Genomic DNA, 120,789 nt, shown 5'->3' on the forward strand with positions numbered 1-120,789 from the left:
TGATATCATAGAATGGCTTGGGTTTGAAGGGACTTTTAAGTTCCCTTGAGGCTTCCACTCGACCAGGTTGCTTAGAGCCCCTTCCAACCTGGCCTTGAACACTTCCAGGGATGGGCCATCCCATATCCCATCCCAAATCATTGAATCATAGAATGGCTTGGGTTGGAAAGGACCGTAAAGATGATCTAATTTCAATCCCTGCCATGGGTAGGGACACCTTTTACTAGACCAGGTTGCTCAGAGCCCCATCCAAGCTGGCCTTGAACAGTTTCAGGGATGGAAAAGAGAAGGCTTTGGGGTGACCAAATTGCAGCCTTCCAGTACCTGAAGGGAGCCTACAGGAAAGATGGAGAGAGACTATTTAAAATACAAGGCCATGATGTAGTGAGAGGAGAAGGGGGGATGGCTTCAAGCTGAAAGAGAGTAGGTTTAGGTTACATATTAGAAAGAAATTCTGTGAGAGTGGCGAGGCACTGGGACAGGTTGCCAAGAGAAGTTGTGAATGTCTCATCACTGGAAGTGTTCAAGGCCAGGTTGTATGAGGCTCTGAGCAGCCTGGTCTAGTGGAAGGTGTCCCTGCTGCCCATGGCAAGGGAATTGGAACTAGATGATCTTCAGGGCCCCTTCTGGCCCAAGCCATTCTATGATTCTGTGATTTAAGTACAAGTTTTGCTATGTGATCTCAGCGGTTTAATAGGTCTTGTTCTATGCACAAATTTTCTGGTTTCTAAAGCAAACTTCTAGGTAAAAAAAAAAAGTTATACGTGTCCTTCCACTACGGGCAGCACAATAACAGCTTTTCATTACCGAAAGGGTATTTTTCACCTACTCCCGACCAGACAAGTCAACATAAGAGAGCCACAGTAATGCAAATAGGAGGAAGAGCCACAAATTCGAGGGAGTCTGCTAAGAGTCTGCAACGACTTGCTAATGCTGGATGTCCTGTAAAACATCAACGAAGTGTTAATCGTGGGAGACAGCAAAACGCTCACGTCTCTGCAGGCTGTGCCTGAAGGCTATGTTTATGGAACATATTAAAAAAAAAAAGACAGTTTTGCATGTTTATGCTCTTGTAGACAACTCAACTAAAATCTCACTAATTTTCTCTTGTAGTTAACCTGCCTCTCTAAAAGAACTTCCAGTGACACTCTTAAGTTTTTGCTGCTGACTAATCTCTGTAAGTGCTCTGTTTTCTTGTTAAGCACCTTTCCTGCATGACTAGTAAGTAGAGCTTTTAAATTCTGTGTCTGTCAGTAGATTGAAAGTAGTCCGGTTTGTACCACCTGGTTAAATTGGGTCTCCCTAATTTAAACTTGACTATTTTGCACGCATTTGTTTCTGTTTTTTCTAGAGTATCTGTTGTGTAGTTGTTTTACCGTTTGAGTTTTTTCTAACAGCTTTTTTCGAAGAGGCGAGGCTGGTACTTCTAAGCGTGTTAAAAGGTATATTGTAATCATGACCAGGCTGGGTTTTGATTTGCGATGTACCGAAGAGTATACATGGCCTTGATTGTAGATTTTTAAGTAGAAATGTCCTTCTAGTCTGATCAGTTTCCAAGCGGAAATAGGTGAGCAGGGAAGTGAAGATGGGGATCCAGATTGCTCAGTGTTGTCATAAACACACCGTGTAGATGTTATTTTATTTCTTTCTGCTTCTCAAGGAACCTTGCAATTATGCAAAGTATAATTTTAAAGACTTTGAAAGTCTAGGTGTTTGAGAAATGTCAGGGTGCCGAGCAGTGGTGTGGTTTTGATTATATATCTATGTTATAAGCATATTCCATTTGCTCCATGTGCCTTTAGAGGACTAGATGTTTAAATAATAAGTGTTTTATTCCTTTCTTTTCTAGTCACAAGCATAACAATGGTCAACCTATGTGGTTTACACTTGGCATAAGGGAAGCTATCAAAGGCTGGGACAGAGGTTTGAAGGACATGTGTGTGGGAGAGAAACGGAAGCTAACTATTCCACCAGCCCTTGCCTATGGAAAAGAAGGGAAAGGTAAAACACCTGAAGCCTTTCCCGTACTTCAGTTGCTTTTAATCTCTGTATTTTACCGTTGTTCTTGGCCTAAAAGGGTAGCAAGCTTTCTAGCTTTCCAGGAAGATTCCGTTAAGTAAGAAAAATTGATGGAGTCAGGTGCTCTTTCTCTCAAGTTTATTTTCTGCAGAAATAACCAATAAGTCGTTATGTGGTGAATGCAGGGGAAAAAAACCCCCACAAGAAATTGATGGGAGCTGCTGTGCTGTATGTTCCAAGTGTCTTTTCTGTTAGTTCTGTCCTCAATAGTGCTCTGCTTTTTCTTTTTTTTCATTTGCTTTTTTTTCTCTTTTTTTTTTTCAATCAAGTGGAGGTGGTTTACTAGGTAACAGTTGACTTTTTGGCTGTTGCATCTTTTTTTGTGGTAATACTTCTTGAATGTGCATGTGCAAGCCTCGTTCTTGCTTGCAGGTTTCTTTTAAAACCCTCAGAAACTCCCTGTACTGCTGCCCAACCAGTTTTTAGCTGATACAGTGAAAAGTCACTATTTATTTATCCATATAGGGACATTAATTCTTTACCTCTTATAGCTGTTTTCAGTGTGGGCAGTGGTCCCTGTTATCCATAGTAAGATGTGCAGATGCATGAGCAATCACGTTGTCACCTACTGAAAATGTGCTGAATGGTGTGCAGACAGGTAAAAGCGTTTCTTGTAGGGTTTTCTCAACCTGGCTACTACTGATGGTGTTTGGGAGTTTTCCTTTCAGTGTTTCCAGATTCCTGTTTTAATGGGAGGGCAGATTTGGAAGGTACAGTTAAGCAAGTGGCATCTTGAATGATGCAAGAGGGCTCTGCTTCTGCCTTACAGGGTCTGTTTTAGTTAACTTTTTTCGAGCAAATATTATGACTATTTTTGTCACCACAAGTTACCACAAAGGACCTGTGGTAATGCAGGGTTTCAACGCAGAAAGGATAAATGTCTAGGATCATATAGTCCATCCTGCTAATGTTGTCTGTGATTAATATGAGACTGTTATAGGTGTGAGGAGTGTTTGCATGTCTGTATCTTCTGACAAGTAGGGCTGAACACAGGCTAAGCAGTCCTCCATATTACATCATGCTAAGTAGTATTCCATACATACAGCATACTCCATACCCTGATTTCTTGAAATACCCTTTAAAAAATATTTTTCTAGAAGCCTTGGTTTGGGATTCAGGACACAGTATTAGAAGTAATAATCATGTTTCTAGTAGAGAACAGGAAACTTGTGGTGGTCAGCTCGTTGCCTGTATGCAGGGCACAGCTGTAAATTTTTCTACAAAAAGATATGAAATGCTGCAGTGCTCACATAGTCACCACAGGCCTAATTGCTCTGATTAATATGTAAAGCACTACAGTTGTTCTTCAAAGACTTGCGAGCCTCATCTCTGTGTGTAATGCAAGAAGGTTAAACAAGTAAACGGTGCTAACTGCTGTAAGAAACGACTTACTTTAGGAAGACTTTGAAATATTTGAGCATAATTATGTTGCTATTTTCAATTATGCCCTTGAAGACAATTATTTCATTTTCTTCATGCTTTACTCCAAATGCAAATAATTTCACTAGCCTCCCACCTTGCTTGCTTTCTGACTCATCATTCAAGTCAGATGCCTTTTTCTGTGACACTCAGAAAAATGACCTGTGTCCCAAAATCTGATCAGGGCACTGGACCCTGTATTTCCAGAAGTTTCTACAGGTTTATTCATCTCAGAAATCTACAAGCTTGTTTGTTGCTGCAGCTCAGAGTATATTTAACAGCATAGCTCCAAAGTAGATGCTGTGGATTAGTTTTTTCCCTATATTCTCAAGGGATAGGAATATTTTTTAGGGTGCTGCCATCCAATATAGAAATATACTTGGTCCTATTCAGTCCCTCTCTATATAAAATGGCAAAGTGATGTGCTGAAAGGTCTTTGACAATACTTTCAGCCATCAGCATGAGGGCATATCACATCCCTGTAAAAGCCAATGCCTAATGAACTGAAATCCTTGAAGGGTGGTGGCAGTTGGGGGGGGGTCTGTGGCACTATTAGGAAGTTACTGGTCTTCTCACCTGCATCAAAAATGACATTGTGACAACACATGCCTTTTGGTCAGGTTTATATACTTAGTTTCTGCTGTGTGTTTGGAAATAGCTCAGTGCCTTGTGCAGCAGTCCAGAGATAGCTGTGGGATACTGGCATCATTGCTGCCCTTCTGTCTTTCTCTGCAAATGAGTTTTTTTGCAGTGGCAGAATAGCAGATACAGGGTGTCAGTTGGCAGTGGAGAGGAATTTGGAGCCTGGCAGGGTAATGGTGTATTGGGAGGACTAAATTCTCTGTTCTTGCTGCCCTGTCCGTTAGTCTTGGCTGTAGCCTCCCGGATTGTACAGTCTCCTTTACTGTTTTCCTCTTCAACTGGCTCTGGCCATGAAAAAATTATTCAAGAATGTTATTTAAGAAACTTGTGATGATGATTGCTGAAAAAGAGCTCACATCAACACCTGGTGGTCTCCAGCAAAAGTAGTTGCATTTGAAGTTGTCTATATGCTGTAAGAGCTGCTCAGAGTCCAGGCCACCATCTGAAATGGTTACTGTTATCACTGTTACAGATGCTTATCCATGTTAGTTCAAATTGCAGGATGCTTTGAAATAAGTAGGATTACTGGAACATTGCTCTGATGCATGTGGCTTTTGTATGGCACTGAATATGTAGTTGTTTTTAACTTTTCTCCATTTTGGGCAGGAAAAATTCCACCTGAGAGCACACTGATTTTCAACATTGACCTTCTAGAAATTAGAAATGGGCCACGGTCTCATGAGTCATTCCAAGAGATGGATCTTAATGATGACTGGAAACTGTCCAAGCAAGAGGTGAGTGGGTTACTCTTCTCTTGTGAGCAAATCTAACAGAATGGGACAGTGAAAAAGAAAAGATAGGCTTGACTTGATCCTGCTAGAGAAGTATCTATACACAAGTTAGATTTTAGCTACTGCTGTGCACAGAGCAACTCAACAAGCAGAATACATACTACTTAGTACTTAAGGGAATTATTTATTGGATGATGGACAATTGAGGTAACTAATGAGTTGTTAGCTGATACCATTAATGCTGAACTGATACCATTAATGGTAAGACACTCAAAAGGCCCTTGGTGGCCAGGTGGTGATTAGTCATGTGGGGAAAGGTGAGCCTCTGTTCTTCTCTGGAGATGACTTTGTTGCTTCCCCTACAATTCTCAGCTTTCTTTTTTTGTCTTTCATTGTTTGGCATTTTCATGTTGGTGCCTTTCTTACTAACTGCCATTCCTTGCTCAACAATTAGCTAGCTCCTGTCTGTGGTTTGCCTTTCTTGATTGGCTTCAGCTCACATACTTATTTGCACCTTAACAATAGACTTTTTCAGTAAAACTAAGCCAAGGGTGCATATCTGTGCTGCACTACTCTGACCCTTGCATCCTAGTGAAAATTCTGGACTCCAAAGGACTTCAAAAGGAGCCTTGGTAAGCTGGAGCATAGGCACGTGACCCATGGGTACTTATGGGAGACTCGGGTGAAAGAAAGCATCTTCAGAATAAAGCCAGACTTCAGGGCTTTTTGGAGTTAATTGCTGATTTATTAATAAACTGGAATTAGAAGTTCTGCTGCTGTAGGGCAGTCCTGTTTCACTGCATTCACTCTGTGAAGGACATGTAGTCAGCATTATTCACCTTCCGTTTGCCTCTTATTTTCAGTCTTCTGCTTTCCCAATGTGCAAAATTGATCCATGAAAACCTAGTATAAACAACTGAGTTCTTTTTGATTTGAGCCTGGTACAGTTTACTAGACCCAGAAGGCTAATCATTTGTACTATGCATCAGACAGTGTCAGGGTGCCTAATAGCTGTGTATTGGAAATGTAAGCAATAACCCTAACAAATACCACAGTGTGAAATTAATAAAACAGCCCTGAAACATGGCCCATTTATCTGGCTGCTAACAGTCCACTGTTACAATTCTTATACAAGTGGTATCTGTTTCACAGGTGGGTATGTTGGTATTGTTATTCTTATAGAAGGCTCTGCAGTTCAGAACAGTTGGAATCTCAACAGTTAAACTGTAGAAACTGAGTAAAAATAATCTGATTTTGTTCAAAACACTGCTTACCATTAGTAATTAGCTTAGTGTAAGTAACTGTTCCAGAAGTCTGTTTAAAAGCTACCTTGACTCTTTGTCATTCAAAATTTTGAGATGTCTACAAATCATTTAACGTAGTTCCCATCAGAGCAGCAAACACTGAGGTTGTGACAGATTTCTTTATATATTTGGGGCAACTGTTTACATCTTCTGGTTTGTCAAAGTGCTAGATTGTGGAAAAGTTGTTTGGGTCTCTGACCAATTGGCAGCTAATAACTTCTGCTTAGCTATTTATAATTTACTGTATAGACATCAGATGACAAGCTGTCCTGGCTCATTTTTCAGTCAGGTACTATAAAGCTATGGCAGCAGATTTGCTAGTTTTACTGTCACTTCTATTACTAAAGACTCTCATCACTGATAGGAGCTGCAGAATCAGTCAGACAAGTATTATTCTGGCAGTGGCACAGGAGAGAAGGTACCTATTATCTAATACTACCATCCTGAACATGGTGACCCTCTCTTACACTACAGTCCTCACTTCTTGCATAAACCTGAAAGTGTTATCTCTCATCATTTGTCTGATAGGTGAAAATTTACTTGAAGAAAGAATTTGAAAAGCATGGAGCAGTGGTAAATGACACACAGCATGATGCTTTGGTTGAAGACATCTTTGATAAAGAAGATGAAGACAGTGATGGGTTTATATCTGCAAGGGAATTTACATACAAGCATGATGAGCTGTAGAAAAGGGTGGCATAATTTTTTTGGACACAAATAGCAGTGACTTAGACTGTCTGGTTCTCCTGTCATCTTAATTCTGTGTTTTGGAGTTGATGATTGCTGTTGGCAAAGAAACACTTTGTTTATATAAAAGAGAATTTCTGTTCATTATGTATGAATGTTTTAAACTGTTTTAAACTATTTTAAAGTATGAAAATGTACCTCCTTTTATACAGCAAAGACTTGCACATCAGTATTTTTTAAATTTTGTATTAACTTATTTTTCAGAACTGAAACAAACTTTCTAGTTATCAAACATTGTGAAAATCAAAATCCAGTTCAATGACTTTCTGTGATTTGTTTGTGTGCCAAGATCACTTTCAGCAACTACTTTATGTATAACTTCTAGTCTGTGTCTTAAATACTTGACCTTCCTTCTTGTGTGTCACTGTTTTAAAAGCAGTGCTGACCTCGGGGGTTTTTCCTGCAGATTTTAAAAAGATGTACTGGAAGGCATCAGCATCTCTTTATACAGCTGAGGAAATGGTACAAAGCTGAATGAGAAGAATGATTATCCTGTGCTGATTTTGCCCTTCTGAAGGTAGAGTGTTACCACCCATGCCAATAATTGTCTGCATTTTTTGTTAAATTATGTGGACAAGGCAAGAGTTAAATGTCAGACTTCTACTGCCAGCAACATTCTAAGAAATGTCTGTAATTTGGAAAACAGCAAATTATGCTGCAGTGCAGAGGTAGGTGGTGTCCTTCAAATGTACACACATATTTGTTTTGAAACTCAGAGTTTGCATTCGTTGAAAAAGATCACACCTTTCTCCTCACAGTTGGAGGGAGATCTTACAAGAGGAAAAGTGTATTGACAGGAGGATCAGTATGGCCTGAAGAACAATTTCCATGGGCTTGCCTGCTTTGCAGCTGCATGAGTTGCAGAACTTGTTTCATTGCCTCTTTGCAGTATTTTTCACAAGTAGCACAGAAGTGATGTGAATTTTAAATAATAAAGTGAATTTTTAGAAAAACAGGGGCATGAAGTAAATGTTGTGGTGCTGTGTCTTTACAGAGATGGTGATCATGAGGATTTCAAACACAAAATGGAATTGTTTGAACTGGTTTTTGAGAGGAAGAAATGTTTTGCAATCATCCATGATTTCTTAAAAGAGAGGGCAAGGCGTCTCAGGGAAAGAATAGCCTGTATTCTGACACCACTAACCTATGGGTCTATGAACACAGCATTGTACTTGGAAAATGTTGCCCAGAGCTATGTAAGGACATGAAGCAAATCCAGCTATATGATCCTGAGATTGCTGCATTGCACTAATCCTTGACTGCTGCCAAGTGAGACTCTGCATTCAAGGTTCTCAATGCTGTAGGTGAGTTAGATGTTTCCCTGCCACCTAGTGTTGCAACTAAGGATTAGAAGACTGCTTCGTTAAACAGAGTTCAATTTATGGACATTACAGATTGCTGTCAATAGTGGCTTGTTTTCTGGGGGAAAAAAGTGTCACTGAAGTATGCAGTGGTGGTCTGTTTTATTTTGGTTTTCTTTCAGCATCTGACATTTTGTGGCTGTTGTTCTAAATGACAAGGAATTGTAGCAATGTATTTTGTTTTCAGTAATCTTTAGGTATTTTTCCTCAATGATACCGTCTAGTTTTCTCACACTCTTTTATACTTTTGCTTCTGTGGCAGTGAGTTTCACAGTAGAATAGTGTAGGAAAATATTTCCCTTTGGTTTTAGGCTCGTTGCCTACCCTGATTCTTTTATTGTGAGGAAATAATGAATAATCATTACCTATTTAGCTCTTCTTACCATGCATGGTTTTGCATAATGATATTTTTTTTCTCATCTCTTAGGAAAATCAATCTTACCTGACTTCAGCTTGCCCAAGGTTGCTTATGTGTTCTGTGCTGAGTGTCTTGATTTCCCCTGCAGTCAGGAGAGTATTAGGCACCTGGGGGCAGCTCATGTCATGTGTGTATATTGGGATAGATGCCTTAGCAAATAGAGTTTCCAGTCTTTCTCTGTTGACTACATGGGAACCTAGGCCAAGGAGGGCTAATAGGATATGAAGTTGATCCTTAAGGCAGTTTTGCCTAGAATGTGGGAACTGGCAGGTACCCAAACAACCAAAGGGGAAATACTCTGTGTGTGGGCTTCTAGGAATAGCAAAACTGATACTTACTTTGGGTCTGTCAGTGTTTTACATTGTCATTTGCAGTGTTTAGCAGGTTCTTAGAACATACAGCTGGGGAGTGAAAGCATAAAAGCATGAAATAAAACTTGGCACATGTTACTGACCAAATATATAAAAAGTTAAGCTTGACTAACGGAATGCCAGTATGTGACTTCATGAGGGCCAATTGTTTCTTTTGTATTAAATAGGAGTATGGAGTAAGCGAACATTGTGAAATGTACACTCTCCTTGGATTTTTAAAGCATTTCATAAAAATAACTGTCATTGTTAATGCCAGCTGTGTATTGAAGCTGCAGGACCAAGATGCTTTATTTGGTGTTTTGTGTAGGTTTATGCCAAATGAGAGGATGGGTTTTGTTCTTAGTCATTTTCTGAGAGCTGTGTTAAACTTCCAAAATTGAACTGAAAATGTTTTTTCAAGACTGCGGAATCAGCAGCAGATTTGAGAAGTCATTTCAACTTTATTACCATTACTTCAAGTCCTCCTGTGAAGATGAAGGGATTTCCTAGGTAGAAATAGCGCTCCCTGTCTTAACCTCAGTTGCATCTGCTTGTTAATCCGCAGGGCAAACTGCTCTAGTGCCAGCAGGAGTCAGACACCAATCTGCAGGAGACCAGAGGCAGACAGCTACCTGTCCCTCGAGGAGGGGAGGAATTTGGAACTTCAGAGGCACTCAGCAACATTTTGGCTGGCTTGTGTGTGAAGTGTAAGTGTTGCCCCCGAAGAAACAAACCCTCACTGCATGTCTGTAAAACATAGCATTGAAAAAGTGGAGTTCAAAAGAGAGCACTTTCCTCCTGCATCTTATAGCCTTCTTCACACATTTATTGTTTTGTGGTTATTTAGGAAAACATATAGCGATGGTTTTTAGAACTGCAGTCTGTCATTCACAGCCACTACCTAGCAATTACAGTGGGAGTTGCTGCCTTCTCTAGGTACAGAAGCAGCCTTCAGAGCACATTTTATTTGAGAATTCTTGATATGCAATGCAATTACACAAGAAGGCTTTTGGCAAAGCTTCAGGAATGGTGCTTATAGTCTGAAATGTTTTTTAAAGCTTTCTCTTTTGAGATCAACTGGCAAGGCAAACAGTGTTGAAAATGAAGGAATCACTTTGTTTGGTCTTAAATCTTTTCAGTACCTTATCTCATAGAACCATAGAATCATTTATGTTGGAAAATATTTTAAAGATCATTGAGTCCAACCACTAATCCAGTACTGCCAACTCCACCACTAAACCATGTCCCCAGGTGCCACATCTACACGTCTTTTAAATACCTCCAGGTATTAAAGTGATGACTCCACCACTTCCCTGGGCAGCCTGTTCCAGTGCTTGACAACCGTTTTTGTGAAGAAATTTTTCTTAACATCCAATCTGAACCTCCCCTGGCACAACTTGTGGATGTTTCCTTCTTGTTACTTGGGAGAAAAGGCTGACTTGCATCTCACTACAACCTCTTGTCAGGTAGTTGTAGAGAATGATAAGGTTTTCCCTCTCAGCCTCCTTTTTTCCAGGGTAAACACCACTAGCTCCCTCAGCCACTCCTCATCAGACTTATGCTATAGATTCTTTACCAACTTCGTTCCCTTCTCTGGACACACTCCAGCACCTCAGTCTCTTCTAGTGAGAGGCCCAAAACTGAATACAGTATTCAAGGTGCAGCCTCACCAGTGCTGAGTACAGGGGGGACAATCACTGCCTTGGGCCTGCTGGCCACACTATTGCTGATACAAGGTCAGGTGTTGGGGCCTTCTTGGCCACCTGGGCACACTGCTGGCTCGTGTGCAGCCACTGTTGACCAGCACCCCAAGGTCCTTTGCAGCTGGGCAGCTTTCCAGTCACTGCCTCAAGCCTGTAGTGCTGCTTGGGGTTGTTGTGACCCAAGTACAGGACCTGGAACTTGGTATTGTTGAACCTCATACATTTGGACTCAGCCTCTCGATCCAGCCTGTCTTGATCCCTCTGTAGAGCATGTCTTTGTGCTGCAAGGAACATCTCCAGTACAGAGGTGTTTTGGTGACCCTGTATGTTACAGGGTCATAAAATTGCAGTGTTAAGTACATATTGAATAAAATACTGCTATGGTTTCCTCTTCATGATATTTAAAAGGAAAATGATTCATAGTTTGTTTCCTGAATACTTCAGTGTAAAAATAGGTTGTGTAGGTCGGCCCTTAGATTACAATTATCTTTCTCATACATGCTCCCCACATCCCATTGCTTCTACTGTTAAATACAAGGTGGTCTCTCCCTTGATCCAGAAATCCTAGTTTCAGATGGCAGGTGAGTACCAGCAGGATTGGGAAAGCTAATTGTTTTGGGGAATTCTGGCAAAAGATGCAAGGCTAGGGAAAACGTGATCAGAGAGAGTGGAATTATGCAGATTAATCTGAGAAATGCAAAAGATTTTGTTTCCTAGATCCTTTGGCATCTGCTTACTTGGAAGAAAGAACACTGCAGTCAGTGATGTAGGGACTGCAAATAACAAGGCTAGTTCCTGATCTGACTCATTGGAAACCGCTGTTTCAGACAGTTTCTATATGGAGTTTTGTGACAAAATTTAAATTCACACTTCCAAGATCTATTAAAGAATATTTAGAAGAGGTATGTTGAGCTTACTTCTTGAAAATACATTGGCCTCATCATAGAGTTTTTGTAAAAATCCCCAAAACACAGCACAAAACCCATCACCCCCAAACCCTTTAATTTATCTTCAATGCTGAATTGGTTTTGGTAACAGGAAATAAACTAAATGCACTTCTATTTGTATAATCCTGGATAATTTTAGCTTCTCCTGAAATTTAATCATAATGCTTACATTGTGTCCTAGTTTTCTCCCAGTTCATAGGAAAAACAACTCTCTGACAAAATCAGGATCTTTCTTTAGCTGTACTGCTTCTGTTTCGGTGCCTGTGCTTGATTATGTCAAGAGTTCCACACAAGAAGTGTAATTGCCAAGCTCAGTAGGAGGCTATATAGGGACAAGGACCTTTGTTATCATCTCTTCCAGCCTGGAGGGAATTCAGATGGAGCCCCCTCCTGCGTCACATTTCTTCATCCTAGCTGTTTCTGTTCAAAAAGAAGGCTGGTTTAGCAAGGGGTTGCACTTTGTGGTAGTGTGGTAGTTCTGTTCTCTTGAATGATGTAAAAAATGTAGGAGCTTGGTTTAGTGAGAAGGTTGCTGAGAAGAGAGGGTAGTTTGAAACATGGCAGGAAAGTAATTTTGTGCAAATTTTCTGAAGGTCGTGTTCCTGGTGGAGGGATGGAGTTTATCCAAAGGGTTAGTATTTTTTCTTTTTTTTTTCCTTTTATTTTTCTTTTCTTATAACTGCCCTGCATCTCTCTTAGGTAAACAAGGATAAACCCACTTTTAAAATATTTGGGTCTGACTGTAGAAATCCAGTGGACCTGACTCTTCAGAGTGCCCCAAATCCCAGTTATATTTTCTTCTAAAAAATCAGAGACTGATGCTAACTACCATTAAGAGCTGCTCTTCATTTTAGACACGATGCTTCTAATTTCTAGTTTGTGTCATGACCTGCATAAGGAGATTAAATGATGCAGGATAATTGATTCCTCATCTGGGAGTCAGACTGAAAGTATTAAATCAATCCTGTCCCCTTTTATGTTATTGCGATTGAAATTTCTTTGAAGCAACTATGTTTCCTCTTCTGCCTCTTTCCCTGAATAGTGAACTAGGTAATACTATTTCTTTTGTGTGCTGGGCCTGCTTTTTTTCTGGGAGTAAATAGCAGAACTTAGCTCTAGTCTCTCTAATCTGCTGGGATATGTCTTCAGAGAATAGGTTTTCATTCCACAAATACAATGCAAAATGTTTCTGGTGACCCTGTGTCCATCTCTGGGTATGGATTCTTTACGTCTATAGCTAATGGACTAATTGTAGCTTGTAGAAAATCATGACTTGCTGGATTTTACTCTTAGGAACACTGACCACAATACTTAAGAGAGGTAAGACTGGTGATGTTCCTTCCTTTCAACAGAAGGTAAGGATTTACATTTGCATCCAGTATTTCAGCCCGTATGTGCCATCATGTCTTCACTGCTATTGTCACTACCAGTAGCTGGGTTAAAAGCTGGACTTAACATGGTCACATGGATATCATGATGTGCACATGCATTCTGACATAATTCAATGCTCCACCTCTGCAAAACTCAGACTGAAGCAAAGCTCCTAGACATGTGGTGTTCATCTCACAGCTGGCAACAAGCACAAACTGCAGTGGGAGCTCATATGGAGCAGAAATGGCTGACGTTCCTCTGCATTGGGTACCAGATTCTGTCACAGCTAACCTGAGCCAAGCCCAGCTCACCACGGCACCCTTGGGAACAGCCACAACCTGCTGTTCACACAATGGTGGGGTTATGTGGAGATGGCTGGTAGGGTGGGCTCTAGGACATCAGTTAATATGCTCTGCCAGACCCCTGCTGGCTTTGGACCTTTGCATTTTTGTTTCCTGAGCAGGCAGCTGTGGGATGTGTCAGTGCCTCAGGACAGACTGGAATGGCACCAGCCAGGCTCACGCTGTCACACCACTGCTTGGGTGTAAAGTTAAAGGCAGGCTTGAAGAAAACATCAGGGCCTGCCCTTGCACTGGGGAGAGAATAGCAGAGAAAATAAGCAGAGGAATATCTCTCAGTACCATGCAGTTTTGACTGATATCCACAGCAAATACAAGGAAGTTTAAAACCTGCTGGGTAATTTATTCTTCACATTTCTCTGTTAAAATATGTACATAAGAATAACACACAACCAGCATGAAATGTGCGATACAGTGTCAGCTTTGTAATTTTTCCCATCTCTTATTAACTACTGTTTTCCAGCTGTACATTTTGGATAAGGCCATATATGTAAACATAGCCTCTTTTGTCACAGAGATACTCAATTGTGGACACTTTTAAAAATACATTTTTCCAATCCTTTTGGAAGTACAGGAGACAAAAGGACTTCTGTTATTTTAGTTTGTAGTATTTCTGTTATCAGCGATCCCTTCCCATCTGCAGATATCTACCACTTCCATGAATAAGGAAAATGACTTCTTCATCTAGAGGGCTTTTTAGAGACAGGACTCTTTAAAGCCATATTTGCAATTAAAAAAAAAATTTTAAACCCCCAAACAAAAAATTAAGCAAAAAAGGCTGCCCAAGTTTTAAATCTCCTTAAAAGCAGAATACTGGAAAATGCTGCCGCAGAAATATCTGTAGCCCAGGAAGGACATGTCACCGCTCACAGCCCCCAGTGTATGATGTACATGGGAGGAGAGGAAAGGTTGCTGACACATGCATAACTTTTTATGCGTACTCAGCAGACCTGTTGCTGTGGTTACTAATCAGAACCTCTCTTGAATGAGTGCTGTTTGCACCACACCAGATGGCTGATAAATCACATAGTAGAATTTTCTGTCCCTTGTATTACTGTCCAATCATTTTTCTAAGTGCTGTGACTTAATTTGCAACAATTTACAAATAAATTATTTGGACAGCACACATTAATATAAAACATAGTGCTGAAGCAGGTATGCAGTCACTTTCACAAACTCCAGTGTCACTTGCATAACACCAGAAACGATTTTTTGTCTTATATATTGATGTTCAAGTTGTTGCAATTTGATGAATAATGCTAAGCTGAAGAAAAATATGCTTGATTTTTAATGTAATACTAATAACGTAGTTACCGTAGCACATTTGTTGCAGAGGGAAGTGAGATGCCTTTTGCAGTTCATCCGTCTGCTGCAAGCATTTCTGTACAGGCAGCATCACAACAATGAAGCATACATGAAGATTAAATAGGATCACTGCATAAGGATTTAATGCTGTTGTCTCTATTTTCTGCTACTTTGTTGTCATTACTGGCTTATCCTCTCAGGTTGACAGATTTCCTTCTTCCACCTGCCTCGACTCTATATTATTATGAGTCTTAAGCTATTGTCAAGTGTTTTAGCCTCATTGTTACAGGTGCTGTTCTAACACATCAAAAAAGCCAATAATAATAATAAATGTGTCTTGTTATACCTTTTAGAATTCTGAAAATAAATATGCTGTCACGGATTTCTGTAAATTAAAACCAGGAAAATGCCAAAATTTATGAAAAAAAAAAAGCAAAAAACTGATGTGATATTGGTAAATCATCACTCCAGAAGAAGGCAACCTTTTTGACTGGGCAATGTAGCAGCTTGGTTGTGTGGTTCAGTGCTGTGCCTAATAGCTTTCTAGACACTGAGGGTAACTGCAGCATGCTGTCTTCTGTCCCTGTCACATTGAGGAGCTGTGTTCTGTTATGTCACTTATGTAATGGAAATATGAATTACCTTCTGTGGTGCATGAGTAAGAGCTCAGCATCTAAGCCTGACATTGTGCCTACAATAACATCTTAGCTACAGCTGCAGCCATTTCCATAGATTAATCTTCAATGGTATAATTGGATAAAGAGGCTGCAGCCAGGATTTCTCCTATCTTTTTCATTTTGAACATCCACAGAGCTCAGCAGGTGACCTGTTTATCTCACATCATAGTACTGCACCTGCCACTCTTTTTCTTTTTTGTGGATGAAGCCACCTTTAGTGGCTTCATAAATTACACATAAATTATTTGGACAGGACACATTAATATAAAACATAATACTGAAGCAGGTATGCAGCCACCTTTAGTGGCTTCAGTGTGGGAAAAATACTCTCAGTTCTCTGGTCCAGTTTCCTGACTATATAGAAAAAAAAAACCCAAAACACACTAGTGCCATTGATATTTCCTGTTCTTTAGATTCATTCTATGACACCTCTTGCCTTTACTGGCCTATGGTGTAACTATTAACAAGGATCTCACAGGTGTTTTTCAATGTTTCTAACTCTTCTGCATATAAAAAGCTTTTGTTCCTATAACTCACTGCAAGAGGAATAATTTTAGTAGGGTGCCTTTATGGGTATAGGCTTAGAATTCTGACTTAGAAGTGACCAGGTACATTTGTTCTGAACAACCCCAGTTCATTTGTTTTTTAAGTTCCCCAAATCAGTGCTCCACCAGAGAGAACAGGACTAAGACGGTGGCTTGAAATAGCAAAAATAAATACCAACAAAAGGGTTTTCTTGGCTGCACTACCCTTTCACCAAAATCTATCATATTACTTTTTTTAATATAATTTCAACACTTAGATGGTCTTTTCTACCAACCTACATTAAGCCAGCTTCTCTTCTTTTAAACACAATTTACTGAGAAAACTAGTTCCATCAGTTGCACAGCTGCTGTCTTGAACTTGCAGAGGAAAGTATTTTGGAAATAATGAATCAAAGACTAGTGCTGCAGCATCTTGAGGATTTTGGGGTACTAGTTCTCCTGAATAAGCTTTGATCTCCAACTAAGGAGGTGTATAAAGAAGAACGAAAAACCACTGTAACTTAAGCTATATGTTGCAGTGTTTGCCTTTTGTTCTCTTCCTTTCACAGATAAAACATGGAACAAAGGCTCTTTGAAATTCTCTTCTCTAAAGATGTGTCCTTTCTGCTTTCCTTCCTTGATTTTGGAACCCATTGGAAACCAATCTTTTACAGGAGAAAAAAAAAGTCATTTAAAATCCATAAATTCTGCTGTTATGTTATTGAAGACAAAGAGGAAATAATTAATAGATAAGCATTGTGGCTTTGTCCTAATTAGTATAATTTTGTGTTTTCTGTTTACACAGCAATCTCCATTCAGAGATTTTAAAGATGCAGCTCTGAGTAAATGCTCTCCCTGTTTCTTGTGTGAGGTAATTTAATTACTGTGGGGCTACAAGATTTATCCAAAGCCAAGCAGCAAGCTTATGGCAGAACAACATACACCCCAGGCTCTCTTGATTCCCAGGACTGTGCTCTAACCGCTCATCCTTGCTGCTTTACACAGTTCACGACAGCTTATACAGAAAGGAAGCATCAAAGATTTCTGTGTCACCAGTGTGTAATCATTCTGTAGACAGTCTAATAATTCTTAGGTAGATTATACTTAGCCATAATCATCTCCAGTGTAATTAGAAAATAGACTTAGTCATCTAAGTGAGCATAATATGGGCAATAGAAGTGGTGTGTTACAAGATATAATTTAAACCCTTTTTAAAATTGCACCTGCTCTTTTCATCGGCTATCTTTCTGATTCTAAGAAGCAAGCTGCCTGTGACGCAGCTCATCCTTGATGTAACTCTAGAGCAAAGAATTTGGGTTGTTATGTTCAACTGAAGTTGTTACAATTAAATTGGTATAAAGTCCTCAGCTTTTCAGTGATTCACATCACCTTTCAGTTATATATTTTAAGCAGGAGGTATACAGTCTTTTCTTTTTCTGTTGCAGAACACATTGAAATGTAATTCTGGTGACAGCAAAACTGATAGCAGAGAAAAGCAAAGGTCTTGATTAAAATATATAATGGTAGTAGTATGAAGGGCTCAATGTTGATAATTATCAGCCCTGCTTTTTAATCAAAAGCATTAAGCCTAAGTACTGACTTCTTAGTCCCTATTCAGGTTACCAACATACCCCCAAAAGGTGCAGATGCCACAGTATTTCACATTCACTGAAACTGGGAGCAGAAAATTATTTTTTTATTTAGTTATATAATGAAGCTGCAACTTCTGGTCCGCATTTAAGTTTGACAGCAACAGTGTCCAAAGCTTATCCATAATTTCTGAACACATGCAGACCCATGTCTTTAAACTGATATAGGATAGTTTAGATATTAGGAAAAAATTCTTTACTGTGGAGGGTGATGAGGTACAGGGACAGTTTGCCCAGAGAAGTTGTGGATGTCTCATCCCTGGAAGTGTTCAAGACCAGGTTGGCTGGGGCTTTGAGCAACCTGGTCTAGTTGAAGGTGTCCCTGCTATGCAGGGAACTAGATGATCTTTAAGGTCCTTTCCAACCCAAACCATTCTATGATACCAGGAAAAGCAAATATCCCGAGGAACTCAATTCTGGCCATCAAGTTGTGCAGAGGACATGCTGATGGAGTACTTTCAATTAATTGGTTCTACTGGCAAAAAAGAAAATCTGTGAAATGAGGCAATAGCTGAGAATAAACTTCTTGAACCCAGGTACAAAGCTCTTTTACAGATTTCTATATTTTCTGAGCCATCCCTAAGTTCCACGTTGCTGTACCAACCTAACATACTTCCTTCTTGTTGCTCTTATGCAGAAATACTCTGTTTTTTAATGCTCTTTATTCTGTCTGTTGGCTCATCCTTGAGTCTCTGACCTCTTCCCCAGCTTCCTATCTTCTCATCAAACATACTCGGCAGTCTCTTTTCCAAACTAAGTGTCTGGTCTGAGGCAGGAATTGGTGAAGTGTGCAGCAAGGTTCCTCTCCTTGAAGACAGAGATAGAAATGTAAAGGTGCTGCCTTATCACCAGCAGATCATGTTTAGCAGTTTAACCATTTATCTAGGGACCTGCATGATGATGCCTAGCAGTGAAACTATTTTCACTTCTATATGGAGGCACAGGTTGTATGCTGAGGATGGAGCACACAGGACAGCCCCTGTTGCGTGGGTTTGGCAAGCAGAGCAGGCCACTGGCTCCACGTGACAGGACCAAGGCTTGCTATGCTCTGAATGGGACCTCAGAGGGACAGTCAGTTCTATCATGCTTTCGGCCTGGTGGTGGTGCTGCTGCACCCAAACCACTGAGAGGTCCACGGGGTTCAGCTGCTGGGGCAGAAGCCCACTGTGACACTTCACATGCAGTCAGCAGAGAAGTCCCCAGTCATGAATCACAGACTCACAGAATCATTTAGGTTGGAAAAGACCTCTGAGATCATCGAGTCTGACCTTTGACTGAACATCACTTTGTCAACTTGACCATGGCATTAAGTGCCAATCCAGTCATTTCTCAAACACCTACAGGGATGGTGCCATAGTGCTGTCTACTCTCTTATATGGGTCCGAATCATGGGTCATTTACTGCCACCACCTGTGACTCCTAGAACGCTTCCATCAATGCTGTCTCCATACAATCCTAAACATCCACTGGTCAGATTATGTAACTAACATGTCTGTTCTAGAACAGGCAGCAGTCACAAGTGTTGAGGCCATGTTGATGAGAACACAGCTGCGCTGGGCAGGGCACGTTTCCAGGATGAAGAACCACCGCCTCCCCAAGATCGTGCTCTATGATGAACTTGCCACTGACTGCCACAAGAAAGGAGCCCCGAAGAAAAGATACAAGGACTCCCTGAAGCAACATCTCAGTCTTGGTCACATTGATCTTCATTGCTGGTCTACCCTGGTCTCCAATTGGGAGGTCTGGAGACACACCATCTATAACGCTGCTGCTTCCTTTGAGAACGCACGTAGGATCACCATTGAAGAGAAAAGACAACGCAGAAAGAAGTGTATCCCGCCAATACCATCCAAGGAGTCTTTCTGCTGTGCCTTTTGCAACCAATCTTGTCTATCTCGCATTGGCTTCTTTAGCCACCAGCGTGCTTGTAGCAAATGTGGGTAGAGTCCTTCCCAAATCTTCGTTCGCGAAGCCTAGCCATGATGACAGGGATGGTGACTCCACTACCTCCCTGGGCAGCCTGTTCCGGTGCTTAACAACCCTTTCTGTGAAGAAATTACTCCTGATGAGGTCATCCCTTCAGCTTTGCTAAGTTTGGTGTAGTTTCTATGCAGCGGTTTGACTGGTTAATGAGGTAGCAGCTGTATTTTAAATCACCTGCTTTACTTTCTAGACTTATCCTCTGCGTGAGACAGAGGAGTAGAAGTTAACCATTCAATTATATGAATAAAAAAGTCCCTTCTTTTCCACGGGAAGGGTGCATTCGTGCTTGCTCTTGGTCCCCGAGACGGGCTGAGGGACGACCCGCGAAACGTGGATGCCTCCTCACAGAATCACAGGATGGGTGAGGGTGGAAGGGACCACAGTGGGTCATCTGGTCCAACCTCCCTGCTCAAGCGGGGTCATCCTAGAGCATATTGCACAGGATTGCATCCGGACGGTTCTTGAATATCTCCATCGAGGGAAAATCCCCACCCTATTTGGGCACTCCCCGGGGGTTCGGGTTCGCAGCACGGACACGGCCGCTCCCTCCGCCGCCGCCCGGCCGGGACTCTGCGCGGAGCGGTTCGGCTGCGCGCGCAGGGGGCGGGGGCCGGCGCCGCCGGGGAGCGGAGCGGCAGGAGCGGGAGGCGCCCAGGTACGGGAGCGGTGCGGGAACGCCGCGGGGCAGGGCGGCATCTGCGCGCATCTCGCGGCATCTGCGCGGCATCAGCCCGGGCATCTCCGCGGCATCTCCCGGCATCTCGGCGGCATCTCCCCCGTCACTTTCCTCCTCGGAGCGGCGCCCCCGGCTGGTGTGTTACTGCTCGCGCGGGGGAAAGTGGCAGGGTCTGCGAGCAGCGACCTTCTCTGCGGGGCTCGCCCCGCCAGCGCCGGGCCGGCGGCGGTGGGCAGGGAGGAAGGCAGGGACGGAAAGAGCAGAGAGGGGCGGCGGGATGGCGTGAGAGGATGGCGCAGAGCCGGTTTCCCGTGGTTGGTGCGGCGATGTGCGGGCGGCGGCGGTATCCGCCAGCGGCGATGTCCCCAAGGCGGTGTCCCCCAGCGGCGATGTCCCCAAGGCGGTGTCCCCCAACGGCGATGTCCCCAAGGCGGTGTCCCCCAGCGGCGATGTCCCCTGGCGCCTCCCCGCACCTGCACCCCTGGGCGGGGGCCGCGGGCACCGCGTAACGGGGCTGCGCCGCCGCCTCCCCCGGCCCGGCCGTGCGGGTGGGGGGTCCGCGGCAGGGGGAGGACTCGGTGACTGGGGCTGGTGTTGGCAAACACCGTCCCCGGCTGTCCTTCGCATTCCGGTCTGAAGCAAGGCTCTCCGATCTCTCGTCTTTCCCTGGCTGCCCGCTCTACTCGCTGCTGCCTTCCCTTCAGCAATTTAAGGGCCAGGCGTGGGTTGTTCCCCCGTTCTTTTTCTTGAAGGTGCCTTTTCATATGGTCACCTTGAAACCTAGATGCCTTTATGTGCCTTTCTAAGCATAATGTTATGCTCAGGTAGGTATGTGATGGTGTCAGTCACTAAAGCGGGCTGATGGACAGACATATCTTCCTGCAAGAGCCTGCAAAACTGGCATTTCTGTTTATGCTGCTATAATAATTCTAGAGGCTGCAATTAACCTACCTTAAAAAGCAAAAAACCAAAAAAATAAACCCCTGTTTTCTCCAGTACTGATAAGCAAAGAGGAAATAAATCATATTGAAACCAAAATCTCAAACAGAGGACAGCTTTGTTAGGGCCTTGATCCTATGAGTGCACTTATGCATAAATCTAACCCTCTGAAAGCCATCCATGCCTGTAAGATATGAAACTTTAATAATCCCAGAGATGCCGTTGTGCTGCAATACACTTGGTAAATTCCGTGATGTGAACTGTCTAATGCTAAATATACTCAGTAGTTTACAAGATAATAAATACATGAACTTGTGAGAAGTGACTGACTCATTTGGCTATAGGCTATTACTGTGTCAGCTATTGCTCTCAAAGCTGCTTTAGAATTAGGGATTTAAGGCACCTCCAAGCACACTGGTTTGTTCATAGCGTGCACTCCAAATTTTCCAACCAAACAAAAAGAAATCTTGAAACAAATCGTCAGTCATATATATTTAGGAAGTTGATCTCTGTGAACACAGGACTTCCAGTGATTTGAGATAAACCAAGACTGAAGTTAACTTAAACCATTCATAGTGCTGTGGACTTTTCCAAGCAGCTTATGTCCCAGAGCTTACACAGACTGTCTAAAAAGACAGGTGTTATATTGAGGTAAATGTGGTGGATGGAAATCCTTTATTAGTATCAGTCAGTTTTTTGTTCCCCAGGAAAGTATTTCTGATGCTTAGAGTTTGAGATTTTATGGCAACTTCCCATTTTGGAAGACATTTGTAACTTTTTTTCCTGGCAAAGTAAGGCATAAGCTCAGTTTATTTACACTTGCTGAGTTCAGTATGTATGGTAAAGGGTGCTGAATTTGGCTCTTCATCCTCTCCTTCAGAAGTCACCAACTATGGGTGCTTTGCATGGCTTGAGTGTGGAAAAGTGTACTAGTTTATGCCAGGATCTTCCAGTAAGAATTTCTTGCTTTATTATGGACATTATCTCTGTAATGTATTGGCCTTCTCTTTCTGTATATTCAGCAGATTGAGAAACAGAATTGTTACCTAGACCTGCTTCTCTGTGTTGTACCCAAATGGCTGGTTTCTGACACACTGTGCTGTGTTACATCCTCCCATTTGCAAAGTCTCATTGCTGTTGTTTTAGGGTGCATTTAAAACTAAAGGGAACCTTCCAACAAGCTACTTTGATGCTTTTTATTTTACCCCTTTTTAACATAACAATGTTGCTAATTTGAAATGACTGTCAGTCAGTGTGCATTAGCCAGCTGTGTGTGGAGGTGGACAGCCTCTCTTGTGCAGTGATCAAGACCTGACTGAACCACAAAACGGGATTGTGCTGCCTCTTTACAAAAAGCGAAAGCTACATGCCCAAGTATTATGCAGCAGTTAGCAACTTCTCGTTATGAAGTTGTGTGCTGCACAAAGATGCTTTAGATGCCAGCAGCTCCTAACAGGGGTCTCTGCCCCAGTGGCAGAAGCAGGAAAACAGTTGCCGCTTTACAAAATGGAGAGTGTTACAAATATGACCTTAGACTGTGGGCTGGAATATCAGCTACAAAAGGGATAGAGTTCTGTGACTGCTCGGAGACTTAATTAAAAGCATTGACAGCCACTCAGTGAAAAGTCTGTATAAATAATGAATTTTCCCTGTATGCACAGCCTGTGATGGAAATGAATCTGAAACCTGTTGTCTTCTGGATGACTGACCCTGATTTGTTTTTAAATAGAACTATGTTTTCATTAGCATAATTCAGATTATTTGGGGCAAAAAATAAGATCCTGTCTTACTTTGAAAGATACATACTTTGAAAGCTTGGACAAGGGTGTATTGTAGAATTAAAATGGTTGGTCAAGGGACTGTAAACTTTTGTAACTGCTGAAGTCTTACCATTTGTTAGGACTTTAAATGCTGAAGAGTTTTAGCATGCTCGTTTGGTGGCTACTATCTGGTTTTAGACAGTTTTAAGCAATCTGGCTGCTCTTGCCAGGAGTATTCCTTATTTTCCCACATACAGCAAGAGAAATTTTTTCTATTCCTTCCAGGCCTATTATGCATTTATTAAGGTAAATGACTAAAAGGAGCATACAACTTAGGAAACGTTTGAAGTGCAACTTGGTTTTATGCCCATGTAGGGAATTGCTACTTCCTGTAATTGAAAAATAAAAGAAATTTATTGGAGAAAACGGCCATCCCAAATCTCTGATTGAAGGTTTGAGATGCTGCCCATTTTGAGGAAATCATTGATAAAATTTCAATGTAGTTAATGTAAAAAAAAAAAAAAGAAAAAAGTTGAGCATGGCTCGCTGAATTTCAGCTGCTTATAAACTCTTCTTGGATATCTTCTCAGGCACAGCTTAGAGGGACAAAGAATATCAAAGTTGAATGTGGCACCTTTAAGTGGTAAGTTGGTGTCATCATCCATTGACATTAAGGAAAGAGTCAAACAATTTGACTAAGGTCTCATAATGAAATGTCCAGACCATAAGGACACAGGGATCTGGCATGGTTTTGTGCTTTATATTCAGAAACAATCTCTTAATACGTGCAACCTTTCTCTCTCCTGATAAGTCATGCATTAGAACTGTCCAAATTGTCAATAAAAAAAAATAACCTTTCAGTGTTTCCTAAGATGGGAACAGTATTATTATTGTGTCTTTCAGTTTGCTGTCTTTGTTCTGTGCTTGCAGCTGAATGAATTTTGCTTTTCATTTCTGTTTCTGGAAGCATTGCTTTTCTGCAGGGTGCAGAGATCACATGTCTTTTATGTGCCTAAGACACTAGGCTTGATTTGTAAAGGAAAATACAAGCTTGTCTCAGGCACAAGAGACATCTTAATTTGAAAGTTATAAGAGAGGTTCAAAACAGATAACTTAGCCCTGAACAAAGTTTTCACAATTGTCACTGACCTTTCTTTTACCACCCCATTAAAAATATGGGAGAGTTGAGAATAAATCATGCATGGCCTATAGAATATATTCTTCCTTTCATGATGAGACAGCCTTGATCCAAATATGAGGACCCTGGTTCAGATGCTACCTTTCAGTTTTTTATTGTAAATGTTTCTTGCAGGTTATGTCACCCTTTCTCGTCACTAGGAAAACAGCTTTATTGAAATCTTTAAATATTACTGAAATAGCTCAGCAGCGTTAGCACAGCTGGGGTTCTGTTTTATAAAAACAGGAAAAGGAAAAGTGAGGAAAAGTCATCCTTTAATACACAGAAACACATTATATGTCTTCGTAAAAGGCTTAATGTGTTCTCTGGACTTTAAAAGCAGCTCAAATCTCGTTTGTAAGATTTTGTTAGAGAAAATGTGGTCATCAACCAAAATGCACTCAGAACTTAGCGGAAAGGAGTTTAGCAGCCTCTGTATTTCTGGTACCTAAAACATCTGTTAAAGATCATCTTTAATTTGAAGAAACTATAGAAGTGAGGGTGGAAAGGTTAGGGTATATGATCAATAAAACTGGTGTTCTGACCAAACAACTGTGGAGGTCTGAGACGAAACCTCAGTCTTAACCCTCCCACCCTTGTTTTTGTGGACACCTGTGTTGTCTTGAAAACATAATGCTGATTATTACCAGCATTAACAACAGGTTATCTAGGACAATCACAGGCGTGCTTGACAAACTGGGAGTTAAGGGAGGTTTAGACTTCACTCTATACTTTGGTTATGTCTGTGCTTCAGAAAGCTTAATGGTTATGCCAGCAAAACTCTTGAAGACAAACAAAGAAAATGTTTGAAAGATGAGTTTGTGTGATATATCTATGCAACCTCACTAAGGTGAATGAAAGCAAGGTGTGTTGTTCCTGGTTCCATCCATGCTGGAAGGCTTGCTAGCATTGCTGTGCTGATTAATGAACGAAGCAATTATGGTCCTAGGTGAAGGTTTGGCTTGATTAAGCTGAATTTTTGCCAGCTTCTGAGTCAAATCAATACAAGGCAAATTTTACAGTTGAATGCTACTCATCCCAACACGAACGCTTCTTTGTTGTCAGTGCTGACTGCTTGGTCTCACTGAAGCTTTCATCCTTGCTATCTACTTGAGCATTGCTTTGATTTCTTGTGAAGAGGAACTGTAATGGTGGTAGCTGACTTCTCATGTAATACCTTTTACAGGTATTGTAACATTACATTGTTCTACATGACAGTGACTGGATATTATTAAATTTTGGGGCAAGAGACTATATTGATGTAGAAAACAAAACTTCTGCATAGTGTGTTAAGGGCAGAACTGTTTGTACATGTCCATCACTGAAAATATCTTAAATGGTGTGTTGCTAGGAAAAGACTAGCTCTGCACAGGAATAGCTGCTTCAGAATTTTTCATTTGGTGCAAATCTTAATTAAGATTAACAATAAATACTAATTAACATTTCAAAAACTTACATTAAAGCCAAAGGGTTTTTATGTGGTGCTAGGGACATCTTTAGCTTTTCTTGAGAAAAAGTTGCAGGGCATTAAGTGAACAGCAATTAAAAGAAGTGTTAAAAGCAAATAATGGTTCAGTTCAATAAACATGAGTGAAATTTCAAGACAGACCCTTTGACCTTTTTGTCTCACACTAATCCTTTTCCTCGCCCACTGCTTTCTAGTGAGTGCTGCGCTTCCATTATAAACCTATTGTTTTGTTTTTCAGTTGAAAGAAAAGAGAGAAAAGAGCAGGAGCAGTTTTACTGTTATAGAAATAAGTTTTGGAATTGAACAATAAGTTTGAACAATAAGTTGTTAGAAGAGCTTCGAGATTGTAATAGTTCATAATACTGTATCTTTATTTTTGGTAATTTTTTTCCTCAATAGATAAGACAGCAACTGTGAAAGCTACTGTCAGCAAGCCAGTTTTCATATAATTTGTAACTTTGTAAAACTAGTAATTACTTCATGCTTAGTGTCTTCAGGGTATTTTGGCAAACAAGGAAAATTAATTGGCTTGAAAAGAGTTGATATCTATTTGATATGGGAGGATAAAGTTATTTTTCTGAGAAGCAGAATTTTATTGTAGCAGTCAGATCCTTGAACTTTATAAAAGATTATTTCAGTAGCAAATTACAGCTTTCAGAGAAGAAGTACACAGTGTTATTCTGGAAAGAATATCCAAACCACAAGAAGTCTAGAGTACGTTAATAAGAAAATCTTCCTTTCTTTAGTTTGGACTCTCATGCTAAGCTCAGAGTGCTTTGTTGTGAATACATAGCTATTTCAGTTTTCCTGGATTGGGGGGAAGGCTCTAAAATACACTGAATTATTTTGTGCCTGTCTATACTCTCCTAAGAGCATGGCTTCAGCCTCTGACACTCATGTTCGTGAGGGGAGGATAGAGTACTGCAGTCTGTCCTCCTCCATATGTGTTGCTATAACAGCATTATTTGTTTGTTCCTTTTTTTAAATAAGTAAAAAATGACATCTAAGTGAAACTTTCATTAGACTATGTCACAACCTGTACGTACAGACTTAAACAATAACAATTTTATTCCTTGTTGACCACTCTAAAAGTCTGAGTGTGGGTAAATTTTGACTCTAACAGTAAAAATTGTTCTAATTAGAAGTTATGAGCCTTCTTAATACATGTCAGCAATTTTAAGGTCCTCATACTGTGACAGAGAGTATTTTTCATGTCTTAATATTTTCAACCTGAAGATTAGTATTGTATTTTTATCAAGAATGTATGGGTTAGTTTTCCTGAGGTGGTGCTAGGCAACAACACGTCCATGTTCACCCTATTTTAGGAGTAAAGTGTTGTTCAGACATTTATAACGCCCTGATAATTGTCATCCCCATTGTTTCACATTGTGATGTTTGGAGCCAGACATTTGTCCAGAGAAGGGCAATGAAGCTCGTGGAGGGTCTAGAGAGTAAGTCATATGAGAAGCAGTTGAGGGAACTGGAGGTGTTCAGCCTGGAGAAAAGGAGGCTCAGGGGAGACCTGATTACTCTCTACAACTACCTGAAAGGAGGTTATAGCAAGGTGGGAGTTGGCCTCTTTTCCCAGGCAACCAGTGATAGGACAAGAGGAAATGGCGTCAGGCTGCACCGGGGGAGGTTCAAATTGGATATCAGAAAGAATTTCATCACTGAAAGGGTGGTTAAGCATTGAAACAGACTGCCCAGGGAGGTGGTGGAGTCACCATTCCTGGAAGTGTTCAAGAAATGACTGGACACAGAACTTAGTGCAATAGTTTAGTTGACGTGGTGGTGTTCATGCAAGGGTCGGACTCTGATCATGGAGGTATTTTCCAAGCTTTTTGATTCTATGATTGCCCGGTGAATGTTACTTCTTTCTTTCTGCATCAAAGTACCTATGAACTCAGCTGTTTTACCATTGACAACAGTGGTGATATGTTCATAAAATTAATTTGGCTTGTCAGTTGTTAAATGTGATTTCTCACAATGAGAGAAGATCTTAATAAAGGAACTTGTCAAATAAAACCTCTTCATAGTGTCAGAACACAGGGCACTCTGGAAAAAAATATGACCAGATGCTGTAGTATATTTTGTCAAATAAAAGGATAGCAAGTGGAGTGTATTACCTTGTGGCTGTTGCTCACACCTCTTTTTTCAGCCTTTGTGCCTGCAGTGATTCTAGGTCAACCAAGCGGGATGCCTGTTAACTCCCTGAAACTGCAGCAGTTATGTAGTGGAATAGCATAATGTACAGCTCTTTGTCTATTTCCAGGGTTTTCATATATGGAATGATTTTGGATATAGCCTATAGTGGTCTGTATGGTGCCTGTTTCTCTTAACTTTCAAGTGGCCCATCTCTGAGTACAATGGTTTGCAATCAAGACATGGTGTGTGTTTCCCTCTGTCTACACCAGAATGCAGGTTACAGGTATGGTTTGTTGGGAGAATCAGGCCTGTATGCAAAGATGCTCTGTGGTAAAGAACTTTGTGAATGGTCAACAAGGTGTCCTTTGAGATCTGTTTGCAGTCATTCCCTGTGTTTTCTAAGGTTTTCAGGAATGCCTTTCATTGGAGGAGCAAATACTCTGTGAAAAAAGTGTAGGAATTATAACAGTAGGTGGATTTGTAAGTCAGGCTGATTTATCAGAGGTACTGTGAAGGAGGAGTGTTCTGCTCCTTCTGCAGATGAAAAATGTTTGTTTGATATTGAGTCAGTATGGTGCCTCGTAAGAGGGCAAATGTCTGAAAATGAGAACGAGGACAACCTCAGGTTGAACAAAGGAAAAGCATAAAATGAAGTACCAAGTAGAAATGTCCTGCTTAGATAGGTGGCTGCTAACAGTCTGTTTTAGTTACGTGATGGAGGAAGATGAAGTACAGAAGTGTTCTGAACAAATACAGGTTGTGGTTGTATCTGAGAAATGGCCATCTTTATCATATTTAAAATGAACCAAATGAGGTTCTAGGAAAAAGTGCTACCCAGCAAACTGCGTAGATTTAACTGTAGTAGGCTGCTAGGTGGCTTCCTTCTTTAGAAATGTAAGATCCCAGTGCCAACTTCTCTTACGACAATCACATTTTCAGTATAAGGTTGTAACATTCAAGTTGGTGTTTAACTGTTCTATACTCCCCTGTATGAAATATACTGTGTGTTGAAGGGACTCTATGTATAGAGGAGCTTACTCATACTTACAGAATACACTGTGTGTTGAACTCTAGTTACAGAGGAGCTTACTCATACTTTCATACTTATAAAGCATTACCAAAATGGCAATTTGTTTTTGATTCAGTAACTGTTGGTATATTTAAGGGGAAAAAAAAAGTACAATCTCACAAATACGTACTATTGAGTCTCTTTTTTTCAGGGAAGGTTTCAGAACTCTGTAGAGCATTAGATTCCTACAAGCTTTTAATTCTTTTCCCTACCTACTCAGACTGTAGGTATGTAAATATCTGCCTTCATATTCATTCAGTCACACAATGTTGAAACATTTCTTCACATCTTTTTAAGGCTATCTGCCAATATGTTTGGGCATTCATTAATTAAAATGAGTACTGTATATAATTTTAACCTTTTTTTCTAGGCTCTTGGGTGTCTAATGTCTTTCAACTGTCTCATATATTTCAAATAAATCCATTTAGCTTGTGTTTAGAATAAAGGAAATATTTCTTTTGAATAGTGAGATCCACAGTAAGTTTGAATAGTGAGATCCACAATAAGTCTGCAAGTTATTCAAGATTTCAACTGGTCTGGCAATGCATCAGAAGACAAATTTGGAGCACTAAATGATTACTTACTTGAAGGTAGATGTGGACTCTTAGAGTGCAGGAAAGCAGTTACATTGACATCACCAACACAGCAAAATAAATGTACATACTTGGAATAACTCATAGTAAAATACTAAATGGTTTCATTAGTGACAAAGGTTGGGCAACACTCTACATATTGCATTTCAGTTTAATCAGAAATGCTCTGATGACTCGCAGGTGATGCGTGGCAGCTGAACTGGGGCTTTCCATCATGTCTGTGTGCAAGACCTCTTGAACCAATAATGTGCCTAGTGGCACAATGCACATCTGCAGGTCGATGTCCTCCGACAGATCTATTTTATCAGCTGAAGTCATTCCAGCTCCCAGTAGCTTGTCCTGTCCTACCAGTCAAAACTCTGCTTTGTAAAAAGGAATTTGTTTGTTTCCTAATGCATTTTCAGCTCAGCTGGATGATTATTCTTGTATATAATCTTACCTAAATTGAAAGGTGATGGGAGTTCCCTAGACAATTCATTACCTCACCTTGTGTTGGTAGAGGACACTGTTAACGTTTATCTTCTTGACCTTTTTTTCCAAGATTGAGCATCTGTGTGACGTGTTCATAGTCTACAGGCAAACAACTACCACTTTATGAATTATAGGTTTTATCCAAAAGGCATTCTTTCTCTGGTTTAATATCAGCAACCTGCTATTCTGTGAGAAGTATGTGCTCAAATGGCACTGCTTTGGAAAAAAACCCCAAACCCTCGATTTGAATGCTTTGGAGCATGTGCAAGTTAATGGTAAAAAAGCAGCTTTGGGGGGAAGTTTCTAAGGAGTCTGAATGTGTGCAAGTATTTTTACTTATTCAAGTTATTGTGGAGGAATAAAATTATTTGTTTTGGGGCTGAGTTTTTATTGCAGTGATAAGAACTATGAAGAAATTTCAGACATCTGTGTTGAGTGCTATTTTAACAAATGATAAACACCTCACCTTTTCCTTTTTAGGCATATGTGCCAGAAGTTTCCCTGAATGGTGGAAAAAATGTCAGATATGCCAATGTACACAAGACCAGCTACAGTATTGTCATAGTCCTGAAACAGTTTACATTTTTTATTAATATGTTGTCATTGCAAACACTTAAAATTATCATATAAACATTTCACATTAACCTGCATAAACAAATAAACTGCAATCAATTAGCTTTGAGTAAGAACAGCAATGCAGACAAACCACAGAGAAAATAAAGTGCAATTACTGCTTCAGTCTCTCTGATCTGAGCAGATTAATTTTCAGGCAGTTTTTGAATTGTGCTATATCTTTTTTCTGTTTCCAGTTACGTTACTGTCCTCTCTCAGGAATCCCTCAAACATATTTTCTCTTTCCTTTTTTAAAACATTGAAGTGCATGGGAGCAGAGAAAGTAAATTATTTAAAATTATTCTGTGTCTCTGCACTTGCCTGAGTCAGCAGAATACATCTAGGTCATATGTTCCTGAACAGCTCTGATGCAGAGTATCTTCTTTCTGTGGGGACTAAGTAGACGCATTAAGGTACAGTTATCTTGCCTTTCTTCCTATTCTTTATGCCTTCAAAAGACTTGGGTGAAAAATGATGAAAATTATTATATTTTTTTAAATTAAATTCAGATAAGCTTCCTTTGAGCTGACCTGTTCTTCCATTATCATTGGACAATCAACTGATAGATAGAGTGAATGCATTCCTTCTCAGTTACAATTAGTAGCAGTAGACTGAGTGATTCTTCAGTGTATACAATTATGAATTAAAAAAACACTAATGTTGTTTGTTTATGCTTTCTTTCCTTTTCAGGATGGCTGCAGCTCCTCCAAGTTACTGTTTTGTAGCCTTCCCCCCATGTTCTAAAGATGGGCTGGTGGTATTTGGAAAGAATTCTGCACGGCCTAGGGATGAAGTACAGGAGGTGGTCTATTTTGCTGCCGCAGATCATGAGCCAGGAAGCAAAGTTGAGGTAAGGGTGAATTGTTGCATTCAAACTGTGAGAAAGAACTTCTTTTGGAAGAAATGAATGTTGTCTTGTTTTCTTGTCGGACTGTGGAGTCCTTGCTCACTTCACTCAAACCTCTAGAACAGAAAAGAGACAAGATTTTTTAAAAGTCCTGAAAATGAAACTCAGAATGTAACTTTTTTGTTTAATTGCAGAAAAATCTATGATCTGTACTTTCTCCAGCAGACAGGAGAAATTGTTCAAATCTCAGATTCCTGCCCCAAGTAGTCTACTGATTGCTTTTTCCTTTTAAAGGAAAAATATCCTGGCTAAGTGGATCTAGAAGCCAATTTTCAAAGTTTGTCACTTACCATAAGAATTATTCTCATTCATGGTTGTTGTTTGACAGCTGTAATGGGATTTGGCTACCCTAGACATGCTGCTAAACAGGTAGCCGAAAAACTCTGCCTCAAAGAGCTTGCACTCTAATAAGGGAGTGTGAGAGGAGAAAACAAAAGCATAAGGTCTGTAAGCCAAACGTAACTCTTGTGCAGTTGGCTTTGATGACATGTTCTGCAGCTGAGGCACCTGCATCATGGTCAGTTTTCAGTGCTGTGACTTCTCTCTGAATCCAGGCTGGATGTGGAGTCCTGAAGCTGGATGCTGATGCTGGGTGCAGGTTGAAAGGGACCCTGCTGGAAGTAATTTTAATTATAGTCTGTTACTGCAGCCTCACTTTAATGACAGGAGAAATGAAGGGATAAGCAGATGTGGAAGAGTGAAGCAAGGGAACAAATGAAACAAGAGGGCAGGAAGAGTAAAAAGTGTGAAGGTGGAATGAAGAGGCCAAGGCACCAGAAGGAAAGACAAGGATCTGTGTGGGCGGTCATTTTAGCAGAGGACACAGAGCCTTATCTGCACTGTCAGGAGCTTCTAGAGTCCACAAGTTCTTGCTTTGGCAGGCAACTGGGAAAGCAGGAGCTGTGATGTGTGCTGCATTAAGCTTCCTCCTGTCTCTGTGGCTGTGCAGAAGGCTGAGGACATGGGGTGTTCTGTGCCAGGCTGGTGTCTCTCATCCGAACAGGTCCTTTATGGATCTAGTTGCTGCTTCCCCAGAAGATATCCTAAGGCCAGTGCCAGTTTTAATTCTGTTTTTCAAGTGGGATGACTTTCGAACTTCAGAGGGTATGGTGCTCCTCTTTCTAACAGTTAACGTTCTCTTGATTCTTGTTGCTACCAACATCTAGTACAACTCATGGATTATTAAATGGCTTAATTTTGGATATAAAGAAATCTGCTTCCCATGTCCAAGAGAGAATTCAGGCAGAAACTCAACTTTTTTGCCAACTTTTTAGAAGCGCAGAGTGTAATTCCTTTTCCTAGCACACCACAGTTTGTAGAACCAGTATCTATCTGCAAGCATTTTCCTTAAATAGTGAAATATTGGGTTTTTTTAAATGAAGGTAAAGTTTGTTGCAGTGTGGTGTAGATACACTTTTAGATGAGGAACTGGAGTGGGCCAATTTTTATTTATTTATTTATTTTTTAAAGTAGTGGCTTAAGTCCTAATTAATGGATACTTTGGCCTCAGCTAGTCTCTATGCTAATGCACAATTCTTCATTAGCTAGCCTGAGGTTTTGCAAGTACAATCGTGTACAGAAACATACGGGCTCCAGATGTTTACCAAAATGCTTCCTGTTTCCTCCCAACACAGAATAAAAACATCATCATTTGCTCTGAGAGTAGTGCAAGCAATCGCTTATCACTACATGTTCATCACACTCAGCACTAGGTATTGTTAATGTATTTTTTTTACTCATGCATACTTTGAGTAGAATAAGCTGGTTAAAACACAGTACTGATTTTAATTGTTTTATTGGGTTTAAAGGCTGTCTGGTAGCTTTGCACAGTCCTTGTCTACTGGTAGTGAGTGCTACCTCTAAAAGTTAAGAAAAGCATTAAGGAATGGCTTGAATTCAGCTGCTTCATGTTTTTTAAGTAGCAGGCATGCAACACTATCCACCTTTGAAGCAAATTGTCAGAGGTAATTAGCTGTTAGGGAGCGTGGAGAGGAGTGTCAGAGCTTCTATATGACATATTGAGGAATATTACTTTGTTCATTAAAACACTGAAAACTGCCAACAGTTCAGTTATCATTGGGTGGAGGGGTTTTTTGCTGCAGCTTTTCTTCCCTTGCATTTTATAAAACTAATTAAACAGGTCTGAGAAACCAAATGTATGATATTTTGCCAATGGAAAAACATGGTTGATCCATTTCAATGCTGTGGTTTTTCAAAGTCAGTAATCCCCTGGGCCTCTCGTTAAATTTTTTCTCTCATCCATCCTAGCATATTTTTTCCAAATGAACAGCTTTTCTCTCCATTCCATACTATAGATTTGCATTGGTTTCTTAACCTTCACTGGACAGTGATGGTGGACTTACTTTTCATTATATTCTATTCTTTGCAGTGTGTATCAAATTTTGATTACTTGTCTGACTGTCACTTCAGAGGTGGTTGACAATACGGGTTGTTCTATAAGACTCTCTCAGGAAGTCTGTATCCTATTTATCTCTGTGCTGCTCACATTTGCAAATGTGGTAATGCACAATGTAACCAAAAATGGCACAGTAATTCAGTGAGATTGTTGCCATAAAGGAACCAGGCGGGCTGTGCTATACAGCTATCAACTAGTTTGTGGCAGGGCCGCAAGGGAATTCAGCGAATACTGCAAGTTATTTTCAGCTTGATCTTTGTGGCTCAATCTACCAGACAAGTAACCCTGCAGCTACCTCATCAGCATAATTCCTTCCCTCCATGTCAGCAGGTTCCCAAGACCCCGAACAATGAGGCCTTTCATGAAGGTCTGTTCTGTGCATGTGTGTGTCAACTTTCTCAAAAGTTTGTTCTTGTCTTGCATTGTAATTTTGCAGTGGCAGATGCTGATCAGCCCTCTTCCTTGCTGTGGTGATCAGTCTAGTGAATTTGTATGTGCAGGTGAAATATTGTTCTCTTAAACATAAATAATGTCCTTTTTTGAAAGAGTGCGCTCTTTTTTCTTTTCCCAGGTGTGGATTTTAAGAATTTATCATGCATTAGTAAGAATTTGTGTTGTATTAGTTTTAAGATGCAAGTCCCTCTGTCTTATTTTTGGGGTAGACTTTACTGACTAGATTTCTCTTGTTCTCTAGTAACCTTCTCCTTGCTGAGGTTTTCTTTCTTGGAAGAAGTCTTGGCTGGATGACCTTTTAATAGATGAATTTTCCATGTAGATTTTTTTTTCTTTTAGGTCCACCTGTTTTTCTTCTAACTTGACTTTATATTCATGATTTGAAAATAGTCATACTTTCTTGCTTCACTACAGAGCTGTAAAAGCTCTTTTATCTTAACAGTATGCAACTTCTTATGGAGGAGTGAAAGGGGGAAAATATGGTAGTCTACAAAAAGTCTGTAAAACCGTGGAATGTGTAAAATTTTTCTAATATGTTGGTATTAAACAGTCTTCTGGGCTTAAAGCCAACCCTTTGTGAGGCGGGAGGAATTTTGTGTTCTCTAAAAGTTCATGGCATACTCAGTTCTTTTGTTTTCTCTCGTTGTTTTTGTTTGTTTGTTTGTTTGTTGTTTGGTTGGTTTTTTTTTACCAATACCATCCCAGGTCCCCTTGCTCTGAGTTTTCAGAGGAGCAGTAAGATTTTTTGCTGTACATTGGTCTGAGGACTGCACACATAGAAACTCACCTGAAGGTAACTGAGGGATCTCTGGTGTTGTAAGACAGGTATAAAGCTTGGAAAGCAGACTTTGACTGTATTAAAGTTGGCTTTGTGTTACCTGGAGGTATCTTAATTCTGGTGTTTGTAACATAATCACCAGGCATCATGCCAGTGCTGCAGTCTAGTTCTGGGTGTATCTGCATTATATCATGGGGTAAGGTGTTCAGAATCTGGTAACAGAAGCCAAACAGCAGCCGAATTTACTGAGAATTTGCTCTTTAGGGAGCCTCCAAGTTATACTAGCAGTGCCAAACTTACAGTCATGTTGCTGCACATGTGAACTGGAACCCAGGCACCTCCACCCCCAGTGATACTTCCACGGGTAAGTGCTGACTGGCAGGAAACCTTGATGAAGCACAGCAGTGTTTGTGCCTATGAGGAAAATTTTGGTTTACTGTATTTAGATTAAAAAAAGGATTGTATTCTAAAGGCTACATTTCAGAGGTAGTTTAGGAAGCTGCATTTCTTGCCTCTCAGCTGAGACCTGATGACTAGCTGGTAGGCAGCCTAGCTCATGCACATGCAGACAGATGGCTTACCTCAAACCACCTTGTTTAAGCTAACCCTTAGACTTTGTACAGAGATAGAAGAGATGCACTATGCTGGCAGACAGCAACTAATAAAAGAAACTGGTTGCTGCCTTCAGCAGTCTATTGCTTGGCTACTGTGAGCTTTTTCTCTCTTCTGCTCCATTGCAGGCCACTGGCCTTTAAACTAATGTGTTTGACTTTGCTTTGTAACACAAGCACAAGCTGGCGGCATTTCAGAGATAGAAGTAATAATCTCTTGGATGTTCCTGCCCTCTCAAAGCCTGTTTTTACTGTTGGAGTGCTGCTTATTTGCTCTCTTCTGCTACCAGAGCAAAACTGGTTAGCTTGAACTATGTTTTTTTTGTTCTTAATCTCTTTAATATTTTTTCTATTGTAGCAGAGAGGAAAAGGAGTGAGAGTGCTAGAATTGTGTGGGGCAAAAAACTACCAACTCCCCCATTTTGACCCAAACAATTTACTTGTGTCAAAACAGATGTGTGAGCAGATAGTTCAAATGCCTAGGATATCTGAGAGTTCCAAGGATATCTCTGTGACAGGCTTTTTGTGGCTTGTTTGAAATGTAACTGTTTTAAAACATTAAATTAATAAGCTTCATCGCTATTTCAGTTTTACTTTTGCTCATCACCCAGGAGATTGCTAGATTTATATCTTAAAAAACAAGAGGTGAATTCTTGACTGCTAAATCAACTCTGACATATAGTGTCACCAGAGTGTTCTCAGCCTTGGGTGCCTTGCTGCATTTTGTGGTGTTTGATTTGTTTGGAGATTTTTATATTTCATTTTGCTGAGCATGTTTCCAGACTGTGGCTTATATGCCTGAGGCTCCCTGATAGCTTTATAGAGTAGATCAGAGTAGGTCAGAGGGTGCAGATAGTTCTCCTTTTTGACAGGGGAACTGTTTGGCTTTTTCCAGCTTCTCTAATTATTTTTCTTTTCCAGAATAAAAATTATCTACCCTACACACTGCTATGGATCAGAGGCACACAGATTCAAATTTTACAGTTATTGGTTACAGTGAATACAAACATCTAGGAACAATATGCAAGTACAAAGTGTATGTAAAGTGCACTAGGGAAAAACTCTTCTTAATATGAAGAAGAAAGAGGCATTGTGTCAGAAATTGGCTTTTTTCTGTATTTTTACAGTTAGTTAATACTGTTTATATCTGGCTACAACATGAGGATACAAGTACTAGTGTGTGTTTCGGAAAGATGAGGATTCATCCTGACGCTGGAGAGACTTATATTCATCATTCTGGTTTGACTTACATGAGTGCTAGAACTAGGGCTGGCTGCTTGAGATGTACCCAGGCTGGATTTATCCTGGTGTATGGCTGTCCCCTCCATGGTGGCACAAGTTTCACTACTAGCAGAAGATGTCATGGCCATGTTTAATTGGTGTTGTAGAGTGGAAGACTTTATACTTAGTTCTGCTTTGAGCCTAAGCAAGCAGTGGTAACAACATTGGCTAACCACATCTTTTGTTGTGTGTTCTACTGCTTGCATATTTCCCTTTCCAGAGAACAGTTATTACCATTCCTTTGAGCTCTACTAAATTTGTTCCTGTAAATAAGCAGCAAAAGAATTGTCAGTAAAGTGCATTGTCAGGCACATCCACACAAGATGGTCCAAAGTGCTTTTATGAACAACCATGTTTTACCTTTCCAGGTTTCCATTTCACTGTGATGGGAGAGCCCAGGTAGCCCATGTTACCTGTGGAATCACCTCTCTAGACAGTTCCAATCAGGCTGTCAGTCTCAATGTCTTGATAACCAGGGAGGCAGTCTCATTGCCTCATCACGTTTTTTCCATCCCTCTTTTGGAAGGGGTTAAAAGCAACCATGATGCAGTTTACTGAGTTGCTACAATGGTACAGATATTTTGCCTATTTTCAAATATGAGCTATGGTACAGCAGTGCTGGAAGTAGTTAAGCAAAGAGTTAATGCCAATTTAGAGCCTGGATTTGATGGCGGGGGAGGGGGTGGGGTGGGATCTCTTCTGTAATCTGGAATCTTAAGGCCCTTTTTCAGGAAAAGATAATTTCTTTCTAAAGCATTCCCTGACTATTGCCTTTGTTATCCAGGGCTGAAGCCTATGTGATTTCATTGATATTTCATAATGACCTGACTGACAGTGCTAGGAATTGGGCTTCTGCAGCCTGAGTACAGTAGAAACTGCACAATAGCTTCTTTTCATTAATGAAAGAAGAAATCTCTTGTGCTTATGACTGTCGTGTCTGTTTTTGGAATACCTCCAACCTATCTACATGCCCAAGCAAGGGTGCGAGATACATTTGTGCCTTGTGCTATTCTTAGAACTGCCTTGATAAGATTCTCTTCTTGATACTGTAAATTAAATAAATATCATTAGTTTCCAGCCTGCTCAATTTTCTTTAAAGTTGTTGGCTTCATCTCTTGTATGTGAAGTCTCTGTTCTTTACTTTTATATTTCCTAATGGGAATTTACTGTCACAGGGCATGATGCCAGTTATGCTGCTTTCAGGACTGGAGTTCTAGAAAATCAATGGAGCCTGACACCATTCACTCACAGCCTTTGCCACCAAATTTGTCAGTATTCTTCTGTTTTTAGCATTCATACTCAAAGAAAAATGTTAGTGTTAGGAAATGCTGAGGCTGGACACTTCAGGAGTTTTAAAGACAGGGTTAGTGGCAAGCAGGATCACAGCAGTACCTTATGTCTGTTTCATTTGTCATTGCCTGCTTTGGCACAGATCTCAATAGAACAGGCTGCTTTTGCTCTTGTGCTGTGGAGGGATTTGCCAGATCTGTGGGGTGCAGGAGAGGAGACAGGGAGGTTGGAGTTTGTGCTCCCTTTTGAAATCCTGTCATCGTCTGAGCTCCTGTTTCTAGAGATCTAGTGGTCACTGAGGTTTTTTTGGTGGTTAGTGTTGTCTTTCCCCCCTGTTTCCTTTTGTGCCTGAGCTGGTTTAAGGGTATGTTCTGATTTCTGTGGAACAAGTAGCAGTGGTTTGCTGTGCTGCAAACTGAGTGTCTGGCTCTGGTTGACCTACCTTTATTACTGATGTGTCTTGGCTATAAGTGGATAGCCCTGTTCCTCTTGTGTCTGGAAGAGAGTTTTCTGATGTTTTTTTAAGGGGGGGATGGTGAAATTATGAAGTGAGAGGTTTATGTTTAAAATTAATAATCTATTATTTGGACCCTGTTTATAATCTGGACCCTGTTTTTTTTTTTTTTTTTAGAAGTTCATACCTATTATTAACAAATATGAACCAAATGCCTGCCTTAATACATCAATCCTATTGAGTGCCTACTTTTATACTTACTGGAGTAAATAATTCTAGTGGGAATGTGACATCTCATCAAGGCTTATTCAGCAATGTCAATAACCATGGCAAACAAATAAGAATCAGTAGTTTCATAAGACTTGTCAGCTGCTGGCAGGTTGGAATACATTTTTTCTGTTATTTAGATCTTCTGAGATAATTTATATAAATAAGGCTTGAACACTATGTACCTGAGTTATTGTGTGGAAACTGAATATAGTGTGAAAATATGGTCCATGCTTGCTTTTTTGGGGGGTTAAGGATGTAATGAAGCAATATAGAAGGTGACAGCTATATTCTGAGTTGTGTAGAGGTGTTTCCTGGGCTCTGATTACATAGTTACATAGCAAAACCACATTTTTCTCAGAATGCTCTAGATTCATCAAGTAGGAACAAACAATTTCTTCTTTCCCTTTTCTCAACTGCTACCACTGACAATAAAATCTTTGCAATGAATAGCAGCTTTGGAAATGCTGCTTTGAATGAGGTGCCAAGTAATAAGTGTTTGGTTGCAAGGATAGCCAGAATATGTTTTGCAGAGGAAAGGCATTCAGCACTTTTTTTAGCCTAACTATCACTTTTCAGAGTGCTATCATAATTTTTTCTTCTAGAAAATCAAAGAGTCGGTGTAAGCAAGCTTGTATAATGGAGTTATTCAGCCAGAGAATGCTGTGCAAGTGTGGGTTTATGGAGTACTGAAGTCTCCTCCACACTGTCACAGTTTTTGATTTCTGCTGTGGAGTTGAGAAGGTTGATGTCCTGGATGGCTCTGCAGGATGGCTCCAGCTGGCTGACCACCCTTGAGACGTGGGGGCCAAGGCTTGCACTGTACAGGAGTTGGTGTCTGCTTTGGCTGCAGACCTGTCACCTGACAGCTGCTCTGGTCATGTTTTCACATGTAATCTTTTGTGGCTGCTGCAGCTCCTCCTTTGCACATCCAGCAAATAGAGTTATTCTCTGTTCACCCACATGCATTAAGTGCTTATCCAAACAACACTGACCTGAAGCACTGAAATAAAATTGCACAGAATGTCAAAAATGAGATTTGTTTGCTGACAGCTCAAATGGAGAAGGGGGAGTTTTGGTAAGGAATATCTGTTCTGGCATGTCTTGGTTACACAATAAAGCCAAGGGTGAGCTGTAAAAAGTGTTTTCATTAGTCAAATTTTAGCTCCTGGCTTCTGTATTAAGGATTTTCTCTAACAAATACAGTAAGTTTGTTCCTGACAGGATCTTATTGCCTAAGCCATAAATTAAAATTAAGCACACAGCAGAAAAGGGAAACATGTCCCTATACTCTTTTTATTCCTTATAATGAAAGAGGAAAGAGTTTTCTGCTCCTTCTTTTTTTTTTTTTTTTTTAATCATTACGTATATCCTCTATGAGAAATCATTCTCTTATTTCACATATAATTTGCCTGGTTTTATAGCAAGGTGACAGTTTGACTATTCGCATGCATTTCCTAATGAAGGTGGCAAGCTCATTTCTTGTGTCCCTCTTGCATAGTCATAGTGAAGGACTCTGAAAATGCCATTTCTGATCAAAGATGGTCTGCTATGCATTTTAATTGCATACTAGACTAACTATTACTGTAAAAATCATTGCTCAAACTGGAGGATGAAGATGCTCATGCTGTGTAATCCTTAAAGGGGGAAAGACAGGCTAGGAGAAAAACTATAGCTTCTCACTGCTAATCATTTTGGCCTGATTTCTTTGGCTTTAGGTATTAATATAGACCCAGCAAGGGAAACAAGGCTAACAAATTTTAGTCCACAAGTCCATTCTGATGATCCTGCTTACTTTAATATTTCTGATCAGATATTCTTCTGGAAAAATGTTGCAGATTACTTCCTGCATGGAAGATGTTACAACAGGAGTGCTGGACACTAAGAGCTGTCTCATAAATACCTCAGACAACTTCACTTTCCTCACAAGAAAATTCTGTGGAGTTTGATCTTTGAAAAACTTGATGTGAACTCAGTAGTAAAATGTAAAGCCCATTCCTTTGGTTTGCACATGCCAATGATGTAATGATGGCTCAAGCTCTAATCCATGCTGTTTGGTAAAACAGTGCTTGATTTGAAGTCCTAGGGCAAGGGAAAAGTAAATGTATTTGAAAGATAACATATAATTCCTTCCTTGCAGTTTCGTTGACTTCTCTGCAGCTTTCCTTTTTAGTTTTGACTTGTCAGAGTACATCCACAAACATCCGATTACAGTGGACCATTTAAAATAGCACAAACATGATCTTAAGCAACAACAATGCCTGTGTTTTATTTCTATGACTGTTTATCAAAGCATGCCACTGAATCTTTTCAAGACTTTTCTTCTCCTCTCTTTCTGCAGTTGTCTCTGTCTTGGGGGTAGCCGTGGGGGAGGCAGCAAGGGAGAAGGGGAAGCCTCCTAATTTATTTGTCCAGTTACCATTGTTAAACTATGTGTTTAATTAAATACTGGAGACTGCGCTCAGGTGAAGTGGTAGAATGGTTTGTTGTTGTTACTATGTACAAACATGATCTGTGTTTCATTAATGTAGCAGTACAGTCTCCTCCTGCCTTCCAGTGATTCTAGCATTTGGGTTCTGCTTGATTCTTTGCAACCTGCAAGCATCAAGACAGATGTATTTTTCCAGGCTTATGCAACATAAGGATGTAAAGGCTCAAACATGACACTTAAATGTTGTTTAAAAAAGTTCCTTGTTCATTCACAAAACGTGAACTTTTTAAATAACGTGCGTCCTGTCTGTACATTGAAGTCTTGTGTTATTTCAGTCACAACACTGGATAAAGTACTTGCAATTGTTTGACCTCTTCTTTTCCTGCTGTCCCTGCAGTGCACATATATTGAGATTGAGCAGGTGCCGAAGACTCATGCTGTTGTGCTGAGCAGGCCCTCCTGGCTTTGGGGGGCAGAAATGGGAGCTAACGAGCACGGAGTCTGCGTAGCTAATGAAGCCGTTGTGACCAGAGAACCAGCTTCTGAATCCGAAGCCTTGCTTGGCATGGATCTTGTAAGGTGGGTGGCCTGTCAAGCTGTGACCAGCCTTTCAAACACCAAAGGTTTAGACGATGATGGTACCAGGTAACAGCTTTGTGGTGTTGGCACGAGGAGATTTTAAAACAGTATAGGAGGAGACCTGCCTAGGCAGAGCTCCAGACACAGTTGAATTAACACTTAAAACACCTGCAATCTGAATTTAGCTACCAAGGATGTACCAGTCTATTGTGGGTTCACTCACTCTGCCTTGTCTACGTACCCTACAGTCTAGCAGTGGCTATTCTGGCAGGATAAGAGATTTGATTACATTGTTAGTAAGGAACTACTAACCAATTTGTAATATCAGATTGCTGGTGTGCCCTTCATTTTCCCCCACATTACAACAGCCTACTCTGACCTAAAAAGCTTATTCTGGGCTTATAGCCAACTGTAGGCATAAACAAACTACTATGCCTTACTTCAGCCCATGCATTCCAATGCAAACCATTGCCCTTATTTAAATGCTGACAAACAAACTCCTGTGAGTTTGTTCATCGAAGGCTGTCTGCCCTAAAGGCTTGTTCTGCACTGTAAGGCTCAGCCTGCATGCTGATCTTGTAGTGAAGAGAATTTAAAGGAGACTTGGGTGGGGGAAGAAAGCTGAAAATGAAAGAAGAGAGAGTATGGTGTGAACTTATTACAAAGAGAAAAGAAACAAATGGACTCAGTTTAGTTAAAGACGTGACAACAGCTGCATATTTAAGTGAATCAATGTTAGACCCACCGGTCCTGCTGGAATTTACCCTAGGGTACTTAATGAGCAGGGTGAAACAATTTCAGGTGACTTCTCGTTTTTCTTGACAACTAGTGAAAAATGGGAGAGGTTCTGGATGACTGGAAAAAGTTAAATGCTGTGACTATACTTCACATTGCTTAAAAGAGTTGTTATAGCCCAGCTTAACCTTAGTTCCTGAAGGGGAAAAAACTCACTTAAATATCAAGGAGTTGATAAATGCACAGTAATAACTGATAGTCAAGAAAAACCTTGTCATACCATTCTACTTTATTCCTGCAGTGAGTTAGCAGATTTTATTGATAAAGGACAGGAAATACCTTGACTTTTAAGAGGACATTAAAAACTTAGAAGTTATTCTCATAAGCAAGCTGGGAATCGAGAGTTAGAAGATTGTTGTTAGGTGTATAGCTGCCTGAAACTTCGTCTGTAAATGTTCTGTAATGATGTCTCTGCAGAAATACATGTGGTTCCAGCTACCATAAATCAAGAGGAATATGAGCCAGTTGTAGAGAATGCAGTGGAAATGGAAAACATTATCGGACATTTATAGAATCTGACCAATGAGAAAATAATGGGGGAATTTGTTATGTTTTATTTTGGTATTTTCTCTGAGGTCTATTACTGAAGGAATCTGTGGAGAAGCTGTACCTGGGCAGATTAGTGAATTTGATTGCATCAAGGGAGACTGAATAGACTTGAGTACTCTTTTAAGAAAATATAGGACGAGCTTTTGTCAAGGAAAGGGATATATTAGGTGGCTTTCCAAGCTCCACCTGTATTTTTTTCTCTTCTACTACCATGCTTTTGAAACTTTTGACAAACTGTTGGTTTAAAGGTAGAGTTCTGCTTATTTTTGTCAGTTATTTCAGTCTCAAATTACTGTTTAACATTCAAATATATGTTATCCAGCAGCTCTAGATTTACCCACACTAGCAAATCAGGAGATATCAAAATAAGGAGGCACTGGTAATAAACAATAAGTAATCATCACTTGTAGATATTACACTCCTGTAGATATTACCCTCCCTCTCTTTCTTCTTACCTGCAGAAGAAATTCTCTAGCTCAAATGCAGAGGGAGTGTGCTTCAGGCAAGGAGAAGTAGAGATGTGTTGCAGGCTACCGTCTGGTGCTTGTTTCAACTAAAGTGATTATTTTTCTTACCGTGAAGACTTGGTCAGTTGCATTAAGCTTATCTATTTCATGTCACCTCATCAAAGAGAGAGCCATCAAGTACAATATCAGTCTCAAGTAGGCTGCAGTGAAGCAGCTGGCACCAGTTCTGCTTCTTTTTACTCACCTGCAGAACAGACTAATTCTATTGCACTGGGTTTCTTGGAATAAAAATATACAGGCATTTGAAGCCTAATTAAGAAATGCACATATCTGCTGGACAGTTTTTTTTCACCTATGTATATGTTGGACTTGTGCATCTCTGTCAGATCTTAGCTGAAGCATGACAGATTGACATTCTGTGTCTGCATAGGACTGGCTGCTTGCAAAAGAAACTAAAAGCTTCATACTCTGAAAGATGTTCTTTAGAGCACACATAAGAGTTGTCAACACAGGAATGTCATTCAGGTAGTAGAATCAAAGTTTACTTGAATGCTCAGGCTCCCCTAAGAATTTGCTTCTACATTCTCTTGGAGGGATTATTCTTTTTCCATAGGAGAGAATTCCTGTCTTTCTGAACTCATCTGAAATTGCCACTTTTCAGTTGGATTTAAAATCCAGCCAACATGGGCAAAGGCTGTAGGTGAGTGTGGTGACAGAACATGATGTTAAACAGGCCAGAGGTAGTACAGGGTAGTACAATTCTGAAGTCAGCACATTTTTTTGTTGAAATAGGAAATTGAAAATTAATCCTGTAACCTTATAGACAAAGGATTTTTTTCAATAAGGGTCACAATGGACATGAGTAAAGACGTGCTTCACAAGGGTTTTAGCTTGTTTACCAACTGGCTGCTGGCTTAGTGACTGAAAACTCTGTGTTACCTAGTATACTGCTGTATCTGAAGATTAAGACTGATTTTTACAGAGTTGTAGCTTGATAGAGTATCACAGAGTGTCAGAAAACTTGAATGATTCTTAAGAAATTAATAAAGTTTGTATGATTGACTTCAGGGTTAGAAATTGGTCCTATTCCATGCAGGCTGATCCCCATCCCAGTTAATCTAAATGGAGAACATGAAGCTAGTCACAACTAACAGAAAAAATGAGAGAAAACATGTTTCAGCACAAATTCCTAAGGAACCTTTATTTTCTGGGGATTTAATCAAAAGCTGGTCTTTGAAAGCTGTACCACTTTTTCTGCATTGGTTAGCTTATGAGGGTATTCTTCAGATATTCTTCCTAGTGTGGCTGCAGTTTTGGGGGTTTTTTAAGGCACAGTTGTCTCTATGAAGCATCTGTTTACTTAGGGAAGTACATTCATATGAAGAATTTGTGTTTTGCTTATGCTTATACAGTTAGAATAGGACAGGATTATCATACAAAAGGTATATATGAAGAAACCTGTAAAATACATCCTTATTTTTGCATTTTTGTCTTAATTTTAATCCCTATGTGTTTGTATTATTTATTTGTTCTTTTCATCACAGGTGCAATAACTTTTTCAGAGCCACACAGAGATGCCAATCTTGGCAGGGAGTCAAGAATGCTCTTTAAAATGGTATTAATTTGTTTACCAATTTCTTTCCTTAGAGACATCAAAACTGAATTTAGTAGAATGTCATCAAGTATGTTAGCTACTTAATTTGGAAAGCCTGCATATATAATTAATAGGTGAATTTGAAAAGCTTAAGATAATGTTGTTTTGACAATGTGATAGCATATTGTAGGTACTGAGGCAGTGGCTTCTACTAAGTCACTGAAATTTTATTCATGACTAATTCAAGCTCTCATTTGGGGGTGAAATTACTTCAAACTTTGCTTCCAGCTCACTTGAAAAGGCACTCTGAAATGTGTTAGTGGGAGGGTTATGCTGCAGTTGCCCAGGACACTGATGCTGAGATAACTGGCAAGACACAGTTTTGTGAAGATGAGTTGTGTGGTTGTTGTGTAGGATGTGTTTTTTTGTTTTCTTGGTTTTTTTGCTATCCTTTGTGACTGACAGATAGGAACAGCCAAACAAAAGCAGAGCCTAGACCTTTGTTAAATAGAAATAAATGTAGCACTGGAGCCATTTATAAAAAAAAAATATCTAAGAGAAACGTCTTTATCCTGAATCTCTGCTGTGGTTTTGACAGAGAAAGCTAGACTATAACCATCTCAAATGGAAATTTCAGGGAGACATTATTAAAAGTTAAAGTGTGATGTTATGTCTCTTGGCAGGTTTTGATCTGATTATAACCTATTGGTTTTGGTCATTAACTGGAAAGGAGAGAGCAGGTTATCACTGAATCTAGTGACTGTATGATCACCAAGGTAGTTTTCAGTCCATTCATGTAACTGTGGCTGTGACAGCTCCTGGAATTGTTCTTAGGAAATAAGACATGCTTTTGGACTGGCTCTTAAATTATATCTGTGGTATGTGTGAAGATTGGCATATCAGCATTGGTCTGAAAAAGCAATTGCACCAGTGATAAAGGAATAACATAAATGCATGGGGACTAAAAATGGAGTCAACAACACAAACCAAGTTTCAGCTAACAAGAGAAACAAGGCGACAGAAGTTGTCACTGTAAGTTAGGCCTTAAAATTCTAATTGACTCTTGGTTCTTCTTTGTCACTAAGTGATAAATACATGCTGCTGAGAGAGATGAAAACACTGCTTTTAGTAATTCAACCTAAAACAAGGCTAATGGCAGCCACTATTTAACAAAGCAGACCTAGTGCAGAGATCAGGTTGAAAAGTGCTGAGATCAACAAATCTGTATTCAAGTTATTGGGGCCTCATTTGTGTACTATAGTTTTTAGGAAAGAAACAGAGTAGTGTTTTCCTCTTGTCATTTCCAGGGAAATGGAAAGAGCTAGCACAGTACTTACATTTAAAAAGGTGAATTTTTTGGAATTATCCATCAGTCAAGATTACTTTGTCCGTAGGGTTATTAGCGAAAGACAAACTCAGAGGAAAATATTAAGGTAACATAACCAACAGAGAAATTTTGGGCTGATCTAGGTAACTCTCCCAAAGGATGGAGGCATGGATATGCTGTTCCTAGAAATACTACATTTCCTCATTACCATTACCATTAGTGCATTTTGGAAGTAGTGGAATTGTTTGCAGGTCTTATTTGGACATTTTTCTGGTTACTGCTTTTATTGTTGACTCAGTTAGGGCTGTAAATTATCTCAAGGGATTATATAATCCCATTTATTCAAGGCAGGATACAGTCATTCCCTATGGCTTTGTAAAATCTATTATCATGCCTCAATTTCCTTTTCCTTAAAGGGCCCTTGCTTTGCTCAAACTTCCTTTTAAAATTGTTCTTTTAGACATATGGTAACTTTTACTTCAGACAAAAGGCGTATCTGGTATTTAAATGGTGTTTTGAGGAAGCCTCTGCAGGAACACTGGAGTATGACTGTGCACAAATACTTCTGTCTACAGTATGCAGTATGCATAAAAGGATAACATCTAGTTTCCATGGGCAATTTAATGCTGGAGTATTGGGAAAGAAAGGTTGTAAAGGGGTTGTAATACTCCTTCCCTTTTTTGGTCTCTGGTAATATTAATTTACTGGTAATAGTAATTTACAATTTCCTACTTTTCTACAGAAAAGTAAACTTGATACAGTTGTTACTTTAAAAAGACGTCTGGAAATTGTCCTTCAAATTTTTCTGCCTGAGGTGGGGATAAATAGAGCATTGCATGTTTACAGTGCAGATAAGACCACTGGTTAGTAAACACTAAAAGCCAGCTATGATAGATTTGGGAATAAAGAACCACTGTAGAAAATATAGACTAGAAATAAATAACTCAATATTTTATCCTTTAATTCTAGTAACTCGTTAAAGCAAGAATTCTTACACCAGACATACTTGACGCTTTGGTATTTTAAAACAGGATCAGTGCTGATGTTTAGAAGTAATAACAAGACCTTGCTGTTACATTTCTCTCAGAATATGTTTTACCCTTTTCTTATAGACTTGGCCTAGAAAGAGGTGCAACAGCTAAAGAAGCATTGGATGTAATAGTTGCTCTGTTGGAAGAGCATGGACAAGGTGGAAATTATTATGAAGATGGGAGTTCATGCCATACTTTCCAAAGTGCATTTTTGATTGTGGACAGAAATGAAGCCTGGATACTGGAGACTTCTGGGAAGTACTGGGCAGCAGAAAAAATCACAGGTCAGTTTATCACTCCCATCAAGCCTCTCTTACTATAAATAGGTGTAAAGAGTTGTCTTGGAAGGATTCGTCTTAAATTCACTGAATTTAAATCAGTGAATAATGAATGCAAGTGTTTGATTAAATTGCCAATTTGAATCTTCTTTATTTGTACTACTCTTGATTTTTTAGTATGTTGATTTGCATTAGCTGATGTAACTTAGCATCTTCTGTGAAGCTGGAGATTGTTGTCTTTATACATAAACTATGTAATAATCATCATGCTTAAATTTTTATATTTGATAGGTATATTTTCCCAGATTTATTTACTGTTTGAAACCTGTTAAGTATCTTTTTGAGGAGTTTATGCCCAAATTATTACTTACAAATCTAAAATATTATGAGGGAAGGATAAACATCGATTGTTTTCAGAAAAGGGCTTGTGTTAGGTGTCAAATTGAATGCACTGATACAGGTTGCTTTACTGCAATAGATATAGTCCCCTCATATCCCCATTTCTTAACTGATAATGCAAAACAATACTTTGCTGCTCTTTAAGCTTGTAAATGGTTTCTTTTTTTGTATGTGTGAAGCCAGAACTGCCAAACTAACTTCTAGATTTCACTGGCTTAGTGGCTGAACTTATTTGAAACTTTTCCACCAAATATGGGCTGCCTGAAGGTAATGTGATTGTCTAAGGCCTATATTTAATTTATTCTCAGTTGCTGGTTTTAATTTTGATGGGATTTTTATTTTCATAAGAGTAGAGCTTTTTAAAATTTACTTACTTTTGAATGAGTTAAGAATTCAGATAATTTAAGAGGACTCTTGTCATCCATGATTTGAACCGTGACAGATCCATTCAATTCTCTCTCCATTTTCCCTTCACTGGAAGGTAGAAGGTAGCAGATATGGAGAGGAGCAAAGAAGTAACACCAGACTGTACAATGTTGTGTGATGGCCTGTTGTCAGTTCATGTCATCAAATATGAATCAGCTTACCTTAGCAGAGAGTGTTTTCCCAAGCAAAGCTTGCATTTTAAGGATATCTACAAGACGGAGGAAGTCTTCTGGCCTGAACAGATACCAAACATAGAGGAGGGAAGACTGATAATGCTGTCTTGATAAAATCCCAGTTCTGGAAAACAGCTGGCTCCTGAGGTTCCTGTGATTATGCAGGACAGCCTGCTGCCTTCTCTTGACCTACCTGACCAATATTTGAAGAACAGTGGGTTTTACTTAGCAGTTTTAGCTCCATCAGCAATACATAACCTTCACGTCCTTCTTCCCAGCTTATAAACTGTTGCCTTCATCTGCTGCTTGCAGCTTTTTGAAATGATACTGCAGCCTCTGTTCTGCTTTTTACGAGCACATTTCTCTTCAGGAGGTCCCTGTGAGCCACAGATAAGTAGTTTCCATCTCCTGCAGCCTGCCGAGGTTGCCAGGAGGAAAAGCTGCTGGCTATGTAAGAACTCTATATTTTGTACTTTGTTCAGGGAGTTCTTTTTTGCAACCATAAATGTGCCTCTTAAGCTTTCCAATGAATGCACAAATGCTATTAAAATGGGGAAAATGTGTCATTCCCCAGTGTGAAGGCATTTTTTTTCCCTGATTGTCCTCAGAGCTGTTCTGTTTCTAATGGTACTGCTGCAGTACTGTAAAGCTTATAGTAAGTATTTATCAAGCAACTCTTTGACATTAATTTAAGAATAAACACTTCAAAATCCTCTCTATTACTGTTCTTTAGTCTGAGTGAAAAAATTTATTTGATTGATAAATTTTCTTTTTTTTGGGGGGATCAAACCCATGAAATACTATTTTACATGAGTTATTAAGTATTTTAAAGAGCTCTTAAATAGCGGCTTGTCTAGCTGGATACAGACACAAATATTCTTATCAGTCAAGCCAAGAAAATTCCTTGAAAAGTATACTGTTTGAAAGTGTGCATCAGAACAAGCTGCCAGTGACCCTAGTATAAGTCAGAACTGAATGACAGGGACTTTTCTGCAGACTGATGCACATAACTTCCTGAAGTTATTACCCATTATTTAAATTGCATGCGTGAGGCATTACAAAAGCAAGCTTACTTTTATGGAAGGCATTTATTAGAAACTTTCACAACTACTGGTTTTGTTTCTGTTTAAGAAAAGGTTTGTGCCAAATTCCAGAATCTGTTTTAACTTTACTTTACAGATTTACTTTATCAGCTCTTTCTCTGGCTTCCAATGCATTTTCTTTATTCTCTCTGAGGAGTATCTGCAGCAACCACTGTTACTCATGCTGTGGATGTATGGATATTAGCACTGCAGTGTTTTTGAGAAAAGGAAGTTAAAAAAACCTTTAATGTTCTTTAAAGGCTACTTCTACTTCCTTTTTACTTCATTCCATTTTAAAATTCAATATAAAAAAATTTTAATGTACAATAAAACTGTTTTTCTACTGGGAAGCTTGAAGCAAGTTGGTAAGCATTTTCCAAATTCTCAGTTTTGAAGGGCAAGGCAGGTTCAGTAAATGCAGCTCTGCTGAAATATATTTTGAAATCAAGTCAGACCTTAAGCCTTGTCGTGGCTGTGGAATACACCCTTGGAAAAAAGGTTAGGCAGGTGCCTTTGGCATTTGGATATCATTATTACTTCATGGTCAGAACATGTGAGGTACGGATTGTGAAACTGGCATTCTAACTAAATCCTACTATTAGTAACAAGACACTGTCAGTGTCTCAGTAGGGCACAGAGAATTGAGCTCTGCAACCTGCAGTGACTGGTAATTCTGTGTATGTGTAGTTGTGTAGTTATGCAGTCATGCCAAAGGTACATCCTAACCAATGGTTTAATTTGTTTCATAATTGAAAAGACATTTTCCTTCCAGCTTCTCACAGAAAAACTGCATTAATGCTCCTTTTTAATATGTGGCCTTTCTACAGAGGGGGTGAAATGCATTTGCAATCAGCTTTCATTAACTACAAAAATTGATGCTGAGCATCCTGAACTAAGGAATTATGTGAAAAGTCAAGGCTGGTGGAATGAAGACTCAGACTTCAATTTTTCTGAAGTGTTCTCTCTTGATGATGACCATATAGCTTGTTGTTCTGGCAGGGAGAGCCTAGAAAAGCAAGGTGGTAAGTGTTGAACCATGTTTCTGTGTGGGCAGTGGGATTTTTAGTCACTATTGCCTCCTTTTCAGGAATTCTGTCCAGAACTGCATGTGACTGAGAATACCTCTACATGTAAACCATGTAGAAGAGAAATTCAGAACTGAAGGTTGTCCCTAAACTTGCCACGATTTAGGATGAAGTCCCCCTCAAGGTTTCAAAACAGCACTGCAATTATAAAATATCTTTCTTCACTGTTGTTCTGGTGTGCATGGTGTGCTGCTGCATTTGTGCTTTGCTCTAATTATAGTGGCCTACCTAATACTAAAATTACGGTATTAAAAAAATGGTTTTACATATGAAAGACTGAGCTCAGTGGAACCTACATTTTGGGAGGTTAGCTTAGCCTTTTGGGAAAGGATTAAGATCATAGTTTAAGGAAGAGCAATGCTACTCAGTTGCAAACTGAAGTCCCTTTTTCATTCTTGAGCTGAACAAAGTTACTAGGACTGACAGTGTGCCAATTCCCTGCAATCAAAGGAAGGGTTTATTTCCAGACCCAGATTTATTACTGACCTCAGTTCACTGCAGCTGGCCAGAATACCTCTGAAATAACCAGCCTGCCGCAGAGCATGGCTGACATATATCTGTTCTTTCATGTGTGAAAAATAGCACAAATTATCATTTTCTAAAAAGCCCTTTACTACAGATGTGAATTTACTAGATTGTTGGCATCTTTGCATGTTGGCAAACATCAAGAAGAGTGCAGAGGTGAGATATTTATTGTAATGCAGGATTCCTGCTAAGGCTGTAGAATTACAGGTAGCATGTTTTGTGTCTAAGGCAGACACAGTAACTCTGAAGGACTATAGGTAAAAGATATTACTAAACCTGAATTATAGCATTAAAAACCCTTAGGGCTCCTACAGGCAGATGGCTATGGCTGCAGATCCTGCTGATTCATTCCATGTCTTCTAGTGCATTGAGGCACCTGTGCATCTGAGTCAGTGCAGGGTTTGAGGAGTTACTGGGGAGGAAGCCCTACCTGCCAAAGGGGTAATGCAAGAAAATGTGGCGTTGCCATGGGGGGGAAACTGTGATAAGACATGGGCAGGAAATAGAATGAGAACAGGGGTTTCTTGTAGATAGTGGTTTGGAGAAAAATCTCAGTTGTCTAGGTCTGCTGCTGTAACATTCTGTGAATGCAGGATGATATTTCAAAATTTTGAGTGAGAAATAGTGTAAATAGATGAGAAGTGGGAGATCAGGGTGCTCCCATTCTGCCCGGGCTTGGGTAGAGGAAAATGGGTGTTTTATGTAAGTAGTCTGTTCATAGTTACTGCTAAAGCAGTATTTTGGACATGATGGCCTGCTTCCTGAAAAATACCTTTTTAATGACATTTCTCCCTACCTAGCAATTGTAATGCCTAATGTTCTCTCCTTACTGTTCTCTTTTACTAGCTAGGCAAGTTCATTCTGCATGTTCACTGTTTAAGTAGAAACTGTTAACTGGGATTTTTGACAAGCCCATGTCAAGCGTCAGTGGCCATGGTAGGCCAAAGCCCATTCAGGCTGAAATCCTTACCTGGGGTCCAAGCCATTGAACACTCAGGAATTTTTTCCCCCCCTCATATAGGTGACGTTTCTGCACAAGCTATGATTGATGTCCTCCGTGACAAGGACAGTGGTGTCTGTGTGGACTCTGAGTCTTTCCTTACTACAGCTAGCATAGTGTCTGTTCTGCCTCAGGACCCTAGTTTTCCCTGTATTCATTACTTCACTGGCACGCCAGACCCTTCAAGGTAAGCCACAGCATTTGGGTCCCTGGGGTGCAGAGCAGATGATGGGTTGAAAGATAATAAACAAACGCTGCTACCTAAATGGGAACATGTTTCAAGAGCATATTCTAACCAGAAATGCAGTCAGTAGTTTTTGGTGTGCAATCTGACTAGTAGTTTTTGGTGTGCAGTCCTGCGTTACTGAACTGCATCTTGCTGCAATTCTAAATGGATCCACTGGATTGAATGACTGGATCTAGAACTTTGCCTGAATTCAGAACTTCTAGGGTAAATGCAGTTTAGGGAGGACCCAGGAATTACATACTATTTCAATGTAGTTGCTTTCCAGTAGGAAGGTTGTTAAAATGATGAGATTGTGGACCATTTTAGTCACTTCTCTTGAGAGGTGGGTGCAAGACTGAAACAAAGTGTCTTAACCAGGAAAGAGGGGTTGTGTATTCTAGGTAGCCTCTTATAACATCAAAATGTTAATACAGCAAAACATCTGTAAGTTCCTGGTATCCCAAGCATGTTTTTTATTGGAGGGACAATTTCCAGATGGTTTACATAGTGTCCTCTCTAACTGAAAGCAGCAGAGGAGACAAGGGAACTCATGGGTCAGATCATCAAAGAAATAATTATTTATCTTGTACTTTAAACAGTATTCACCTGGGATTCACAGAAATTAAACTAAACTGCTTGCAATTATTCAGGAGATCTACCACTTGCATTGAGGTGAAGAGGTTATAGAGAGAAGAAAATGGTGCCCTTGAACAGCTTACAGACATTCCTGTAAGAGGAGCAGTAGTAAGCATTAGGTTCTGCTGAGGTCTATGGAAGTCATCCATGCCAAAGGGACTTTCACTCACTTTGCATTATGCAACTCAAACACTGAGGATTAGGTGTGAAGTTTGAGCTTGCTTACCGAAACTTGTCTTTGACTTGATGTAAATCCTTTGTGATAAAAATGAATAAGGCTTCAAATTGTTTTGGTGGGATTTCTGTCTCTTTAAATGTGGAGATCCTAGCTTAAAAGTCTTGTTTAGACTCCTTTCTTGTTCTTTTTTACACTCTAAATGAATTAAAAAAGCATTATTTTAAATGCACCTAGTGAGTCACATAAACTCTTAGTCAGCAAGGCTTTGTGACAGTGATGGAAGGGTAAGCAGCAGTGAACCTGCTGACTGTATGTAGGCAGTGGTTATTAATCTTGTGTTGCAGAAGTCTTGCACTTCTGGCAGGTTCTTCACTGCAGAATGCATGGTATTTTTTGTTCTATATCCAAAGGGAAGGAAGGCAGTTTCCCCAGGCACTTGCCAACATCTACTCTTAGCTTCTCAGGAATTAAGATCCTGTATGGGTTGGGCTTTGTTGTCTGTCCCTCTCTATATATGGAGTTTAGGTCCAAACTCAGTGTTGAAGTTGTTTGAGAAGCGTCATAATATTGGTCCCCATGTCTCTCCCCACCTCTTGAAATAAAACTCCAAAGTGCTGCCAAATCCTCTGAGCAAGATATGTAATCTTCCCTGCTCCACACAAGTGTGTATTTGTGATTTTAATAAAAATTAAATCTGGAATGAGAAGGAGAGATGGCAGTATGAACAGATAACTGATGTGAGGCTGAATGTTGAGGTTTTTTTTAAGAAGTTGGAGAGGAAAAGCAGTGCTACTCTTCTAAAGAAGTGGCAGAACTGGCATGGAGGACACGAGGGAAGCCCATAGGTAAAAAAGAGTGGTAAGGGTTTACAATAATTGGCAAACCTAGTTCTTTTAAAGCACATAGATATATTTTGCTTGTCACCAGTACCAACTCTCTAACCTCATCCATGCCTAGTGTAGATGAATAATCTATGCTGTTCTGTATGTGTTGTTTTAAAATAGCCTGGTAAGTATTTCAATAACATCTGTGAAATCTCTCTTATTACTGCAAGCAGTAATTCTCATTTCTTTCAGGTCCATATTTAAACCCTTTATTTTTGTTGATGATGTAAAATTAGTACCAAAAGTACAGTCTCCTTCTTTTGGCAATGATGATCCTGCTAAAAAGATACCTCGATTCCAGGAGAAACCTGATCGTAGGCATGAATTGTACAAGGCACATGAATGGGCCCGATCTCTCCTGGAGAATGATCAGGTAAGAGCTGTGGGACCTGGACTTAAAGAATTGAGGTAAATGTAGATTCTTAACTCCATAATTTAAATCTAAATCACTCACTAAAAAACATTCTCTGAATATTCTTATAATCCTTGCAAGTTTAACTTGAATAATGACACCCTCTGAAGGACAAACTATTCTGCATAGTTTTTTTTGTTATCCAGTGAGTGTTGTTCTGCTCCATTATTTTTACAAAATGAAAAGTCAAACTGACAAGCTGATTAGCTTGTTCAATCCCCACTGTGCATATAGTCTTTTTAGTGATTAGGACACTGGATGCTAGTGCAACATGGTATCAAAATTAGGATGATGGCAGAAGTGTTGTAATATAAATTATATGCTGGATTAAGAACTACATAGTTTGGAAAGATGTTTTTCTTGAAGGAATAATTTGTACATGACAGTTTTGCAAGTCTTGCAGTTTTGCACGTTTTGCAATTTAATGCATTTCTGTTAATTTTTAAGAATTAACTGAAAATGCCATGTGAGAAGAAACAACACATTCCAATGTCATGCAATAAGTACCTGAGGGCTGAAAACATTCCATTCTAAAGCCTAGAGTGTTGAAAATCTCTTACAGAAATAGATTTTGGAATAAATAAAGGCAGGAAGGGGATCGTTCTGTATAGCTTTTCCAGTTGGTTGAGATACCACTTTTGATGTCATTGGGCAGGTAGTTCAATAACTTCTTTGACATTTGGAATTACAACTACAGCAGTAAACTGGATAAGTGGTTATGAGAAAGTGAAACAGAGGGAGATATCACCAGGACATGCCAGTCATGCTTTTGTTGGTATCTCAGGCAATTTGTGGAAGACCTTCACATAGTTGTGTTATACTTCCACAGAGGACTTGCTTTCTGCAATTTTCCTCTGTATGTGTTTGCATGGCTCAGTCTTGCTAAAATAATAACAGCATTCATACTTATCCATGATTGATTAAGGAAACTATGATTACCTTTGGTAGTACAAACTTTATTTAAATGCGGTTTTGGCGAGATGCCATTTTTAATCCCTTGGTGTAATTTAAAATCTATGGCCTCTGTGGTAACACTGACTCAATGTGCAGCTGACTCTCATAAGAATGCAGGGTACTTTTTTGTTCTACATCCAAAGGGAAGAAAGGCAGTTTCCCCAGGTACTTGCCAACATCTACTCTCAGCTTCTCAGGAGTTAAGATCCTGTACGGGTGAGGCTTTGTTGTCTGGGGCAAGATGCTGATTTAGGGAAGACCTAGAAGAGGCATCTTAGCATCTTGTGAACTTATTAAAGTCCCCATAGCATGACACCAGTAGTTGTGGCAGAGAAGGAAATGTAGTTTTAGTCAGGCTTCATGCTAAAAAAGCTGCCTACCTGAGAGTCTAAACCTTAGCTGAGGTGCTCTACTCTTTCTGGACAAAATGCTGGTATAAATCCTGGAAAGCTCAGAACTATGACTCATTTAGAATTACTTTTTTTTCCTGGAATTCAATTTTGACAGCTGCAAGCAAAACAAACAGCACTTCTCCATTAAAAAAAGAGAAAAAGGTAGAGTTTAAATAATATCTGGATAAAATGAAATGATAACTTTTCCAGGAGTGAATTTTCTTGAAACATGAATTTTCTAGAAACATGGAGAGCAGTACATCAGAATGGTACACAAAGCCTTCCCCAGGATGTGGAGTCTTGATACTGTTACATGACACATCATTTCAGATCTATTCATCATCGTGCAGGTGTTGATTTCAGGGATACACATATAAATACCACCATCTGTACAATTCCTAAGGCTTCTAGACTTCTCATATAGTTCTGTTTGTGGGCTTACAGGCTTAAGAATTTGCTTTACCTCTTTGTCATATGTACGAGTTGTACCATTTTCCTCTATCCATCTTTCACCATCTTCCTCCTTTGCTTTCAACTTAGCAACTCCTTTGTTATTTTTCTTAATGCACAAAGTGTTCAGCACTGTTCCTTTTAGTCTTTGGGCATCCAAAAAGCCAATAATAGAAATAGTTTGTACTTAAAAAGGCTTTCTAATATTTAAAAATATTTGAAACTATCTCTATAACAGAAGAGAGCAATAAAATGCTTTAATGAGCCTGTTTGCTGGTTAATTGAGTTTGGTTGTTTCATGCCTTTAGGATAAAGGTCAGAAACTGATGAGGATTATGTTAGACCTTGAAAAACAAGGTTTAGAAGCAATGGAAGATATCCTTTCTCGGACAGAGATTCTGGATCCTGCTGAAGTAGTGGATCTTTTCTATGACTGTGTTGACACAGAACTAAAGTTCTTCAAATAAAGTAAGCAAACACTTTAATTCTTTAGATACTGAGTTTTTGGTACCAGTGAAATATTGGATCCGATTCTGCATCTCCTCCTCTTTTATGTTAAGCTAAGGGTGTTCAGAATCGGGTCCAAAGCCACCTTTCTACCTGCTCAAATGATCTCCAATGTCCCTTTTCCCTATGCTGCATTGCAGACAACTGTTTTTTCAATTTCACTCTTGCTTGGAATGGATTTTCAACAAATTTTATCTCATTTCAGCTATGGTGGCTATTGTTAGCCTTTTCACTGGAAGACTGCAATGTTCTTCAAGCCTTGAAAGAAAGTCTTCACACTTGTGAATTTGCAGGAAAAAACATTTCTAGAGGAAAAAATGTTACTTGCTAGCTGTATCCGGTTAACAAATTGCTTTCCTTTGTCCAATCTTGTGGTGTTTCTGTTTGTGTATGTATATAGTGAAAGGAGAAAGTCACTGACTGGTCCAATTACTGTGTGCATGCTGGCTAATTTAGTACAGAATGTTTAAACATGTATGTTGGGCAACCAATTAAAGCAAAGATTAACTTCATCAGGCTAACTTCGATATCGTTTTTGAAAGCAATCTGGTTTTCCCTCCTTTGCTCAGGACTTGCAGCAAAGCTGACTTGCATTTTTCTCTTCTTGCTAATTCATACAGAGAATGGTGGAGTTCAAATCCCGGTTTTGCAGGCAGGCAGGAGGGTAAGTCCTGGTTCTCGACCTTGTGCTGGCCTCAAATGGGCATATCTGATTACAGCAATTCAGCACCTGACATAATGCCTGCACAAATTATCAGAACCAAGTCCCCCAGGTTAAGTTTTGCCTTCGCTTAGCTTAGGGCACCTGGCTGCTGTGCTAGTACCAAGTACTGAAATGCAGAGCCAACCTGGATGCCAAGACGTCTACACATCATCTATTGGCTCCTAAGATGCAATTAATAAGGTGTTGAATTTATATGCAAGCTACAAATTTGGAATTTTTTTAAGGAATGCTGGATGGACATTGATCAATACCTGGCTGTTCTCCATCTTTCTGCCTTTGTACTGCTGAACAGTTCCTAGTCATCTCTGTGGTGAGATACATGGCTGATGAATTCACTCAGTACCAGTGAGTTACTGGTGGGTGTGGCAATCCAACTGGTTAGGCTTAGAAATGGCTGTGTTATGCTTCCTTACATTAAGTGCAGTTCTGCAGCATGCTTCCCTGCCCTGACAGTCCTTCAGGCAGACCTGCTTTTCATGTATTTTCTTCTTGTGGAAGTGAAATAGGGAAACACTTTGAGAATTAAATCAGTAAACACTGCTTCCTGTGTCTGATGAAGATGTTTGGGTTTTTGTTTAAACAGCAGGTTCAGACAAGTCCATGTCTTTAATAAGTGGAAGTTAGCACGTGGAGTTAAAATCCTTCACTGTTCAGGAAAGGGGATGCTGAAGAACCATGGACTTCTATATTGAGGAAGCAAAAGCTCCTTAGAAGGCAGCAACACCTCAACTTGAAACTGTAAGAGTTGTGCATCAGGGAAATAGTCATTGCCATATTGGTGCACTGCATTCTCAGGATTTTCTAAATGAAATTGTTTTATTCAGACTCATTACTTTGATATTGCCTTATATGACAACTGGCAATTGGACAAGAAAACATTGGGCCTTTTTGCTTACAGAAAACAAGCATGAAGATATTTTTTCTTAAGTCCTACCCACTAATCTCCCTTTCACAATACACTCCTCCCATGCTCTCTTTTACAGGACCAACTCCTGTGCCGAGGTATTCTGAAAGTGGAGACAAGGGAAGGAGAAAATTCACAAGTAAACCCTGAAACTTAGCTGCTCTCTACCGTAGCCAGGATAGGGACTGACTACAAGGAGCACACTTCATTTCAGAGGGTATTGTGCTGGATGAACCCTCTGAAAGAGAAGTGTGCTTTTGCCAGCTGCCTGTAAGTAAAGTAAATGGATTTCCCATGGAATCACTTCTGGAATGAGAGGGTACTTTGAATAAAAATACTCCTAATCAGAGTACACTTAACACACACCATGGTGAATTTTAAAGCTGCTTCTGCTTCTGTAAGTTGTTGCATCCAGCTGTTGGTGGATATTGTGAACAAGGGGAGAACAGGGATAAAATGACTGCCCCAGTCAGAGGGTCACTTCACACAGCTATTTTGCACAACTTGGATTTCTGACGTTTGAGAGTTGGGAGGGAGGCAAGATGAAAGGTGTTCCTGCTAAAAACATAATATATCTTATTTGCCTGTTTTTTTAAGACAGAAGAAACTGACATTTGCACTTACATTGTTGTGGGAGTTTATGTCCTTGGAAGTGCTTATATGACAGAACTAATAAATTGTTTTGAGCACAGAGATCCAGGTAGTAATTTTCTAATACTGTATTGCTTTTGCTTCAGTAGTGTAGAGCGTTTTAAAAAACATATACTGTGTTACAGCTACATAGTTGGGTGCAATCATTAGAAACCAGAGCAACCCCATGGTCTTAACAATTTCAGTGGTCTTGAGCACAGCTGTGGCTCAATAGGACTTGTGGGACAGTTGCTGTAGGGTGACAGCCAGTTGTGATTCTTTGTATCTCCAGGTAACAGCAACTCCAGAAGCTTCAATGGATCTTGAATGATACAAATATGGAAATGCCATTTCACCAGTGCTTGCAAATACGCACAGGATTTCTAATTTAATCCCTGAAAGATGTTGCTTGCTTCTAAAATACCTGAAGCATAACAAAAATGAATTTTTTTCTTCTTCAAATATCTTCTGGCAGATAGTCTAGCATTAAATAGTTTTAAAATCCCTATGAAGTTACTTTTTACAAAGCAGTACACAAGTTTCAGAACAAGTGAGAACCAACAAAACGTCACCTTTAATAGTACTATAACAAAATAGTCTTTAAAGCACTATTAAACTTTTCCAGTTGTTTGAGAAGCAATGTATATGCAGACCCCTGCTTATTACTGTATTCATGCATATTTATCAAGTAACTACAATAATGACAGTGACAGTATTGGTCAAAGCATCACCAATTTTTTTTCTTTTCCCATGATGTACAGCAAGGTATCATAATAGGCTAGAAAAAGACTAATGCTGCTTTCTTATAGTCCTACAGGTGAAGTGCTTTTTACTCTTACACCATCTCACACCATGAACCTATGTGTGTGGAAATAAAGTTACAGCACAACTGAGCTGCTACAAGAGAAAAGCAGAGATATATAAAGCTGCAGTTACTTGTCTTTTCCAAATAGTTTTGTTCAAAGGCAACACCATGGGGAAAGATCACCTGTGATCTATAACATTATTACAGCTGTAACTGAGGGGAATTGGTGGCAATTATATAAATTATTGCCATAACTGTAAATAGCCTTGCTGTTGGCACCAGACTCACCCTGGAACAGCAGTGTCCTTTCTCAAGTTGGTGAGTCATGGAATCATTTAGGTTGGAAAAAAAATTTGAGATCATTGAGTTCAACTGTTAACTCAGCACTACCAAGTCCACCACTAAACCATGTCCCCAAGTGCCACCTCTACACATCTTTTAAATACCTCCACATATTTAAGTGGTGACTCTACCACTTCCCTGGGAAGCCTGTTCCAATGCCTGACCACCCTTTGAAGTTTTTCCTAATATCTAATCTAAACCTTCCCTGGCACAGCTTGAGGCCATTTCCTCTTGTCCTGTGGCTTGTTACTTGAGAGATGTGACTGACCCCCAACATCACTACAGCCTCCTTTCAGGTTATAGCAATAAGGTCTTCCCTGAGCCTCAAGTCAGGATGCTCTTGGCCTTCTTGGGCACCTGGACACACTGCTGGCTCATGTTCAGCCAGTTCTCAATGAGCACCCCCTGGTCCTTTTGTGCCAGGCAGCTTTCCAGCCACTCTGCTCCAAGCCTGTAGCACTGCATGGGGTTATTGTGACCCAGGTGTAGGAACTCAGAAAAGCTGTAAAAGGGGGAATCAGAGTGTTTGAGGTTGAAAGGGATGGCTGGAGTTCATCCAGTCCAGCCTCCTTGCTCTACCAGGTCAGCTAGCGCCAGTTGCCCAGGACCAAGTACAGATAGTTTTTGAGTATCTTTAGGAGTGAGGCTCTACAATGTCACTGGGCAACCTGTGCCAGTGCTCAGTCACCTTCACAATTAAAAAATGTTTCCTGATGTTCAGCCAGAGCCGCCTCTGTTGCAGCTGGTGCCCCTTGCCTCTGGTCCTGTCACTGGGCATCACTGAAAAGTCACTTGGCTCCATCTTTATACCATCCCTTCAGGTATTTATACACATTGAAGAGGTCCCCTCTGAGCCTTCTCTTTTCTAGGCTGAACAGCCCCAGTTTTCTGAGCCTTTCCTCGTAGGAGAGATGCTCCAGTCCTTTCATCACCTTTGTAGGACTCTCACTAGTATGGCCATGTCTCCCTTGCACTGGGGAGCCCAGAAGCTGGACACAACACTCCAGGTGCAGCCTACCAGTGCTGAGTAGAGGGGAAGGATCACCTCCCTCAATCTGGCACCACTCCTCCTAATGCAGTGAAGTGCACAGGAGTAAGTGTAATTCTTGTGAGAAATAGACATTTTAGGACCAGATCTGAACATCAAGGACCTTACACCTAGCTGAATATTAAAACTTTCTTCAAGACAACCACTGTGGGGATTGCTTCTTCCATGTGGTGTGTTTTGGACAATGAATCCTCACTGCGGGTGAACAACAGTAGTTCTAGTTGCCTGTTTAAAATGTGGGGTTTGGACCTCTCATCGAATGGCCTCGTAATTGCTGAGTAAAGGCAAACTCTCACAGAAATGTGACAGTAAATATCCACTTTGCCAGCAGGAAAAGACAGGACATGTGCCCTTACATACATACATCGTGGTATATGTATTCACACACACCTTTTTTTTTTTTTTTTTTTTTTTTGCTTACAATATAGCAACTTTCTTTTCCTCTACTCTGGAGAAGTTCTGTCATCTTTGTCAAATCCATGACCACCCTACCCAGGCTGGTCTTCTTCAGACACTATCCTATAAGGATCTGTAATCAGTAGGAGACAGGTTCAACAGCAGCCACAGCTCCTTGTCATCTCCTCTTCATGCTTGATGAGAGAAGGATTGTGGACCTGTCCCTTCATGAAAGTGACATCCTGCTGCAATCTGAGGATAGGCAGAATAGAAGCGAAGGAACATAAAAAGAGACTAAAGGTAGTACAGTAGTTTGACAGTTCATTGAAAAAATGTCTGAATAATAACTGGAGAATTTCCAAAATACTTAAAAATTGTGATGAAAGGGGAAAAAAGAAATAGAGGCATGTAATGCAAAACATTCTGAGATAACATTGTCAGCATTATAAGAATGAGAATTGTTTCAACACGACAAATAACTTAAATTTTATGCTGCTTTGCTTAAAAAATATCCACCTATTTACAATAATTTAAAAGCCTGTACTAACGTTCCTGTAGTATGTAGGCCAGCTAAAAAGGTATCATTTACACCATTTTTCCAGTTCATAGAAATGTTTACACTGCAGTACTTGTGACTCAAATACAATCACTATCACTGCAATGGGGACCCCTTCTGTTTTATATATTATCTTGATGTTCTTTTTTAATACTCTTCCAGAGAGCATCAGCAGACTCTTCTCATCTCACATGTGTTCTTAATGGAGGATTTTTAGAAGGATCTGTAAATAGATAGGACAGATTTAATCAGAGGAGATAAGATATATTTTTTTTTGATAGGTATTTTGGATGCAGTTATACATCAGGGATGCTGCATTTATCTGCTACCTCTGATGTGAGATATATATATATATACAGACAGACATAAACATATTGCTCATGTTCTGTAGCCCTTCAGTAACAAGTCTTTGATCAGATCAGATCATACATCAGACAATTCAGACTAACTGAGGCTGTCAAGTCATGCAAAATACCTTAGCACGGAAACAAACAAACAGGTTAATTAAAAGTTGGAGATAAATAGCTGATCTAATAATACAGAATACTGGGTTTTATAAAAAGCAGAATATGGGCATGAGATCTTTTGGCACCTTCAACTACCCACTGTCAAAGCTGGATAGATGAACTTCTGCTCTTACAACAGTGACCTGGTGCCATGTTTCTAAGTTACAGGGGGAGAAGTAAAAAGCAAGGTTCAGCCATTTATCACTTTCCTGACAAGGTTCAGGTACTAAGTCCCTTTGTTACTACCATGCATAGGATTTAAATCAAAACACACGATGGAAGAAATGGACCGAGTCACTTTCTTTTTGTGATTTCACAAGTTAATGAACAAAACACCCAACTCAGTAGATGGCCAAGTCTGTTTTACGGCATCACTGTTTTTAACATCAAAGGCTTTGCAAATTCAGCAGTCTAAAAAATAGAGGCTGCCTGTCCAGCCACATTTTATTTTTAGCCACTAAGTCTTTAAAGTAATTAATTAAGTGCTTTTCATTATATCTTTGGTCTCTGTTGCCACTGTGACAAATCCCATTTCTCTCTGTGCCTACGCTAGCAGCCCAGTTACTTTAATGCTAGTTCTGTTCTTTATTTTCCCTCCCCATTTTATAATCCTCTTGATAATTATCAGATCTTTTCATGTTTACACACTTACCTCTAGCTATCTTGCTGGGATATATTTTCTGAAATGGCTTGAATTCATCAGGTGGGGGAAAATCTTCCACAGAATGGAAAGTAAATTTAGATTCAAAGTCATCTGGGAAATTTCAGGGAAGTAAAAATTAGTTGCTGTTAGAGAGAAACTTAAAAAAACCCCCACCAAATCCAACAATGTTGCTGCAAGTAATTTCAATTAAAAATGCTGACTTGTTTTCTCCTGGAACTGATAGTAGTTCATTCCATACAAACCATCTTGATGAGTACTTCTGTGAGCTGTCCAAATTTTCTGCCTTTATTGAAATTACTGCCTGCTGCTAAGACTGAAGTGAAGCTTCTTCTTGTTCTTCCAGTTTTGTGCATTGACGGTATTGTTGCAATAGAGGTATTCCTTGGTGGGTTTTAAGCCACTTAGCTATAAACAAGAATGAATGGCCAATTCATCAGACCACAAAAATAATTCTTACTGGTCTTTGTTCTGTAGGTCCATGACCCGGTTTTAAGAATGGTAATATAAGCACATTGCGGGAACTTTTCATATTCTTAAATAATTTTGCAGGTGATATGTGCTTTTCTTTTCTACTGACTGATTCAAACCCTTTGTGAAAAAAACCTTAATTTTTTATCATTGTATAAGGTTGTACAAAAATGTTTCTATTACACAACCCTGCTATTGCTAGGAGAAAGTCTCAAGTGAGCTTTTGAGGTGTGAGACACACACAGGCCTTTGTACTAAAATTATTAACTAAGGCTAAGAGATCTAATTTAGATGACATTACCAATGATGTGCATATTTCCATTTTTGAGTGGTGGGTAGGGGTCATGAGCTGTAGCCCAGGCTGAGACTCCAGACTTGCTTGTAAGTTCAGTTGTTGGAGATCTTGCTGGTGGTTGTGGAGGTGTGACCAGCTTCCCAGCACCGGTTCCTTAAAAAGAAGCAGGAAACCAGCACATAAACATCATCATGACCTACACCTGACAGTAAACTTTGCAAAAAATGGAGGGAGTATAGAAGGAATGCAATATTTGGGGCGAACACACCCAGCTTCATGGCTGCTGTTTGTCAAGCCTGCAAATGGATTTATAGCATTAAGTATTAAATTTAAGTCAATACTGGAGTTGGCTCGGGCTTTCCATTTCTAGTTCTAGGGAAAGTGTGACATTCTGAAGTGTGGTTTTGTCCCAGTCTGGAAGGGACATAAGAACAAGCAGTTTCTTTAAGAAAAGAAAATTAACAAAACAACCAAACTAGATGGTATGTCTAAAAGAAAATAATTTCCTGACACTTTGGCACTTATGCAGTGGAATTACCATTAGGCTTGTGCATTTCACTGAGGAGTTGCACGTGCTGTCGAAGTTTACATCGAGTCAACCTACAACCAGAATTGTGTAAGAGGGAGGGAGCCCAAGGCCTCTCAAAACTGCTCCTCCTTCTAGATAAGCAAGGGAAAGGCAGGACAATTTTATGGAAACTGCAAAAGTTGAACCACCATGAGAAATGGGTGTCTTGATGAAGTAACAGTTCATCAGGCAGTTCTGAGCAGCATTAATCACCATCATGGAGCACCTCATCTGCTCTACTTACACGGCCTTTCCCATGGCTTTCAATGGAACCAGTAATCTTTCTTCTGACATGTGGCTGCTAAAATAGAGGGTACAGAACATTCTCTTCAAATGTTCCTTATTAAGTAGCTGTCTCCATTTCTCAAACCCACACAGATCTAGGCTCATCTTTTTTATCATTTTCATGATCAGAGAAATACGATAAAAGTTCCTTCTACCATCCGCTCAAGGAAACACTGGCTAATACCCCAGTTCCCAAGTAGTCAGAGAAACCTTTGGCCCTTTTCTGGCTGTTCCTGTTTGCTGAACAGCAGAGCTGCATCCTGATTTGCTTTTGCTCATCTATGGCTGTAGCTGCCCCATATTTGTTTAATTATCTCTTATGAATCTTCCCAGCCGTTGCCAATATTGCTCCTGCATGGGTACAGCTGTAGAGGAATGTCCTGGGTTAGCTGACACACAGGCAGCAGCCATCCTGGCACACACCATGGTGTGTACTCTGCTGCCCTACCTGAGCTTGTCAGGATACCACTCGTGCAGCTGGAGACACACGAAAAGCAAGAAGCAACTCAGTGGTCGTAAAACTCCGGATCAGTATGTCACTTCCAAGAATTGCACACTGAATTATAAGATGTGTGTGCCCAGTGCTAAGAACAACCTGACAGCTCAAAAAGCCTGCTGTTTTGGGTGTTCATGACATGCCGTGTAACCTACAGGTATTCCTCCCATGAGTGCTCTTCACTCCCACCCCACCAAGCCATCCAGTCACCAGTGCAATAGAATGGTTTGGGTTGGAAGGGGACCTTGAAGGACTAGATCATCCTCAAGGTCCCTTTCCAACCCGAACCATTCTATGATTTCTCTCAGTTTTGCCAAAGGGAGCAAAAAGCCTCCCTCCTCCCGATGTTCTGCTCTCACCTGCGCCTCGGCCGGGTCTCTTTTTCCTGGTCTCTGTCCCGGCTGCGGGCTGAGGGTGGCCGGGGGTGGGTGGGAGCGGCAGCGACTGGATGTTGCTTGGCTTATGGAACTGTGACAGCAAGTGGGGAGACTTGGGGGGCAGCGGAGGGGGCACGTCAGCACCGCTAAAGGCTGGGGAGGGGGGAAAGGAGAGCCTGTTCGCTGGGACCGTGGCGTGGCGTGGGGCGGCGGCGGAGGGGGGGGAGGCGGCGTGGGAGGGGGACAGTCCCTCCCTTCGGCTGGAGGGGGCGGTAAGCCGCAGGGGAACATCGGCAGTCCCTGGCCGGCAGCCCGCAGGGGGGGACGAGGGGCAGGGGAGGGGGAGGAGGAGGAGGAGGAGAGGAGGGGGCGGTTGGGGCGGGTGTGAAGCGCCTGCTGGAGACTTGGCGGGTTTGTCAGCGGGGAGGAGGGAGCGGGGGCGAGAGGGGTCGCGCCCGGGCGTCACCCCCTTGGAGGGCGATCGGCCGGAGGAGGGAGAGGGGGAGGAGGAGGGAAAGTGAGGGTAGGTTTGCTGGAAGCGGGAGGCGGTGGAGGGGGGGGCGGGCAGGCTGGGCCGCCCGGGGCCGGCTCCGCTCCGCTCCGGAGGTGCTGGGAGGCTCTGGTGGCACAGCTGCCCTTGGACCTTCGGCTGGGTGCGAGGGGTTACTGCTCGGCTTGGCAGCGCCGCTGTTCGCTGGGGCGGAGTGTTTGGGGGCCGCTGCTCGGACTCCGGAAACCTGCCCAGGCCTCCCTGCTGAAAACAGAATGTCACGCGTTATCCTGCAGGACCGCGTTCCCGCTCGTCAGACAAAACAGCGCAAAGAGCAAGGTCTTCGTCTTCCCCTCCCCGGTGGATACCCTGAGGGGTTAAACTAATTCTTCCAAAACATCTCGTATCCAACAGGTTGCCCATGGTGCAATGGGACTTAGGATGTGAAGTACTCCCATGGGCACAAGGGATTCTGCTTAGTTATATGACGAACTGCTGAGACACCCTAGCCCCCTCCCTCTTCTTCAGTTTCTGCAAAATGAAGCAGTTTAAGGAAAAGGGGCTTCTCTGCAGAGATCTGGGGTCCTTCACACCAGCCTCATCTGTCTAGTACAGCCAGCTGAGCATTGCTGAGTCCTGGTGAAAAGGTAGTTTGACACACATCATATTGCATCCTTGAAATTAAGCGATTGCTTAGGATTAAAAAATTCACATAAACTTTACATAAATCTCAACTCCATGAACAAAAGCCAAGCTCTTAAAAGCAATACCTCAAAGACTTTCCAGGAGGCACGGGTTCAAATATTTTCAACAGCAAATGCCCAAAGACTGTCGACTCTACAAAATGTATTTTCCTGTGTAAATGTCAAGGATTTATCACAAAGCAAGATGTCAAAAAAGGCATCTCATTCTATACTCACATAGTTTGATAGGCATGGCCACAATTTTAAAAACAACTCAAAGTAGCTGCTGCAGCTGAAGCTTTGTGAGGAAGCCCTATCACATGCAGTGCTGTGCATCTTGGGCTTGCCTTCCAGGAGAAAAAACCTTGCAGGCAGAACCAAAGTCTTTCCCTGCAAAAGCCTGCTTTGCTCTGTGCTGCCTGATCAGGCACCAGCTGCCCAACAGCACCAGAGGTCATCACTGTGACTCTAACAGTCACCCTTCATTGATGCTGGCACTTCTTGAGGGGAAAGGAACAGTAGGGCTCCCACATTTGCCTTCCTCCTGTCATTGTGAAGCAACAAAACACTTTTTCAGGTCAATAAATAACCTTGCTGGATCAAAACTATACTTTGTAAAGTCCAGAGGGCAAAAATCTATAATACGAATCTTTAAAGTAACAACCAAGACTGTAATACCACAGAAATATGTGCTAATAGAGGGAAGGAAATATGACTTTGCAATTTGTGCTGAAATGATAAGCTCAGATTTCAACACTCTGAGGTACAATTAGAAGTTTTCATTAAAATAATGTAAAAAGCTCGGTTAAAGACATCTATTCAATCTCTTTCCTACCCAGTGTGGAAAAAGCCTTTTATTTACACTTTAACAAATAAGGCACCTGAGATCTAGAAAGATGGCTTCAAGCACGTTACTAATTGAGCCCTCCGTGGTCACATGATGAACTAAAGATTCAGAAAAAAACCCCAATAAAAATCAATCACTAAAGCTAACTAAAGTGTTTTTATCCCAAATCACTGCTCCCCTCAGCTATGCTTTCATACAAATAAAGTCCTTACCTGTCATGTCCCTCTGGCCTGCTGGTCTGAGAACAGGAAAGCCACCAGCAAATAAACCTCCCAGAGGCTGCTGAGAGCCACCTTTATTGACAACTGGATTAACTCCATCTCTGTTAGCTCCTTTGGGTTCTGTTAAAAGAACCAAAACACAGGGTATATCAGAAAATCATTTCATCCTTACCCTAAGACTGCTAAGGCTTGGCACCAACAAACGGCCAAGGCCAGACTTTTCCCTCCACTGTTACTACAGTAACTGCCATCACTCTTGGACCTGTAATTTGGAGCACAGCACCCTCTGGTGCTCTTTAATCTCACATTAATCATGACACCAAGAAGAAGAAGACGTGTTAGGCCTAACATTAAATTTATGTTTCCAAGATTTTTTGGCATTTTTTGTTCTTTTAATCTAGTAAGGAACAATTTTTCTGCAAGAGCCAACAATTCTTGCTTAATTTTTTTATTGAGAAACTCTCAAGGATTTAATCATTCATGATTTTTTATTTTTTTTGACAAGGAATGCCTGTTAAGGAGATATCCAGCTACAGACTTATCATGAAATGTTAATACTTTCTGATCTCAGAGCAGGATGCAAGCTTAGACAGTGTCCCCTCTCTGCATCCTAAAGCCATATGAAGATACAGACCTTTGCTGAACTTCAAACCTTCCGTGTGAAACTCTCCAGCTGATCTCCACCCACACCTGAGGCTTCAGCGAAGCTCACTCAGGCCTTGCTGAGGAGCACACACTTACTTTCAATCTGTGGTGCACTGCGATCGTTGATTTGAGTCACTTTTCTTAAGCGAGTTCCCTGCTGGATATCAGCCAAGAGTGCGTTTCGTGCTTTCTGATCTTCCTTCCGCAATTTCGGTACTTCTGAACTAGCCTGTTGACAGTAAGAGCATTAAATAGGAGGTGCAGACAAAAATTCACGCTTAGAAAGGATACATAGGCAACCATGGGATAGAAGATCCGAAATAAACCACTCTTGGCAGCTGGCACTTCAAAGCCTTTGAGTTCAATCAACGAGAACAGCATTCACTTGTGCAGGAGGCAGAAAAGCTGAAGGTTTAAATATAACACAAATCTAATACTAGCTGGGCTAATAATGTTGATATTAGGGGCCTCACTTAAATGAAATATGACCTCCTACTTGGCCATTTATGGCCTCTGTCCTACAACTCCAGCTCTCAGCTCTTTTCTTGCTATTTACAATGGTTTAAACAGATTTTATATGCCACATTAGAATAAATATATTTTATCCACTTAAGATAGCCTTAGGAAAAAAGACAGATAAATGCATACTGCTTTTATATTTGAATGTGATCATTAATTAATTTAGACTGTCTCTCTGTATTGGAGATTCACACCATCTTAGACTGCCTTTAGAAAAATATAATTATATTTTCTGCCCTAACCAAGCTCCACAGATGTAAATTCAAGTTGCAGTTTAAAGTTTTGTAATAAAACCAGAAATTATGTTTATTCTTTATTCTTATTTCATCAAGTTTCCTGTTACTAAAAAGGAAATCGGATATTTAAAAAATTTGGACGTTTCACTTTCTTGAAGTAGATATTAACCAGCAAAGCTGTTACTTCTAAACCTATTGTGGTTGACAGAGTGGTCTAGCAGAGGGGAATCTTCACCTCAGACGAGTGATACGCTGCTTGGTTCCAAATTTCCCAGAGGTTAGCTAACTTCCTAAAGAGGGTGAATACCAGAAATGTTTCCATAGCCCTTAATTTAAGCATCATAGTCCTAATAAAGCAGAACAATACTAACACACTTTAAAACAAACAAATAAAAAACCCCCCAGCTTGGTAACGGCATTCTGAAAGCAAAACAGAAACTCAAAAACACTTAACCAGCTGCTGAATTAATGAACTGGCTAATCCCAAATGAAGTATTCTATCGGTACGATATTGATCGTGGTTATTTTTTGTACTTGCTAAAAAAAAAAAAAAAAAAAAAAAAAAAAAAAACAAACCAAAAAACCAAAACAAAAAAAAAAAATCCCCAACCGAATCCAAACCCGAGGAAGGAGGATTTGCCGCGCCCCTCTAGATGGAGCTGCAGACCGCCGCTAACGCCGCCGCATTCCCGAGCCGTGATGTAAAAACTCGGAATTATAATCTGACTGACATGTAACTATGTGTTATTTTAAAATATTAGGAAAATCCCCACTCTGTTACATAGTTTCCTCGTTTGAAACAGCGCTGACTGCCCTTGTACTTTCAGGACAGCGAGTCCCACTGCCCATTAAGACACCCCAGAAAAGCTGCCCGTGTCAACAGCATTAGACCATGTACCAGCCAGAAACCATTTCCACTCCCATTCTCTGGAAGCTAACAATACTTACTGTGAAAAATGGAAATACCATAACTGGAACAAGGGTGATTCCCTTCCTCACAAAAGTTCTTTATCAGTATCTTCAACTTCACGCCTCTCTACTACCATTAATGACTTTGCTGCAGCAGGACAAGCAGGATCTAGAGCGATCTGACCAAGACCTATGTTTAAAATTAGATCCAGCAGCTGTCTTTTCGTTTCCAAGTTCAAGTGTCCATATATTATGCCAGCTGTCCACTCCACCTCCCTGATCCACTTCTCTGAGTAAACAGACTATTGGAATATAAAGTCTTGATATCCAAACAGTTACTAGGCTAAAATAGCCCACTTGTGGCAATTTACATTTGCAAGTGACCCATGACTTGGTATCAATTTGACATGGTTAAGACATACATTGTTTCACAATTTGTAGCATAAAAAAGCAGGAATACTATTCTGCTGGTGCATAATGCAGCATAACAAGCTGCCTTTCTCTTACAATAGATCCCCTTACTCCAAGCATAACTCCATCCTATGCCTCAGCTGTTTCTTCTTGCTCTTCATGAAGGTAAGAGATAGAATCTTGCAAGGCCAGCCTGGTGGACTCAGGTGATTGAGTAGCTCAATACAGATTCTCTTTTTCCATTACAAAGTCAAGGTGGCCTGGGGTGCAGCATTGCCTGGCTGCACACTGGTCAGAGCCCCTTCAGATTTCTTGTTTGCTGCCTGCACTCCCAAGGCAGTGACAATCTTTGTCAAAAATCGTTTCATCAGGTAAGCATCTCAGTCATTCAACTACTGGTGTCCTGTGTTTGCAAATTTCTGTTTTTACCATATTGCTTTTGATACACAATCAGAAAGGAACCTTCCTTCCTTTGATGAAGAAATAAATCTAAGATTCATGCTCATGCTGTGCTTTCAATCCACAGCACCAGAACAGACAATAAACATGTAAGTTCTTCATCAGGAGAAAAACAGAAAGAAGAACTTTTATGGCAGTCAAATCTTCAGTCCCTATCACAAGCAATAGAAGTGTTTCAGCAGGAAGACAAATATACTTTGAGAGTAAAAACAGCTGTAAGACAAAAGATGTAATTCTTAGTCTACTTTCTACCCCACCATCTGCAGGGCAGCCTCATTTATTTACAAAAAGAGAAACATCTCAGTATTTCAATGAAAGTCAGAAAGGAAGAGGATAAGAATGTGAAGATCATTTTTTTATCAGATGCCAGAGCTGCCTCAGGTAACACAGAGTGAAATTAAATTCCATACTTTACTTACATGAATTGGTAAGGGAACGGTGGGTTCTCATTACCTTAGCAACCACTAGGTTATTCTGCTACTATTTCAGACATAAAGAACGTCATGTTCGATACGTACTTAGAAACAGAACTGAACAAACCACGCATGTAAATTGCCTGAACATAAGAGAACTACTTCCTTTTCATCTCACCCAACTCCACTACGTTTTGTCTTCAGTGGCCTAACTTACACACTCAGCTATGCCATTCAGTAAAGTATAGGATCAATGCTTAGGCTATCTGTCAGGTCTCCAAAGTACCTGCAAACAGGAAAATAGCATCAAATCACAATATTTAGAGTGATGTTTCAGAGTGTAAATCCCAATGGTTTTTCCATCATTCCAATGATGGAAATACACATTTCAAAATTTGGAGCAGATAACTTAGACTGGCAGAGATATGAATCAGGACAGCACGATTATACAGAGAAATCCAAATCACTCCAGCTTGGGGCCATTTGAAAGGAACAACAAACCAAAAAATGCTCCTCCACTGCTGGGATGGCGTGAGCAGGACAGGTGGGGAAGAAAAGAAATAAAAAAGAAGTTGCACAGTAACACAATATACAAATGTCAAATGTAAAACTGAAAAAACCCTGGATGACAGGTTCTAGCCACATCTCTGAAATGAAAGCCTCCATCCAGAGTGCCACAAGCCTGAACCTGGCAGGAGGCTCCAGCAGTGAGCCTGCTTGAGCAAGTGTGGCAAGGAGGGGTAACGCACTCCTCCAATATATCTCGTCCTTTCAGAAAAAGCAGCATGAGCAAAAATGGAATTGAAAGTTCAGTTCTGATCTACAGATCTTTAAAATTACATTGTGAAATCCTGGAGATGCACAAGAAAGAGCTAAAGCAGTATTCAAAACCCTGGAGGCAGCAGCTCCGATTTTATCAGCCCTGAAGTCTATTTGAGGAGTGGTCCGTCTGCACAACACAACTTGTACAGGGAGATGGTGGTGAGGACTCAGTCAGAAGAGGCAGGTATTTGGTGAATTAATGCAAGATGCAACCAGACAAGCTGCAAATGGCAGCAGAATATAGATCTCCCGATTTTCAGATCAAGGCTGGATCCTCTCTGGCAGAAATGCTTTTTGTGAAGCACAAGCCGCTGGGCCCTGTACGGGTGTTGCTGACATGCAGTACCCTGCAGTGGGGGTGGAGGGGTGGGAATCACCCCAGCCAGTGGTTTGTAACAGCTTCTTCCAGTTAGGAGTTCTGTGAAAATGGATCACTTTGTTTAAGAAAACAACTCTGTATTTTTACACTGTATGGACCACTCAAGGTTTGCCCCTGAATAATCAGTCTTAACACCCTAAATTGGGTTGTATCAGACAAATTAAGAACTGAGAGACTTTTTTAAAGAAAATTGACTGAAATCCATGGCAATGAGCTCCATTTCTAGGTACACTCTGCTGTGATATTTTTGTCACATTCAGAATGTCACTTTGCATCTTGCAAGACAGATGGGAGCACTGACCTACCCTTTGGGCTCCTATGATATTCAAAAATATCCTTAAAATATTCAAAAGGTATATGTGCTCAGATACTAAAATGCTGTAAATGCAGGAGACACCAGCCATTTGAAAAAAATTATACTAGCACTAAGTATTGTCTTCAGATTTTAAAGAGTACCTCTGCACACAGTAAAGGGGAAATGCTCTGGAGTCTGGGCAGGTAGTTCAGATTGCAATGGATACCTACGCTGTCCCAAATGAGTTTTATTTACTCTGATTTTTAAATATGATCTTTAATGAATTTGTAGAACACTTTAAGGCAGTGTAGATCTTCATAAACATGATAACTGCAGCAAAAATGTACCTCTAGCCTTCTGGACAATCCAATAGCCAAGGAAATATGGGTCTTTGTTTCAGAATAATCCTATAAGCTGATGGGAGAAGAGGATCCAGTACTCTAGCTCTAACATAGGAGGAGCCATAAATAAGAAAATAAAGCATGATTCCATCCAAAGGCATTACATACTCTTTTACTCAGAGAACTGAATAATACTGAATATTTATACTGCTAATAATTTATTTTTTTATGTGAACTAGATAAGAAAAACTAAAACAAAATAAGTCAAAATACATTTAGCTTATCCCTAACTATCTATTTGATGAGACATATAATGAAAAAATTAAAAACCTATCAATTTGACATCAGTATTTTATTATGGGCAGAAAGAGAGCTCTCTCTTTTGCTGATGATTTTAATTATTCCTATGAATCTCATGGCAATCACCCTTCCTTTCTCCAGTTTTTCTCCCCTACATGACAACAATAAAAAAATTCAATGCAGAGATCAAGCACAGATACTGGTAGAAGGCATAAGCAGCACATATTTTAGTAATAGAAGAGTTTGAGGACACCCCTTAACAAACCTTTGCTTTCTTATTTTTCTCTCCCATCCTCAGCCAAACCTGCACAGGCATGGTCTGAGGCAAGTGATCTTCACCAACGCAGCATGCAACACCTCAGGTTTGGCTTTTAAGGAAGGCAAAGATAGTGCAGCAAGATAAAGGATGAGCAGAAAGCTCTAGGATGAGGAATATTTGGTAACAGAGAGCACATATTCACGAAAACAGGAGTTCTTGGGCCAGTTCTAGCCTTCTTTGGCATCCAATCTGACACAATTCAGAGACCCAACTTAAACTAAGAAATGCAAAAGAAAAAGTCTACAAATATGGCAATGGACAATTAAAACGAGCATGTAAAACAGCAGACAGGGCAAAACCAGCAATAGCTGCATAGGCAATGTAGTCAGTAATGTGATAGTGCCAAGTCTGGCCAAAGAAACTGTGCATCAATAGTAAGAGACAACTAAAACATTTAAACCTTAAATCAGGGACCTACAAAGCATCAAGGAAGAGCATGGGCCACTGGAAACATAACAAAATCCCCCAACTATTATCCCTATATTAACAATAACTGAAATTCTGGTGTAGACAAATACAGATTTTCAGGAAAGAGGACAAATAAGGTGAAGCAAGCTGTGTAAGGCTATGTGCGTCATGTCAGAGATGGCTGAGAATATTGAGAGGAAAACACAACTTGTTTGGAGTTGGTAAATCATCTGAGGAAAGATGATGAGTGTTCTCACTGCCCATATGGCACCACAAGATTCTCCAAGTAGAAGAACATAAAGGGAGAGATTATGACTGGGTCCCCCCATCCAGCCACAAAGCTCCTATTCCTTTGAAGGAAAGCCAGGCTTGGGGTTGGTGGTCACAACAGTCTTGAAGGGCACAGACCTTGAGTAAGGGGCCTCGAGGGACAACAATCTGCTAAAATACCCTTCAGGGAACACTGATGATGAAAAAGAATGGACTCAGAACAGGGAAGACCTGCTTGTGATCGACTTACTCCATAACTTCCTTCCACTTAGCCAGGAGCTGCTGACCACAAGTGTTCCATAAGGAGATCTCTGTAACCATCAGGACTAATGTATTTAAATAAATTTAGCCCTTAAAAGACTTCATCCTTCTCAAAACCAGAACTAGCAGAAACAAAATAATATTGACAGTAAGGTTCCAGAACATTCTAACAAACTACAATGTCATAACTTTATATTGAAAGAATGATGTTGTTTTGGAACAAAGTAAAACATGGAAGCTGACCAGCATGTCTTCCTTGACAAAGCACAGGATCATAAAAGTCATCTATGCATTTTTAGCTCAACATGATGATGCCTTAAGCCCCTAATGTTTTTTTTATTTTTCTAATATTGGTAAGCCTTATAAGTTTTATAAGTAGATTTTAAAAGCAGCAACCCCCCCTCCTTTGTCCCTTGTCCCTTTCCCTTTCTCTCTAGCACCCTTGTTTACACATTCCTTAACCCTCTTACCCCATTCTATGCTCCCTATATCAATCCTACCCCTGAATATAGCAGAAATGTTTAGTCTTTTGTCAAGGCAAGGCCTAGATTGTTGGCAGAACAGCATATCAGGGCCTAAACCACAGAATATGCTCAAGAATTAGGTAACTATGTACCCTTTGTGCTCTGATGAAGAGGAAGGTGGGATGAACAGGGGGTCCCAAAATGCACCCCAGACCCATTTTCAGGGGGTGGACCTGGGGCGGACCAGAGTAAAGGCCACAGGGTGGACACATCTGGGATTGGATGGATGGTGTTATAAAATGTAATATCTCAGGCACGGCATGCGCGCCTTGGCAAAATAAACCCTTTCTTATCTCACCCCTAATTAACTGCTCTGGAGATTTTTCAGCACCAAAATTCCACGGCAACAATGAAATCTGAAACCCCAGAAGAACTTGTTTTCCCAAGATCAATCCACTATTACTATATTAGAATTATGCCAAGAATTCCTGATTTTATATTTGCAGCAGAAGCAGTTTGCCCAGCAGGCAAGAGTGGTACTTCTACAAAGAATTCTCAAACCAGCAGCTAAAGTCTCCATGAGGAATGTGCCAAGAAAAGCAATAGCAACAAAAATAAGTAGCTTATAAAATAATAAAACAGTTTCCAGCATTATCATCCTTCTTGCATTTATGTTACATATGCATCAGGTGTAGTTTCATTCATGCACTGTCAAATGCAAAATAAAATAATCAAAACAATCCCTCCCTTCCACCTTAAGGAAAATCCAACAAGACTCAACAACAAAGCAGATGACTTCTTTTATTTTAAATGTTTTAAACTGTTTGTTTCTAAAGAAGCTTGTGAGATTGGTACGTGCGAGTTTTGGTTCTATTCACAAGGGAGCCCTGACCTGTGACTTAAAGGTCTTTAATTATGGAAAACTTTGCCATAGTGCAAGATTCCACCTGCACAGTCAATCTCAAGATCAGAGCCTCTTCTTGTGTTTCTGCTGCATAGCATAGGATGAAACTAATTAATTCTTGGCACTTGGTCTACCTGGTTAAACACGGCAATCTCTCAGTCTCCTAGCAAGCTGAGCTTCAAATGCTTCCCAGGTGAGGGGTCACTCTCCAGCCAACTTTTCTGAGAGAATCCACAAGAGGGGACCTGCCAAATAGCTTCCTGGCAGCTAATGAAATCATTGTTTCAAGAGAATGACAGGAGTAGCATTTGACAATTCCATCTACACCCAGCTCAATACTGATTAACCATGATCTTGGCCACCATCGCCCAAAGTTCTGCAATCTGAACCTGCTGGGTTGAAAAGGTCATCGAGCAATGTGTGTACTTAGATAGGCTGTGTCTACACAGACCTTGTTGCTCAACTTCTAGCAAGGGAAGTACTGTGCAAAAGTTGTTACAGATCTCTTCCCAGTGTTACAGCCACCGCCTAGTCCTGGCATTAGTCCCAAATAAAGAGGCGTTTCAGTATTAGCAGAGCCTGGTGCCTGCTCTGCATTTGCATCTACCTGCTTGAAGTTACCAGCACACACGATGGCAGGGAACAGAACATAAAAAAATAGCATAGCAGGAGTTACTTTCTTTCACATCTATATTCCTAGTGCCCATTTCAAAGACTACCAGTAATCAATGACACTGCACCCAATAAAACCCTCCGCATTCTGTGTTAGCACTGTTCTATCAGAAATATAAAATTTTGTATACTGAAAGGTTCTCTTGCTCCTGCCTCAAATGGAGCAGCAGACTTATTAACAAGGGCATACTTAAAAGTTTTCCAATGTGGGTTGCTAAATTTCTGTACCTAAATACAAAAATGCAACAGAATCAGTATGATGATTTATACCTGCTGAGCCATTGAGCTTTTCTTTTGGTGTTTAACTTTCTGACACCCACATTTGAAATGTAAATTCTGGTTATTTTTTCATTTAAAAAATACACAGTAACAGAAGCTGCTAGAATGGAGGCAGTATAAAATTTAAACTACTCTAAAAGTGTTTTACAGCAGTCCAGAAAGATTGCAAGTCAAATACCAGAAATACCTCAAGGCTGGTTTCAAAAATAAGTTTGAACTTCATCTTTTGATTTCTAAATTTTTGGGATTCAAATTTCTCTGATTTTCTCTGCATCAGTGAAAAGAGAAGTGAAAACTCTTAGGTGAACAAGAAATCCTGAGACCCTGGCATTGCAATGAAAATGTCAAACAGCACAAGGCTGAAAACACCACCATGGGAGCTGGTGACACTACCACTGTTTATTCTCTCTGTCTGTCATAAAAGGGTCCCCAGACTGATAAGGAATACCATGAGTAGTAACAACAAAAAATTCAACATGTGACTGCTAACACACATCACAGTTTAATCTCTCTCTGTTCTAAGAACAGTAGGCCATTTCTCCTACCCAGTTACATGTGCAGAAGCTACTGACCATTCTGAAATGCCTTTTAGCATCCAGACAAAATTATGGTCAGTCTCAAAGAGGAGAACAACAAGAAACTAGCATTTCTTGACCTGTCACCTTTCAGCCACGCAGAGAAGTCTTACTCAAGTATTGCTATACTTCTGAGTTCTCTTTTAATTAAAAGGCTACAAGCATAATATTAATTGACAGATGGAATTTAATATGTAGCCATTGCATACACTACAGATGGGGCACAGATTTTTCAGGGCATTATTACCTTGTGATTAGAATGGTAAATTAACCTATTAGCTCTCTGCAGCTAGGCTGCTTCTAGTACCTGGGCCTGGTTATAGGCACTGGTTACAGGTACCAGTTACAGCTGGTAACTCTACAACATGCTGCAATTTCCATACTTGTCTGTGTGAAATTACACAGATTAAAAATAAAGAGAAAGAATGCTCTTTAAATGCTTTCCATTTCATTCAGACATGTAGAACACATGACGTTATGAAGAAACCTGCAAAACAGAACTCACCACCTAAATACATTAAAAGTGGTGACCTAACAGATCTCAGTAAAGCATTCAAGATTAGCACCTATGTGCTCCTATGACATTTAGCAGTACATGTCCCTGTACCTGTCTCCAGATGAAACAGAGCAATGCCAACCTAGTATTTATGTTTTCTTTACATCTTCACAGTTCCTGCTTGCCCTTTCTGTATTTGTTGACTACAAGAGTAGAAGGTTACAGCAGCAACACTTTGAGATGACATAGCTATGCAGTTCCCCATTTTCCAATTGCTGAAAATTAAGTCAAATAAACTACACAAAGACAAAGCATTTTTTTCTACATAATTGCCTCTTGCTTTTTATGAAAGCAGACTGGTGTGAGATATGAGATATTAAAATACTATAAATCAGTTTCCTTTATTTTGGCTGGAACAAAACACTCTCAAAAATTTCAGCCGTGCTTTGCCCAGCACTTAGCACAGTCTGTATGACCGTCAGTTATCAACAAGATTACCAAGCTGCACTCCTTCTCACTCCAGTCTGTTTTACCTATCAGCAATAAACATTATGATTTAGTACCTCCTGGCCTAGGAACTCCATTGCAAAGTAATAAATATCATCTTACTCACGGCTTGCATAAAATTTTAGTAAACACATTGCTACATATTTTGTAATTGGCACCATACATGATTCTGTTCTTTCAGTGTTACACTTGCATGTCTAGGGTTCTGAATGAAAACTTGAGAAATTACCTTAATTTTTACAATAAATAATTAGCAAGTATGCCCAAACATTTATGCGTATGCACACATTCTCTCATACTATATTTGGTAAGACCAAATCAAAATACCAGAAATCATCATTATCTTCAGCCAGGATGTTTTACATATGTTGTTTGTTCTCTTTCCCCAGAACAGTAGTGCTAAATGTCATAGGAGCAAAACCAACTCCCACACAACTTCAGAAAAACACTGTAGCTCTCTGAATTTCTTGGGAAGATTGAAGGAAACAGCTCAGCAAGGTTTGCACTCTAACAGCTGCATGAAGGAGAGAAAAAACCAACCCTCACCCCCCCGCAAAAGGAACACTATCTGGTGATGTTTTTCTGAGCCTTGGAAATCCTTCCTCTGTGTAAATTAGGCATTTATCACAGTGTTATATCATGATGAATTGCTTTTCTGAATTTCTTATTACAAGAGTAGAAAATAAGATCAGAAAAATAAACTTCGCAAACACTGACAACAGTAATTCAATTTTTTTTTTTAATTTTAACTAAATAAGAATGAGATAATCATTAAGAATAATCTACATGCCAGTCTAACATTCATCATTATTTCGAGTTTCACATTTCTATCACCAAAGTAAGCATGTTCCTTTCTTCTCCTGCTCTACTAGTTTTCAATATGCCATAAGGCAGCAAATAAACACCTGGTGCCACTTTATTGGCTTTAACCATCTGATCCATTGTGATTTTGGGGGTTAATTTCTATGCTAAGACTTTAATAATAACAATTCTAAAGAGAACAGAAGTATTTTCCTAAACTCCACAAACATATGAATCATTAAACAAACATCTCTGAATAAGGCACAACCCAGCAGGGCTGCTACACATCCACGCTTCCTTCAACATTAGCATTTTAATAGGTGATGACTGGTCTTAGCTTTAGGAATTCATATATATGCAGGCTACATGGCAGTGAGCAGCCTTCACTGCACATGAAAAGTGAACATGGTTTATCAAAGCAAAATTCTCTCTTGATGCTTTTCTTGGGAAATTAGGCAGAGAAAATTTTTAATCAATCTCAGTGGTGGCACCTCCTCCAGAAAGTATGACAAACCAAAACTAACCAGGATGCCATATGCCAAACTAAAAGACAAGAGTGTTAAAAGAAACAGAGGGGGAATAAAAAGAAGTTTTTCATTAGCAGAAAGCTTTAAAAAACTCTAAACACAGCACCCTCTTCCCCCAGAACAACTAAAAAACTCTATTAAAAAACTCACCTTACATGACACACACATGCCCATAAATTGAAACAGCTTTTGAACAAACACATAAATGCCTCATTTCCAAGTTTCCTTTATTAAGGGAGAGGGGAAAAGCGAACAAGAACAGATCTGAATTCTGTAAGCCACTGCCAGAAAACACACTGGGGCACAGTTTTATTCTGCCTACTTATCTCTCTCATCTTTATCTATGACCCCCTGAAGGCAGGCATTTGAAGACATGCTCAATTAATCCAATTAGCTATATTTACATTTTGACTCAGCCACCTACATCTGCTATGGCAGATACCCTAGTATTCCCTCCTGTGAAATCCACTTTATTTTCTTCTAAGTTTGCTCTAACAGCCTGTAGCTTTTCAGCTGTTGGGCACAGGTGGCTCCTAACATGTCTTAAATACCATCTCCAATTCACTTTAGTATTGCCTTGCAACAACTTTTGTGAGTAGAATTCAGTACAAGTACTTACAGAACATCAGCAAGTCCAAAAACTCTTAGAAAACAGTAGGAAAGAACCTAACTTTATTCTGCCTTAAGAAGGAGTTAACAGAAAAAAAAAGTTAAGTGCCAACAGTGCTTAGAATTTCCACAAAGCAAAGACTGCAAAATTATTTGGGATCGTGGCTCACAATATTCACAAAGAAAATGTGCAGAGAAAAACATAATGTGGGAACTACATCTTCTAAAAATCTCTTGATAATGAAAGCAAGAGGAAAGCATGGTTATTATCCATAACTAGAAAAGCAAGACAAGTCTATGGGCAAGGGCACCATGCAAAACGACAAGATTCTAAAACTCCACCCTACACACAGACATTTTTCTTTTAACATAAATCAAGTAAGTTAAACTAGTGGCTCATCTGCATATCAGAAGTGAAATTAAAACCTAACTTTTAATTGCTAACATGTAAATGTTAGTCTGGTTTAATTATACCAGTACAATAAAAATCACAGTGCTGTTTACTTTGGAACTTTTCCAGCTGCTGGCTAAACAATACTTACTTGGTTTGAAGGTTTTCCTTAAAGCTACATGCCTGTTAAAATTTTTCCTTCTTTCACCCCCCAACGGTAAATTTAACAGCTGTAACAACAGCTGGGCAGCTTAGCAACTGTAAAATACAGATGCCAATTTCTAGAAAAGAGCTTTCTAGTAAAAGAAAATAGGGTCTGTAGCAAGTGTTTGTGGACTCCCCAACTGTAAGATTTTGCTCTGTAACTTGGCCCCAGCTGGAGAGCTGACACACTGTGCTTTTGCTGAACTCACCAGGCAGATTTCAGATCCTGTCCCTCATTCAGTTTTGACAGAGAAAGGTCATTTTGCTGTTACAGAAAAAACAATGTTCTGCCATATTACTTTACTAATTATTTATGTTGGCTCATGTGCTCTTTTTAGTATTAACACTTACTAAAATATCAGACATTATTTAGATTTATTTAGATTATTTTAATATCAGACATTATTTAGAAATATGTTTAGTTTGTATCGTATCACCAAGATAAAACTGACTCTAAATTCTCTATATTTTATGCACAGATCACCCCACTTGAAACAGAATGATCTAACTAACATATGAAAGTAAGCCTTCTTGTACCAAAATCCTATCATGGTAGTGGTTTTAGTCATCAGAAAAGGAGGAGAAACAAACAACCCCAAATTTGTTCACAGTGGTCCTTAGGGGTCCTCTTAGCTTTCCCAAGTCATTCACAATTGGCATATGTTAGAGGAGTCTAAAAATGTCTCTAGATACTTTAAGTTCAGTTTTTTAGGATAAGAACATTTGCAGCTTCTGTTGACTTTAATTGCAGCTGTGAACATTAAGCTGTTCACAATATGCAGCCCACTTATTTCAACATTTAAATATAGGTTGTGTACCAGCCCAGAAGAATTGCTAATTGAAAACAGTGTTCTTGGTGCCAAAGTTAAAACTGAATGCTAGAAAGAATCAAACACTGCTTATTTCATTTGCTGTCATTATATTCCTCTTCTTCATCTCCACAACTCATGGAGAGTTTTTCAGAATGGTTCAGCCTATAAAGTAGCAGAGAGCAATATGCAAGGAAACTTCCTTCTGGAAAGAAAGATGACATGAGAGCATTATGAACATTATCAAACAAAATCAACAGACCTTCCTGGGAACAAAACAGGCAGAGATGCCAGGAAATGCAACAGAGAAATGAAGTTCTTAAAAAAAAAAAAAGTTAGAATTACAGCTGAAGTACCATGTACTGTCTTACTACAGGAACTAACATACCCTGCAAATAAGTACAGCAGTGACAGAAAAATATATGAAAAATGTTGGAAAAGATTTTATGACTTGAACACAACTATGCCAGGTTTTACTGTTTCAAAAACAGTCTTAAGAGTTTCAAAGCAGAAACAGGCTATGCCCAATTGATTGCAGAATAAAATAAAGTACTTAAACGTGTTTTACCATAAGTACAATAATTGATTGTGAAGGTATGAAAATGTAGTACTCTGAAAGTCCACTCAGAGAATCCTCGTCTTATTGCAAACATGCTGGCAAGGCACATGTTCTACTTCATGACACACACAGTAATGATCTGTTACAAGCAGTAATTGTTCCTGCACATGTACAAAAGCATATTGTGCTCTGCCCCCAGGAAGACAGCATGTGCTAGAAAGAGCAAAACCTGCAGCTGAACACTGTGAGTCTTAATAGGAACTGTAAGAAAGAGGATGAAGAAATTAATACTTACCACCCTGCACATTACCAGTACAAAAATGAATTCCCTGTGGCAGGAGAAGTATTCATAAATGTTAAATTCTCACCATATTTTCACATAATGCAATAGTTTCCAAACGTTTTGATCCTGCACCCCAACAGTAAAAGAAATTTTGAGCATGCACCCCAGTATACATATGTTTATTTATTTATAAATCATACACAAGCATGACAGAAGTTCTAGTGTTTTCTTCCTGCACATTAATGAGTCATCTCACACACATCACTTTGGAGACCACTGCTGTAGTGAACAGAAGAACAAATGGCAGCAAAACAAGCATCTGCCCCAGGTATTTGATGTGAATATCCATGCCAAAATCCCGTGGGCTCCAAGCTGGCTACTATAGCTAAGCTCTTCCTAATAGAAATAAAAAGTCAATCTTACCAGTGGTGGTGGTGGAGGGGGCCCTCCAGAAGGTGGTGGTGGAGGGGGCCCTCCAGAAGGTGGTGGTGGAGGGGGCCCTCCAGAGGGTGGCAGAGGTGGTGGAGGAGGAGGTGGTGGTGGCGGCACAGGCATCCGTTCAGATTTCTAGCTTCACACAACTATGAAAAATATAGCCAAAGTCTATGTCCTTGAGGAGAAGGAAGGGAGGAGAAAGAAAAGGGGGAAGAATAAAAAGAAAAAACAAAGAGGAATGTGTTTATACACTGCAAGCTGAAGATTGGCCAAATATCTAGCTCTCGGCAGACTGAAGACTTTTATACTGCACTGTTTCCAAAAATACAGTACGAACAGCCTCATTACAGTTATCTGATGACAACATTCATCTAAAGAGCAAGCTCATAGATCTGGACAAGTGCCATGAGTACCAAACACATAGATGCCAGCCTGTCCAACTTTAACTATTATGTCTTGCCTTAATCTAGCCCATAGCCCTAAAACGCAATTCCGCAGAGAACAAATCACAGCCGACCACATGTAGACACTCCTGCAGGGACAAAAACTCTGTTGACTTTTATGCCAGAGGTTTGCGGCTCTAACAACAGAGTAAGGAAATTTATAAGGTTCAGTGGACTTGCTCAGTGTTTAAAGAAAAAAAGAGAAAAAAAGAGGGACTCCCCCCAATGATTGAATAATAAATGAAGAAATTATTCTACAAATGAAAGCTTCGATTACCAAATTATAGCATGTAAGGACCAGACATTTCGAATCTGAAAATCACCCATGTTTTTCTTGCCATTTTAGGTGTTAACTTTTCACATTTCTTTAGTACACTGACAAAACAGACACATATATTCATAAAAAAGCTATATGCTTTTTTTTTGTTTTAAATCTCCTGCAGAATGACAGCGCATCACTCACTGATTTTCATCTCTAACCCAGCCCTCGGCGTGACTGCATCCCCTCTTAGTCATCTGTAAAGTTAACAAGCAACTCCTGTATTTCATCAGTAAAGTTGCAAGTGAAAGTCCTAGGCAGTGCCAAAGAGAGCTTTCTGCAAGCCATACTTGGTAAATTCTTTTGCTAGTGACTCTTGGACTCTTTGAATATGGTTTTACGTATAGTTTTACATCCATTGTGTCATGACTATCTTCTGAGACTCTTCATAATGTCATGTGAAACAGTGTCAAAAGCCCTAGAATAATGCAAAATATGACATCTGCTATATCTTTCCTTTCTGTAGGGCTTTATTTTAGCAAGAAATTACATTGGTTTGACAGATTTGCTCTTTACTCATCTCCGTAGATGAGAATTCATTTTCCTGTCTTCTCCAAGGATTTCAAAACATTTTTCTCATTTTGATGTTTTACTAGAAATTGATGTTAAGTTGAAAGGACCACAATTCCCAGGCCCTATTCCCCTCGTTTCTCCCTTCATTTTTTAAAGCATGCACTTCATGCTTATCCAGAATCACCAGTATAAGGAGGAGGTACAAAAGTTAAATCAAGAAAAGTTCAGCAGAGAAGACAACATAGAAATGAGGCAAGTTGCAGTCTTTAGGAGAATACCTGGCTGTTTTGTTAGAGGGATAGTTTGGAAGAGGCAATGAAGCTAAAATGCTCACTTCCTACTTAGTGTATGTGAACAATATCCAGACAATACCTGAGTATTTTTCTTCTGCTGTATCTTGTAAAATACTTTGTGGGAGATGAAACGTGGAGTCTATGAAACACTCGCTTCCTCCCTTGAGAGATTGCTATGCAAGGGACTAACATATCAAAGCACCCTGATCTTTAACAGAATTGGTTACAATCACTTTAATAACTGCTTAAGGAAACATTCCAAGAAAGCTGGCATCACAGTGTCTCCACCGTTCTACCATCGTTGTTGCCCTATTCAAAAATCCATTAACAGAAGATATCTCTTTTCCTCAGTTAAGCCATTCAAAAACAGACATAAGGAGAATGAGTCTTCCCAGCTAATAATATGTTTCGGGTTAGTATCTTCCTACCCTGCAATACAGGCCTTTTGTCTTCATTAAGGATTTAGAATGGGAAATATGCTCCTAGTCAAATTAGAAAAAAAAATACAACCCACGCTTCTGTGGCAGACCACATGCATGGCAGCAGGAGGTAAAGCACACTGGAGGCAAGCAGCCGTGAGAGAAAGGAAATGGGAATCAGATCTTGGTATTTAGAAGTCACAATCTGAAATGCCATCAGGTGACTTTTCTAGCTGCCTCTCCACCAGTCCTTGCCCCAGCACCCATTCCTCCAAACCATGCAGCCTAAATTCCAGGACTAGAAACTGTGTGACCATCTATTCAGTGCAGAGGAACTGTTCACCGTGTATCCCACTCCCATATCCTGAATCCTCCTGTCCAGTGACAGCAAGAAAAAATGCATTTCAGGGAGCAGTAAAAAGCAGGCCTCGAATGAAATGCTCTAGACACCATAGAGATTTCCTCCCATGCTGTTTCAAATCCTCTACAAATGAACTATCTTTCAGAAAATTCTGCATATGTGCCTTCTTTTGTCTCTTACCACAAATTCGGAGGCTTGATGTCCTGACCTTGGCATGCTTTTGTGCACACAGGCGAAGTCATGCTTTATATACCACAACTGTTACAGGGTATTGCCTACACAATGAAGAACCATTTTCCACATAAGGGCTCTCTTTGTTCAAGTGGGCTTTGAAAGGAGTGCTGCCACTCTCAGAAGTAGACACTGTATGTCAATAAAGGTAGGCATCTTCAAGCTAACTTACGAGAAAAAACAACTGACTCTTAGGATTTAGTCATAACTGCACGATCTACAATTTTTAATATGTAGGATTTGCTGTGAGAACCTCTTTTGTATTACTGCAGCTATCTCAAGTGGTTTGTATTGAAAGAAAATTATGGAGAAGACTGCAACACTTTCAGTATATCAACACACATTACTTGGAGGCCTTTGTTCCTTGGTTAAAGGCCGTATTTCATTTGCCTCTCCCCTCATTCTGTTGGCAATTTCACACAATAACTTTAGAACATGCTGAGGTTATGGATTTGCACATTATAAGCTAAATAAATTCTGAATTAAAAAAAAGAAAGGAATATCATATTGATCAGTTCTAATGTCTGATAAGAGCCAGACAAGAGGGAAATGTCAAAAAAGATCCTTAAGGCAATGTGCTCTTTCTCCACTGCTCTAAATATACATATTTATGATTGGAAGAGCAGGATCTGAACTATCCCTGAGGGACAGAAATAAAAAGATACAGTTTCAAAAGCTGGCAACAGGTGGAAGGGAGAAACCTATGTGTTTAGCCTCAGTTTGCTAAGACAAGAAGCAATGTAAATCTTAGCTTGACTTAAACATCATAGAACAGAATCAGGCCCAACAATTGCAGAATTTATTGCAAAAAAAAGAAGAAAATCCCAAACCCTGCCTTTTCTAGTCCACCTCCCTACAAAAGCAAGGTTGTACACTTTTTTTTAGTGCTTTCTGAAGTCTAATTTTAGGTGTCCCAAATAATGTGGCTTGTATTATTTCCCTTGGGAAGCTCTTTCACAGTCAAATAACTCTTAGTTCATAATGCCTGACACACAGCCTAATTTCTTCTTCTCTCAGTTTGATCCCATTTGCACTCCACTGCAGATGATTCTACATTGTTCTAAGCAAAATGGTTTCTCCTACTCCTCAGCATCAGCTTTGTGGAATATAAGAACTGTAATTCAGAAATACATTTACAAGGACTTGTTATAGTTTTTGAGATGTTTTAGTTCTCACAAGTCAGTGAACTTCTCATCAGTCAGCAAATATTCTTACTATTCTCTGATCTCAAAACAGCTGGTCTTCTTTTGTTCTATTGGTAAGGATAATTCTAAAACTGGTAATTTCAAGCATCACAGATCGTTTCTTGCATGTTCACACAGTCCTTGTTTGAATAACAGCTGGGTTTAAGAAACACAGCGCAGTCCTCAATGTAGAACCCAAGGGCCTGATTTCTATAGGCCCAAATAAAGTCTCCACCCAGACAATAATTTTGAAGGGTCAGACAAGACATAGGAGGTGTAGATCTTTCTTCATGGACTGCTCTCAAGTCTTGTGCTGGATTTACCTGTGGGAAACACAAAACCTCTTTCTAAGCTTTTCTGTAGATTTGGTCTCGTTTTACCCAGCTACCAGATGTACATAAGCTCTGATCCAAGCACTTCCCAAAGGTCTCCTCCTGAAGTATCACTGCCACAACCCCAGTCCTGGGCTCACACTAAGACAAAGTCCTGCTGGGAGCACAGAGCCGCACTAAGAAACACTGGTTTTTGGACAGCAGCTCACATGTCTCCTGCCACAGTGACACTCAGCAGAACCACCATAGGTCTGCCTGCAAAAACTATTCTAAAATACCTTTACCCATCGTGGAAAGTGAAGACATGAAACAGCTGTATCTTCAATTTATTACAATGTATAAATGGGGAAAAGACAGAGGAAAAAACTAAAACCCAATTATACACAAAAATTAAACACAAAAATGCATTTATACACAAAATTAACTAGTAGCATTTTTTAGATTAGTAAAGTCGTTAGGTCTCTAGGTGGTATAGTCAATAGCACAAAACAACACACAGTTGGAACTGAAAATGGGACCCTTTTAATCAATTTAGAGAAAGGACTGTAAAATAATTGATTCATTATTACTGGATTTGCAATCACTGCAGCTGCACACCCTGAGGTAGGTATTACAGCTTTGGGGAAATGTACAGACTTTCTCCCTTCAAAGTGAAGGCTGGTGTAGATATTTCAAAGGTGTGCAGGAAAGCTTATCTGTTGGTCTTATTTTCTTGATTAAAAACTGAAGGTAAAAAGTAGACCACAAACTCTGGTTTTATCTTTTAACCAGTTTTTATATAAACAAATATGATTTCTTCATTAACAGTACTGTTTGGAGATATAGCTTTTAAGTCCTTGCATTTTAACAGAAAACTAAAATAATTTCAAAATTACATGTGAAAAAACAGCATCAATAAGCATCTGCTTCACTTTCATGACTTGAAAAGTAGACAGCTAACCTAACCGTGTCCCTATTTGCTCCTGTGAAATGTCACTGAGTAAAAGTTGAAATCAGTGGTATGAGCACTCCACAGGTCTTTTAAAGACAGTACAACACCTGATACAGAGAAGAGAAAAAGCCCAGAACAATAGATGTGTGTTACACAGATCAATTATCCTGCTGTCATATCACACAACTGGAAATGACTTGGATAAAGCTTCTGTTTGGAATGAGCTGGTTTAGACTGTAATTATAACAGAATCAAACCATTTAATTTTTAAGCATTGGATGCTACATTTATTTCTTCTTTTTAGTGTGAACAACTTTTTGCGTGTAGAGAACTTAACAAGGAAGAATCAACACCTCTGAATATCCTGTCTCTTTTCTGCCCTGCAAAGATAACCCCATTCACAGAAACCTTGATAGTCTCTGCTGTATTTGAGACATTCAAGAGCAGTGCAGAAGTGTCAAACTGTTAGAACCTTCTTTTAGAGAAGAAAGGCAAATACTCATATACATACCTATCTTACTATATCTATATTTAAACTTTCACATATTTATTCCTATGGCTGACTAAGAAAACTCCTGCCTTTCACCATCTCTTAGTAGACAGTACCTGAATTGTATACAACTTGAGAGAAATTTCTGCTCTCAGTCACCATTTACGCCACTGCAACTAAAGGAAGGATCTGGCTTTTTCAGAAATGTACAAACCTTGAGGGCTCTTCCTCCATTAAATACCTGATGAAACACTCTTAAGCAGCATTTGTCTACACAGAGTCTGTAGGATTGTCTCACAGCACGTAGCAGTATCCTGAATTTAAGCCAAGGACTGTAAGTTCATCTCATCTTGGACTATTTCCACCAGGCAGTTAAGGGCTGCACCTCCTTTCTGCCTAAAAAAAACCCAGCATGACTCTTATTCTCTCAGGAGCCTGATAACACTGCAACAAACTGTCTGGGGTTGCCACAGCAGAGATTACAGGAATTTAGGGACACTTTGCTTCCATGTGTGCTGTGGGCAGATCTCTGCTGGGTTCCCTATGGTGCTGAGACCAGAAATTTAAGTGCTGTGCCTTGACAAACCTCCCTTCAGAGGCAAAGCTGTGCAGATGACTTCACATCCCTATAATGACTATTTCAGGGTGTAGCTTCCTCTGCTCCATGGGGATCTGTCATAGAAGATTGATTGCTGTAAGGGAGCAGAATAAGAGAATTCGTCATCCTCCTTTAAATAAGGAGTAAGAGAAAAGAACAACACACACAAAGAAGAAATATATTGTGCCTATTGTAGCATTAACCTGAAATTGGAGAGTCCAAAGACAAATGAGGTAAATTAGAAGCAATTAGGACTTGCACAAAGACATAACTTTGCAAAGGAAACAATTTATACAAAGGGTTTCCTTGAAATTAATACCGTATCATCCATGCAAAAGCAGACATGGCCTGTTTCACTGCCAGTTATACAAACAGTGGTGAATTTGATATACAGTCATTAGCAAAGTTAACCATTAGCCTAAGCTAAAGAAAGTGAAGCTCAGTGGAAGTTCAAGGTCATTGCCACATTCTGAAGGCAACTGTTTATTTATTATACTCCTCAAGAGTTTCAGTGTCCACAGCACTCGAGCTCTCTCAGTAAGGGCAATTTGATGTTCCAGGTTAACACTTGCAAGTTTTTCAGCCTCTGTCAAGTAAATAGTATGTTTTCACATAATTATTAATGATACATTTCTTTATAGGCATTCATAAATTAATTCACTATAATTTGTATAATATAGAATTATTTGAAAAGTATACCTGTACACACAGAATGGTTTTCACCAAAAGATATCCTCATGTTTTTTAACCAATTCCCTCAACAGAAGAAAGTTCTGCTTTCCAATTAAGTAGCTAGTGTCAAAATGGAAAATGCAAACAAGGCAGTATTAAGCATCTTGCTTTTCTATATTTGCTGTAGACAATTCAACAACTGTTTTCAAATGCCAGTCAAGTGAAAAGAATTTGCAAACGTGGGTATTGGAAGACTACAGGACTTTGAAAATCCATGTCTGAAATAATTCTAAAATTTTCCCTTTCAACCATACGATGTTTTATCAGAGATCCTGTTTTCACATCTTTCCATCTTGAAAAAAATAATTTGTTGAAACCTGTACGTGTGCTGTGTCAGGCTGACACCTATCAGATTAAGGAACAGTCTAATACCAGCAATGCAAGGAAAATGAATCTTGAAATTCAACATGAGTCATTCTTCCTTTCAGTACAGTATGAATATCAGGCCCCAGCACAGGGTCACTGTATGTGATAAGGAAATTTGTCTTTCACAAGAGATGTAAAACATGATGATCTGGTCACCTGCAGGAATAAGTTGCTGGGGAAATCCTCGTCTCAAAGAAAGAATGGGAAGCTTTTATCCTGGTTTTCAGCAGTTGTGATTACTTAATTCCCCTTCAAAATCAATTTCCAGTGTTAAAAATGTTAACCCTAATGGTCTAAGAAATTAAACTATAACTTCTGAACATGCTTATACATTCTCACTTAGATGCCCCTATCTGTCAATCCTCTTGAAACCACTATTCCATTTCAATGACATAGTTGATATCTTCATCTTAGATGTTCTTTACACCAGGGTAAGGCTTCAATACTTATAAATAAAATGTACATAAACCCCTCTGCTATTAAGGAAGGCTTGCTACACTACCATAATACTGCTTTTTTTGTATTTTAACTAATTCATTCTTCTGAAAAAATAAAATGCAAAGTGTTCTCACTGTCCCTTTAGTGTCAAAGCTGATGTCAGACTTCCTATGTGCATGAAGGTGTAAATATGCCTTCTTGTACAGAAAATTGTTAGCTGTTTTTAAAGGCAATGCACAAAATATCTACTTCCAGACTTATATCAGTTTACTCAGGACAATAATTTCACTTTGTGCAATGAACAACAAATTGCAGTTGCAACTGCAGCAACAACAAAAAAGTCCCTGACGAAAGATGTTTTGATCTGTAGCGCTAGTTCTGAATTGCTAATAAAACAAAGCTCTCAGAAGTTTTACCAAATTTTACCAAATTGAAGGTTCATCCCTTTGATTTATTAAAGGACTTCAGCTGTAACTCTTTGTGACAGTCATTTTACTCAGAGAGGAAATTGAGATTGATACCCACCTTTACACACAGCATAAGCGATGAACACCAGAAATCCAAAAATACTCAACTAACTTGGAAGAAGGAAAATAATTCTAGGGATTAACGTCAGTGGAGTATTTTTTGCATTTGCGTCTGTCATAGACACAAAGGACCAAAGTGGTTGTCTACAGTTTTCCTTCTTTGAACAGGTAGATCAGAATCCACTCCCAAGGATTCTTCTAGTGCAACCAGTATTTGCTACCATCAGGCCAAGCAGGGTAAAGACAAGTATTCACTCATTTCCGCTAATTCTGGTGTCAAGTTTTATCCTGGTTTTGGACTCCAGCTTTCACTTTGCTCAGTCTGGATCTGGCCCTTCCTCTATATTTCACTGTGAATATTTCTCCTCTTTTCTAGTGGTTTACCAGTCTCTCCATTCCTCCTCTCCACATTCGTCTTTGTCCTTCTCACCATTCACCTCACATGTCACCTGCTGCCAAGGCAAGGCAAGGCAAAAGAAGCCATTTCATTTAAAATGTAGAGTCATCTGCTCTGGCGAAAGAAACACGGCACATGGTACAAAAGTACCTAATTCTGCATGATACTAGAGGCTCAGCACAGGTTGCTAGTACTGAGAAAAAAGAGAAGAAATGCAGAACTAGGCTGATCCAGCTCTGAAAACAACAGGAAATGTGATTCTAGGAGGTACCAGGAGGTATATCCTGACTAGAGCTGGTAAGTATTAAGGCCAATGTGCAAAGCTCCACCTGATGGATTGGATAAAAGACTGAAGTATTAGAAAAAACAACCAGGTAGAACAGCCTTGGCAGAGGAAAGGACCAAAGCGACCACAGTATACTCATTCTGCAGCTACACCAGGCCTTTACAGCTCCTGGTACAACTTGTTCAGAGCAAGCTCAAGTACCCCCACATGGCACTACATCATTTGTCCTACTGTTAAGTCAATGTAAACTCATGATCACTTGATCCAAGAATATTTTGTACAATCTGCTTTTGCATAATTTCCTTGCTACTTAGTAGTTTCAAGGCTAAATAAGGCTTTCATTCTGCATTAAATGCCCTGTTAGGCCCCACATCCATCACTCACATGGTACACTACAGAGGTACTCTCCACCCTCTCTGCCAATCTACTGATTTAGGGACTAATTCATCTCTTATTATTTTTTTATGCTAAATTTTCCTTTATCTTCAGTAGAAGTGAGGTCAATTCTTTAGGGTTTAATTCTGAAAATACTCAAGGAAATACAAGCTGCAGCAAGAGAAATAACATTACTAACTTGTGACGAGCTGTTCACACTCACACAACTGACCACTTAAATCAATTTTCTGTCCAAATCCTGGGCAGAATTTGACAGATATTTTTGCAGCAATTCACGCATCCCCAAGAGGAGCAAACATTTCCTCTGAAAATAAGTTGCTAAAAACACAGTTCATTTTCTTGATAGGTAAGCCTGGCTTGCCTTTTATGCACCTCCTGATTTTTTTTATGTGCCTACTCAACAAACCCAGCAGATCTATAGATTTTAAACAGATATGGTGTTATTTCTTTTCTTCTTTAGCATACAAAAAACATACATAACTGACTTGGACAAAAGCCCAAAACCTGTCAGGACTATTTTGTATACAGCCAGTAGCACTCACATATATACATTTTTCCTTGCACAAAACTGTGACAGTTAGGAAAGCAATAACATTATACGTTTCAAACAAGAGGATACAAAAGAGAAACAAAAGACCCCAAGACTTCCCTTCTGATCCAGTACCATATTCTGCTCTCCTCTTTTTTCCTTTTTTGTTACATATAATGAAGAAAGGAAAACATGATATAGCAAGTGGAAAAAGTTCAATGGTACAACAGTCATTTACAGACCTGTGTATAGCTTGTGAAAGAGACCAACACAAAGGGGTTATTATCTCTCAACCTGTTCATTCACTTTGTTCATTTTACCCCTCTCTTATGAATCAAGCAGAAGCAATGCAATTTCTAGCCAACACTTCCATTTATCAAGGCAGATATTCTAGTTGCCAGCAGTGTAAATGAAGTATATAGCATATCCATTACATAGAAGCTGCAGAGCAGACACACAGTTTTAGTTTTCTTAGACACTTGTAAGAGCAGGGTCAAGACTGAGCAAGTGCTTTCATGCTGAATTTTCTGTTCTTATGTTTAGTGAACTTAATCTTTCAGGGACCTTTGGTCCAGTTTTCCTCTGCTTTTCACTTTATCACTTATACTATACCTATAGTATAGCTGTTATGTTGCTCTCCTCTGCCTGGACTGGCTACAAAATGACACCATTCAATCACAGAGGGTTGTAACAGCAGTGAAAGATGACACGGAGTCAATGAAAAGAAGAATCAGGCTCTCCATGTGTGATCTTATTTGAGAGAGAGGTATTTCTGGTAGTGAAATCCATTTCAGCTGTTATCTCAATTACCATGGAATGAAAACATGCTTTTCACACCTTATGAAAATCCTTTAGCTGTTTCACATAGTTTTGAAGCAATCCAAAGGCAGCTGTCATGTATGTAATACTGAATAAACCCACTTGATGATCTCAGAAATCAAATTAAGGTGGGCATATTAAAAAAAAATACAATTTTGTCTAAAAATACAACCTCTTTCTCTCCAATCTGGAAGCCCCAAGGACATTTTTTCTGTTTGCACTGTTTATACCTCTGTTCACCCTGACTACAAAGCCACTGGACAAACTTGATGCAGAATGACCACAGATGAAAATGCAACTGTGAAGTACCATTAAGGTTTTGCTACTATAAGTCATTTTTCAGAAAGCTTCAGCCTTTCAAAGACAGTAACTACTTTGTGTAAGAACACAAACTAATTGAGGAAGATCTGTAAGAACAGTGGTAAAGGCATTACAGAAAGCTGCATCTCGAAACAGCACTGCAACCATGAGTAACTCGGTGTAATGTGAGTACCAAAGACTTCTAGATAAAAGACTTCACTAGATACTATACTTCATTATTGTGTTTATTAAGACACTAATTTTACATATCTTCTGAAGAAGACTGGAATCTTTATTCTGGCACAGCAGAACCTAGTATCATTTTTCCCAGAGCTTCAACTTTTCATCTGTGATCTCATTTATTAGACCTTACATGAACTGCATGAAATACCCACATAATAACGCAGCAAACACTCACACATATCCAGGATCAGTAACTTATGGAAATCAAGGGTAAGAGAGCTAACTGAGCCTGTCCGGTCTCACCTGCTTTTGAAGACTGAACTGAACTTGTCCCAGTCATTGAGCACAGAGAAGAAAAGCTTCCACAAAAGCAGTTGCTTCTGAAAAATATTGTAATTCTTATAGATGAGTGATGACTAACAAACATATAAAGAGATTTCACACCAATATTTTCAGTGATTTGTTTCTCTTTGTAGGTAAAATATTTTAAAATATTAATATTAAACTATTTAATACTTGACATCAGCTAATATATATTTTCAATATAACAGAAAATAGTAAATTATGTTATTTTACTTTGAAGCTCTTAATATCTATTAAAATGTGCAAATATTTTTCTATTTGTTATGTCTAAGACATTGTTTTCCATTCAAGGTCTTCTTTTTAGAGGACAACGAGTTTCCCAAAATACTGATCTCATAAAGCAACAAAATTACTAAGTATAAAGAGTATGAGGATCTGGCTATGTTCTGTTAAGACATTCAGCAAACACTGCTGACTTTTATGATGTGATTACCGAGATGTTACACTGCTATGTTTTGATTTGTTGTTAAAAAACAACTTTCTGCAAATTCAGACTTAGTAGTCATTATTTACAGAGTCCGAGCATTGATTGTACATCCCTTACTGGAGTAACTGAAATTGAGATGTTACAGTATCTTTATTATATTTCCTCTTGGAAGTGCCGATGGAGAGAGAGAAAAAAAGAGCAAGTTGCTTTGTATTATACTACATGACTTGATAAATACAGTAATATGTTGCCTTTTTCAATGCAGTACAATCACAGAATCTGAATTTCAAGTACTTCTCAATCATTTTCAGGAATAGATCCAAACCAGCAGTAACTTGAGAACTGCAGCTAATGAAATAAGCATTGCTTCTGCCCCTAAGCAACCAAAGCCTGTATGCAAAGCTGATCAAACTATTTATACACTCCAGTCTTTAGAGAAAAATCTATCCTTGATTAATAAGAAAAATAAGTTTCATCCTTTATCAGAAGCTGGTACAGGTATCTACATTTTTGTGCAATTTTGTATGCCACTTTGCCAACTGGAGCCTCACTATTAATAAGATGTTGTAAATAACACTTAAGAATGTTTAATAATGATGTCACTATAACATCAAGAGTGGTTACATGTTGGCTGCTAAGCCCCATTCCCTAACCTATATCTTCAACAGGAAAAGCATCAACTCCTACAGAATTCTTTCTGATTATGAATCTAACCCAGTTTTTGTCCCCGTCATCTACAGCAAAACAGCCAAAGTATCCCATCAGTTTAGCAAAACAAACTTACACAATCTGCTTTATAAGTCCCACACTGAGCCTCTCATATGTTATCTTGCACATGGAAGCCGGTACCTGATGGCAAAGCAGACTCAATCTTTCCACTGCGCTCCGGGCAATGTCCCGTACGAGCCGTGGGTGGCAGCAGCGTCTGCACCGCCTGCACATTCCAGCCGGGACACTGTTTTGGGTCACAGGTTCGCGCAGTGAACGGGAACCATCCCCACGCACACATACCTAACAAGTGTCCCAGCTCTGACTGCCATCACAGAATAAAGTTATATTCATTTCCGTGATCATCTGCCCTGTGGCTTGTCTTTCAGTACAAAGTACTCGAACCGAAGACGTTAAAAGTGATGAAACAAATGCACGTTGTTAAATAAACAGGAACTTGTGCTGGATATACAGATGGAGAAACTGAAAACACTGATAGTATCAGGAAGCAGTTCAACGATTTGATTCATGCAGCATGCGCAAAAACAGGTATCGCTGTTATCACAAATTCAGTCTGAACCAGGAGGAGCGCTTGCAGACTTTAGCCCACAAATTCAGACTGTCAAAAACCCGTTCTGCGTTGAAATCATCAACCTTTATCTTATACCAATGTCTTATCTCCTAAATCAGGCTTATTTTGCTATCTTTCAGAAACCTTACTTAATAATATTCCACTTTCAGAACAAAAGAAACCACAAACGCATGCTGGTCTGATGTGTCCTTCCTATTCTGAAATTCATTAACTTCTTGAGCGATACAAACCCACCCTCCCTCCATACCGCAGAGATGGAAGCTGTCACATAACCCACTTCTGCTATGCCTTTGCAAACTCCGAGCATATCTAAAGAGTAATAACAACCCCCCCCTTCACATCTTTTACCAACACGCTCCCTGCTGCTCTGCATTAGCGCCAACAGGCTTATGCAAAAGTGACGAGATTTTAGTCTCAATTTTATCCATGTTAATTATTATTACACCTTTTAGAGCTTCTTTCTAACACTTCCCCAGCATTCCCCTTCCAATATGTACTTAAGTATTTAATACACAGTAGCTTTTACAATCGCTCAGCCCCGTTTTCTCAGGTGACCTATTCCAGCACATCTACTGCAAGGACGAGAACTAGGAAAAAAAAAAGTTCTTCCCATCCACTGCCGCCTGAAAACAACCCATTTTTCCTCTGCTTGACAAAACAGAAGAGCAGCACCACGCACAGGCTGTGCCTGACCTGCAGCCTCGCTTCCTCCGCCGCCGCCGTGAGTAACCCCATCTCAGGGGCGCGGGTGTCCCCGCCACCCTGTGCCCTCCCGGGGCCGGGGACGACCCGCGGCACCAAGTTTGTCCGCTGAGTCCTCCCGGCCCCCGCAGCGCGGGGGGAGCTCCAGCCCCGGCCCCCGCTATCGGAGGGCAGAGGAGGCGGCCGCCACGCCCCCACCCTGGCGCTCTCGGCTCGCTCGGACAGCGAGGCAAGTCGGGGGCACCGGGGACTCCCACCCTCGGCAGCAGCAGCGCTGCCCACCCGTGCCCACCTGCTCGGCGGCCGCGGCCGTCGGGGCTCCTCCCCAGGCAGAGGGTGCCAGGTACGGCGGCCTCCCGCCTCCCTGGCTGGGGGCGGGGGCAAGGGGCGGGGGTAGGTGGGGGGAGTCTTAAGATCTTGAGGGGAAAAAGTCCGCCGCTGATTTCAGGAGGGAATAACAATAAATATCTTTCTTTAAAAAGTAGTGATTTAACACACACACTGCCCACCCGCGGGCCCCACCTTCTATCCCCACCCTTGGGAGCGCGGCGGCTTTTGCGCGAGGGTGAAGTTCCAGGTGCAGCCTGGCACACCCTCCCACGTGTTTGTACCTTGGCAGAGCCGAGGCTGTTTTTAAAAGTCCGCGTGGACACCAAAATGCTCCCCCGTGGCACGGAGAAAAGATGCCACTACCCTGTCCCCTTGCCAAACCCCATCCACCTGCAGAACCGCTTCTGGCCAGCAGCTTCGCGAGGGCCTGTGCTCGGAGCTGGCTGCGTCCCCTTGTTTTTTGTGCCCTAGATTGTGCACTAGAAACAACTGGGGGGAAAAAAAAAATCTTGTTTTCTTCTGTCTTTATTTCAATGCTGTTTGCAGATGGGAATGTTATGGCCTCGCCCTAGTGAGCCTTCCATGTTTCTGTCAGGGTGAGGGACTTGCTGCGAAGGGAGCTCCTGGACAGCTGGAGGAATGGAGCAGCCCCAGTTTGTCATGCACAAGTGCCTCATGAGAATGATGCTGAATAACTTAAAAATCCTAGAGTGGGTTCTGGTCTGCCCGTCAACCTTTGGATGGTCTATTCCAGTGGCTGAGAGGCAGGCCCATCTTCACTGGATTTCTCTGGAAAACCTTTTTTGTTGTAGAAATGTAAAATTGGGTTTTTCAGTGCCCTGCTCGATTATAAAGCAGTCCAGACAAATCAATGTCCCTTGGATTCAAAGGATGGCAGTCAGCCTGAGGTTGGTGGAAAGTCAACAATGGGCTGTGGCACCTCTGCTCATCAGGGCAGGGGCACAAAAATCAGTGCTCTAGATCTCCGTCTCTTGTATGTCCAGGGGTGTGAGTTTGATTTATTGTTCTGAAAATATCCTCCTGATTGCTTGTCAAACTAAATAATTCTCAGCCCCATGTATCTGCCTCAGTTACTTCTACAGCAGTCAGGAGCTCTAAAACCATTTCCATCTGGTCACTAGTTTGAACCTTAAAGCACAAAACAAAGCCAAGAGGGTCAGAGGTAGTGCCCTAGAAAAATAAAAATGTAAGCATTTACTTAAAATATATATATAAATAATACCACACTTGAAAACAGGTTTCATTATTCATGCAAATTAATCTCAGCTGAGATTTGATTTTAGATTGCTAATGCTGAAATGAACTTTGTCCACCTTTTGGATTAGCTGGAAAAGTAACTTCAGGGGAACAAGCTGCAAAAGTGCAGAAAATAATTGGTTATGTGCTGTCCCTATGACTTTTCTTTCACTTACTTTCTTTCACTTCCCTGCAAGGTCTACATAATGACTGGAGAATTTGTACAGTGCAGCAGTGACCATTTCCACCTATGGAGCTGAACTGACCTAGTACAAAAATTACACACTGGTCTAGTCTGAAATAATCAGCTTTACCTGTGGTCCATAGTTCACATACATTTTAATACACTGCAGTAGGTATTACTTGCCTCTTGGCTAGTTACAGAAACCTGTTGTGCATTAGATCTCATTAAGAGAATCCTACTGGATTGCATGCCTAGGAATGATAAAAGTCTCCTCTTTCTGTTTTGTTTGTGAGAGACATAGATGAGAAGGGAAAAGGAAAGAAGTGCTCCGTTTCCAATGCTGAATCGGAATGAAGGTATTTCTGGAGATGGTGGTGGAAGAGGCCAAAGACTCCTGTACAAGCTGCAAGGGGCTCTGTGAAGGCCAGTGCACTGAAACCCCCATTTCTTCTGGTTCCTCACATGAAATCCTCCTCCTCCTCCTCCTCCTCCCAGCTGCATCCAAGATCGCAGAAAGGGCAATGCAGTGGGGACAAAACTGACTCCAAATCATTATATAGAATGTGCTTTTTTGGTGTTTCATTATACACCAATTTAAGATTATTTGAAATGCTTTAAATACAGAAAACTTGACTCAAACATATTTGTAGCTAAAACTATGTTTCACAATGCATAGCCATAAATGTAATTTTATTTCCCATACATTCCATCAGCATTACTGTTAAAAATTAAGTTGTGTACCACAATTATATTTTTACTCTTGGCCAATACATTTTAACACGGATCAAACAATACATAATTTTCTTCAGAACAGGAGAATCTCGGTATGAGTCTTAGACTCAGACTGCTGGTTCCCTGTGGTTCCTTGGTACCAAGTTGCAAGCAACTGCAAGGCTTTTTTTGGGTTTTGTCACAGATTGGGAACATATCTCCCAGGTCAATCTGGAGAGTACAGCCCTGGTCTGACATCTTTTTATTCCAGAACAGACAGCTGCTACATCTGTCATTTTCTCCTACCTTTCCTTCCTTTGCCATGTCTTCCACAGCTGAACCCCAGCTGAAGGCATCTTAAGCCTTGACAGCCTTAATGAGAAATTTTGCACCCTTCCATTTCCGGTCCTGGACCTTTTGAGGAAAGCCAAATTCCTTATGAGCCTATAATTTCTGAAACATTACAAATGTGTAGTCTAACAAGAGTATGAACAAAAGGCACGATAAATCTAACCTAAAACAGGAGGAAGCAGAATCTCTGTCCTCTATACCAAGAAGCCATGGCTGTTAAAGACAGGAGAGATGTGAATGGCCTGCGGTGACACATCACAGTATCTCGTGTGCACTGACAGAAATGTGATTTTGATTCATCAGTTTTTACTACAAATAAATGAAAATTAAAACAAAAGCCCACTTCATAGGAGTTTCCTCCTATTCATAACTTGTTCAATACTAGATGATGATTATTCTTAGCAACTATACCATTGACCACTTCTTATTTAAAAATATCCCTCTACACAAAAAGTGTATTTATGTCACTGCCATCCCTAAGACTCCTCTAGATCCTACAAAAGAAAATGAAAAATATATGAAATAAATGAAACCATTTAAGAGGAAATAAAAAGTGTCCCAATCAGAGGAAAAACAAGAACAATTTGGCATAGTTACTAATTTTGAGTAGAACAATCTGGGAGACTTCACTGGCATGTGTCAACATAAATACTTGCCAAAGAAGGTGCTTATACTTACGTAAGTACTTATGCTTTTTTTCCCCTCCACACAATATAAGATAATGCTGAGAATCTTCTTACAGCGTTTGTACCTTTGTATTTTGAATAAGAAGCACATGTAAAGCTTTCTAGTCACCACTGTACACAAACAAAAATTACATAACTTTAATAGAAAAAAGAATACTTTAAATTTTGATCAGGGCTAAATATATCTTCATAAACTGTGAATTGTTTTGTATTTGTCATTATTTATGCATGCATTTGTAAGAAATAAAAAAATACCTATAGGTCAAGGCATTTGTGAATAATGTAAAAAATAGTTTTTGCATAAAAACGCATGAGACTTAAAAGCTTAAGAGCAAAAATAACAAAAAAAAAAGTTTATTCCTTTCAGGGTGCCGTTTGATTATACTTGTGAATAGCTTTCAACATTTGAAAACTCTGTTACAATAATAGGCTCAGCCATTGTGTTTGATGACTTTGTTAACTTTAGAGCTAATACAGTTCACAGAGACATTCCCATATATTTGTCTCCAAATATTGGTAATTCCCTTATTATCAGTACAAATTCTGTTCTTTCTGTAGAGAGTTAATAATAACTCAAAACTTTAATTTGCTCTAATACATTTTAGCAAGGAATTCCTAAAAGTGCCTGAGTTGTTTGTTACAGAACAATGGACCCATGTTTACAAATGCAGTTTAGACTGCAATACTGAGGAAAGCTGTAGACAAATAATTAGTAGAGATGATTTCCCTAGAGGAGAATATTAGTGTTTACTTTTTTTTTATGTTTTTAATCCAAATCCTAAACCCTTACTCCTGATCTTGTTGAGCAAGCTCTTTGCTGAGTTCATTGGAAATGTTGTCTAAGTACATTCAGGCTCATAGTAAATAATTAGTGCCCAATGTCAATTCCTCCGCTAATTGTATTTCTTCTGCTTATTTCTGTTTGTGCTGTGAGATGTCTGAAAAAGTATCTCTTAGTAAGAAAGCTTTGGATTTTCCTCGGTGCTTGGTTCTGCCATTCATTTTCTGCATGACCTCTGTGAAACTACTTAATCGCTTTTAATAGCGTGAGTGGAACAAGAATGCATTCATTAATATTTGTGAGGCTGCCAGATACTATGCTGTTGCAAGCATTTACAGTACTTAAAAAAAAATTATAATTGCACTATCCAGCTGGTTAATGTTTATCCAGTTACTGAACAGCTAAACAAAAAGCAGACAGGCAAGACCTACTGCTTCTTCTCCATCAGTATTGAATTTGAAAGAAATTTTTCCATGTTAAAGCTGCAGAATTAGGCAGTAGATGAAATACCATTAGCAGGCCTCTGTAGAGAATAATGAACTGAAAGCATGCCTAGTGCTAGTCTGCAATTAGGGTGAAAAGTGAAATAGGGCAAGAATCAGAATACCATTTTGGGCTCTTGCTTTTCAGAGCATACCTTTTTCATCCCCACCAGGGGGAGCGTACTTGAAGATAATAATTAATAGGCACAAATAGCGTGTTTAAAGAGGGTGGTTTCCTTTACCATTTTCTTGAAATAGAAAGGTACTTTTTGATCTTTGCAAGCCATTCCCCCCTCCACCCCCAAACTTAAATTCCTTTTGCTTCAGCTGTCACATTGTAGCAGAGACGCAGCATGAGTGTTTTTCTACATCCTGGCTTATTATTCTGAACACTTCTATTTTTAAGCATTGATGTCAAGTACAAGATATAGCTCAGAGTTTACCTAGAACAGGATGTTAAACAGCAAATGAAGCTCTCCTACAACATGACACAGGATGTAGGAGCTTAGGTATTAATGCAGTCAAAGTGAGGTGAGAGTCTGTATCTGTCCAGCTGGAGTACAAGCGCCCAGGCAGTCCCTACTGCTCCTGATGGTAATTTGGGCATAACTGACTGTTCTCAGCAAATTATTGTACTTTCTTGTACTCTACCTCTAGGCTGCTCCTCTTCTCTGTCTTGTTCACCACCAGTCAAACCTGAAATACTGTTCAACTCTGCAGTCCTTAAAATCATGCTCATATAGAGGGGCCAGTTTATGTTGTTGAGTAGTAGGAGACAGACAGGCAGCAGGTCTCATTTGTTTGCATAAGTAAATTTTCAGTTTTAGCATGTGGATACATTATTGAAAATCCTTCAGATTTTATTTGAAATAATAATTTGGCCCTTTGTGTCTAAAGAAAAGTATAGCCTCATCTGAAACTAAGATTTCTCTTTTGAAACCAAGAAATTGGTTGGTAAAGCACTGGAACAGGTTGCCCAGAGAAGTTGTGGATGCCTCATCACTGGCAGTGTTCAAGGCCATGTTGGATGGGGCTCTGAGCAACCTGGTCTAGTGAAAGGTGTTCCTGCTCATGCTGGGGTTAGAAAGGGATGATCTTTGGGGTCCTTCCAACCCAAGCCATTCTATGATTCTATGATTTAAATATACTGTTAGTAAATGCCTGTTTAGCTTTTCAGAACTTAACAACAAAATCTGAAATTTTACAGTCTGCTGCAGATGAAAAATACTCATATAATACATGTAGGAACAAGTAGGCTCACACATATTCTTTACAAGTGCTGGTATCAACCTTTTAATGTATGTTTAAAAGCATTTTTCTCTTTGAAATATAGTTACTACTGCTCCCAGTCTATAAGAGGATTTATAGTACTTTAAACTCATTGTAGGGATCTGAAGAAGGGAGTGCCCTGTTATGCTGTACACAAACAGGAGTTTTAATCAAGTTGTTAATAGGGAAAGAATGCACTTGAAGGACTATCATCAAATCCACTGTCAATATTCTCAGCAGCAGTTACTGATACTATCACTGTCTCTTTTTGCCCAAAGTGACATTATTATTTTCAGTCATTCAATGAGATAAAATTCAACAAAAATTTATTATCATGGACTACTTCTAAGTGGAGAATTTCTTCTCGTATGAAGCAAATGATACAGGTTATGGTGTGCCATTCAGGAACTATTACTAACCACAATAGGGCAGGGCTCAAAAGGATTATAATGGATAATTTCAGGAGGAATGGCTGGAGAGGGAGAAATAAATGAGAATCATTGAGAATATAACACACATCTTGTAAGTGGAAAAAAATAGTAGTCACAAACCATGAGCAAGAGAATTTCACAGTTGGAAATACAGTGCCAGGAATCTATTCCAGCTGGCCTGGGTAGGTCATCAGAAAGGCACTGCCACTGCAGAAGGGAGTCTGTTGCAGGGAGCTGGAGAAACAAGCCCGTTGAGCCTCAGAGTGCAGAAATGCTGCTGGACTGGAGTCTCAAAGGGATAGGACATCTCCAGATATTCCTGGGAGGAACTTGAGTGGTTTCCCTTTGTTTATGTGGTTAATGAAGGCATCAGGACGGAGGTAGCTATTGGGAAGAAGATTGCTGGGAAAGGGAGACAATCAGATAAGAAGATGGAGGAAAATAATAACTTCTGTTTGTGGTGTTCACTGCTTACTTTTCTTTCTCTGTAGTTGTATCCCTTTCAGACCAGACTTTCAAATTACAGAGCTAGCAGAAAAATGGAAATGAGGTTATATAGCAAATATTTATGATCAAATATGATCAAAGGTATTTGTCTGTCCCACATCAACCTTGAGCTCACTCATGCTGTAGAAAATGCAGGAAGTAGGGAGATCAGTATAGAACACTCCATTGCATGTGTTTTCTTTGCATGAAACACTTTGGAAAGTCTTCAGAAAAAATGTTCAAGGCCTCAAATGTGTGACAGGAGCAGAGCAACTGACATTTTTATCTCACTACTTTTATTTAAAATAAAACTTGACAACATATTGGCACTAAGCATCAAAAGGAGAGCACTGGATTCTCCTCTTCATTCTCTTTGTTCTGTATTATTTTTTTCCTTTTCTTTCTCTTTTTTTTTTTTTTTCTATTTATGGCAAACTGACACGATAATTTCTGGGAGTTGGTAGTGTTCCCATAGAAACAGCCTTGATTTGACGATATCACTGCAAGTCGCTGCTGTTATTCTGTTATGTTCTAATTAAAATAAAATCTTTGTAGATGCATTGTATTTAAATCTTCAGACATTTTTTCTATGTAATTGGATTGGTAGAATCTCCATTTTCTTATGACCATGTCTGTGCAGGGGCCAACAGACTTACGATGATGAAGACACTGTTCTGTTTGAAGCAATCTTTTTGTCTCAGTTCTCCAGCATTCATAAAACCCAAATGGGCTTTTATAGCTAATAATAGTAGTTATAAGTGGCTTTAAGTGATTTGTGGAATAAGAGCTGTAACTGTTACGTGCCACTGAGGAGCTGCTTCTTTTACTCAATGTTTATACTTCGTAATAACAACTGGTATTGTTTCAGGATTTCAATGCACTTTCCATTATTATGGAAAGTTATAACTATTAATGTGCTAATGAATACTGCATTAAAAGGCAGATGTGTAAGTATCTGGAATAAAACTCTTCAGCAAAATAGTTCAATTGCCTTGCAGTAACTGTCCTGCAAGTGTTGCAAAAGGCGTGGTGTGGCAAAAACACTCTTTTTCATCTTCTTGTTTGCATCTACTTCCCCTGTAGGGCATAGAAAAGGCTTAATTGCCAACTCATCTGTTCAAGATAGTGAGTTGAAAATAAAATTGTGGGGTTTGTCCACTCGTGAAATAAATGATGTTAAAGGATTAAAGGGCAAATGGAATGTGTTTACCGAAGCAGTAGGATTGCTTTGAGTTTGTGTGACTTTGTGGGAGACCCACTACAGTTCTTACTCATGTACACTTCTTTGGCAAGTGCAAACTGCTGTTGCAAGATTTGCTACCATCTGGTTTGAGGTGAAAAAACACAAAGTAACCAACCCAGCTCTCATTCTCTGATTTCCCCACCTGTGGTGACCTAGCCCACATAACCACAAGCATTGGTGCTTCTCAGTAGAAGGCAACAAGATTAACACCACAAACTTCGTCACTCCTTAGGAAAAATAAGATTAATAATATTTTGTAGAGGAGATGGCAATTTATAAAAGTGCAGAAGTCCCACAAGTGAAAAATATATGAACAGAATTTGGGGCAAGATTTTTTTCCACTTTCTCTATTAGAAACTTGCAATCAAATTCCCTTTAATTTAATGCTATTATTGTGCTTTGTCATTTGGTTTTGATCATATATTTATCAAGTCACTATGTTCATCCTCAGATAAACTGTCATAAATTAAAAAAATTTACCTGAACATGAGGTAAAGCTGAACAAATTATTAGAAAATACTGGGAGATAAAATTATGAGATCATATTTTTATTCTGAGGCTGGAGTGTGCTGTTTATGGTAGGATCAGAGCAGGCTGTTTGAGGATCCAAGATATTGCAACAGTAAAAAAATATGAGAATATTTGTTCACTTGTTCACTTCATTGCAGCATCCAGAACTGCCCAATCATCTCATCTTATAAGCATGGTAGCACTTCAGCTCAAAAAGGTAAATGCATAAACAGAACAAGCCCAGATGAAATAATTTCTGAGTTTCCAAGATTAGCAAGTGTACAGAGGAGCAGCAGCTCAGCACTAATCAGGCTGATTATTCTGGTGTTCAAGCATGAGAGGGCTGTGGGATGAGAAAGCCTTCCCCTAAAGCTGCCCAGGTAACCCACAGTTCCCTTTCCCTCTAGAAAACTCTGCAGCAGGCCAGGTGCCAAACTCTGCAGGTGCTCTGGAGCAGCAAACCTCATGCAGAACATTTCACCAGCAGAATTAGTCTTGATACAAAGGGCAGAATGACCCCACAGAAAACAAACTGCTGGCACATTGGTAGCAACCAGCCTACACCTCTGGGTTGTACTGGGCTATCCCAGCCAACTGGAAAGTCACTAACAAAGCACACTTCAAATGTCTCCAGGCAACAAGGTCACAATGTCTTCATGGGTTATGCCATTTTCTTTTCACCCAGCAGGCAGCCACTTTGTCTTAAGAGCAAATTTCTGCCTTTTCTTTGCTTTCTAGTACTCTCCATTGCATTGAATACCACTCTCTTCTCCAGCTGGGGGGGTGGGCAGTTTTGGAGGGTGCACTGAAAAAGGAGGGATTTTGATGTAGAATTTGCTGAAATCAGAGGTTTCACACCAAGTGGCTTCTACCACAGCTACTGCTTTTAATGTACTTAGTGATCTGTCTTTCACAAATCTTTTTTTCTCTACTCATCTTTGAGGTCACCTACATCTCTTTCATTCTGATTTATAACAGATTGCTCATTTATTTCACATCTTTCTAAAATTTTCAAGTTTTTAGGTTTTTTTTTTGAGGAAAAGACAGTAAAAAAATCCTTTTGATTGGACTGGAAAACTTTACTTTTTTAATTTATAGTTCCTGAATATCCTGTGAATTAAACAAAATGCTTCTTTTTGCAAGATGATACATCTGTTTGTGAGTTTTTAAACAAGTATATACAGTTTGGAATAAAAGGAGATTTATTAGGCAAAAGTGTTATTCTTACACCAGATTCAGCATAAGGCATCTTAGCAGCATCAGCAAAAATGAATTTTGCTGCCTGGAGAAGAGGTCTGTGTTCTTTCTAGTACAGGAAGGGAGGAAGAGAGGGAGGGGAAGACAGAACTATGATGAAAGTGGGGAGGACAGTTTAGAAGAGCCAGACTTGTTGCTTCCAGAGGAAGGGGTGAGGATGACAACTGCTTATTCTGAAATGGCTCATTCCCTGCCCTAACCAACAGCCCTGACTAGGTTTTCAGGCTCTGGCTTTGACAAAGTGGGAAGCAGGATGATGGATGTCTGCTGCCTTCATAACTCTTGTCATCCTCCCTGCTGCTTATAGTTGACCTATGTATATATACAGCTTTCACTTATGGTACATAAGACAATGTTCAGGTCCCTTCCTTGCCTGATTTGAAACAAGAAATTGTATTTAGGTCTGATATTGTCGGAGAGTACCTTGGTCATTGACTCAGAGAGTGTTTGAACTTCTGCTCTTCAAACTGTCCACTTTCTTTAACTCTGGTCATCTGAGCTGGCCCTGGAAGCCGCACACAAGTGCCTTGAACTGCACCATTCCTTGCTCTGTGACCCAAAGAACATTTGAAGGAACAACTCCCTCAAGACTCTGAGAAAAAGTCTTGTTTCCATGGCTCTGGCACTAAACCTGGATGTTTTTTCTGGTTTCCAAAGCACGGAATTATTCTCAATTCTCACCAAAACACCCATTTCCCCATTCTGCTTTTCTCTCAGTTCAGCACACAACTGAAATTTATGTTTAGTTTTACATTATTTTAACAACAACGTTTTTACATCATTGACTCTTCTTGTAGCAGTTCCCTTATTATATGTCACACTACTGCAAGTTGTGTGTTATGTGTTGCAAGTTGTTGCATAAATTTGAACTGAATCTACAAAAAAACCAAAAATCCAGAAGGAAGTGGTTTTCTCTCTGTTCCTGAATCAAATTCTGTTTTCTTTTTGTAGTTTTTTAAGTTCCATGTGTTTTTATGGAACTCTGCCAATCTGATCTCATGTGTGTTTCTGAAACCTTAGGGCTCACACACGTGACTGAGGTACGAGAGCTTAAGAAGTTACTGCAATCAGCTAAGCCACGGCAACTCTCCTGTGTTCAGGTTTAGCCCACAGCAAATGCAATATATAATGAGAGTTATCTTAAGCCTCTTTCATGACAGACTTATCTCTGTACTTTCCTGGGAGGCTGTTTGGTGTCATTATTCCAGGTGCACTGATTTGTCTGTTTGGGATCTTTATCCCCCTGTCCTGTAAAAAATTAAATCACCTCCTATACATTTAACCTTGAAAATGTTTCCTTTTTTACTTCACTTTAACTGGCTTTTGCTACAGATACCTTATCATACTTTGCTTTTACATGAAAGCTGCACTAAACATTACAGGCTGGTTAGAGGGAAGTTTTCAGTATGGAGGAGAGAAAGAACAAGAGTGAATGCAAGCAAGTCTGCACACGAAGGCAGAGAATCCCTTTCTCTAGGGATTCTGCTGTAACAGATCTCTCATCTTACCTGACAGCTGATGCACGAGAATTCAAAGGTCTGATCAAAAATGATGGATGAAGAGGGAAAAAGTGCACCCAAGAGCATGAGGCAGCTGGGCAGATGTGGGACTGGGGTCTGCATCTGCTGCTTGGTGGTGACCTTGTTGCAGTCCTTCTTTGGTTGTGGGGCAACTCTGGCAGGCACTGCCAGGACTGCAGGCCACTCGTCAGGTGCATTAGTATTGCAAATGCTAGAGATGCAGACTGCAGTGAGGCAGAGGTTAATGCAATGCAACAAGGGCCTGGAAAACTGCAAGTCTAATTATTACATTTGTGCAACTGAAGTAAAGAGGAGACTGTGACTGCTAAGGGCTCAGATACCAGACAAATGACCAGAATGCCTTTAGTCCATCCAGGGACTAAGAATGGTCTACAAATGATACCTGTGGTATTGTGTCTGCAGACCGGGACAAGCCCAGCTACAGCATTAAAAGAAACAGTCTGACGTGAGCACCCATCATTGCTAAGGCTTGGAGGTTGTGTGCCTCCCTAGGGGTTGGGGTAAATATGTAACCATTTAGGAAGGGAATGATAAAAGATAATACCCAACAATATGCTACAAGGTATAAGAAACTAAATAAATGTATACAAAAGACACTTGTAGCTTGAGGGTTATGGGATTCAGGGAGCTGGACAACTGACCACTGCTTGATTTGCTGTTTGTTATCCTGTCTTAATAGAGTAAGGCTAGTCATAAGTCTGGTGTCAGCTTGAACTCTGTGGCTGAGCAAGGCTGTGAGTGAATTACGTTCCTGGGAAAAACAGGATTAGAAATCAATTTAGGAGCAGGCAATTGTGGCTTAGCAGCTGCACTCTTGGAAGCCAGGAGCTGGAGTGAGGTGTACCTTGGGGGAGCAGCCAGTCCAGGCTGGATCTGTGGGAAGAATTCAGCTGAAAGTGCTCTGTTCTCATGTCATGAAATATAACAGGTCTGAAACCAAGTAACAGAACTGGTTTTGAACAAATGTTGTCTTATGCACATTTTCAGCCTTTGGGGCCTTGGCTTACTCTCCTAACACACAGAAGTGGAACTAAAAGAGGAGAGGCTGAGGGAGCTGGGGTTGTTTAGCTTGGAGAAGAGGAGGCTCAGGGGAGACCTCTCTCTACAACTACCTGAAAGGAGGTTGTAGCCAGGTGGGGGTTGGTCTCTTCTCCCAGGCAGCTATCAGAAAGACAAAAGGGCATGGTCTTAAGCTCTGCCAGAGGAGGCTTAGGTTAGATATTAGGAAGAAATTCTTTACAGAGAGGGTAATCAGGCATTGGAATGGGCTGCCCAGGGAAGTGGTGGATTCTCTATTCCTGGAGGTTTTTAGGATGAGACTGGATATGGCACGTAGTGCCATGGTCTAGTAACCACGGCAATAGTGGATCAAGGGTTGGACTTGATGATCTCAGAGGTCCCTTCCAACCCGGCTGATTCTATGATTCTATGATAAAGCAATCCCAACATTCAAACCTCACTAGTGTCCAAGCTCAACCTTCTTTCTGAAAATGAGCTAAATATAGACTAAATGTGGATTGAATTTTTTCATCTCAGGGTCTTTTCTGCAGCTAATAACTCCAGGAATATTCTTGCCTTATCAATTATGTAATGAAATGCAACAGTTACTTAGTAGCCTCCTCCAAAATGAAGAACAAGACCACCTGTCATTGGCTGGTGGAACTGGGCGCAGCAAAATCATCCTGCCAAGTCACCAGGAGGGTGCCACATATTCAGAAGAGATTAGGGCAATCATAGGACACCTACAAAATCTGCCCTGAATGTCAGCAGTCAGATGATTACTTCTAATAACGGTTTTTATGTCTTCGACAGATCGTTCATTGCAGTGTTGTGTCTGCGAAGAGAAAACAGTTGGCCTACTTCACTACTTCGTTACTTTAATGAAATTGTATAGACACCATAATCAAGGGAGTTTCACAGATTAAATGGAAACAACCAAACATTGCCTTAGACCCGTGAGCAGATCCCTATAGTCTGAGACAGTTGCCAAAATTTTGACTATTTTCATCAAACTTTCCTACACAGAGAAATAAAATCTATTCTAAACATGAATATGAATATGTGAAAAGAAAAAGAGTTTGGCTTGACATAAATAGAATTGTCATTGCTGTAGCAAAGTATACACACACACAAACACAGGAGGATGCTGGTAAAGAAAGCTGATCCTCATTTTCTGCTTTGGTCTCTCAATGTGTCTTAAGCTGACAAAAGGATTAATAACCTTGTCACGTCACTGAGGTTACAAGTCACAAACTGACACTGCTTCTATTGCAATAACTATAGGACTGAATAAAGGCAAAGAGCCTAAGAGACCATTTTGATAGTGGTGTTCATAGCTATTTATTCATTAATCCAGTAGAAGTTTAAACACATCAGTTCATTGTTCAGCCCCCCGGCCAAATTTCATCTGCTTGAGGTAGCCAGACTCAGCTGAACTGAAGTGCAAACCCCTCGTGGTATGTGATACGCAGAGGCATGTTACAGCTCACAGCCATGATGCCAGTGACTCTTCAGCTCAAACTGTAGCAGCATGTAGATCCTCAAGGTTTGTTTCCCCCAAGGTCCGTGGCTCATTCCTCAGTCTATCAGTCGAGGCAGCAGCCTGCACATAAGTTTCCATTGCAACAAAGAAATTGCATGTGAGACCTTTGGGAAGATGGTCTAGCAAATGTGATTAGACAACACCACATCCCAGGCAGCTGGCATCAGCACCTTTTCATGTGTAAGTTGTCCATGTAGTAGACTTGGGTATCAACTTTGAATGGTACCTTCACAAGTAAAGCTTTATATTAATCAAGGAATTGTGATCAATCTGTAGACATAATTATTGCATGGTGCATAAATGAGGCAGTTTAATCCAACAACAGCTATGTGAATAGAGGACAGATAGTACATGATATTGAAGTGTTTTTCATCTTTATTCCCGACTGCTGCCCAGTTAAACTCTGGTTTTTGTACTGTTTAAGCTCTATCAGCTTAAAACCAAATACAATTAGCATGCTAAACATCATCCTTCTAAAAGAAGGCTGATCTAGTCCCTTGAATTTAGAGTTTATTCCCAACCAGTGTTCATTTTCACCAAGGCCACTGTCATAATCCAATATAATCCTCACAGGTTTGTATGCACTCATGAGTGATGGACCCTTCATTTCCCACACTCTTTAGGACTGCATGTTGCCCACTACACAGCAAATTTCAACTGCACCTTGTTCCTTTAAGCAACAGGAAGCAGGAAAATATAGGTCTGGCATTCCTCCCACGTTTTAAACAAACACATACCTAGCTACATGGTTTCATGAACATATTTCAACTATGAGTAATGTTTGCATAACTACATGCATGATAAAGCATTGGGTATTTTAGTTTTGTCACAGTATTTCCAGGACATGGACTGTGCATGTTATTACAGTGTGATTGTGACACTGGTAGTGGCCACATCCTGAGTACAGTCTCCTCTGATACCCATGGAGTGACTGGAGCTGTAGCTTGCTTTCAGGTTTGACTTTCAATGCCAGAAGTTGGACTTCAGTGTGTAATTGGTCTTGAAAGATAAAGTTATTTGATTAAGCAGCAATCTTTATGTAAAATTGCCTTTGGGTCTGCTGCTGAGAGGCACTTGGTTCTTGCTGCTCAACAGGGAACCTGTTGGTGTTAGTGGTTTGGAGAATGGTCTTTGATGAAACACAAGCCAAGGTTCCAAGGCCAAGGTTGTCTCTGTTGAATCACTGCCTCAAAGCAGAGTGTAATACAGTTGCAGAAGGCTCTTTATTCCAGAGAATAAGTGAAAAGTTGTCTTGTGTATGCATAGGTTTTTTTGTCTTCGGAGATGGTTGCATTAGGTGATGAATGTGGTTGGTCACAATGCAATAAATTACCAGCAGGAACACTTCATTATGATAAGGTTCATGGATCACTGGAGACATAGAAGACTTTCTTTGTTTAAGTGCCCAGAAAGAAGTTACTCTTTGGCATTTTTTTTAATTTAATAAATCACGTGAAACTAAAGACTTGTCCCCTACCTTGTAAGTGCCATTTTAAAAAACTGGGATATACAGGATAGGATCAATTATTATGTTAGCACTGAACTTCCCAAAAGGCAGGATGCCAAATTCTCTTGCTTTTGTTAGTGGCAGAACAGAAATTCTGGATGAAATAACTTCTCATAAAGTCCAGGAACACCATGGGCCAGGAGCTGGCCACCTCTAATAGTAGATTCTGTAGCTACAGCTAAACACAAATTTCCTGAAACCATGTTTTCCTTCTGCACAGATGGATTTTATAAATGGTGAATAATGTGGGACTAGAGAAGGCCTTATGATTACAGAGCTCTCCAATGGTACTGTGGAACGCAGAATGAAAGTGGTCTGAAAATACAATTTAAAGATGACTTTGCTTTAATGAAAATGCTAGTTGTGGTCCCTAGAATTTAGGAAATCTAAAAGTGATGTAAAAATGTTTTGGTTCTGCAGAAGAATCAATGATGGTAATTTTGTGTGTTTTTCTGACTTCTGTCATAGAATACAGAAAATACATTTGAAATGGAAAGCAAATAAGTATAAAGTAATTGCAAAGTCATATTCAGTCGACCACCACATAGATGTAGCACATGACATTCCTGTTCTCCCTTCTTTTAGGACTTTCAAGTTGACAGTTTCCTTTTGTGAATCAAGAACTTCACTTTTAAGCAATACTTTTTGGTAAAGTTGATATGGTGAATGGAAACAGAACTAATGCCTAGATGACTTTTCATTGCCTCCAAAAATGGCAACTCCAAAGCCTCTCTGGGCAACCTGTGCCAGTGCAGGTCATTCTCACAGTGATGGCTGGACTAGATAAACTTTAAAAGTCCCTTCCAATCCAAACCATTCTATGATACTATGAAGAGTGTTTCCTGATGTTCAGACAGAGCCTCCTGTGTTTCGGTTTATGCCCATTGACACGTCACTGAACACTACTGAAAAAAGATCCATCTTCTGTATACCCTTTGTTCAGATATTTTTACACACTGATGAGAATCACCCACTAAGCCTTCTCTTCTCCTGGCTGAACAGTCACAGCTCTCTCATCGTTTTCTCATATGCTCCAGCCTAGGATACTGTTGGACTCCTGCTACAAGGGCACACTGCTGACTCATGTCCAGCTTATTGTCCTGGACCCCCGAAGAGTAACCCCATTTCCACTGCAATTATACAGTTTACAACTAACAATTATTAATCCAGAAAAATTCTGACTTAATAATAACATGCTAATTTTTAAGAGACTTAGCTACTTGAAACCCAGCCAGCTCAAAAAGTAGATGTGTTAATGCAATCATTTCTAGTGAGTTTTCTGAATGGTGATATGTCAGAGTTGTGCAGTTCAGGTGGTTCTTGTCTTTGTAATAACCAATGTCAATGGTTCAAATAAAAAGTAACCTACTTAGGTCTCTTTCTTTCACAGTAGGGCATGGTAGTGAAAGCTATGTGATCTACATTTCAAATGGCTTACTTCCTTGATTAATCCACCCTAAAATAAGAACTTCATTTGATTGCATGGTCTTTAATATTTGCTTTGCATGTGTTATTATGGCGATATTTTGGTCTGCACCGTCGTTTCTAAATGGTGCATACACCTGCTGCCTACGGGAGCTGAAAAATGGTATTAATTCCCTTTTACCACTTGGTGGCGATCTCTTAAAAATTATGGAAGTTAAAAGTATCTTGCCCGTTCTTTTCATTTCGGTATAAGTAAAGGAAAACTCAGAGATAAGACTTTAATATATCAGAAGAGCAGTCATAAAGTCTATCTAAGGGAAAACAATACTCTAAAGTCTGCTTTCTAGCTATGAAATGTCCAAGCAGATCTGGCTACGCTGAAAACAATACCATCATTTTAAAATGTCACCTTGTGCCAAAGTATTCAAGTGCTGCAGAGTTTATTATGACTTTTCAGAAGAAACAAAGGGCTTTCTACAGGTGTAGAAAGCGACGTCTTTGAAGAAATATCTTAGGTGTAAATCCTCTCTGAGTGACCTGTATTTCAAAGTGAATTGTAGTTGCTTTTCAATCATTGTTTGGGATTTGGTTGTTCCTGACACATTTACACATAAGTAAATCTTTTGTGCTTGCACCCTGAAGGGACTTTGTCATGTCAGCAAGTCCCAGATGTATACCTATTTAGTATAAGAATTAATAAACATTTAGACACACATAGCTCTTTAGGAATGCAATGTTAAATTAGCTAATCTACCTTTGAATTTGTATTTTCTTTTAAGGAGTTTTGCAAATGTTATAATAATGAGAGTGAATGTTTTCTCTTGCAAAACAGTGCTGCTTCCTAAATTCAAAGCCCTCCAGGTTTTTACTATACTTTCAGTACGTGTTATGCTGCTGTACTTGTTCTTTATTATTCTTCTCTACATTCAACAGTCAGAATGGAGTAGCTCCTTAAAATACATTCCTTCTCAGTCTTTGGTTATTGTCCAGATTAGGAAGCCACCAGGAAGGCTTTACTTTCAATGAAGACCTACCTACCAACTGCAGTTCTGGAGATACACTAATTCCCTTATCCTGCACTCAGATGTGAAAGTGGACGAGGCAATGTGAGCAACAGAACAAAGAAAAGTACAGAAACATTTTTGAGGCTAAAAATTAGCTTTTTCAATATACCGAGGGTATGAATTGTCCACAGACAGTATTTCTAAATGAATTTATCACATAGCCTTAAAATGCCACGGTCTCCATAGAACCCCTGCTGCATGCTCCAATTTCTTTTTACTAGTTAAGCTAGCAAGTTTTCCAAATGAGAATTAGGTATAGGTTAGATGCAAAACTAGCAGCTGGTCTTGCATTCCCAGCCAAGAAATCTCTCAGGTTGGGGAAGGTTTACAAAAGTGATACCTCTTGGATGAATGCATTATTTTACTGCATCTGTTTGGAAAGGATAATTCTGATTAATGTTGAGATATGATTGAAGAAGTCTTTTATATATAGCTATACTTCTGTTAAAATTTTTAACAACTGTTTAAAAACTGAATGATAATAAGCTAGATAGCACTGCAGTCCTGCAGCAAAGAATTTAGATTTAATATAAATTGACCACTACCTTTTCCCAACTCAGTCAGGAGCCACAAGACATGCCCATTTCCTTCTGACAATGATTAAATATAGAGATATGGTTTTCAGGGAATAAAATAAATAAATTGAGCCTGGACTCTGCCAACTGCAAACAAAAGCACATGAGCAAAGGTTGGCACCACACCCGGCTACCCTTAGCTCTCGTTTTTCATTTAGTCAGCTTAGTTACAGCTGAATAGCTTGAGATATGCCTTCTTGCAGTCACAGGGCATGCTGGAGAGATCAACAGGACCAAATGGACAAGGGTCTTTGGATCTCCACAATCTTTCATCTGTTGCTTATCGTAATGAGCTGAGAAAATTAGCGTCATAATTTTTGGAGTTCGTAAAACAGTGTTCAAAGTACGAAACAATAAAAAAGCGGCATCATAAGGGAAGAAAAAAGCCCTTTGGATAGCTACAAGATGGGAGGAGTCTGGCTCCTCTGCTGAAGAACTGATTTCAAAATGTTTAAACATATGTGATGTTATTACAATATTACTCCTGCCATGTGTCTCACAGACTTACTTCTTTATTGATGTTTTTTTTATTTCCTCAGAAAACTTAACTCTCTGGGTGCCACACAAATGCATAATCACCCTTCTGAGCAATCACTTGGCTTGGAGCCAAGACATTCTTGCTGTCATTGAGCAAAATAGAAAGGAATTATGACCACAATAAAGCATTCAGCTTACTAATTGCTATTTAATTGCTGCTCAGCATTTCCAATGCATTAACTACTGATGACAGTGTTACATAAACACCTGAAAGAACCAGCCGACTCTTCTGGATGCAGGGAAAGGCAAAGAGTGTCTGACTGCATGTGTATGTGTGTTCATGTGCATCTTGGAGGCACTAGAACCGGAAAAGGTTTCTCTTTTCCACTCTGCATGACACACAGCCAGGTACCATATGGATATCTCCACCAAAGGAATAGCCACTGAGCCTAGGTAATTCTCACTGACCTAATGTCCCCAAAGATGTACTTATGTTCCAATACTAGAACTCTCTGACAATGGACCTCCATTTTTCAAATGAAAATCCTGGGTTTTTTCTTTCACCCCTATTCAGAAACACTTCTCTCAAAATGTTGAGCTTCAGAAATGCAGTTTGAAAATGCAGGATGAAAAAAGAAAATTAAAACAGAAACAGAGAAGAGTAATTACCTCTTCTTCTCTAAATGAGCAGAAGGAAGACAGGGAATTAATTCAAACCTAAAAATATTCAATATTTTTAGGCATAGCTGTCAACAAAAACCAATTCCTTCAGCTCTTGAAGAATGCTCAATTTTCCACAAAAATTTCTTCCTGTCGCTGTATTGCTGCCTGCCTTGTTCAGGCAGGTGAACAAGTGCCAGGCCTCCTACACACACAGGACAGACTAGAGCAGTTGTAATCTCAGGATGGGTTAAAGACACTTGCAAATACTGTACCTTGGGAATGTATTGGATGTTCTGGGCTGGGGGCAAGCTGGTGCAAGTCTTCCCTCTGTACCAAGCCCCTCTGCCCCAAATGCCCTTGTGTTGCTGTCAGTGCACAGGACACAACACACACAGAGGGAGCTGGGGGACACAATGGGACTAAGACCACAGGCACCCTGCAGTGTACACCCAAAGCCTAGATACAGTCTGTCAGAGGCAATGGCTTCCCAAGAGCAAAGTGCAGTTTTGGTTATAGGGAGCTGAGATGTAGCTGCTGGGCTGCATTTCAAACACTTTCAGAGCAGTACAAATCCGAAAGTGTTTTCAGCTTTGTGCACATCAGGAGCATGGGCCTACATTCCCCATGCACTGCACTCTATGTCTCTGTGTCTGGCATTGACAGGCTAATAACTAATTCACATTATGCGAGCCTTACTTTATTGTCCTCTGCAGGTTCCAATAAAAAGAAGGAACACTGATCCAAAAACCCCATCAGTATTGCCCCATCAGCGATAGTCGAGTTGCCTTCCCTATGAAATATGTAAAAATACCCTTTCCTTCTGCACTTGTCCCTCACCATTTTGTGGCACAGTGCCCACCAGCACTGAAGAGACCTTAAGAAGGGCACTCACTCTCTAAGTATGTAACATTGGCAGATGTCCCAGTGAGGTGTGGATGACATTTTGGTTAAGGTAGCACTAAGAACTATGTAGATTGAAATCTATTTTCTGCCACAACCTTCCAGTCTGATTTTGATCAAATTAGTTAATCTTCAAAATAGGGTATAAAATAATTTCTTTTAGAACCCGTTTGGGGAAGAGAGTTTCTCTCTGAGACATAGCTGTGCAGTATTGTCTACAAAGAAATGTGAGTTTTATTGGGAGTCTCTTGACATGCTTGTAACATATAATGAAATAATAATGTAGTAGTCATGGGAAATTTTCTTAGTAACCCATAGATTATCTGGCTTGAGGGATTACTTTGGTTATTGAATCCGACTTCACGTAGACCATGAATTAGGAGGTTTTCATGAACGTTTTCTTGCTTGAACTAAAGCCTCTTTTCTATAAATAATTCTATTACTCACTTAAAATTGCTGTGATTTTATAAAAATTACATCTTATTTATAATCTGGGTTCGCTGCCATCCTGTCCCAGATCTTGTTATATCTTTGTCTGCTAGATGAAGGAGTCCAAGATCAAAGTTTTGTCATGCTGTGGCTCCTTTGTTAAGCTAAATAGATTAAACTCTTCTTGTCTCACACTGAAGGATATTTTCCAGTGCTTTAATCATTCTTGTATGATCTTATATGATCAGTCTTCTCTCTAATCATTCTTAGATAAATGAACTAGATGTTCCTTTAGAAGTGGCTACACCAGTAGGAGGCAATATGCCTTCCCCACTCATTCTCACCATTCTCCTGCTCACACATCAAGGTTTATAGTACATACTTTGGACACTGGAAGTCTGAAAAGAGGGCTCGCCCTTCATGGTCTGATTGCCCTATGGCCTCTGTAGGAATTGATTTTTGTTTGTACATACTGTTTGATGTGACCAGAAGACTTAGACTGGCCTCTGTCCATGACACCTCTTCTTAATTTTAAACCCCCTATCTCCAATCTTTGCGTCAGATCAAGCTTTAGTAATCGTTAAGACTGGGAATTATTCTTTTCTTCCATGTCACTGATGAAAAATGTTAAATGACATGAAAATAAGAGCCAATTCATGTGAGATTTTACTGGCAATACAATCATGATAATTTCCCACAAACAGTGAGATTTTAGACTGTCAAGTAGCAACTATTAAAACTATGTATTTTTTTTTTGTTGTTCTTTTGACTTTTAATAAAATAACTAATGTCTTTCCATGAATATTCCTGCACATAACAGTTTCTGTACCTTACAGGCCATACTTTATAGTCAAGGTATTTAAAAATCAATATTTTTTTTTGCTTGCAGTTTCTCCATCCATGTTTAAAACTGAAATCTAAATGACTTTGAAAGGGAGAGGCTACTTCCATCTCCATTGTCCTGTCAAGGGGCAGGGAGAAGTGAGGCAGGAGTATAGCTCAGAATCACAGAATCAGTCAGGTTGGAAAAGACCTCTGAGATCATCGAGTCCAACCTTTGACTGAACACCTCCATGTCAACTAGACTATGGCACTAAGTGCCACAACCAGTTTTTCCTTAAACACTCCAGGGATGGTGATTCCACTACCTCCCTGGGCAGCCCACTCCAATGTCTAATCACCCTTTCTGTGAAGAATTTTTCCTAATGTCCAACCTAAATCTCACCTGGTACAGTTTCAGACTATGTCCTCTCATTCTGTCCCTAGTTGCCTGGAAGAAGAGGCTGACCCCCCATGGTTACAACCTCATTTCAGGCAGTTGTAAAATAGTAGAGGGTGATAAGGTCAGTGAGCACCAGGACAGTGCCCAAGTCCTTCTGCCTAGAAGGAACCCAGACCAGCTCCCAGTCAGCATCAGTGAGGGCAGCTGGGTTTAGGCTCTTCTTGCAAAGGTTGTGCTCCCAGAGGAGCACCCATCTGTACCCAGATCTCCCTGCTCCAGGGACATGCTCTTCTGCAGTCTCCCTCCCACTTGACAGTTTTGGCATAGGTTTACCCAGACAACTTTTAACCTGCTCTCCTTCTCCCACAAAAAACCTGAGAAGTCTGTGAAATCTGTTTACAAAGAAGCAGTGAGAGCCTGTCCTCTTCTTGCTGTCAGGAAACCCAGCCACATTAGGTGAACAG

General features: G+C 40.0%; 3 protein-coding genes across 4 annotated transcripts; 2 read left to right on the forward strand and 1 right to left on the reverse strand.

The window, feature by feature from the left end:
* The first annotated feature begins 1,063 nt into the window (after nt 1-1,063).
* FKBP14 (FKBP prolyl isomerase 14) lies at nt 1,064-9,745 on the forward strand. Of its 2 annotated transcripts, none has more exons than XM_029961838.1 (4): nt 1,064-1,177; nt 1,850-2,001; nt 4,747-4,874; nt 9,617-9,745. In XM_029961838.1, exons 2-4 carry the CDS (start codon nt 1,875-1,877, stop codon nt 9,629-9,631), a joined length of 270 nt encoding a protein of 89 aa, XP_029817698.1. In that variant the 5' UTR covers nt 1,064-1,177; nt 1,850-1,874; the 3' UTR covers nt 9,632-9,745. The 2 variants fall into 2 exon arrangements, with proteins under 2 accessions (XP_029817698.1, XP_029817697.1); XM_029961837.1 differs by lacking the exon at nt 9,617-9,745 and adding an exon at nt 6,704-7,134.
* Nucleotides 9,746-20,177: 10,432 nt separating this feature from the next.
* Nucleotides 20,178-57,834, forward strand: SCRN1 (secernin 1). The gene is made up of 9 exons (XM_018075839.2): nt 20,178-20,224; nt 31,170-31,329; nt 41,765-41,946; nt 47,791-47,993; nt 50,895-51,089; nt 52,699-52,864; nt 54,794-54,974; nt 57,118-57,277; nt 57,522-57,834. The coding sequence occupies exons 2-8, from the start codon at nt 31,171-31,173 to the stop codon at nt 57,274-57,276; spliced, it is 1,245 nt and encodes a 414-aa protein (XP_017931328.1). The 5' UTR covers nt 20,178-20,224; nt 31,170; the 3' UTR covers nt 57,277; nt 57,522-57,834.
* A 4,325-nt stretch (nt 57,835-62,159) lies between these two features.
* On the reverse strand, nt 62,160-96,949 carry WIPF3 (WAS/WASL interacting protein family member 3). Its single transcript, XM_029961962.1, is given in 13 exon segments — nt 62,160-62,944; nt 63,880-63,981; nt 64,661-64,807; nt 66,363-66,564; nt 66,567-66,650; nt 66,653-66,705; nt 66,741-66,801; nt 66,804-66,953; nt 66,956-67,134; nt 68,613-68,741; nt 69,363-69,495; nt 84,112-84,298; nt 96,785-96,949. Coding segments are annotated over 12 exon segments (1,413 nt in total). The 5' UTR covers nt 84,244-84,298; nt 96,785-96,949; the 3' UTR covers nt 62,160-62,903.
* Between the last annotated feature and the right edge of the window lie 23,840 nt (nt 96,950-120,789).

Source organism: Manacus vitellinus, unplaced genomic scaffold, assembly GCF_001715985.3.
Source record: "Manacus vitellinus isolate BGI_N305 unplaced genomic scaffold, ASM171598v3 scaffold_3_pilon, whole genome shotgun sequence".
In the NCBI taxonomy this organism is placed as follows: domain Eukaryota; kingdom Metazoa; phylum Chordata; class Aves; order Passeriformes; family Pipridae; genus Manacus; species Manacus vitellinus.

Excerpts from the sequence above, each read along its gene's own strand:
- FKBP14 (XM_029961837.1), top strand. The coding sequence starts at position 1,875 with ATGTGGTTTACACTTGGCATAAGGGAAGCTATCAAAGGCTGGGACAGA. Across the intron at positions 2,002-4,746 it reads CTATGGAAAAGAAGGGAAAG|GAAAAATTCCACCTGAGAGC; the intron begins GTAAAACACCTG and ends CATTTTGGGCAG. Across the intron at positions 4,875-6,703 it reads GGAAACTGTCCAAGCAAGAG|GTGAAAATTTACTTGAAGAA; the intron begins GTGAGTGGGTTA and ends TTTGTCTGATAG.
- SCRN1 (XM_018075839.2), top strand. The coding sequence starts at position 31,171 with ATGGCTGCAGCTCCTCCAAGTTACTGTTTTGTAGCCTTCCCCCCATGT. Across the intron at positions 31,330-41,764 it reads AGCCAGGAAGCAAAGTTGAG|TGCACATATATTGAGATTGA; the intron begins GTAAGGGTGAAT and ends CTGTCCCTGCAG. Across the intron at positions 52,865-54,793 it reads GGCACGCCAGACCCTTCAAG|GTCCATATTTAAACCCTTTA; the intron begins GTAAGCCACAGC and ends CATTTCTTTCAG.